Source organism: Colossoma macropomum, unplaced genomic scaffold (assembly GCF_904425465.1).
Source record: "Colossoma macropomum unplaced genomic scaffold, Colossoma_macropomum, whole genome shotgun sequence".
Classification (NCBI taxonomy): domain Eukaryota; kingdom Metazoa; phylum Chordata; class Actinopteri; order Characiformes; family Serrasalmidae; genus Colossoma; species Colossoma macropomum.
The window spans coordinates 26,855,304-26,999,482 of record NW_023494810.1 but is presented as its reverse complement, the minus strand read 5'-3'; the positions used below and the strand labels follow the sequence as shown (position 1 = coordinate 26,999,482).

The 144,179-nt window shown below is 38.3% G+C and overlaps 2 protein-coding genes across 3 annotated transcripts; one reads left to right on the top strand and one right to left on the bottom strand.

Annotated features, from left to right (window-relative positions):
- Positions 1–10,562: 10,562 nt before the first annotated feature.
- On the bottom strand, positions 10,563–20,241 carry cunh3orf14 (chromosome unknown C3orf14 homolog). Its single transcript, XM_036560205.1, has 5 exons — positions 18,989–20,241; positions 15,808–15,931; positions 14,521–14,589; positions 12,706–12,888; positions 10,563–11,103 (listed from the first exon to the last, which is right to left on the bottom strand). The coding sequence occupies exons 1-5, from the start codon at positions 19,039–19,041 to the stop codon at positions 11,086–11,088; spliced, it is 447 nt and encodes a 148-aa protein (XP_036416098.1). The 5' UTR covers positions 19,042–20,241; the 3' UTR covers positions 10,563–11,085.
- Positions 20,242–67,477: 47,236 nt separating this feature from the next.
- Positions 67,478–140,304, top strand: fgd5a (FYVE, RhoGEF and PH domain containing 5a). Of its 2 annotated transcripts, none has more exons than XM_036558964.1 (21): positions 67,478–67,802; positions 70,045–72,910; positions 92,600–92,717; positions 97,087–97,145; positions 98,667–98,697; positions 107,279–107,430; positions 108,332–108,488; positions 118,176–118,266; positions 118,442–118,492; positions 119,312–119,370; positions 120,369–120,440; positions 122,390–122,458; positions 127,186–127,269; positions 127,391–127,470; positions 128,989–129,082; positions 130,355–130,492; positions 131,236–131,338; positions 132,312–132,448; positions 133,257–133,358; positions 133,852–134,006; positions 135,415–140,304. In XM_036558964.1, the coding sequence occupies exons 1-21, from the start codon at positions 67,793–67,795 to the stop codon at positions 135,449–135,451; spliced, it is 4,665 nt and encodes a 1,554-aa protein (XP_036414857.1). In that variant the 5' UTR covers positions 67,478–67,792; the 3' UTR covers positions 135,452–140,304. The 2 variants fall into 2 exon arrangements, with proteins under 2 accessions (XP_036414857.1, XP_036414856.1); XM_036558963.1 differs by having other exon boundaries at positions 133,257–133,385.
- Positions 140,305–144,179: the final 3,875 nt, after the last annotated feature.

Genomic DNA, 144,179 nt, shown 5'->3' with positions numbered 1-144,179 from the left:
GCTGATTTTTAACAGAACAAAAATCCAATTTATTTGTGAATAAAAGTATGAAAATGACGTGTAATCAAAAATACGTAATTTACGTCGCCTGATGTTGGGTTCATAAATGTGTCTTTTCACAATTTTATAGTTAAGTTGTACTACATAGAAAGGCTTCAGATCAGATACGTTACTGATTTCTGGTCGTAGAGCAAAATCTCTGGAATGATACTGAGGGTCCATTTTTGTCCAACTGGACTTATATAAACACTGACGGTGTTAATTAAACGCTGGGGGGAAGGTGGGGGGCTGTACGTAAATTACTAAATTGTAATTATCAATTATCCTGTTTGTGACATAAAGATGTAGCACAATTCTTTTTTCCCCTCACCAATAGGTTCCCTCGCTGATCATCTGTTGCGTCTGGACAATACAATAAAATACATACATGAGCATAAAAATTATATTATATTTCAACAGACATGTTGAACGACAATGCAGTAATGCAGCACTCAGTTCTCATCTTTTACGAAGTAGGTTATAGTGTAACTAATTTTTGGGCAACATACTTTATTCCTAGACAGCAAAAACATCCTACTTATGTAGAAATGAACGACTATGAGCCGCGAAAAGAAGGAGGACCAAATTCCAGTACAAACGTGTGTGATATTGCAGAACTGAGCTGTCTAAACACTGACATTACCCTTCACAGCCCCGCCCTCCCCCGCCAAGTCAAATGGGCGCTTATTAAACCGACCCTTCATTTAAGTCATGTTTATGCAAAGAGAGACTCCATCAGCCGGGTGATGGATTGAGAGCTCGTCATTAGAAAACTGATCATGCACAGTTTAACAGTTTAAGACATTCAGAATCGTTAAAAGAGAATTTGAAATCAGCGAGTCTGGACAGAGCGGTGGGACGGGTTTACAGAGAGATAGGAAATGCGTGATATAAAAAAATTCAAATTTTGTCTTGCCATCAGATGTGTGTGTGTGTGTGTGTGTGTAAGAGAGAGAGATAGGAAGAGAGAGAGGGGTCACCGTTAGCACACGGATCACATACAACTCAAGACTTTCAGCAAACAGATTTTAAATGAAATGAAAGCACATTTTACATTTATTTGAAAGTTATGTTTGATATATATATATATATATATATATATGAGTGAATGAATGAATGAATGAATGAATAGATAAAAGGGTTATTTTATTCTTCTTTTTTAGATGATAGATATATATATCATCTAAAAAAGAAGAATAAAATAACCCTTTTATCCATTCATTCATTAACTCTCTCACCTATTCATTTTTACACTTATTCAATCTCTCCCTCACCTGTTCATTCTTTTCTTTATTCACTCTCTACTATCTTTTATTTACTCACATCTCTACTATCCGTTTACTCTTTCAACTCTTCATTCTCTCCCTCTCTCACCCATTTACCCATTCATCGGTTCACTTTCTCCCGCTCAGCCATTCACCCATTCATTTTCTCCCTCTCACTCATTCACCCGTTACCTCTCTCACTTGTTCATTCTCTCCATCTCTCACCCATACATGTTCTCCCTCTCACTCATTCACCTGTTGCCTCTCACTTGCTCATTCTGTCCCTCATCCATTTACTTTTTCACTCATCTATTCTCTCCATCTCTCACCCACTTACTCTTTCACCCATTCTCTCCCTCACACCCATCCATTCACTCATCTACTCTCTCCATCTCTCACCCATTCACTTTTTCGCTCATCCATTTTCTCCTGTTACCTCTTTTGCTTGTTCATTCTCTCCATCTCTCACCCATTCGCTCTTTCACCCCTTAATTCACTCCCTCTCTCAGCTATTCACTGGTTAATTTTCTCCCTCTCTCACCCATTTACTCTTTCATCCATTCATTCTCTCCCTCTCTCACCCACTTTCACTCATACTCTCTCCATCTTTCACCCATTCACTTTTACTCATCCATTTTCTCCCTCTTCCACCACTTATACCATTTCTTCACTGTTTATTCTCACTCTCTCACCCATTCCTCCTTTCATCCGTTCATTCCCAGCCATTCCTTCTGTCTTCCTCTTTCCCATTCTTTCTCTCATCTGTTCATTCTGTCAACCATTCACAAATCCGTTCATTCTCTTAGTCTATCACCCGTTGCCCTTTTCTCTGCGCTCCTCTCTCAGCCCCTCTGAGCAACGGGCTCTGCTGCAGAAACATGTTAATTGGCGGTGGGACTCATTAGGGGACGAGCCCGGCCCGGGATGGACACAAAGCAGAGCTGGACTTTTGTTTGGCCAACTCCATTGATGCTAAATGGAAGATTAACAGGGCTTTTTTTCAAGAGGCAAGGAAGAAAAGGTCCCAATTAAGTCCACCAAATGTTAACTACATCGCTTTCCCCCCGTTTAGGCCGAATGAAATTCTAATTAAAGCGTCCTCTTCGGACAGGTTTGGGGGGGGCATTCATGCTTTCATACACTCTGTCTCTCTCTCTCTCTCTCTTTTGGAGGGGAAAGTTAATGAGAGACAGGCGCACTTTCTTTGGATCTGTTCCTCGTCCCTTTTCCTCATGCGGAGAAAACAGAAAAACAGAAAGGGGCCAAAGCAAAGGCACTAAACTGAATCTAAACTGAGCTGTAGACTCCTATTTCTAGAAAGAAAAAGAAAAAAGGGGGCATCCTGCTTTAGATGATGAGTGTGTTTTAGTGTTTTTTTTTTATTATTCTACATATACAGATTAAAATTGCTCAAGTCAGTCTAAGAGCAAAACATAAACATGACATACAAATGAATGCATTGATTAATACATAAATACAGAAAATAAGATCTAATAACACTTTATTGTCTGTTGTCATGGACATGCTTCTTACACCAATCATAAATAAATAAATGTAGAAAAAATAATATACATCAGTTTTTTAGTCATTCAGGTCTTTAGTCAACTGTATATGACTGTGCTTTCTGAAGCCATCCTGCATACCCCCCCATAAGGCCTTACCAAGGGCACGCGCTCGGCGAAGGTGCTTCATGGCTCAGAGGTGTCCGGGCAGCGGGTTCTGCCCTGCCTGAGCAACATCACTGTCAGTCTCCCCGCTCTGGGGCCCGGGGCTCCAGCTGAAGGGGACCTTCTGTCCTCTCGTCCAGCGCCTCACCCACGGCCTCTTAAAAGACACGAAGGCCTGACCTCAAAACAATCTGCTCCTCATTCAACTCCACCCCCACCCGAGCCCCTCTATTAGACAAGTATCAATGCAGACAAGCCTAGCAATTTCAAATAAATGGGAACGTAACGAGGCCCGCTTATCCTCTAAGGGGAAAACATTTGTGCAAGGATTCACTCAACAGAAGTCTATTAAAGGAGTATGCCAGCATTTTCACAACCTAATCTCCAGCTTCTGCATCTGTAGCATGCAGTCAGTTAACAAGGCCACTAAGGGTGTTTTTCCACTGCAAATTCAAAAACAAGAGCGAAACTGGGAACCAATGGTCATTTTACTTCAATCTAAAGCATCTAATTTGGCTAATTAGTTACCTTGCGTGTTAGTTATAGTTAGCCTCACTTATTGGCTGACAAGAAATGATGTCCTGTCCTGTTCTGCACTTACACATTCACACAAATGTTATAACACGTTCTGTGGAGGCTAGCATGTATGCTAGCAGTGTTAGTGTCAGCTAACTAGAATACATTAATGTACTCTTTCCAAAGTAATAGTTCTCAAAATAACGTCAACATACCATTCTAGCTTACATTCTGGTGCTCTTACTGGCTTGGTGACTTTATCCTCATCTGTAAAAGTGAAGAATTAGCCTAACTGTTGTTAGCTTCAGCTGTACACAGGACACCCTTGAGTACCATTAAGTTCTGTTGGTATCAATCTTCAGTAGGTACCAAAACATAAAACTGGAACTTTTGGCCAATGGAAAAAGCACAGTTGTCCAGTACCAAAGGTTCTGATACTCTGTGCAGTGTAAAAACATTTCGTTTCAACGCATTTCCCTGTAGTTTGTAAAAGAACAGACGCGTATAATAGAAGCCAACAGGCAGTTAAATTCGAACCTTTCATCACCTGTGCATTGGTTCCTATTAAAGCTGCATTTTTGACAAATTGTGGTAATAGACTGTATACTAAAGATGCATCAGATTAGAAAAACAAGGGCAATTCTTTAAAATCTTTCTCTTTTGGGTCCTATTGAAACACTGATCTGGAATCATCCTCATTGTTCGACAGGGCCGCTAATGCTGAGATGTCCGGTGTTAATCCTCAGGATTCCCTCCTTCACTTCCACTCCCGTGTGTCACAATGGATGGATCTTAATTAACTCGGACCTAAAGATCCACCCTAAAGCTGATAGTCAGTTTAACACACAGGGAAAGATCATGGGAAGTACAATGAAGGATTATGTGGTGTTGACTGACCCAATAACAGGTGGTGTACGATGGTCAGAAGCATTTGTTTGCAGTCATGTGCAAATTAATGCTTGAAAAAGACGAAAATACACTGCAAACACGGGCAAAGTTATCCTGCGTTGTTCATTAAAAGCAAACACGCACGCTCAGCCACACACACTCTCTCTCTCCTCACTCTTCACAAATGCAATTAATTTGAGTGGATGTTTTGACTACTCAGCCTGACAGGTTCTGGCGAGAGGAACTGTGAAGAACAACAACATCGAAGCACTAAATCAATACACAGGAAAACAAAGCATAATTTAGTAATCACAAAAACCCAACACGAGCCTCTGATGAGCCGCACCGGCGCTGGAATAAAGGCAGCAAGCCTAAAGAGAATTCCCCCACAGGATCTCGCACACAAAGCTATTTGTGCTTAAGTGCACCATGACTGCTACGCTATGAGCCAAGACCTTCGGTTCTGGGAAAAGAGAAGGCACTTACGGATACGTGGGTGGGATGTTACTGTGAAAAGATAACACTCAATTCTGCTTAAGAAAAAGTGTATGGGTCTCCTAGAGAGCTAAATTTAATTCTGTTTAACATGGAGTGAACTAAATCCAACAAGAGGGATTGTATTGGGTTTCTATTTCTTGCTATAAGCCAAAAAATTGTTGTGATAATACATAACTAAGGACAAAAATTATGATTACAGTATTAAAAATACTAAACTGAATCATCCTTAGTGCTTTAAACTTGCCTTGCCTGTATTTAGGCCCACTCTTCCACTCTACTTAACTACGGTCATTTGTAAAGACTTGTAAAGCCATCCGTGGTCAAACTGCATGTTTTGTTCATTTTCTAAGCAAAAATAAATACAAATCCTCTACAGCAAACTTAAATATGGCATTTTTCTGCAAATTGTAGTGCACAACTGTAACATAGTGTAAAAGAATGCAACATAAAATATAAAATGTGCCCTTACTTCTGCACAGGACACATTTATTGTCTTTAATTTAATTTTAAATTCTTTTCTGTAGGAAAATGTAGAAAAGTGGTTCTTCTATGAAATCGCTCCAAACAATCCCTTCTAGCACCTATTTATTAGAGAGTAGCTACCAAATACTACCAGTTGCTGAACAATAGATTAACAACAAATAATAAGCCTATATTTAAAGAAGTTAAGTAATATTATCAGGTGCGAGAATCACCAAGTGTTATTCTCACCAATTTGTTTTGATTTTTTTTCTCAAATTGGCATGAAAACAAGTACTAAGATTTTTCATCCTCAATCAGAGATGGAGGTGATGGCTATATCAGTTCATGCTAATCCCCTTTTCTCTCGAGAGCTGGCTGAAGCCCAGGTGTGTGTGGCCTCCAGCCGAGCTCTAACACTCCGTTCTGGCCCTCTCCTTCACCCTGCCAGCCTCCTTGCTGGTGGTGTCCGTGGCCAACTCACCTCAGGGCTTTCTCCAATAGAATACGCAATGCAGAGCTAGTCATTTGGAAAGGCTCCAGATCGTGCTCTTCAAAACCCTTTTAGATAATTCGCCATCTTACCCCCTCCCCTCTACACCCACACCCCTCCGCCCCTCGATAACTACTCCCACTCACCCCCCCACCTCCCCCAGCACCCCAAACCCAGCCCCCCGCCCTTGCGACTGGTGCCTTGACCTCAGGGGCAAGAGCGGGTCCCAGCTGAGGAGCATGGGCAGCTGCCAACCAGCGCCGCTTCAACCCCGGCCATCCGGATGATCGCGTTTGTCAAGCCGCCACTCCGCGTCACCCGGCGCAGGTTTGATCATCACAATTAGGCTGGAGCCAGAGACTGCCATCTCGGTCAGCAGAGAGAGAGAGAGAGAGAGAGAGAGAGAGAGAGGGAGAGAGAGAGAGAGAGGCAGGCCATGGTGCAGCTGGAATCCAGGTGGAGGTAACTGCTGTTAAAAAGATGGAAATGTCACTGCAATTAATAGCCTCTCTGAATTCCTTCAACTATTCCTTCCATCAAAGGCAAAAGAATAACTGATCTCAAAAAGCTCTTTTGCAACTTGGCTATGTACTTTTTTAACAACCAACCCACTCAGTCACTAGAGCTCAGTAACACTGAGATTAATAACTGATCATCACTTTGATTTATCAGTCTACTCAGGCTTTAGCAGAGCTCACTAACTGCCTGTTACAACCACCCCTTTTTGTGCACACAGCTGTCTTTGCAGAAAAACCTTTGTCATTTACTGACATGAAAACAAACAGAAACAAAGTGTAGCCTCAAACTGTCAATACACAGCATACAGGTATGTAAAAAGTATGAATGTAAATAAACATGTAATTAGGTAATTAAATGGTAATTAAATGGAACACAAGTAATAACTTACATGGGTTAATAAAATATCTATCAATTTTATTCAGATTAAATGTACACTAACAGTAGGAACACAGAAATGAACACTAGAAACAAACTTCAGACTTGCATGAACTGCAGTGCTGCAGTCATCGCTGCGTGATTATTTCCTGTGTTATATACAAAACAATATTTTATACAATAAACTAGCTAATTTTGGGACATGTGCTCTGTGGTTTCATGTACTCCTGTCACTGAGTGAACCATAACAAGTCGAGTGGGTGGGGGAGGGGTTTTTGACTAGATGTGTCATTTCATTGATAGATACCAATAACAAAAGTAATGATCGCAATAGAACAATAAAAGCAATAATACACTGACACTGGAGCTCCTTTACTTCAATTATCAAAGCAAAGTGGAACATCATTTAGTTTGTTAAAAGAAGAAATATCATGAAGTCGAAATCTAGATCCTGTCTCTAATTTCAAATGTAAAGGTCAACGCCTGAGCTGGGATAGGCTCCAGCACCCCACCGCGACCCAGAAGGATAAGCGATTTAGATGATGTATGTATGTATGTAAGTCAATGCCTGGTTTCCATCGATTTTTTTCGATTTCATGCTGTGTTTAGTTATCTGTGTTTAATTAATATGCATTCATTCAAGTTCAAATGGACCAAATCACCAGATCTAACACGGGGAGTGAAGCACAAAAGCAGGCCTAATCGTGCAGCATATATCGGGCAGCTCAATTCTATAGAGTTATTATGAACATATGTCAAGTGGGTGACCTCAGGTCGCTCTTCAGAGAGACAATGGAAAAGCAATTACTGCAAACAGGGAAAGCACTCGTGGAGGATTTGCACAATGAAAGAGTCATGACCTCATCGCTAGCACAGCTCAGGTAAGGAAAAGGAGCATGGGGGGGGGGCAGCATTCCAAAACACATCTGCATATGTAACCTTTCCTTAGTTACATATAGAAAAATATAGCAATGGTGAGCAGATTATGAAAAAAGGTGCATGTGATCAGAACCTAAAATTAAAGCACTTTCATTTTACACATAGTTATATTGTTAACATTACTATATTCTGAATCAAGGTACAGTCACATGCATAATAAGCCTGTTTTGTTAAGTCAGCTTTATTTAATATGTATTACTGATTTGATACTGCACTGTTTCAAAACAGTCATTTTATTGAGCATACAAAAACAAGCCATAGTCTAATCTTCTGATCCCCAATTTCTTGAACACATGGGGATGGTCAGAATCACTGCTAGTGATACTGTACCGCCACCTTGTGGATAAACTCATTACACAAGGATCACATTTACAGTGGACAAACCTCAGAAAACAATGCTGGAACTTAAATAAAGACTAAACTACTACAATAATGTGTAGTTTTAAGATGTTACCAGTACCAGTTAGTTTGTGTTCCAACAATATGATACTGCACATACAACGGCCCCAAAAAGTATTTGGATATTTGTGCCATATGTAATGTATTATGTAAGGCCCATTTGAAAAGGTAATCTGTGTTTCACACTTTTTTGGAAATAAAATGGTTTTATATAGTATGTAAACATTCTTAAAGTTTCAAAATATACCATCTTCAGTCCATATAGTCCATGTATGGAAAGTAAAATGCAAAAACCCATTTTGAAATCACTGTTTTTGTGATGTCAGTAAAACAAACGCATTTACATATACCACCTATACAGCTTACAGTGGTTTAGCTCCGCCCACTAATGCTTAACTTATAAGAAGGGTTTCAGGATTGATATTTGAATCAGGCACAGTACAGGACTGCCAATCAGAAGAGAGATCATTTACATATCGGTTTTAAAAGGCACAGTAAAAAAACAGCCTGTTTTTAAAACTTTAAAATGATCATGTGAGAATTAATTATGATACATAATTCCACACAAATGTTATGTGGATTTTATGGGAAAAATAAAATACATGAAAAATGTGGGACGTGGGCGCTTTGTCAAACTAAGTGGTGTTTATTTTAAACAGATCATTCCTAGACTATAATTTTATTTATGGTAACATTATTTGTGTTTCATTATTGTCTGAGAGGTTTCTTTGCACGTTGGCTTCCAGAATGCCTTTGAGATCCCATAACTGAACACAAGCTCACCAACTGTACTGTAAGAAAAACAGACCTAGACTTTGCGTTTCCGACTCTGTGCTTTACAGTACAGCAGTCTGTTTGGAATTCTTTTTCCACACAAAGGGTCTAAAATCAACCATCAGTTTGAAACAAGTATATTTATTATACCATTTAAATACCAAACATTAATGAAGTAGCCTCAAGAACCATCAGTTAAATTGTTAAAATGTCCAATTTAGGGTCAGTTGCATTTCTGAACAAAATGTTACAAGAGCTGTGACGATCATTTGTTTAAACCCAATTATTTGATTTATCAACATCAACATTTACATCATCCATGAACTGGTCATACTTGGATGGCAGTTTTCCCAAAGACCATGCACATTTTAAAGCTACACTATGTAAGTTTTAGGGACGTGGACCTCTCTGGTGGAAAAGTGTGCTCATGCGGAAGAACATTTTAGGACGTTGGTTGTGCTCGGACCGCTTCCCTGAACAGATGAATCTGATGTTTGACGTTGAAAGAGCATTTAAAGAGAACTCTTCCGAGGGTATAACTGAATTATCTGCTATTTTCATCATATCTATCAGTATAATGTTGATGTTACATTTGAGATATAAACGTTGAGCCAAATCTTTTTGAGCCTGTGCATGATATTAAAATGTAAAGATGTATGACGCAGTCCGAAAAAGTTCTGCAAAATCCGACCCGATGCCTCAAACTTTTGTTCGAATAATAATTTCAGGCTTTATTTTAGGCGATTCGCAGCAGCGCACGCACACCATATTTTAGCGTGTTTTTTTTGCTCCTGACTCAGAAGCTACTTCTTTCAGTTTTAACAAATAATCTTCCAAACTGCAGCTTTAAATTCTCCTTCTGCTCTCTTTTACAGTAAGAAACAGAGCCTGATGGACAAACGCCTTTAAATGCAACGTTTAAAAAATATATATTTCTGGAATTGACCACAATAATACATCAACACTCGGTGGACTACAGTGTAAAGAGTTATTCTTGAGTTATGGAAGTGTGTACTAGAACTTTGGACCCACTACCCATGGTTTATGGGGTTTAAAGGCTTATTGCTGATTTTTTTGTTAAAGCACATCAAAATTAGTTATTCAAGTAATTGTAGAGTACTTGATTACTAATATAATAAAGTGTTTATTATACCAGGTACCTACAAAAAGTTGTGAATAACAAAATCATTTACTCTATATGGACTGAGAGAGCCCAGCTTTCTTCCTCTTAGACATCTAAAAACAAACACACCAAAAAACAAGGAATTTTTGTACTAAAAGTGCTGCAGCCCATATATATTCTCCACCCATTCACTTGTAGGTGAGTCAGCATACATTTTAGTTATATTTAATACAGGAAATACACAGGAATCGTATGGAAATCTGTTACTCACAACACCTACCACAGTAGAAGGAAATCAGCTCACCCACACACACAGCCCATATGGACTTCCCCTCGCCGTCCGCCCAGGCTGCGGATGCTGGGTCGAGGTGGCCAGAAGCTGCATTTAGGCGTAGACATGCTTCTGTATTGACACCGGCATGTCTAAAATAAGGGTTCAGTTCTACACTTCTATGTCTTAGTCACTTGGTGCTAAGAAGTCCAAGTCATACACACTTTAGCTTTTCCAGCACTACTTTAAAACTTCCACTGTAATAAATCCTGATTAAAACAGAATTATCACTACTGCATCATTAACACTGTATGGTCTTTGGAACTGTACATGCAACAGAGTTGGCAATTAACAGGAAATACATGCTTCCTGACATTTCACAGAACTGCCAAAACAGTCCTCGAGATTTCAGAGCAGAGGTGGGGAACTGAAGGCCGGAGTCCAGCACAGTTTGGTGATTTCCTTGTTCTTGCACACCAAATGAAGCCAGTAATAACTGATGAGTTTAATCCGGTGTGTCAGAACAGGAGAATCACCAAACTGTGCAAGAGAGCTGGAGCTCCCCACCATGTTTTAGAATAAGAGCACGCTACATAAGGCATGAGCAACAGACACAGAGTTTAATAAACTCACCAGCAAGTAGTTCACTATTTAAAGTATCTCTAAAGTCACAATTGAAACTAAATTATATGAAAAAATGAATAATAAACAAGTTCTATGAATAATAAAAAAGTATGTATATGTATTATTGCTTTGCATCAGGAAACTACTACAAATGGCATAGGTGCATCGATAAACCTTAAAGGAATAGCTTGGAGAAAAATACAAATTTCTTTATTTTCCACTCATCCTGAATGCAGTCAACTGGCCAAGACATGTTTGCAAACTTTTCTTCTTAAGTCTTACAACGAGAGCCGCTACACTAAAGGTGCTAAACAACACTAAAAATCAGTAGTCACCCAAACTGTTCCCACAAATACATGCCAAAATCTTCCTACATTTTTTAAAAATGATGTCAACAAGCTAAAAAGTACAAAAAGGATTTAGTAAAACGGCAGAGACAAAACATCTTTACGCTTTTACGCTAAAACTGGAACTATATTATCGTACACATTCTAGTACTATTCTGCCTTCAAACTCTGGGAGGCTGGAGCACAGGGGTGTGGTGTAAAACGTACACCACACCAACATTAGCTGCTAACAAACATCAGCAGCTCCAGTCTTAAACTAAAGATCTGGACATGAAACATCTGACCTACTGCATTTGGGATAAGTGGAAAATCATGTATGTACCTCAGAATCATGTAACTACTTCTTTAACACTCACTAAGAAAGCAAAAATGTATGATTACCTGCTTGGATATGAGTCTTTATCTTATAAACCTGCATCAATGGAGCTTCAGTGAGCCAGAATCAAACCTGAGTTGTGGTGTGTGAAGCTGTAGCATGTTAAGCTACTGCTACCTGCTACTAGGACAGCTCGACACACCATATTTGACAGTTTATTAAATAGACGTGGAACATAAATTTAACACAGTCATATTTCCAAATTTCAACAGTTCGTTAATTTATCCATTTTAGCTAACATGTAACTGCTCTGTAAGCACAGACACATTCTGTGGCTGTAAGCACATTTCTTTGTCGCTGCATTGTAATATTCCCATCAGCATATTGTAGTATATTAGGCTGTGACTTTATTCATGATATACTATATGCTACGTATGTGCAGCATAAATTGTTTTTTTTATTAATTTACTGAGAAAGTATTGTTTCCGATGGACAAATGTGAACTTCACACTATGGTAATACATTTAACACAAAAATACATTTAACACAAAAATAATGAGTCATGCAAGAAACCACATGTGTGCAGGGAATTGTGTGCAACTCAACTGATCCAAAATATTGGAAAACGACACACTAAAAAAAATAAACGAAATGTTAAAAATCCAGGGGCGGCACGGTGGCGCAGTGGGTGGCGCTGTTGCCTCACAGCAAGAATGGCCTGGGTTCAATTCCCGGCCGGGCGACCAGGGTCATTTCTGTGCGAAGTTTGCCTGTTCTCCCTGTGTCTATGTGGGTTTCCTCCGGGTACTCCGGTTTCCTCCCACAGTCCAAAAACATGCAGCCAGGCCAATTGGACATGCTAAATTGCCCCTAGGTGTGTGTGTGAATGTGTATGTCTGTCTGTCTGCCCTGCTATGGACTGGCGACCTGTCCAGGGTGTATCCTGCCTTCCGCTCAATGACAGCTGGGATAGGCTCTAGCACCCCACCGCAACCCCGAAGGATAAGAGGTTTAGATGATATGTGTGTGTGTGTTAAAAATCCAGAGTAAATATATGAATATTGTGTGGCCATTTGACTCAATCCGCCCCAGATATGATGAGCTGTGCATCTCAAATTCATAAGTGTATGAGGCCTCAGCAGACAACTCCCCTCCTTTAGGACCAACTAGCGCTATAGGCTTTGTCACACATCAGCTCTGGGTTTGGGCCGAGGGGGCTTGCCCTTGTTCCGTGCAGGCGAGGAGTCTTGCCGAGTACCTTTCTGTCCCTGGGGTCCTCGCAATTGCCCCGCTTCAGTCATGGGTGCTGGACCCTTCCCCAGCAAGTAGCTTTCCCATTCCGGAAGGTCCCGTTCCACAGAGGCCCAGTAACGAGTCTGAAATACACAGTGTGTAAAAAATGATAAGACTGATTTTATTAAACAGATCTAAAATCAGATCTAAAAGGTCATTAGGAAATACTCTAGAGTTAGTGCACACATGGTTGCACAAATCAACTCAATTCTGTATGACTATGCCAAGTTATGAAAAACAAAACAACTACAATGTTACAGTTAGGCCAAACTATTTTCAATATTTGCGGCATTAATTGGATTTTCTTTGTTTTGGGGTGGCGTGTAGGGAGCAATAAAACTGTAGACATTTGTGATTGTGAACCTCATATATTTTCCAACATGTTTTGAATGTACCTGATAAAAAACAAGGGAGAAAAACATGAGAAATTAAGTACAACTCTGAGAAACCAGAACAAACAGATTTAGTTTACTTCTGTTTCCATTTTTTTATAATATTATATTCACATATTTCAACAGTCAAATATTCAGAAAAGATGAGGAAAATAAATAAACATCCCGTCATAAAAATGTTTAGCACAATATTTTTTTATCGTAAAATAAATGAGATTATTATTATATTGTTTATTTCAATTATATTGGTTACAGCGCTGGCCAATATGATAATCTCTGCATTATCCATGGCTTCCCAGCATGTAGCACAAAAGACACTTGAAATAACTGTGAAGTCATTTATATGAATTATATACCATTTATTTATTTATATGATCCACACTTAATGTTGATGTACTAAAGTGATCAGATAAAACTACAGGCAAATACAGTAATGCTTGGGTGAATTTGGGAATGCAAATTCCTAGCGGGACAGCTTAATGGAAGAATTGCTTGTTGCTTGACATTAATAATAAATTAATTTATACATTACATACATAATTTATACATCATTTAAACTAATCAAATTAATCAATCACCCATTGCAGAACTGACTCTGTGTGTTTTTCCTTTCTTTCCTTTGCCGAGTTGAACAGCTGCCCATCTTGTGCGTTCTGATGCTGCTGCCTCTTCTGCCTTGATCGGGTGCCACTGCTCGCCGTGCAAACCTCACCCTCACAACCTGACCCCACTGATGCTGCTGCTGCTGCATGAACTAAACTATTCAAATTAATTGTTTGCTCCACCTCTTTCCCTGTTTTTGTACTACAATACTTTACACTAACAATGTTTACTATCCGGTGTCGACCAGAGGAGGATGGGTTCCCTTTCTGAGTCTTGGTTCCTCTCGAGGTTTCTTCCTGTTTCTTAGGGAGTTTTTCCTTGCCACTGTCGCCACTGGCTTGCTCATGGGGGCTTGGACCCGGATTTCTTTTTGTAATGCTCATTTCCTTGTAAAGCTGCTTTGTGACAACACCTGTTGTAAAAAGCGCTATATAAATAAACTTTACTTACTATTCTGTTATACAGCACATTTGAGTGTTTTATCATATTGTATTTTGTCACTGTTTCGCATTGTGCCTGACAATACCCCTTGATCTCTCATGGCTTATTGCTTTATATCTTACGCTGGACAGAATGTTAATTAGCTGGTGAATGTCAAACACCACATTGTAATATCACATTATTCTCAGGGTACAAATAGGTTGCTCTTATTGTGTTTGACTGTATAAAGTCACTATTTTGACTTATGCTTAATCTGAAACAACGAGCAAGGCACAATACCTGAAGGTTAAGGACATCAGGATGCAGGAGCGGTCGTGTTCGAAGACAGTTTTCTACTTTCTGGAAATCCTGAAAAAAAAAACAGTGGAACATATATTTGTACAGTGGATCCAACATATTCAACAGATCCCTCGTATTATTCAATGTTTGCATAATATGGTGTGAAACACCACTTCCTGTAGCATGTTTAAAGATGCCATTTATCTCTTTTAAATTATGGCACAGCTTCTTCTTTCTTGAAGTGCTGGAGACAGTAATGACATATAATATTCTCTCAGATTCAAACATTCAAGAAATATTTCAGTGTTTTTCAACCTAATCTCTAACTGCCACAACTGCAGCGTTCTGTCTATTATTACAAAGGATGAAAAACAATGAAAAAACACATTTATAATTCAAGCTGTCTGGCAGTTGCTGAATTCTATCACTAGAACACTTATGTGTACATTATTGCACAACTTCTACAAACTTCATAAATTCTTCAGTCAAAAGTATCTGTAAATTGTAAATGTGACTACATCCCCAGGAGGCAGAATTTGTGGAAATGAGTTAAACATATTGGTGTGGGTGGGGTTTTTATAGTCTCCTTCCTCATGGAATACCAGAAAATCTCAGGGAAAGTGAAAGTAACCAGAACTGCCTATTTACTGTTGCTTTAGTGCTTGAAAGCTAAAGTGTAATGAGAACTGCTTTGATAAGAAATTCTCTCATGACTGCCTGTATTTTTATTGTGTAGCAGTTTTGAATTTACAAAATATAGTCACATTTATCCATGCAATTCAGTGACTGACCATTAACTTCTATTATGAGTGATTTTCAAGTTCTTTTCTAAGTGCAGGGAAACTCACTGACTGTATGATACAGATGTAGCAGATTGAGATTAGGTTGAAAAACTGATATTAGGTAGAAAAACTGTAATATTCCTTTAAATCAATCATTTAAACTGATCAGCCTTTTAGTTCTGTTTGCAACTAATAGTGGGCTTATAATAGTGTGCTTCACTCTTATTCCTGTGGAGTTATTTCCTAACAGCTGATTCATGTCAGCAGCTAATTATCAAGCCCTTCATGAGCCGAATCAAGTGTCATAACAAGGAAAATAGCAAACTGTGCAGTGAATAGAGTGAATGTAAAAAGACTCAGGAGTCTTTATGTGGAAATGAACTACTAATGATTGTGAAAAGCCTCAGCCACTTTAGTTGCAGTTACTGAGCATATATTTCAGTATATCATTACAATGAAGGAGCTTCTCTGAACAGGTATTTAATATACTTTAAAAACATTGTACCTCCAATAATTTCATGTTCCTTTCATGTGCCGCTTCAGACATCATGCCCTGCTGCTTTTTCTTGGCTTTCTGCTGTTCATAGCAAATCTCCATCTGTTGCAGTAAAAGAGCTCTCCTCCCCAAACTGCAAGACAGAAACGCCACAAGACAGTCAGAAGGTGACGTGGATCCACTTTTAGCCAAAAACTTTTTGCAACTGACTGAACTGAGGGCAAAACAAGCATGCTTCCCTAAGAATTTAGGATAGAAATGAACTAAAAAGAACAAAAACGTATTGCTATGATTTAGATGTAATAAAATAAGCAAACCATATACAAGAAAATAAGCACATTATAGACATTCTTCCATAATTTTTAACTACAATAACTTAGTTCCAGTGCAAAACTATTATAAGAGCACATGTCCAATAAGCAGTGCATTACGGCATGGCACTTACAAATACAGAACAAGTACCAATGTCTGTTTCGCACTACATAATAATACCTGTGAAACTAGATAGGATTCTCTGGAAGTTGTGTTATGGTCACATGATTTTCCAAGCTACACTATTATTAACAATAAATATAAACATTAAAAAAAACAATTGATTAGCTTTATTTTCTATTTACCTTCTACTTTAGCATTGAGTTTCAATTGAAAAGCCACAGATAGTAATTCTGGCCAACCAGTGTTTTCAGAAATGGTGGTTGTTTGACCTCAATAATGGATACATTACTGGAGTGAAGACACATCATGATTCTATGATGATTGCATTTGACCAAACAGTGGTCTGCAAAATTCATGACCCCATATTTGTAACTGTTCTGCATTGTACTGTGGAAAACTGCCATAAAAGAAGCAAAATTATGACTACACACATTTTGGTTGATTGACTACTCTCTTAAAAAAGGGACTTCTTCATAGGTTCTTCAGTAAAAGTGACAGTTATAGAACCTGACAACTCAAAGAACCCTGTGAATATTTGATGGAGAAACTGCTGTACATAGTTCTTTAAAGAATCTTTTAAAATTAGTTTTATACAGCACCAAACAGGGATTCACAGGACCTTTTTTGCTTTTGGTATTGCATATAATCCTTTTCGCTAAGAGAGTACATTTGGGTTTAGGGAAAATCTGATTCGATTCTTGGTCAAATCATCCCTTTAACAGTTCCAGTTCAAGTCCTTAATTACTTGGCAACTGGTGTAGCACAGTGTTTCCTAATGCTGCTCCTGGCGAACCACAGCACTGCACAATTTCGCTATTCCCTGCCCGACCCACTTGATCCAGCTCATGAAGGGCTTCATGTTGATGATATATAAAAGGGGTGTCCAATCTAATCTACAAACGGCCGGTGTGGCTGCAGGTTTTCATTACAACAAAGCAGGAGCTCACGTGATTGTCTGAAGTCGTTGACTGACCAACTGATTAAACAAACAGAATCAGCTGAAGTTCTGCTTATTTGGAATGAAAACCTGCAGCCACACCAGCCCTTTGTGGATAAGACTGGACATCCCTGACATATATCTATGGTTGATGAGCTGGATCAGGGTGCTGAATCAAGGAACACTTTAAACTGTGCAGGAGCAGAAAACACTGGTGACACTAAGGCTGAATCTCAAATGGTTCCCTACTTCTGGTGTAGTGCACTACATAAGTCATGAAAAACAGCTTCTACTGGAGCTGGGCAATAGGACAATGGTTATCGCTACCGTGATAAAGTACATCACTACTTTCCAACTGCATGTTTGATTAAAAAGACAGTATAACTAGTCCTGTTTAATTGGATTTAGTGCAGTGCAGTTTGTGAAATGAGGAATACAAGTAATTGGATTCAAAGTTTTTGACAGTATTGTAGTGTGGAGGGTGTACAGAAGACGTTTCGACAGCTCAAACTTTGTGTCTATAGCAAAGCCTTATTTTTCAACTGACTTAGAAGCCAGAGCACAAGAAAGGGAAAGTCCTGCTGCAGAATACCGTTTGGGGCTATGAATGAGTGAACAAACTTTGGTGATGGCAACTCCTAAATGACACTCCTAAAACACAGTACCCCCCGAACCTGCTCAAAAGTTCACATATTCCTGTAAACATTAATGTGGATTGCTTAACAATGCAACCGAAAACCTTCTACTTACTGTGTTTAAAACTAAATACAGCCCAGCTAAGCATGAACAAAGCATCATGGGAAACCAGGCGTTCTCTAATGCCACAGTATTTTTTGAAAATCTGCATTACTTTGTCTGTTCTAACTTATCAGATGTCAGTAAAAATAAATATTGTATATCGTACAAAACAAGTAACGTGATAATGTTTTGCCATTTTGCCCAGCTCTAGCTTCTACACTCAAAAAGTGTATTATATTTTGACCAGAAACTGTTTATAATAGGCTTTTAGCCACACAACTTCTTATATAACACTAACAGCACTGTTTGGGCATTTCTTGACCTGTGCAGTGAGCTATATATGTATGAAAGTAGGGAACCATTTGAGATTCAGCCTGTAAACCTCTGACATACAAAGGACCACATAAACTGCATTTGCGCTGATTTTGTTGTTCATTTGGTTTCCACAGGCAGTATTGATCACTGTCCATCACTACACTGTATATGTCTTTTCATTGGCATGTTTCACACACGTTGCTGAACACTACACACCTTCTTTGCATGGTGAAGTGATTCTTCAGATTGATGGAGAATGTATATGGTTCTATATAGAACTTTTTTGGAAATGGCTCTATATAGCACCAGAAAGGGTTCTGCTATGGTCACAATGCCAAGCTTATAATAATAGAAGAACCCTTTTTGGTGCTATATAGAACCATATACATTTACATTCTTCACCAATCTGAAGAACCATTTTCCTATGTGTTCTTTGCAAAGTAAAATGGTTCTTCAGATTGGTGGAGAACGTGAATGTATATGGTTCTACAGAGCACCAAAAAGAGTTTAATCATGCAAAAAAATGGGTCTATAACCTACAGAATGTAGAACGTATAGTTCTATAGAGAACCATTGCTTTTACTAAAGAACCTTTGAAGAACCATATTTTTTAAGTGTGTACTTGTAACTAACTCCAGTTATGACCTGCGATTTTGTTTTAGTGTCAATACGATTCCGGGGTTTACAGGTTTATCAGTAAGTTAAGCTAAGTTAACCTAGCTAGGTTAACATTACTGGGTCCGCAAGGCAAAACGCAGGACTTACATCTCCTCGTGTTTCTTGCTGAGTTGAACCTCGTCATAGGGGTTAGAGGCCATTCGGATGTTGAGAAAACTAGAAGATTTTATAAGAGAATAAACTCTTTTGGACAGTAATTATTCTTTTCCCATGACTTTCCTTCTGGCTAGCAAACGACGGCCTGTTTACTGTTTAAAGCCGGGCTTTCTCCTCCTCTCCCGGCTCGTTTCAGAGCTCAACAAACCAGCACCAGCGGCTAAATATATTTAGCTACGTCCTCTTGGTAGAAAGTCGTGTACTGAAATGTAACATACGGACTGGACGATACTCCAAAACTACCTGGCTCAAAGAATGAGGCATGTTTTTCCAGAAGCGCAGACCCTTAACTTAGCCTACCGCTACTGAAAGCCTCGCCCGTATCCATGGCTACACTAATCCAGCGCGATCATTGGCTTATAGCGGATCAGCTGGTAGACGGGGGATGGGTATTAACAGATGTGAAAGGGAGCCATCTGCTGGTAAGACCAGGGAAAGACAATGCTATTTTTTTCCTTTTTTCCATGATTTTATTCCCCGTGAAAGTACACCTAAGAAAAAATTAGACTTTAGAGTTTAGTTAAGATTCACATCGAAAGTTAAGATGAAGTTTTTAAGTTAAGTTTTATGAAAACAGATTAATTTCAAAGCAATTTTCTTCAATTCTGCTCAAAATTGATTCTGCACTGTCCATTATGAAGTCTATCACAATATCAGAGTAGAATACAGTACTCGAAATATTCTGAAAGGTCACAATAACACGACCAAAAACACTTTATAACATCTCTTCTGTTTGGTTTCCTCTCACTTCCATGATCCTCAGTGAGCCAGTGCCGTTTTTTAGCAGCAGATGGCAGAATAAGCTTGAAAACGGCATTGTGGAGCTCCTCTGCTCTGTGCACCAACAAACTGAGAACATTCTTTAGTCTGTCGGCCTTTAAGTATGCTCAGAGTCATTGAAGAGTAATTAAAGTCATTTTAAAAAATTGCATTTGGTTTGAATAGTCGATACATATTCATTCAGCTGGACTATAAATTCCATGGGCATGCCTAAGCAACAACATGAACCTGCTGTGAGAAATAAAAGAGGCCAGAATCAAACTTTAAATAGATAATGACTATATTCAGAACAAACATATAAGAAATAGTTATTTGCCAAAAAAGAAAGAAAACACTGTGTGCAGGAATATATCAAAAAGTATATTTAAAAAAGAGTCTAAATTTGTTCGAAGTAGACTGCCTGCTTGTCACAATAGTGAGAAAATATGTTTTTTGCAAAAGTTTGGGTACCCCAGGCAAATTACATTTTGTTAATTAGTTGTTAATATAAATAAGGTAACACATCCTGCACAGAGAACACAATTCTGCACATTTGAATGCACACTGAATGTAACATACGGGGGAATAATAAAACATGATAACAGTGTGCCCAGGGGTACTCAGCTATATAAGTTATACGGCTGTATAGGTAAGACAGAAAAGCTATGAGAAAAGCACAGAAAAGAAACTGGCTGTTCTCTTCAGATGTGAGATGTGAGAAGTGTTACCAATATGTACCTCACTCTCTCTCTCTCTCTCTCTCTCTCTCTCTCTCTCTCTCTCTCTCACTCTCTCTCTCTCTCTCCCCCTCTCTAGAGGTCATTCCGAATGTCATATGCAGCATCGTATTTTCAATTTTCAGGTGTTTGTTATCATTCATCACACTGAAAGTCTGCACTGTGTAGAGGCCCACAGGGATCAGAATCAGATCTGCCTTTTAGAGTCCCACTTCATCAATCTGTGGAGTGGTGGGACACCTGCACACACACACATACCCCATCTAGTACACACACACACACACACACACACACACACACACACACACACACCTCAACTTGTACACACACACACACATACACACACACACACATACCTCAATTTGCACACACACACACACACACACACACACATACCTGTCTACATTTGTATATGCACACACACAAAAATATACCTGTCTACATTTGTATACACACACACACACACACACACACGTACACAAACACACAAAAACATACATCCCTCCAGCTGCATACACACACACACACACACACACACACACACACACACACACACACGAAAACATAGATGCTTCTATTTGTTTGCAACAATGGCTGGAGCATGGGAATCACACTGGAGCCCAGGGGCCCTTGGCAACCAGGACCCCCCTAAAATCTTTATTGGGCCCTTCATATAGATTTTGATACAAATTTAAACTCATATTCTTAATGACACACCTGTTAGCTTCTATCAACACTGCACAGACAGCCCTGATTTCTGTTTATCTCCCTCTTATTCAAAATTCATCTCATTTGCAGTAACCATTTTCAAAGAACAGCGAGTAAACAAGCAAATTAAATTTTTTATGTACTGATAGTAATTTTCGTATGGGGGGCATTTTATTTGCAATGGGGCTCATAAAATCCAAGTTGTGCCACTGGTATATACACACACACACACACACACACACACACAAAAACATACATGCTTCCATTTGCTTCCAGCCTCTTAACAACTAGGCTACTGTAAATGTGTTCATTTTTTAACTAAATGTATGCAGTATTATTTTGGAAATACCTCCCATAGTTTAATTCATTTCTACTCAAAACAGATATTCAAAACAGAGTTCATTTTCAGGCCTCAATGTTGCTGAATGTGTTTGAGGTTATTTGGATTGTGAGAAGCAGAAAGTGCAACCAACTTCTAGGACTGAACTTTGGAAGTGTGAAAAATATCCCTGCAGATTTCTTTGAAAAACTGAAAGCAAGGCACCTGAAAAGAATGGAAGCTACAACAAAGGTAAAGGGGGGAACACAAAATACTGGAAAAGCAAATAAGAAATTTAGAAATGTAATACTATCTTAAGTTATCAAGGCTCCTAATATGTTTAATACTATCTTAAGTTATCAAGGCTCCCTGCTGTTTCTCCTTACGCCAAAAGGAATAACTTGTATTTAACGGCTGTTTTGACTGGAAACGAAATAAATGAGGGGTGTTTTCTGAGTTGCACAGTACTATACATGGTGGTAATGATATTTTTAAATGATGTGGAATCATTATTACAATATTACTCATGGAAAGTGCTTAGGCATGCTGATAAAGAGAGAGAGAGGGGGAAGGAGAGAAAGTGAGTGATTGATTATTCTGTGATCTTCTGCCTTTGTGGTTTGATTAAAGCCTCTATGATTTATCAGCTCGCAGCATTGTTATGCTATGTACAGTAGCTCTCTGAGTGTGTGCGTACGCGTGTGGAGGTATAATGAGTTTTACACATTACACCGAGGATAAAATACAACATCTGAAGCCCTGCCAACTGTACTGGAATAAACACGGCAACTCTCTCCACAGCTCTCTCTCCCTCTCTCTCTCACTCCATACTGACACTTGTATTAAAATAGGACTCCTCCCCCGTCGTGCATTAGACACATATTAGATTATTTAGCGCTTGATGGATGTGTTTACTTCAACGTGTGAATGCCTGCAGTGTTTTCAGGGTGCACCAGTAAATCTGCCTGATTGGCTGTTAAAGCGTTCCTCATTGATGGTGAAATTGCTATTGCTTCTTTGGCACAGATTCACGTGGCAAGCGTCTGCCATCACGTAATGTCTGTCATTTAATAACTACTAGTGATTTTTAATCTGATTTTAAAGGGCATAAATAGAACAAAACTTTCCTCACCTGTTTTTTTTTAAATAAGGACGTTTGATGTAATGTGTAAACCCTGGTAAAAGCTTCAGAGCATATCATTCATTTCCTAATCCATATGACCTAAATATGTAATTTACTTTGAATGTATTGTTTTTGTGATGTCACGAAAACAAATATACTTCATATATCCACCTATCCAGCCTGCAGCAGTTTAGTTCCACCCATTCACACAGGTGTTAAAAAAGGTGGAAAGAAGTGGGAGAGTGCATGCGCATGTTCACCTAAAGGGGTACTCAGCATCTTTGTCCTATGGTGAAACATTTCTATCCTGATGGGAGTGATCCCTTCCAGGAAGACCCCCAGGAGTACCCCCATCCACATGGTACATAGGGTCAATAAATACTAGGTATGAAAATCATGTAAATTATATGATATGACCTCAACTCACTTGAACAAATAAGGGAGGTTTGGACTGATGTGTTAGCGCTCTAAACCATCATCAAAACATCAGTTGAGGAAATGTCTGTTGGAAGAATGCTTTTTTCAAATGGTGTAAAAAAACAATAACAACAAAAGTATTACTACTTTTTGATGATGTACAGAAAAATTTTGTCATTCCAAAGTTTCAATACCCACTTATAAGCCTAATTATTTCCTTAGATAAAGCCTAAGTGCGGAGATTAAACTTAGCATTGTATTGTCTGTAATCAAGAACACTGTGTACGATTGTCCGCATTTTTGCTGAAATGGCACAAAATACGAAGAATGTGTTTTATCCATACAGCTCCAGTGAGTTGTAGAATCTATGGCAAGGTGCACTGAAGCTGTTCTGGTGGCACCTCACTAAGGCACTTTATGTTGGTTTTTCCTGTAGTTTGTCACACATTTATACATCAACAGATCACTGTTTTGTAATTTAAGACCATTTCTATTTAGCCTTTAGTCATGCAATGTTCACACAGCTACAGGTGTTTTCATATGGTCTAAGAAAAACCTAAAACATATTACTAGGTTTGAATTATATATAGAAGAATTTTGCTATTCCAAAGGTTTGATACGCATTCAGAAGCCGTATGGTTTTCTCAGGTAAAACCTGAATACGGAGATTAAACTCAACATATCGTCTGTGATCAAGAACACTGTGTACGATTGTCTGCGTTTTTACTGGAATGGCACAAACGATGTTTTGTCTTTTTTTTCATATTTCTCGAAACCCCCTCATTGTTGTATCTGAAATGTCTAAATCTTCCTTTAGGCTGAGGTTAAATCCTCGTCACTGGTATGCACCGGGGCAAGTGAGTTCTGTGTACTTCCTGGTTGGTGGGGTGGGTTGCGATTGCTGGTTTGCACTTTGTACTTCCTGTCTCTGATGGGCTGGGCCCCCCGGCACTTCCTGCCTGGCGGGGCGGAGGGCGCGATGTGACCTTGCCTCGTGTGTTTTTCCCGCTGCTTCTGTCCCCTGGAGCCGCAATAAGATGGAGGACACGCTACACCACAGGTGGACCAGAGGAAATGCACAAGGGAACACACACGAGGATGCGCAAGGAGAGGTTCATATGCAGACGGACACGTGTTCATACACTCACACACATATTATATAATTATTTATGCATTAGTGTATATAGCAGATGCTGCAGTGATTTGTGAAGTATGTTGAAGTTATTATTACAATAAGCCTTTAAAATCCACCTAGTAGCTTCACTGAGTATTTAAATAATAATCCTAGCATTTAAAGGGTTAATGTGTCGTAATGAGATTTAACACATCCTCTGTAGTACACCTACCTTATATGTCCTCTCACTGGTCACTTTATTAGAAACACCAACTTTATACTTCTATTCGCTGACCACTTTATTAGAAATGCCTACCTTGCACGTCCACTCCCTGCTCACTTTATTAGAAACACCTACCTTGTGTTTTCACTTACTGGCCACTTTATCAGAAATGCCTACCTTGCACGTCCACTCCCTGCTCACTTTATTAGAAACACCTACCTTGTGTTTTCACTTACTGGCCACTTTATCAGAAACACCTACCTTGTATGCCCACTCACTGGCCACTTTATTAGAAACACCTACCTTGTACTTCTAATCACTGGTCACTTTATCAGAAACACTTATCTTGTATATCTACTCACTGGTCACTTAATTAGAAACACTTGCCTTGCACTTTCACTAACTGGCCACTTCATTAGAAACACCTACCTAGCGCATCAACTCACTGGTCACTTTATCAGAAACTCATATCTTGTGCTTCCATTCACTGGCCACTTTATTATAACCCCCTACCCTGTATGTCCCTTCACTGGTCACTTTATTAGAAACACCTACCTTGTGCGTCCACTCACTGGTCACTTTATCAGAAACATATACCTTATACACCCACTCACTGGCCACTTTATTAGAAACACCTACCTAGTGCATCAACTCATTGGTCACTTAGTCAGAAACTCATACCTTGTGCTTCCACTCACTGGCCACTTTATTAGAAACACCTACCTTGTATGTTCATTCACTGGCCACTTTATTAGAAACTCATAACTTGCACACCCACTCACTGGCCACTTTATTAGAAACTTATACCTTGTACACCCACTGACTGGCCACTTTATTAGAAACACCTACCTTGTGCGCTCACTCGATGGTCACTTTATCAGAAACTAATACCTTGTGCTTCCACTTACTGGCCACTTTATTAGAAACTCATACCTTGTGCTTCCACTCACTGGCAACTTCATTAGAAACTAACCTACAGGTCTATTACATTGTATATGGACATACACAGTAGCCTGCTATCATGTACAATTTATAAGCCTCCATCTTTCTCATCCATTGCTGGTTAGTTTCTGACCACATGACTGCAAATGACCAGATATTATTGGGGTGGTGGGCCATTCTCTGCACAGCAGTGACATTGACATGGTAGTATGCGGTGTTGGAATGAGTGTATCAGACTCAGCAGTGTTTTGGGTTTTTTACACACGTCAGAATCACTGCCAGGTCGAGAGTGGCCCACCACCCAAAAATGTCCAAACACAAGCAGTTCTGTGATCAGAAACTGACCACTGATGGGGCTAGAGGATGGCTAAAACAAACTGTGCATCAAAAGATACACTACTACATGTAACTTCACTCAAATAAAATGAACTCACTCTGCTGTTGGTTTTGTATGTGTATCTTTCTTATACTCCACAGTAATCTGCCTAGCCACATTGGTGTTGGCGGTAAGTGCAAGTTACCATATAATCTAATGCTGAGTGTAATTCTATGACAGCTCAGTAGCACAGTAATAACTTTATGAAGTTATGTAGATCTAACTTAACTGCTTGAAATCCCAGGCTTGTTACATACTAAGGCTTATTATTCAGTAACACAGGAACTTCAGTGCAAACTGGCCAAGCTATTCTTAGGTTATAGAAGTGTGTAATAAAACTTTGAGCCCACTGGAGGGCCATTTAAGGGGTTAAACCTATTAATTTCATGTTCTTTGTCTACTTTAATTACAAGAACATAACCATGTGAAGTTAAATGTTGTTGTAATATATAAAAATGATCAGTCCAGTTAATTACACACTTGTGCGTGATTTACTTTGTGAATTCACTGAGTACATAGTACTCAGCTGTGCATCTTAAAAGTCACTTAACCCTTGTGTGGTGTTTGTTTCAATGTTTACCAAAAGAAAAATTATGCGATTTATTATTAATTCAACTTCAATTTCCTTGGCCTTTGCTCATTTTCTGTGAAGAACATATGAAATAACCCATTTTCAGTGCTTTCAGTCTGTTCACCCCTACACATTTATATTACACATGTGGTGTTGGGTGAACCCATGGGGAGTGAAAGTGTGGAGGTGCTGTGTCCTTCACTCTGTTCTCCTCCTACATGGCCTGCTGTTAGTGTGTGTGTGTGTGTGTGCTTGTATATGTGTGCGTGTGTGTGAGGGTGGACAACATGGACAGGATGCTGACTGGCTACAGCTGCTAAAGGAGACCCCTACGCTGGACACTTGTGATGTTTAAACATCTGGTATTTTTACATAAATTGTTATGACTGTATTAATTAAAAAAAAACAATAATGCGGTGGGTCCACCAGACCACTGAGTAACAAACACATGAACACCACACAAGGGTTAACACAGTTGCATGGATCCACTTGACATTTTTAAGTAAATGCAACATTTAAACATAACATAAAAATAATCAAGCCAGTTAATTAAAATTTACTCAAATCATTTTAGTATGATTTGCTTGAATTATGTTACTCAGTGAAGTATCTTAAAAGCTACTTAACACTGTTGAATGGAACCACTTGACATCACATTTTTAAGCAAATCCAACAATGCTACACACACAACACTGCCTTCGTGCAACACATTATTTTCTCAAATCTGTGCATTTTCATCTTCTTCTTTTCTTACTCTTATCTCTAATTTACTATTGATAAGCTATACTGAGAAAAGCAAGGTGGCTAAATAGTGATACAATGAAAACTGATGGTAATATTTGTCTAAAATATGACAGTCATGACAGTCAGAATGCTACAAACAATGCCAATGCTAGCTAAGTAACTTAAACTAATGTCCTGTCAGTGTTTCTCACTGCCTACCTGCTTGGATTTCTCCTCATCCTCCTTAACTAACATTTTCATACCTTGGTTTTCTGCAGTTCCTTCCACTGCTGTCCATCTTCACATAATTCACGTATGAAAACTGTTAACTCTGTGGAGCACTGCCTGTTGTGTTAGCCAGCACCACATCATTGCGCTTACTTTAATAATCTCTCGAGGCTGATGTTAGCTTCCTATTTGAATTTCTCTTCTACCTTATATAGTGTAGCACTTACACGTTCCAAATATGTGAATGTAAGTGCTGCATCATTTAAGGTGGAACAGGAACTAAGAATAAGAAGCTAACTTCAGCTGCATCTAATCTATCCACTCTCAACATTAAAGTTAGCAAACCGGGGCTGTAGGTATAGGTGGGGGTCACTAGTTTAACCTTGAATTACCAAATCTACACACTGGATGCAACATTTATAGTTTGACTGAGCTTTCTTGTGCTTTTATGCATCAGTTTATACATTAGCTCACACTAGCCTGCCCAAAACTCTACCGGCCCACCAGGAGCTCTCCCGATTATCCACTCCGCCATTGGATACCAGTAGAGTGGAGCAGCAAAGGCAGATGTTTCTAATAAAATGGCCTATAAGTGTATTGTTAGCATGAGTATCAGTCAATCAAGGTTTTAAACTGTGTATCTGTTGTCACCAGCTAGTGTTATAATCCACACCAGTGTCTGACACATGTTAGAGACACAGCTCATTATCTGAGTAACACTAGTGACACCTGCAGGAGTTGATATCTGGTGGGTTAGGCAGAGAAAAACAAACTGCAGTGCTGTTGGCCCCTCAGTGAACACTGATTGGATGAAATACGTATGAAATTTGCTCTTATCCACTAGCGCTGAGTCTTTCAAGGACAGTGCTAAGGCACTACTAGAAGGAGGGAATTTTCCCCCCTCGCTATTTCAGCTCTCGTTTATTCCTGCCTCTGCGTCCTGTTTCCTGTCTCTCTCCACATACTTCCTCCCTTACCTTCACCTAATAGGACCAGCCAAAACGTCTGTAGAGAGGCTGCAAGGATTTCACTGAAAAAAAGGGTGACATCTAATCAGGTCTGGGGTGCAGTCTTCATATTTGGATTTTTGGCATGCTTTTAATATACAGGCTTTTGAATTAGCAAGGTAGCATTCAATTCAAATAGCAGCATGCCCTTTTAAGCTGTATTCAGGTGGGTGGTCAAATTGAGTTATGCACACTGTATCACTGCTGACAGTCTAAGCAAGCAAATGAGCACAGAAGCTGGCCTGACCTTTTCATTTCCATTTTAGGCTATAGTCAGAGTGTGAAATGGAAAATTACACAGATCGTATGAATGGTTGAATTCTGATAAATGAAATGAGCACAAATCAAATCTCTGTTTTTATTTTTTCACTTGATTTTAAAAACCCACCCTTTGCATTGTGTCAAATTTTGAATAATGATATGGACCAAAAAAAAGTGTCCAAAATGACTTAGAATAAGATTCCATTCTATTGACTTCCATTCAAATAATGATGTTTTTGTGCTTCTCCTGTAAAGCTACCTTTTTGGAAATATGAGGTTTTGTTCCATATATTGTGACTATAATGTATGTAGGAATAAATTACACAGAAGCTTCAACAGCTTAATATTATATCATTTCATATCAGTATTTTACCTTTTCCCTTTTTTCCGGACTCCATTCTTTTCAGGAGGCTTGTTTTCAGTTTTTCAAAGAAATCTGTCTGCAGGGATATTTTTCCACACTTCCAACGTTCAGTCTTAGAAGTTGTTTGCGATTTCTGCTTCTCATAGTCCAAGTAAACTCAAACACATTCAATGATGTTGAGGACTGGAGTCAGTCTATTATTCTGAGAACATCAGCACATTCTTTATTTGATTCATAAATGTTCTTCTTTTTCTTTTATTTACAAAAAGTTGTACTTAATGGGCATTTTGACCGAAAATGTAATAAACAAACGGTGGCCTTTCTTTTTTCACAGTACTTTTCATTGCCCTGTAACACTCTCTCTCTCTCTCTCTCTCTCTCTCTCTCTCTCTCTCTCTCTCTCTCTCTCTCTCTCTCTCTCTCTCTCTGCATTCCTCACAGGCAGGGGTGGAGTATGGGGAAGTGGGGTATATCCTTCCTCTCTGCTGAGGCCATGTTGAGGGTGGGGGAGAATTAAGGTCCTGATGTAGCAACCTGTTTATTCCAATTTACTCAGACACCAATAAGAAGCAGAATCAATTTAGTTTGCCACATATATTAACATATTGAAAATGCATTTGCTTGATTTAAACATTTACATTCGCACATGAATAAAGTATATTCGCAAATCCTGGTTCTTCCCTGAGGTGGTCACATTATCGAACACACTGATGCCCCCCAACATGCACCAGGACTAATCCAGACCTTTTCCAACATCCACCATAGACTGATCACCCTTTACCACCACTGCTATGAGACCTCAACCTTTGTGTACAGTTTACAGTCGACAATGTTTGCACTAGTTCCTTCATTACTAACATGCTGCTTTATGCCAATCCATGTATATATATATATGTATATACATATTTATGATGCCAAATCATATATATTATTTTGTTGTCATGTCTAGTATATATTGTCTTGTGTATGTATCATATATTTTGCACTCATTTCACACTGTTGTGTGTCTGCACTCTGTGTAGTCCCGTGTAATGTACTGCTATTGTGTGTTGCCCCATGGGGCCTGAAGAATGATATTTTGCTCCAATGTATGCAAGTTATATTGAGGAATGACAATAAAGACCACTTGACTTGGAGAGCTACCTTCCTACGGATCTAATTCCAAAAACAACCTGTCACCAGCTTATGAACTTCATCAGTCACTGAAGATCACCAGGTGAGTTGTTAATAACTGCTGTTCATAAACATCAATTTAAAGGTTTTCAGAGAACCAAAAGTGGTTCTTCAACAGCATCACTCCAAATACGTTTATATTTAAGAGTGTATGAGGAATGAATGACAAAAACCATCCCCAAAACCATATATTCATTCCATCCATGAGTGAGGTTTACACACTTACTGGGGTTCATTGTGTTAAACAAACAAGCTATAATCAGTGCAGAGAATACTCACACCTACAGAAGAGGTGGTTATATAGAATAATGTGCTTTCACTTTTTATTGGTTATGCGGTTTGGAACAGGTGTGCACAGTCACGTCAGTGTTGCCTCGTTTGCGGTTTTCCCACAAAATTGGACTACTTTGAAAATGCAGTGTGGGAAAAATGATAAAATTTCAGCTTCTGGTGGACAGCTTATAAGCAAAATTTGGGCTGGGGATGTTCGCTGGACCTGGCAACCCTGCCCTAAAACCACTCAAAAATACAGCTACAATAACCAGCGTTAACCAGCGACAGATTCAGTGGGACCTAATATAGCATACAGTGAGCAGTACAGAGTAGCTCATGACAGTTTTCTTAAATGGCAATTCCACCATTGTTTAAAACTTCTGCATAATTCAGTTACTGAGATGTAGACAAAGTCATTCAGAGGGGTTTGATGTGAAATAGTTCATCGTACAGAAACCTGCTGACTCTGATTTTATTTATAGTGGTGGTGTTAAGAGCACGGGGTCACGATGTCAATCCAATTATAGCCATTTTATTTACTATACCAAACCACCAGTGAAACTAAATGCATGTTCTGAGTTTTACAAGTAATGTTGATGATGGAAAAATAATACCAAAACCCTATCGCAAAACTATCATAAAACAATATCTCAGGCATCAGGCATCAGTGTATTCATAAAAATTTTATGTAATAACTTTCTGTGAGGGAGCTTTTAGAGCCAATAAACTCTTCAGACGTCTGGTTCCTATCACCACCACTGTGAACAATTCTGACTCAGTACGTTTTTCTAGAATGAAGCTTTTCACATCAATCCACTCTGAATGACTGTGTTTACATCTTAACGATTTCATAATCTGTGAAATTACACTTTAAGGATTGAAGATTGCAAAATAAGCATTTTACCAGAAATACAAGATTATGAATATTTATATACTATTTTTTTGTTTGTTCTATATAAAGACATACACAATTGCCGGCTAGACACCTCCCCCACCTCCTCCCAATTGTCAGGTGATCGCACTATCCCCCTAAATTGTTTTTGCAACTCAACCCCTGGTCATAATAAACCACAAACATAATTTGCATACAGGTAAGCTGCATAGAGCCTAGAACCCTTAGACTGATTAAACTTAAAGCATCATAGTTTATCAGATTCGTTCACCAGATCATTTCATATGTAGTAAATTAATATCTTATCGAAAATGAAACATTGCCTTAATCCGCTCCACCAGAGCAACACACCAGCACTAATGAACTGCACTGTCTCACCAGAGTGGGTGCAGACCTTTAAGCATAGCTGCAGTTTAATGATGTGACTGTGGTTAATCATTCTCTACTTATGGTGCTCTAATTGCTGTGCCTCAGAAGTGAGCTTTTATGTTCCTCGTAACTAGATTACAGCCAGCCATAAGAGGCAATGTGGTTTACCGTTAATGGTAAGACAATTAAGCAAGCTCATTTAAATATAATAAAGTGCATATTAGTTATGAAATACGTTTGTAAGGGCTGATGACCCTTTCCCTTTGAAGAATCTAATAGTCCTGAAAGTACTGGATGGTTTTATTAGTATAACCATTTACTATTGATCATTAAGTTATTAATGACCATTAGTGACGACTACAAATAATCTAATAACTACACTCTTAAAAAAGATGCCTCTTCAAAGTTCTTTAGTAAAGACAAATGGTTCTATATGGAACCATGAACACTCAAAACACTTAAAGCGTTCTTTGCATGGTGAAACGGCTCTTCAGATTGATGGGGAATGTGTTGTATATGGGTATAAATAGAACCTTTTTGATAAGGGTTCTATATAGCACCAAAAAAGGGTTCTTCTGTTGTTACAAGCCTGACATCATAAGAATAGAAGAATCTGTTTTGGTGCTATATAGGTTTTTTAAAAAAGGTTCTATACAGAACCAAATACAACACATTCTCCATTAATCTGAAGAACCCTTTCACCATGCAAAGAAGCATCACATGAACACTCAAAGAACCATTTCCATGTTTAAAGGGTTCTTTGCATGGTGAAATGTTCTTCAGATTGATGGAGAATGTGTTGTATATGGTTCTATACAGAACCTTTTTAAAAAGGGTTCTATATATCACCAAAAAAGGGTTCTTCTGTTGTTACAAGCCTGACATCATAACAATACAAGAACTTGTTTTTGGTGCTACATAACCATTTTCAAAAAGGTTCTACATAGAACCATATACAACACATTCTCCGTCAATCTGAAGAATCATTCACTACACAAAGAAACATTTAAGCATGAAATGGTTCTGTATAGAACTCACGGTTCTAAATAGAACCGTTCCCTTTACCAAAGAACACTTGAAAAAACGTATTTTTAAGTGTGGGGCATGATTGCACCATAGGCAAGGATTGTTGCAATAAGTAATAATGCCATTCGAACTGTGTTATGCACCACATGAGCAGTCCACTTCATCCACTTCTAGGAGAATTCTATTGGCATTTGTTTGACGTAAGAACATGATATGGACCATAACTTAACACAGGTTGTAAACTGCACATGATTTGATGGTTTGATAGGTTTTGATTGTTTAGGCTGACAATATGCCTTCTTAGCTACCTGAAACAGACAAATTCCTGATGCTGTTTTGACACATGGATGCATTTCATGATCTTTTCACAGGCTTGTAACTGTTATAAATGCCACAGAACATACATAAAACCCAAGAGTGCAGTTCAGCCAGAGCACAGCACAGTTTGTGGATATTATCAGAGTTATTGATGCAAAATATTTGTCATAAAGTCTGTCGAATAATGTTATAACCTTTTAATTCATTATTACAAGTCACTGTCACGTGCTAGCAAACTGAAACTAACAAGCAGCAATCTATCATCTCCTGCTTTGGTCTGAACCAAGGAAACTGAACAGTAGATACAGTTGTATGCAGAACTTCAGATGTCCCACATCAAATATCATGTTCTGAGTGAAAATAAGTTAACATATCCTCTACAGAGAACATACATCTGCACATTTTAATGGACATTTACTGTTTATTCACTAAATTTAACATACTGGGGAAAAATCAATATAAAATGTGGCCTGTGCAAAAGTTATGGCACTATTTTTTTTTTCTACATATGAAACTCGGTGAATAAACAGAAATTGTGTTTAATCACTTTAATGGCCAGAGCCCAAAAGCAGGCCCAAAGTTTCATCATACACTTCTATAACTTAAGAATAGCTCAACCAGTTTGCATTGAAGTCCCTGTAGTTACTGAATAATAAGCCTTAATCTGTGATTTTAAGAGGTCAAGTTTGTTCCCTATAGAGGATGTGTTACCTTATTTTTCTTAGAAAACCAACAAAACATGTCATTTGACTAGGCCTATTAAATGTTTTGCATAAGACTTTTTGTAGGAAGCCTAAGGGTGTTTTTACACTTGAATTCAGCTTATTTGGTGAAGTTTCAAAGCTGTTTTCGAAACCCAGGTGCGGTCCAGAGTAATGATCCCTTTTCCCCATGAAGACAGCAGCCTATGGTTTGCTTCAAGCAAACCCTGCTGTTGTGCACACCTTGTCTGAAAGCTATCCTCTCCCAGCATAGGCATTAAACAAAGTGATTGGTTCATCTTGTCACATTACTGGTGTTTCTTTTTCATTATTTATACAGGGTGATCTAAATGATGACTCTTTCTTTCATGAGTTACCATGATGCTCTTCCTCAGTATACATGCATAATTCTGCAATTCTGGTTTATTAAATAAAGAAGGCTAAGGGCATCGCTCAAACCTAAATGCTACAAATGGCTACAAATCTACTAAGGTGTATCGCTCACAAGTGCTCCCTTATGAGGACATGCACTGCACCCAGCAGTAACCATTGCTCATTACTGACTGAATGCTGGTACCAGAGGAACTTTAAAAAAAAAATAAAGAAATAACATCATACAGACACTGTTCACAAAGGTGAAAAATGACCATGCAGTCAATCCACACAAGAAATTCTGCTGTGTGAACACAATCCTGCATTAGTAAGCCCCTCCCTCAAACAGTCATTTACGCATTCCTGTAAGTGTGGATTCATAGACTGACGTCAAGCGATATAAACAAAGTCATTCAGTGTGAATTGATGTGAAATGCTCCGTTCTAGAGAACATTGCTGAGTCAGAATTGTTCACCGTAGGGCTGATAAGAACAACACATCTGAAGAGTTTAATGCCTCTGAAGTCTGCCTCACAGACTGCCTCACAGACAGTTATCACATAAAATAGTTATGAATATGCTGCTTGATGCCCGAGATATTGTTGTACAATAGTTCTGAGATAAGGTTTTGGCCTAAAATGTATTTTGAAACCCATTTCTGAAGGACGTTGTACCGCTTGCAAAAGAAAAATGCATTTGCAAGTGTACTTTTCAGAAGTGTATTAAATATGAAAAATATATACTTTTAATGTTCACACTTTAAACATAATACATACTACAGGGATTATTTTGGAGTAATATATGATAACTTCATTACAATAGACTTAAGTTATTTTTGAATATATTAAATGCATTTAGCTTGGGTTTTGAGTGCTTTCTTAAACTTAAGTTGCATTTGAGTAGATTTCATTATGGAATTTGTCATAACTAGACATAACTGTTATGATACTTGGAATGTATTATAATATATATTATGTACTGTATTACTGGATGCACTGATAAACTGAAGTGGTACTTACTGAGGTACACTGCAACTAAAATGCATTTCAGTGCATTTGGAATTCTGTCAGTATTACTGCTTTAGTGCACCTAAATACATTTAACAAATAATTCACACATTTTTATATAACATAATTAACTATACACTCAAACCCATCATTAGAAATAACTAAACAGAATTTATTTAGATAAACTTCACACTTAAATATATTATTAGAAAAAACTAAGCACAACTTAACAAATGTAAGTAACCTTCAGTGCCTACAAGCGTTTCTGTTCTACATTGGAACAACTTACCAAGTTAAATTGAAGCAATTGTTAAGAAATTTAAGACGCTTAAGCATATTTTAAATGTGTAGTCTTGGTTATATTGATACCTGTATTTGATTGCTAGTTGGTTTGAAAGACATTCAACTAAAATGTACTAGAACATACTTTAAAAGTCATCTTTCAAAATATATACTTCTAAATAATACACTTGGGTTCACAACAATAGAATCTACTTTGTTTATATATGTTTTAGTGTGTCAAGAAATACATTTATTTAACCTGTTAAACTGAAATGGCTGACCCAAAGTAAAAGGAGCACTGTTCCCACGTACTTTGGGCTGCAGTCATGATCTTGGTCTCCTTCGAAAGATAACACTCTCAGGTTTTTTTCTCAACCATCAAAATAATTGTATGAATTATTGATACAGAGTAACAGGCTAGAATGGAGGAGTTTATTTTTGCTGGACTCATAGATCTCTAAACTGATCTCTGACTCATGCCATGTTATGTTCTAGATGATAATGTTTCTGTAGAGCAGCAAGGCTTGGAACTTAAGTACCCAGAGATTTGCTAGATTTGCTAGCATTTGCTCATTGCCTGTTTATGTTGCAAATGAGATGATCGTTACTGATGTGAATAACATATCATAAAATGGAATCCTGAGATTTTAAGCTTTCTAATGTTATATTTCATCATTGTATTACTGGATGATTTGATGTATAAAAATGATGTAGAAAAAACCTGAAGTGGACGCTTCGACTGAAGTGATCTAGAAAAGGTTAACATAAAATATATGTTTCTTGAAAAAAATACTTTTTTGAAAAATACAGAAAAGTATATTTTAGGTGTATTTCCATAAACTTCATGGGTCTCACTTTGTTTGGATAGTCCACTATAGTCCCCTATAGATTATCTACAGATATTCAAATAGTTAGCAAACTGTCTGTTGAAACTCAGTTGATTCTAAACATTGGTGGGGTTAGGGTTTGGATTTGGACCAGGGTAAGGACTAGGACCAGGGTGAAGGTAGGGTTTAAGTTTTGGGTTGAGGTTAAGGTTGGGGTTAGGATTAGAGCCAGGTTTAGAGTTAAAGAACATGATGCTGAATTTTGTAGATATTTAGTTGAATGTAACTTAAAAGTAAGTCAAGTATCTACAAAGCATCTAAAGTGGACTATCCAAATAAAGTGTTACCAAATTAATGAAATAAAAATGTCATTTTAGCATTCTCTGTATATGTCAAGTATACTATTGATGTGCTGAAGTATACTTCTTTTTCACAAGGAACAGCAAAATAACTTTTCAGATTTTCTATTATTTTACCATCATCAATGTTATACATAAAAACTCAGAAGACACTTGTAAATTCACTGGTTTTGATAGTAAATAAAATGGCTATATTTGTACCGTAGGAATGGCAACCTCTGGTTCCTATCACCACCACTGTAAAGAAATAAGTCAGTAAGTTTCTCTACAATGAACAATTTCGCATCAAACCACTCTGAATGACTTTGTTTACATCTCCACCAGTGATTTATGTAGAAAGTTTGCAAAATCAGTGCAATTCCAATTTGAATGGCTATATATGTCTATGCATTTGATTGGCAACAGTGAGATCACGTTCCCTCATTCCGCATCTATTTCCCATGCTAATGTATGAATGCAGCGCAATGCCATTGCTTTCATCTCTCGCTCCATCAGTTTAAACGTGCATAGGCCCATTCTCCCGGCCATTAGCGCTACGGGGCTATAATAATCGGACCCGGAGCCACCGCCACCCCGGGGAACAGAAAACAAACCTGCAGGAATTCCCCAGCAGGCTCATAATATATTCATTGCGAAGCAGGTATGAGGAGCTTTTGATTAAAAGCAATTCCTCCAGCAACACACACTTCATTTTCCCCAATCTTCCTGGAGCTAAAAGGGTTGCTTTATACCAATCAATTAGGTGATGGATGGGAGCTATTGTGCTTGGCGTAAATAAACCTCTCTGTTAACACACACATACACACACGCGCACACACACACACACACACACACACACACACACACTACAGCAGGAGGCAGGATTTCTGGCTTAATGATGCTGCCGTGTGTCCCTGTCATGGCGTGTTGGCCTGAATGATTGCTAACTCCGACACACGCCTGCTTGTAGCACCACCCGCCCTAAACACACAGGAAATTAAATGCTCCATTGAGGTAATAAGGAGTGTAAATCCAAGAGCACGTGGCTACTGAGTTGGCTGAAGACATGTATATCTCTATATATCACCTGAGGCATGTGAGAACCTGCCATTGTAGACATGTATTATTGAGCACATTATTTTTTGCATTATTTAAATCCACAAGATCTATATCACTTCAAAGCTATGTGTAAGAAATTTGAATTCGTTTAGAGCACGACACCATATGGATCTACTTTAAAACTTACTTCCAATGCAATGTTGGTTATAATACTGTTCACCTTAAACTAACTTTACATTTCTCCTACTGTTGGTTTTTGTTGTATAGTGGAGATAATGTATATCTTAACCCTCAGACTTTGCAGTTATTGACAACAATCATAAAATACATGGTGTAATTATGCATCAGTTATGGTCTCATAGTGCATGACATGCTGGTTTATTCAGTAGTTCCTCAGGTGTGAGTTTTGTCCAAACTGTTATAACAATATGCCAAAACTCAGTACAGATTAACAGAACATACAAACAGGGCAAACCACATTAATGTTATCCCGTTTAGCTGATTGGCTAAGTTTGGGATGTTTCAGTCACATTTCAAATGAAAATTGACCCTTGATCACCTCCCACTTTGTAGTCTACTGCTTCTGAAGCAGTCCACTTTTTCTTCCAGGGAGTGGACATAAAGGAAAGACTACTCATTTGGAGCTGGACACCAGAGCAATTGCAACACTTCTGCCACCTGAGAAGCTGCCTAACTCGGTCAGCTGCATTGGACAATGCAGGGGTCTCAAGACCTGGTGTGTGAAACAAGTTGTGGACCAGCTGGTACTGAACATAGACAGCACTGATGCGTGAATCATATTTTCCAAATTCTTGTCTCTGATGGCAGGCAGCTGTGTTCCAAACCTCAACCCCTAAATTTCAACTTGTGAAAATAATAATAATAAAAATTTTTTTTAAAGATGTTTTTATTTTTTTTTTAGTTTAAGATTTTGATTCATCATGAGTTTAATTTTTAAATAAAAAACTTTCATCATTCAAAAAATGCTGTCCTGTGTTTTATGTCACTACAAAACTTAAACAAAAGTTTTAGTCCAATGGGCGGAGCCTTATTTTAGCCACAAATGAGACTGCATCCCAGTCCCTCATGGCCACATGGTCGGCAGTTAGATCTCATTGTTTTGTGTCCCAAAGTCTGACAATCACCATGGAACATAATGAATTGTCACTACTGAAACATATTTTCTGCAATTAAGTAAATTGTTTTGTGTTTTAATGAAAGATATTATGGTTTTATATGTGTATAACTGTTCAAAGCTGTGTTTGTTGTTGAAACAGTCACTACCGAAACATTTGATAAGGTTATGGTAGTGTTATGAGTGTTTTGTTAGTGGCAGAATGAAATGTTCAATCATTTGTTTCAATAAACTAAATTAGATGATTAAGGTATAGGGTCAGTCAAAGCAAAATAATTTTAGCCTAAAATTCAAGTCAGTTAAAATTCCAAGATGTAAATTCTGACTTTGAACCAAATTCAGTAGACTGACCATAAAATTGTGCAGATGTGTGTTGCCCGTAGAGGATGTGCGTATTTTCACCTAGATAATCAGCCAAATGTTGTTTGACTAGGGGTGCCCAAACTTTTGCACACAACTGTATGTCTCATATTCATAACTCACTGAAACAATCACAAATTCTGTGAAAAATTCAGATTCTAAACTTCCAGTTGATGCCACATCTGTGTTCGTCAGAAAAGGGGATACTTTGCTATGATTTGAATGTGAGGAAAAGTTATTGGTGTGTATAGAGGAGAATGTATGTATTAAATATTTAAAGGATCTCCACTTTTATTCAAGTAATATTTTGAAAGACATCCCCACATTCACTCAAGTAGTTTGTCTACCACTGCTCAAAGATGTTATTTAGGTTGGAATTGAATATTGTGGTTTGTTTTGAATTAAAAGCTCAGATTTTTTCTATATGTTGCTTCATTCTTTTAAATCATGGCCTTTTAATGTTGTGCCAAAGAACAACATATCACTTGCCAACTAATCTCTCCTTGAAGCAGGTTGGCAGAAGTGCACACCATGAATTTAGTCATGAATTCACTAATTCCAGGCAATAACTGAAAGTGCCTGTTTCAGCTTCCAACCAGCTTGTTTTGTAAAAAGAAAAATCAGCAGAATTTTCTTTTTTTAATTTTTGACATTGAAACAAACATAAAAGTCAAAAGTGTGTCAACACAGTATGTAAAACACAATTCAGTGCCTAATTATGTAATCTGATATGGTAGTATGCAGTTATAATTGATTGGTATTGCAAAATGGCAATAATAACTCTAGTCTTCTATAGGTTCACTTACAGTTAGGCACTGTCACGGACTAAAGAATGAACCTAGATAAATCAGAAATTTCACCTACAGCTTGCATTCTTCTCAAAATCGTTCATGGGCTTCACAAACATACAGCTAATGAGCCATTAAGGCAAATGTGCAGGGCGCAGTGAGGTTAATTTTCCTTAGCGGCCTGATGCCATCTGACTTTTGGGCTGAGGCAATTCGGAAAGCACCAAATGCATCATCCCGCACTGCTCATTAATGACACAGCCAAAGAGGAGCCTTCACACTCCATTAGTAGAGACCATCACAAATAACAAAGACAAAACAGTGCTTTGGGAGATGAGACTGCAAACAGTGCTCATTCTGACTGATCATTTCTGTTGAAAGACAAAACCTAAAGAAAAAAGCTAGGAAAGAGGATCTGAGTCTGGGCTGAAGGGACGGTGATGATGGTCAATTGCTGAGCTGTGAATTTCACAGCAGGTGCCATCAATTTTACCCCACCAGCATATGAAGCCATAAAAAACACCAGTAACAGCGATGTTAGTAGACACTATGAAAGAATGCTATAAAATATGGTGGATCTCTGCAATACTTGGAGACTTTAGAGCATTCGGTTGTAATCGTACATCACTGCCCTATGGCTATTATTGTAAATCCATAACCAGTGACAAGACAAAGCCTACATGCTCTATTTGAGGGTCAGATAATCTCAGTACAGCTGTGTCATTGGCTGCATGTAGAGATGACAGAGTGCCACGTCTTTTCTAACAGCAATACTGAAACATTAAGTATTAGCTGATAACAGTACAGTCTGATACATATATACAATATGGTGCAAAAGTCTTGGAAAGAAATCTTGGCAGTAAGTGTGTTTTTGCCATTAAAAACATGATACAACATTAAAATAAATTCTACAAACACAAATACAGTACATTTTTTCTTGTCCAGTACAGTTATTAATATATTACTTGGATGATACAGTTGACACAATTTTAGTTCTGGACTTCTTGCTGCACTCCAGCCATCACATGGATTTGCTAAATTGCTTTGCTACCTCACCTGATCTCATTTAATGAAGGATTGCTTAAATAAACTAGGTAGTGGATGGTAACTGTAATACATATATATGTATCGTTGTTGTCAGAAGAAACCTTGTATCTCCAAAATGATAACCTTACAGGAGAAGGAAAAAATCTACTTTTCTTTTAATATAAGTCAATGGAAAGAGACTTTTTCCAAGTAGTTTTTGGCCATTTCTTTTAGTTCATGCATCATAAAATTTACATACAATGTATAGGGCAACAGGTATTTTCAAGTTATGTCCAAAACTGAAAAATGTCAAAAATGGAGATACAAAGTTTTCTTCCAACAGCAGCTTCCGACAGCACATACATACAGTCATTTTTTGTAATGCATGAACCAACAGAAATCGTCCAAAATTACTTGGAAAAAAAATATTTCTCCATTTTCTTTGATTAAGAGTTAAGAACATTTTCCCTTGTCCTGTAAAGTTACCATTTTGGTGATACAAGGTTTTGTTCTAACAGTGTTACACAAATGTGTTAAAAGAAACAATAATTCACTCTCCTAGCTAGTCCTAGCTCCTAGCTTCTTATGCTTGCATTAGGTTACATTTTGGTTCCACACAACATATTTTGCTTTGCTTTGCTTTACATTTCATTGCACTACAAGCAATTCTGTGATGTTTCAAGCTAGATTCGGTATATACATTGCAAACTGGGTTTCGAATTGGTACTACCTCTAGCCACATATCTAGGCCACTGGGCTTTTACTGGCAAGGTCCTGGAGTACCAGCTAATACCTTTAGTGTCGATTTAGCAGATAAATAAGATCTTTATTAAGAGTCAGTTTTTAGATCCACAGAACTACTAAACACTAGAGTACAGTCAGAGAACTGGTGGTTGTAATGTAAGATCGCTTATATTTCCAAAAGTCAAGTTTATATTAAGGTCTGAGTGAAGGCCTCTTCTCATTTCAGCACTGCTTACTGTGGCATTAAATTGACACAAATGAGCTCTCAGAACACATGCAGGCTCAATAACATGACAAAATCAAAAAAGTTTACCCCCCATTCAGACTGCTGATACATGCAGTCATTTAAATGAATGAATAAGTTACACTTTTGAAAGTGCACTGGAGGAAATGGCTCTCCAAATTATAGCCGATTGCACACAGCAACACTCAAAATGCAGCATTTATGAGCAAAATATTCAAAAATTCATACGGACGTAAGCAAAGACATCTCATCTTTAGTGACAGTTAAAATATATATGCTGTGTTTTGTGCTGGAAAGTTTTGTGAAGGCCATCTGCTCCTATGAAGAACACAATAAGCTGTAAACCCTGATTAGCCATTGACCACTGGTTATTGCTTTATCATTACTTATGCAGGCCATAAGTGGGCTGTAAAATGGGCCTTGGTGGGAACTGTAGTCTTAGTTCTTCAACATTTGGCTAGCCACAGGGTGGTGATGCTGTAATACTGATCTGAAATAAAATGTAATCTCTTTCTTTGAATCCAATTGAGCCCTCGGATGAACATTTCATGAAAGAGCTTAAGCAGAACATGCATGCTATGAGTTGTTTCAATCGTGTACCAAAATCCCCTGTGTAAGATTAAGTAATTCTTATATTCCCTGGCAGTGTAGGAATGCTGTATTATGCACTGATGCGCCTCTAACCAGAATCACTGATGTATTATAATACTGTAGCAAGGTTATTAGAAGAGAGCCTGGTTGTAAGGCTTAACCCATACAGCTGGACCAAAAAATGCCAGTAGATGAAAGGTTGACCTCTTAAAACCACATTATGGATGTTGCTGGTAGGTCCGTATTGGTAGGAAGGGCCGATTATTGCGAAGGTTAGTGTAGAGATATGTTTCAACCTCAGGATTCACACTCAGTGTGGAAGATTACACTAAAACAATGAACCAAGGGGACTGTATGACTTACACACTGAATTTAGACATACAGACTGGTAATGGGTTAAATCAACGGGAAAAATCAACATGGAGTGGCTTAATGTTGTTCCAGAGAAGCCTCAATGCACCTTGGCAGAGACTCTACAACTGTCTGGAACAGTACTGGAGGGATGGAACATCATTCTTTCGAAAGATGTTCCCTAAATTGATGCTTTGATCATGGGGTGCAAGAGCACTCTCTATCATGTCTGCCCAAAATCTCCCATAGGAGTTCAACTGGCTTGAGATCTGGTGACCGTGAAGGCCATAACACACGATTTACATCATTTTAAAACTCATTAAACCATTCAGTGACCCCCTGTGCCCTGTGGATGAGGGCTTTTTCATCTTGGAAGAGACTGCTCCCCTCAGGATAGAAGCGTGTCTTCATAGGATAAAGATGATCAGTCAGAATAACTGTATTGATTTGCAGTAAGGGTTGCACAGACTAGTTGACTCGTCAACTTCACTGCTCGACAATGACACTTTAAGCTTGATGTCTACTAGACACTGATGACACTAACAACATGGATGCCTCAAAGAAGGCAACAAGTGAGGAGCCTGGTGATTTCAGGGTCATTTTCTCCAGTTTCTTGAAGGCTAGCAATGAGATCCAGGGCTCGTTGGAAAAGGCATGTCACACTCTTCATGACTTATGGAGTTTGACTTTGTTTTAAAATTTCTATGCCAATCTACGGGGCTCTCAAAAATCAGATACTGAATGTTGTTATCTCTGGTTTTCCGAAGTCTACGATGTTAAGTCATATGTCGTTGGCAAGGGGCATGACCTCCTATAATCCTGAGTTACGGCACCCGTAATTTCTCTGCCGCGGGCAAACAGCTCGGCGAGGCCACCTACAGTGTACCTAAGTCGGATACAAATTTGCAAGATTCCAGGGTCTGTATTTTTCGGATCCCTGAAGGCCAGCAATCTCACTGGAAAGGCTGCATCACGCTCTACCGACCTGTGGATTCATCACAGATTTTTAAAGTTGTTTATTGCAAAGCATTTTCTTTATTGAAAGCAAAACATAGTTCACAACTTCAAATGCATACAAAAATATACATATCACACTGTACACTTACATAAGCTTGTTGCAAAGCATTCCCTTCTCCTGTGGTTTAATTCATGACATGATCAGCATTTAGTAGATGTCGACTTTCATCACGTAACTGTTGACTTTAAAAATTGGAAGTCATACTGTAGGGATCAAGCTTTCAAGCTTGTGCCATTCTTTTGGTGCACATGCACTTTGCCTACTTGTGGAGATTCTAGTGAAGGATGAGTCATTGACATTGACATTCTCAGTCACCTGAGGAACAGTTGCTCTTCTCTTTTTCCTTCCATATTACACTAATTTCTAACCCTGTTTACTGATGTCTTTACCATAAATCTAAAACATCTGGACAGTTGAGCAGCCTTTGTAAAGTCCCTGCCGTCCATGCACCAATATTGAACCCTCTTTCAGAGGCATTTAGAATTTTGCCACCTTCCAAAGCTACCTGCTCAGTATTTTTACACATGCCACAGAGAATTATAGGATGCTGCTTAATTTTATCATACAGTGCACCTGTCTAGAAGAATCTGCACTTGTTATGTTTCTGAGGTCATTCATGTTTTCCCTTTCATTTCCCTATCAAAATGTATGCTGACATTAAATACAGTTGCATTATATATTAAAGCAACAAAGTCTGTATCTGCCTTGCATGATTAAACCAATTATTTTAGTTTTTTTAGTGCTGACATATTTTATATAAGTATATTCCATGTACAAACAGTTGTCTTAAGCTCTATTAGGATGGGATTAGTTTTCCATAGGGAGGTAGGGTTTGGGGTAAAGCCAGTTTACCACATGACATCTGTAATGTTTATGACTGGTGTGCACGAAATAAGAAATCTCAGTATAAATGACACAGATGGGAGTAGCTGCTGGATTTACGCACCGCATTTACGCCACAAAAAGTAGAAAACGTGTTAAAACATTTTATTTAGCCATGATTTCATTCACCTTAACCATCTGTCTCAAGTAAATGCAGTGTGTCATTAGTATCCCTATTAGCTGGGGAATTCATAGCAAACAGTCAGCTTTGCTGCATAAAATCAATCATAAAATTATAAAATCCCATTTCTTTTCTGTAATTTTACATGTTCTGAGTTGTACATAGGAACTTTACACCATATGTGTAAAATTTGCGTTACCCTGCCTCCTCATGTAAAACTAATCCCATCCAAATAGGGCTTACAAATGTGTGATTACTATGTGCTCACAGTGGCGATTATCCTGCTTATTTAGAACAAATCAATATCAACCACACATCATCCAGAAAAAAGTGAAATCGTTTGCTTGTTTGTTGTCTTGATTGCTTCCATTAAAATGAAGAATGTTTTAGTGTATCTGTACTTGCTGTATCTGCAACATACAAACTCTTTTACTACAAGTATTGCTTTGAAATTGTAAAATGTGATAAAAGTATTCATTGTGAATATTTTCATGTTCATTGGTCAGTTCTCAGGGTAGTCTAGGCCCAGTTTTTACCTTTCATATTAATCTTAATATGAAGGTTAGCTTCTTGGTAGCATAAATTAACCCATTTTCACAGTAGCTATAAAATGCTATTTCTACCTGTTTGGGCATCAGTCATTTGAACTATGCATTTATTTTCCTCAACAATGTTGAAAGAAAACATTTTGATGGAAATTTAGATGAAAACCAGAGGCAAACTGCCTTTGTAAGTGAGCAAGCACATCAACATTTACAAAAGTGTTTGTTGCGTTTTAATGTTTCTTCTTAATTGTGGCTGTTTTTTTATATCAAGGAAGCTGCAGTTGTGCTGTGGAAAAGTGTAAAATTTTGACAACTTTGAATTTTCAACCCCTCTACTTTACTCCTCATTAGCAGCTTAACACTCAACTTAACATTCAACACATTTCACACACAGACAGCCAACAGTGTCCAAGTTGATCTGAGAACAGAGTTACAAGGGAAAACATAATTCCACCAGCCGAATGGCCATTAGGGGGCAGAATAAAAAGAGGTTAACCATATCTTACCTAACGTATCATTGGTGATAAAGTCACTGACGTTGTTCCGTTCAACTCATTAAAATCTGCCCACAAAGGGCTCCTGAGTGATTGTTCTCAATGCTAGTCCTGTCATCGGGAGATCACAGCCATCTATGGTCAGCAGTCCAAGAGAGCATACTTGGCCTTGCTCTCTCTGAGTGGGTAGGATGGCCCCCCTTCTCCCCCCATCACTCAACGCACTGCTAGTCTGACTTCACTTTGTGCACAGGGCCACAGTCATGCTGGAACAGGAAAGGGTCTTCCCCAAACATTTGCCACAAATTTGCACTATAATTGTCTAAAATATCTTTGTGTGCTGTAGCATTAGCATCTCCCTTCACTGGAACTGAGGTGCTGAGCATAAAACCCTGAAAAACAGCACCAGGCCATTATCCCTCCTCCTCCAAACTTTACTGTTGGCAGTAAAGGTAGTGTTCTCCTATCATCCACCAAACATAAATTCATCCATCAGACTTTTCTGATAGTAAAGGATTGATTCATCACTCCAGAGAACATGTTTCCACTGCTCCAGAGTCTAGTGGCTTTACACCACATCCATCCGACGCTTGGCATTGCGCATAGTAATCTCCTGGTGCATAGTTCTTGCGCTGAGGTTGCTTCCAGAGACAGTTTAGACCTCCGTAGTGAGTGAGGCAGCAGACGATGGGCAATTTTTATGTGCTTTAATGCTTCATGGCTGAACTGTTGCCGCTTAGATGCTTCCATTTCACATAATAGCACCTACAGTTGACCAGGGCGGATTTAGCAGGGCAGAAATTTCACAAACTGATTTGCGGCAAAGTCAGTGAGTCACTGAGCTCTTCAGTACGACATATTGTACTGCCAATATTCTTTTTCTATGGAGATTGCATAGCTGTGTGCTTGGTTTTACACACCTGTTAGCAACGAGTCTGTCTGAAACACCTAAACTCAATAAATAGTAGGGGTAACCACATACTTTTGGCCATATTGTGTATGTTGGCATATCAATATAAACCAGCCAAAATCACATTAAAACATTACATTAAAAGGCAGAAATAGCTGCTTGTTTTCTTCAGCATTAAAGGCTTTAAAAACTGGGACCAGTATCGTCAATATAGTTCACCACTATTGTGCATTATTGTGTGTTATTAATGTGCACGCCTTTCTTTTTATGATGAAATGAATGTGAGAAGAAAGGCCGCTGCCCCCTATGTGATCCACCAGAGACATACACAATCCAGACCACTGGTCTCCCTGCCCAGCACTTCATTAAAGGAGTAGTATCTCGTTGAGACATCTCCTCTCTGCCGAAGTCTTTTTCATTTCCCCTCTCAAGCGCTCCAAGCTGGTTTGCAGCAGTCCTTTATTGATAAAGAAAAAAACTGCTCCTCCATATTACCGCTCCAAAGAGCTGGTAACACAATGCAGATTCCACTCATCGATCTCCATCTCTCTCGTCTTGACCCCTACACATGACCTCTAGACAGTAGTGTAATGAAAAATGCATTCGGGCATTAATATGACCATCATCAGAGAGAGAGGCAGAGAGAGAGATAGAGAGACAGAAAGAGATAGAGTAAAAAAACAAAAACACAGCTGGTGCAAGAAGGTTTACAGTACATTGTATGTGTCTGAAATGTTATAGAACAGTCTGAATAGCAGGAAATCAGTGGTAGGTACCCTGAGGACAGCTTGTGTGCTTTTATGAGCTATGAGCCCCCCTGTGTGGGCACAAACACATAATGGGACTCATAAAATCACACTAGTGTGGTATGTTCGAAAGTGCCCCACTGTGAAGACCTACATTTCTTGCTTGCTCTAACGTAAAGCCGCATAGCTCGCTTTAATGAATCTAATATACAGAACATGGGGGGCTGGGTGGTCCATGCCCTCGAATCATACTCAGGTAAAATCACCATATTCTTTGTTTAAAGGAGCCATGTCCTTGGTTTTTCTTGTACTCCACGTATGACGTTTGTTTGGTTTTATACACCAAATACAGTCGTAGTTTATTTCTGTCCCTTACAACAAACATGCAATTGTTGTTACTGTGCCTTTAAGATATATGTAAATGAGCTCTGTTTTGGTAGGCTGCCATTTGTTGTGTCTTGGTCAAAAAGCAGTCAAGGCAAACATTGAATTTAAAATCTTCTGTCAGATTTGATATGGACTGAGCAAATATTATGTTTTGAACACTTGCTGGTTTCAAAAAAGCATTCTTGTAAAATATGTAAAGTGGCTCTGCTCTGATTGGCTGCCATGTACAAAGCCTTGTTCACAAAGCAGTCAGGACTGAAACACCCTTCCCTTATAATGTCACTCAATTTCAGTTTGAATGGGCAGAGCTAAACTGCTATAGGCTGCACAGATGTATTTATGTAAATACATCGGTTTTGTGACATCACAAAAACAATTAATTCAAAACAAGCTGTTTTTCATCTTTTTTTCTATAGTTCTACAGATTATATGAACTAAGGACTTTAACATTGTTTACATACTACATCAAATGCATTTCAAAGAAGCAAAGAAAATGTTCTTTTCCATAATATGGACGCTTTAATTCTGTATAGAAGCATAGTGAGTGACAGTTAAAAATGTGAACCATGTTTTGTAATATATTACAGCATGATTAATATCTTAGTGGTATAATCTCTATCATTTTGAATGCTCTGTTTAAGTATTATGCCCTGTGATGGACTGCCGACCTGTCCAGGGTGTATCCTGCCTTCTGCCCAGTGACTGTTGGGATAGGCTCCAGCTCCTCACCGCGACCCAGAAGGACACGCGGTTTAGAAAATGTGCGTGTGTTTAAGTATTAAAATTCAACTATGCTTGTGGGAATTCACCTGTGGTTCAAATCTGTACAAACTTGCATTGATTCATTAAACAATTGTGCATATATCTTTATTCACATGCTTACATATACATACCGATTTATTTCATTAATCAATTGGCCATGATGTTCCAATTACTAATTTTTCAGCAACAGAAAAAAGCAAAAAACATATTTAACTGAAATTTACATAGATAACAACAAAATACAATATAATTTTTTCAGTGTTCACTGTGTCCATTCTTTGCCTTCATTACAGCTTCCATTCTTTTCAGGAGACTTTCAGATTTTTAGAATCTATAGGGATATTTTCCCTCACCTCCAAAGTTCAGTCTTAAGAGTTGGTTGCATTCTCTGCTTCTCATGATGCAAGTAATCCCAAACACATTCAGTGATGTTGATGTCTGGATGCTGGGGTGGACAGTCCATTGTTCTAAAAACAGTAGATTCTTTGTTTGACTGTTTTCAGACTCATAGCGCTGCGTTGTCATCTCATAGTGGAAGGATGGCTCCTGTGGATATTTTCAGATCTTGATTTTCTCCTCTCTCTCTCAAAGATGAAGGCTTTAAGTGCTGTTTATCTGATGGGGACAATTTTGGTGGTCTTGCACGGTTGTCAGGAGACCCATTTTCTCTCTATCTATTTGAAAGCACCTGTTTTTCACATATTTTCTCCTTTCTTGGGCAAGTGGGTTATGTAATCTTCTCAAAAACATCTCTTGAAAAAATGAATAATTTGTACTTAAAGGACATTTTGACTGAAAATGAAGTTATGAGGTTGGTGGTCTCTGACTTTTGCACTGTTCTGTACATGGCCAGACACATATGTATAGGCCTACTTTCGTGGGTCCATTACCACAAATGTAGACTACATACAGTGTTGTGTTTTACATTTGCTCAGCAAGTGACTTCAAATTATTTTTGGGCAGAAGCTCTATCTACAGTACATCTGTTGCATCTTCATGTAAAAGCATTTCTCTGTATTGTCCCAAACAAATAAATAAACAAATAAACAAAGACAGCATTAAATCCAGAAGTGCTGGAAATCTACACACACACCCACGTACAAGCACAAACAAAGCTAAGACTGGTCCATGTTTGAGGTTATCCCGAGTGTAAGCAGCGTTAAAACTGCCACATAAATCAACTCCGACATGTTTTTAGCTGGCGAGCGATTTGAAAATAATGGAGTTCAAACAGTTTCAGCAACACGCAGTAGCATGTGTGAAAAGAGCCCCCCGATGTTTGCTGAACATTTCCCCTGGGCTTCGGGCAATACAAAGAGTGCAAATGATCGGCTTTCAATTATACTGCCTCTTATGTAGTGTGCTTTCGATACTAACAGCTTTATGCAGCAAGCTAACAGTGAAGTGCTTGTTTACACTGTAATATTGTATACAGATATGAAATGACTATGTGGTATGTTTCATTAGTAATCAATCCGTAACCATTTATTTTTACCAGTTATTTTAAATAAATGTTTTGGTAATGAAGCTCACATCTTACCTCGAGCTTAGCTACAGTTTATTTGAATTTACAGTCAGTAGGAGCCAATTTAACACTGAATTGTTGACCATGAACTCACCTTTGACAAAGAATTATATACATATATATATATATGTGTGTGTCATTGCATTTAAATTGAAGTAAGGTACTCAGTAATGCAGTAAGGCAATGTTGTGTTTGATGTGAAATACAACAAAATAAATTGAAAGTGGGTAAAATTAAAAAGCCCAAGTCATGTTAAACTGAATTTTTTCCCATTTTTAAAAAATCAATTTGATCTAGTACATAAACATTTTCAAAATCTACCAGCTCATACAGTCCATATACAGGAAAAAAAAAACATGTTCTAAATATATAATGTTTTGTGCTGTCACAAAAACTGGCAAATTTAGGTAATCTGCCTATTCAGCATACAGCAGTTTAGCTGATTTACACTGAAGTTAAAGAGCTTATGAATAAGGCACAATACAGGACAGCCAATCAGGGCAGAGCTCATTTACATATATCTATCTTAAAGGCACAGTAACGAAAATAGCTTTTTTACTTCTAAGGGATGAAGAGAGGTTAGGAAATGGTCATGTACAAATGAATTATTAAATATGGACCTAAATATTAAATGTGGCTGGGGAAATCCTTTTATCACCCACCAGCAATCTTTTACAGTTAACACAGTAAGTTCATCTTTTTGAGTGTGTTAACAAACTAACCATGCAATCATAGATGAGCAGCTGAACTGAGTGTGACAGTGGAGCACTGCCATGCAAAATCAATTATTTTTATTAGAGAGGAGGCACATGACGGAAATTGATTATTGCAATCAGCAGTGAAGAAAAGTTGTACAGTACATTTGACCAGCCAATAAGCACACATAAGTTTGATTTGTTTATTGATTAACTAGCACACCAAGAGAAAATGAGTAGATCGTTACTGGGTGCTTTTAGCTCAATGTCACACGTGTATAGATCACTGAGAAAGGTGATTCCCATCTATAGTTCAGCACTGTACTGTTAAAAAATAACAAAAACACAAAAGGATCAGAAAATTTTTGGAAAAAACAAATATTCTCACCTTTTTGAAATAAACGAGTTTGACGTAGTATGTAAACAATGTTTTAAAATGTATTGTGCATTCCATAGTGTCCATATATGAAAACAAAGCTATAGTGTTATGCAAAACTTTTGTGTAACACTGAAGTCCTTTACAAAGAACAGAACATTTAATGCACAATTATTGTATTTTATTTTATTATCATTTTGTTTTTTTTATTTAATAAAATAATTAGAATAATTTGCTTTATTCATTTTATTTAATAGCTAGAATTTTTCTGCGCTGTCTCCATTTTGGGGGATTTTTATTTTTCTACATCTTCAACACACCAGCTGTCCTTTACGTTATGTGAAAATTCATAAAGAATGGACCAGTAGAAATGATCTAAAATCACTTGGAATAAAATCTTTTTATATTAACTTACGCTGAGAGGTAAGACTGTTTTTGCCTTCTCCTGTAAAGTTACTATTTTGGAGATACTTGATTTTCTTCGGACAGCAACTTTATGCACTGTTTGCAGGAAAATGCCATATTTAAGTTCCCTGAGGAGGATGTTTTAACTTATTTTCACTTAGAAAATCAAGTTCAACTTTTTTCTATTGAATTTATTGTTTTTGTGATGTCACAAAAACCAACACATTTCCATTTATCCACCTATTCAACTCCCCCCATTCACGCTAAAATTATAAGAAGTGTTTCTACTTGGGTTGCATTTTGAAGAAGATCTACAGAGCAGCCAGTCAGCACAGAGGTAATTTACATATATCAGTCTTAAAGGCATAGTGACAAGTGCCTGTCCTAAAGGAAAAAACTGGGTTGTAAAATGGTCATCTAGGAATAAATTTTCACTACATAAAGTCACACAAACGCCATAAATGGAAGACGTGTAGCTTCTATTCTATTCTATTCTATTCTATTCTATTCCAGTTCTTCTCTTCTCTTCTCTGCTCTCATGCTGACTGCCTCAAGGTCACTTGGTGTAAACTCAGCAGGACAGTGCAGAGACTGAAACGACCACCCACATGTCACAAACACCCCGACACCCACAGACAGCTGTGATTCTCATCAAGCTCTATGACAACCCATTTCACTTTACGAGGTGGAATGCCATTCGTTTTGATAATTTTCATCCAATCATGTGCGCCTGATCAAATCAGTGAAAACGGTTCTCGCCATATTGCACATGATCCTTTAATAACATCTGAATGCATTCAAACAGCGCTGATGGATCTAAATGAATTAGCTCATATAGGATGAGTAATACAAACGCATCAGAAGTCGAAGAGGAGAGGGGTTACTGTGGTGCTAAGGGGACGAAGAGATGCACTCATGGCCTAATGCCAGCTTTGAGAAATTACACTCAGCTCTCTTCAACACTTAACCTCATTATAGAGCAATGAAAAGTGAAAGTCATATACAGAAACATAGACTTGCAGGTGCTCAGGTAGACTCATGTACTGTGTAAGAGACAGAGGCCAATCTTTCATTCATTCCATAACCAGTGAAAACAGCCAGTATGATTAAGATGCTTTTGCATGAGGAAGGGAAAAGTCAAAAGAAAATAAGGTTAAAAAAACAGATGTTTCCTAAACTGGGCTTCAAAATATTGTTAAAAGCAAGCGTGCAAGACCCTGTAGACCACCCAAACTGTCCCCATCAGACAAAAAATAAATGCATTTGCACTATAACACCAAAACCGGACGTCTGAGATGTGAAGTAAGGTTTTATGATCTGATAAGATCTTTGGAAGTAACAGAAAGCAGTATGTACGCCACTCAACAGTCGGTGAAGCATGGTGGACGTTCAGTGCAAGTTTGTAGATGCATGACGAAGACATTATGAATGATAATAAGAACAAAAAATTTGAAAACATCATGCAATACCATCTGGAAACAATTTGATTGGGAAGAAATTTGTTCTACAGCAAGATAACGACCCCAAACACACTGCTGAGAAGATCAAGACGCACTTATCATACAAAAAAAGCTGCTGATCTTCTCAGAACAATGGACTGGTCACCCCAGAGCCCAGACCTCAGCATTACTGAACATGTTTGGGATTATTTGGATGGTGAGAAGCAGAAAGTACAACCAACTTCTAAGACTGAACTTTGGAGGTGTGAAAAATATCAGTAAGTCTTAGTTGGCTTGTGTGTAGTTTTCTGTTAAATATCTGTTTTCTGTTTTTCTTTCCTGATTTTGAAATAATGAAGAACTTGTGCCTGTCCATTCTAACTGAAAATTAAATTAAAGAAAGGTGGTCTTTTATTCATTTATACATTTATTTTTGTTGTAATTTACCATTTTATAACAAATGTACCAATAGAAATGGTCCAAAATTGCTTGGAATAAATGATCATTAAAGTACATTAAAGGTACATTAAACTTTACCATTTTGGAGATGAGACGTTATGTGATATGTATGATGGTGTGTACACATACCTTTGCCTCCACATCCACACTGCCCAGGATCTTCTCATCAAGCTCCCAGCAGTAGACACAGCACAGTGCCTTTATGAGTGACCGAGGAGAAGATGACCCAGTTTTAAATCTTGGCTTTATTTTATATGGCTCAGAGTCATGGGAACAATACAGAGGCTGAAGATGAATGACGTAATAAAGACAGGTTCCCTCTTGATGTCTCTTTATGTCCAGGCTTTGCTCTTTAATAAGAGTAGTGGGTGGGGGGTGAAGACTCTAAGGGAGTTGTGGGGCCTTTTACTGTAACTGCTACTCCAGCAAGACAGAGTAGCGATCCAAGCTACTGTTCTAGCATATTAGTTCTTAGACTTGTACAGTTGGCAATGAAGCTAGAGGGCAGGTGAATGTGTGGGGCTCCTGGCCAAAGTGGGCTCCTGGGCAACAGACAAGTTCATTCACATAGGCTTTGTTAGCGGATAAAGCTTCGCCAGTGTCGACATAGGGTCTTTTCTTTTAAACAGCCTATTAGCATATTGGTTATTGTTTTTTTCCGAGAGGCTAGTGGTGGTAATGATTTTAGGTCTGTAATAATGTGACAGCGCAATGGCTTTATATAATGAATGTAGCTCTTAGTGGAACCTTGCTACTTTCACATCAAGCTAAACTAGTGAAACCTTTTTAATGTTTTGCATTCATTGACTAACATACCTAGCATGTGAATGTAAATGATATGAAGCTAGCATCAATATAAAGCTAACAGTTTATTAGTTAGCTAATGTCAGGGTCATAGCCACAGGTAGACCTTTGTGGGCATGGGCTTACTCTGATTGATCATTGGCTTACCCATTCAAATGTTAAAAAGATATATTTAATAAGCCGATTTTGTTCAGGTAATAAAATTAGGTTTTTCTGGGAGTGCTATCACTGTCAGCTCTGCATTAATTTCTTAGCCCTCCAATCACTGCTCAGCAACTGTTGCTTTCCACTATTGCCTCAAGCCTTCAGTCCATTATTAGGTTGCTAGAGTTTGAAGTTGAAATTCCAGATGCAGATGAAAGATGTAACTAATGACATTTAAAGGCAAGATTTCATACCACAGGGTAAAAAAAAGCAGTCATTGTCAGTTTTCTGTGAACTTGGTACTTTCAATGCTTTTTTACTACAAAGGCTGAAATGAGCTTTTTGAAAACGTTAAAGCAAATGTTAAAGCAATGCTTGCAATGAGTCATCAAAGGTAAGACATAAATGGATGATAAACATTTTTCACACCTACCATGGAGGTACGCTTTTGCCTATGATGATTAGGTTTAGGTTGTTTTTAAGTTTGCTGTGTTGTTTTTCCTTTGCATATCTCAGCTGTTTGATTTTATCTCAGCTATTTCATCTTTGGTTTTTTTAAGTTTGCTGTGTTCATCTTTGTACATCTATGCAGTCCAATTTTAATCTTAGTTATGTCATCTTCATTAACATGCCTGTGGTGAGGGGATGCATAGTGAAGGGTGTTGCAGTGTTGGTTGTGTTTATGTGAATCCAGCTTTCTGGTTGAGTGATATTGTTTTATATCACAATAGGGCGGAAGTGTTGGAATAGGTAGGGCTATGATTGCACTCCCAGGATGTTAGCGCTTTTGGAAATTATATCTACCAAGTTGGCCCACTTTTTCACTGGCACACCCAAAAATGAATTTCTGCCTATGCCACTGGCTCATGTCTAAACAAATGAAATGCTACTAGCCAAATGGTGCTGCAGTGAGAAGAAAAGGGTCATGTTGCCAAAACACCTTATGCACATAAAGGAAATTAGATTGAATACCCTGTAAAGTATCCAATAATAAAAAATAATTTTAAAATACCTACCAAGCACCACTTCTTTAAAAATCTCACTTTGTCAGGAAGACTTTGGCTGAGCACTCACAAAAACATGCATCTGTAACCAATCCACATATTATCCATGTTTTCACATCGTATCCACAAACTCTTGCTTCAGATTACAAAGTCTGTAGTCACTCATCTGGGGTGCTTTTGTTAATTTTCTTTTAAATGATCAATGTGTAGAGCATAAAGATAAAAAGACAACATTTGCTGAAAGGTTGGAACTTTTTTCCTTTAAAGAGAAATTCCACCTAATCTAATGTAAACAAAGCTCTTCAGAGTGGTCTATTGTGCCATTCTACAGCAACTTACTGCATTGTGTACAGTGGTGATGATGGGAACCAGATGTCCAAAGAGTTTAATGCAACTAAAACCTACATCACAGAAAGCCTGACGTGAAAAGGTTTGAATACAGTGTTTTACAGTAGTTTTGAGATAAGCTTTTGGTCTAAAATGTATTTTTAAATAAATGCATGGCAGATAAGTACATGTAGGGCATTGTGAGGCAAAATATACTCCCCCAAAAACATCTTTTTTCAGATTTACTTCTATTTTATCATCATCAGAATTACATATAAAAACTCAAAAGATGTGTATACTTTCACTGTTCGTTTTAAATAGTAAATAAAATGGCTATTGTACACATTGGAACTCCTGGTTCCTATCACCACCACTGTATAGAAATCCAAGACAGTGAATTAATCCAGAATGCACCATTCCATATCAAACCACTCTGAATGACTTTGTTTACATCTCAATCACTCAGTTATGCCAAAATTTTGACAAGTCTGTACAATCTCCCTTTAGTTAAGCTTGGTTACTGCTGCTTTGTTTTAAGGCCACCATGCAGAGATAAATGGTGAGGCAGGCAGAGGTGGCCATATTGCATCACCACGGGGACCAAATGCCTTCCAGAAGGACATAATAGCAGCAGTCATTAGACCCTTACCAGTAGGTTAGAGCCAGGGAGGGGCTCTAACCTACTGAACTACTGTCATCCAACTGAGATTTAACCTCACGTTGCCCCGGCAGCAGAGCTTCAGTAAAACACATCCATCATGAGGGAAGGAAACAGGTGATTGGCAGGCCCTGATGTGTGGGTATGGAGCAGCCAATCATAGAGCAGAACAGGAAGATGATGTCAAGGCAACATTACAGGAGTCTTTATGCTGCATGTAAATATTTATAAATGATGTTACTGGCAACGGTGAAGGGGAATGAACTTTGCTACGTCAATACAGCGTTTTTTTAGCAGTGGTGCTAATGGAGTGTGTCTTGAACAAAAAATGGAAATTGAGTCCAGCAGTTTTTGCTGATGTGATCACAGTGTGGACATAAAGGATGATGTGTCATTGCCTATTCGTCCCTGACTTAGCGCGTGTGTGCATGTGAATGAAGCACATATGGTTTTCAGGTGACCTCAGCACTGCCTGTCCCCACTTCACACTGCACAGATGAACGCAAGAGCAGATACTTAATGACATGCTGCCGGTGCCTCTCTCTCCTGGGGGGAATCCCCAAAGGACACACACACACACACACACACACACACACACACACACAGTTACCTTAAAGGAACAGCTCTGGAAAAAATCTGATTTATGCAGTTTTCCCCTTCTCTCAAATGTGGGTGATCATCCGAGGTATGTTTGTTGTCTAAATTTAGCTTCTTTAGCTTTACAATGGAGCATTGGTGTAATTTCTTTGGTGGAAGGGGTTGAGGGGGATACATTGTATGGTTGTGGCAGTAGAATGGGTCGTACTGAGAAGCTCAGTGGGACTGTCTTAGGATGGCACCTTTGCCACAAGTCAGTGAAATTTCTGCCCAGCTAGATCTGCCCTAGCCAACTGTAAGTGCTATTAATGTGACATTGAGGCATCAAGAAGCAACAAATGCTCAACTACAGAGCAGTAGACCAGGCAAACTCACAGATTGGGGCTGATAAATGCTGAAGCGCATAGCAGTTAAAAATCTATCCTATCCTCTGTTGCATTGTTTACTACAGAGTTATATGTAAAACCCATATTCTTCTTTCTCAAATACATAACTTACATATTAATTTAGGTTAATAAGTGAATAAGGTAGGGTTTACAGAGGTAAGAGGGCAAGGAATAAAACTTTGGCCTATTTATGCTTGTCCAAAGGGGAAAATATGGAAATTTGTGTAGTAATCTTTGAGTAAAGGTCAGGTGAGTCTGAGGGAAGCATCAAAAACAGCAGCCATCTGTGGTTTTCAGTCACACTGCCTGGGTCTAACCTGGGCTAAAGGGTCTGATCTCAGCGGTGAGGAGGAGAAGACAGCTGAGCCTCAAACTTGGCACACATCCGAGACAAGCTGCTCCGGTTTTTAAAATGAACCCCTATGTATATCTTGCTACATTTTCAAGAATAAAGCTCCCAGAAAGGGTTCTTAAAAGAACCACTTTTGGTTCACTGAAGAACTTCAGGCCTTCCAGGCTTGCTTTCAGGTTTTCAAAGAAATCTGCCGAGACGTTTTTCCACACTGCCAAAGTTCAGTCTTAGAAGTTGGTTGCATTTTCTTATTTCTAATAAATAATCTCAAACAATTCAGTGATGTTGAGGTCTGGACTCTGGGGTGGTCAGTCTATTGTTCTGAGAACACCAGAAACTCCTTTATTATATTTTGCTTTTTCTTCATTTTTTAGTCTAATTCCTTTTCTCAGTAACTTATTTTAGTGTATGAGGAATATAAGTACTTGCCTGGGACCCCGGAGCTACCAGAGGATCCCAAATGTATACCTTTTTTAATCATTTGTGTTAATTATACCGCACATACCACATATAAACCGTATGAAATTACACCACATACCACTTAAAACAGCATGCTATTATTTGTATTTACATTAATCTAAACAGTTTTGCAATTTATTATTTTATTTTATCTATATAGACAATCTATTATTATTTTATTATTTATTTCCCCTTTATAGTTTTGTTGGCTCCACCTTTTCTTCCTGATCAAAATTAATTAAGCATTCATTCCTTTTCATTCATGCATGCAAAATAACATGACTGCAGTCCAAAAAGGGATTAGGGCCCCCATATGTTCATAAACAAGCCCTGGGAGAGAGCCTAGATACTGCTGTGTCTCTCGATCATGGCTTGTGCGCAGATATCAGCAAGACTGTTGCTTTTTTATGCATGTGCCTGGAAACCAATTCCCTGGTTTTCAGCTGGCATTTTTACGATGAAAAGCTTGCCTGCTGTGACCTATTCATGCTCAGTTCTAACCCTTTCGCGAAACGAGAGGACATTAGGGTCTAGAAAAAAGAGATATTTATAAACACGGTATCTACATCCTCTCAGTTTCATTCGGTTGAAAGATGTGAAAACAGTCACAGGAAAAAAGTTAGACCAGACCAGGCACTTTTTTTCACAGAGCTATTGTTTCCCTCAGGGCCTGCAGAAAGAGCAGCTACTTATTCCAGAGAAATAGATTAGCAGCATACTCCAGCTATTACTAGAAATCCCCTTTTCACACTGAAATGAGATCAGTTTAATGTTTTTTTTTCTCAGAATGGCTCACGTTACACACAATATATCATTTGCCACAGGAATTTTCCAGCATTCTTTATCTGCCACTTGCAGTTGTATACAGAGGTTAGTCAAATGACATGTTTTGTTTATTTTTTAAGTGAAAATAACTTAACACGTCCTAAACATTTCACTTAAATATGCTGTATGCTATGTGGTCAAAGTCCCAGTGCCAATTATACATAAATAAATATGTATATATATAGAGATAGAGATAAAAAAGTCCTTAGCAGAATAACCCAATGAATCAATGCTAAAGAACAAATAACCCAAAATTAACATGCAAACATTCTTGAGCACCCTACTATATACATATAGATACATACGTGAGCCTTCTAACTAATTAGCAAATGTTTGACCACTCTCAGATGTGATTGTTTGGAAAAATGAAGGCATTCATGGCCTAACAAATCATTTTTGTCCAAGATAAGACTTTAACCGCATCATTTCAAGGCTTAATATGCTATTAATATACTGCAAGCCATACCACAATTATAATATGTAGCAAAATAATCACAACATGGTATTTTGTCCATACTATTCAGCCCTAATTTACATTAGCTTCAGACCTGCTAGCAGGTACCAGGTCAAAAGGACAACTTGTTCTACAACCTGGAAACATATAGCACTAGTAGCCTAATGAGGCAGCTGGTCTCAGGAGTTTGCGTTTGCATTATAATGCTAAACAAAACTGCAGTGGTGCGGGAGCTGAAAATGAATTGCCACAGAAAAGGGCAGTGAGGTAGCGTGCTGTACACCATTTCTCAAAAGGGACATGAACACTGCAGCACGCATAAATCTATAGGGCTAGAGGCTAGCGGCTAGCGCTTGACTGTTCTATTGTGCTGCGGTTTTAAAGGCCAACAGCACGAGTCCTTTTTTATGCTGCTCCTTGAGAGCTTTACTCAGAGCCAATAAATTGCTATTGTAAGAGCACTGCGCCGAGGATTGTGCCTTTCTGAGCAGAGAATATACTGTTATAACCAAAAAACTTGTTAGCAACAGCTGCCTTGCTGCTTAGCATGTGTCAAAACACTGAATCACGGCCGTTAAAATGCCCTCCCGTAGGCTACTAATTAAACGTGCTATGGAAATTACTACAGTCATTTGTGCCCTTGTTAATATTGTGGTATAACAATGTGGTTCAGCGCATTTAATTCTTTTTGTTGCTTCCATTAATCTTGCAATATAGCAACAACAGAGCAAGAAGCTATAAAGGAATCCTTGAGGTTGCTGCATTTCTACTTTTGCCTGCAATGAAATGAATACTCAAACAGAAAGGCACAAATATGCATGTGATGTATGTCATCACATTTAGAGACTGGGCTTCTATTAATGCCATTACTGTTCATTAGGAGTTTAAAGGAATATTCCAACATTTTCCAACACAATCTCTATTAACTGCAACCGTAGCATATGATTGATTACCATGAACAATAATTCCCTGCACTTAGAACAGCTGACTCAAACACACTTATAATAGAAGCCAATGAGAAGATGAACCAGCTCCTGCCCATTGGCATCTATTATAATTGGTTTTCAAGTCAATTTGTATTTGTTCTTTTACTAAGTATAGGGCAATGGATCAGAATTATTATCTGTGATAATAAACCGTATGCTACAGATGCAGTGGATAGAAATTAGGTTAAAAAACACTGGAGTATTCCTTTAAGTACGAGGCTAGCCCCACTGGAGAATTGGCCTATTGCTGCAGTATAGGCAATGGACACTACATTGATGCAAGCCAACAGTAATTTATTGATTGGGTCCTTGGGCCCCACTGGGAATAGAGTCTTTATTTGCCTTTTTTGATGAAGTGCTGACTCCTTCACCTGTTTACTGCTATGGTGCAGTTGGTGGCTGGGGTGGGTTGCAGTGGGTGGGGGGGGGTGCAGTAGAAGGTGTGAATGGTGTTCCTGTGTTTGTGCCTGGAGAAAAGTGTTTAGAAGTGTTTGTGCTGACACTGGATTCTCTCCCATGCTATCTTTCTCTCAGGAAGGATGTGTGTTGTCTAGCACTTTAAAGATTCCCTGAACTCTAAAATGTGTTTTTAAGTGGTTAACTCCTCTTGGATGGCTTATTATGGCTATATAGACCGATATTTTTAGGAAATGTGTTACTGCAGCTCAGAGTTCACATTTTTTCCATTGAAAACACAGGCTTTACAAGTATGTCCAAAAAAAGCAAGTTGTGGGGTGCTGTGTAGTACAAATGAGTTTTAACCTATGACAGTCCAATATATTAAAATATGAGCCCGAAGTGCTAACAGGAGCGGTGGCAACAGCATGAGCCAGCGCTGCCAAAATACAGTCAGCTGTTCTTATTAAGTGCAACACAATCACGTGAGCTGACAGAGTAAGAAACAACGTGTTGCTCCTCCCTCCATTGTCACATCCCACGGCAATGTCCCCAGAATCAAACATGAAGAGTGGTCTGGCAACCACTGGACGTTAGCACTAGAAGCTAACGTTGGCTAAGTGAGAAGTTCTAAGCTTTACACTCAACCACAGAGGTTTATTCTGGCTCACTGAAGCCTCACTGACGCAAGTTTAGAGGATAAAGACTCAAATCTAAGCAGGTAAACCTGCATTTTTGTGTATGGAGATGTAAACTTTTAATTTATATCCTTTTTAGCAGCAGCGGCTAACATTAGCTTTAGCAAGTTTAGAGGAAGAAGACTCAAATCTGAGTGAGTGAAATCAAGAGTCTAGAGATTAAAACAAGTCTACTACCTAAAAAATCACACATTACAAAACAAATAGAGGCCCCGTGTTGTTTGTTGGGCCTCGTCAGGTTTAGGACATTTATGCTATTGGTCAAAAGATACACTCATGACTTACTGAGTCATTAAAGGGCCATTTATGTTAAATGCATTTGGTATGTTGGTTGTAATATACAGTACTGTGCAAAAGTCAGAGACCATACTTCGTTTCCTTTCCAGATAAATGTTCAAGATTCTAAAACTTTCTGTTGTTTATTTCCAGGTTTAAATTCCTTTTCTTGACACTGACATTGTAACAATACAATAACACTTTTGTTGCTACATAGAACCATTGTCAAAAGGTTCTATATAGAACCATCTACACTCTTAAAAAAGATGGTTCTGCAAGGGTTATTTAGTAAATGGTTCTACATAGAACCCTGAACACTCATCTATATAGAACCCTGAACACTCAAAGAACCGTTTGCATGATTAAATCATTCTTTGCATCGCAAAAGGGTTCGTCAGACTGATGGAGAATGTGCTGCATATGGTTCTATATAGAACCTTGTTGAAAAGGGCTCTAAGTATCACCAAAAAAGGTCCTGGTATTGTGACAAGCCTGGCATTGTAACAATAGAAGAACCCTTTTTTGGTGCTATATAGAATGATTGTCACAAAGGTTCTGCATAGAACCATCTACACTCTTAAAAAGATGGTTCTTCAAGGGTTCTTTAGTGAAGTAAATGGTTCTATATAGAACCCTGAACACTCAAAGAACACTTTGCATGATTAAAGGATAGATTTGCATCTACATAGAACCGTAAACAACACATTCTCCATCAATCAAAAGAACCATTTCACCATGGAAAGAATCCTTTAAGCATGCAAATGGTTCTTAAAGTGTTCATGGTTTTCTATAGATTGTTTTTATGTTCATGGTTTTATGTTCATGGTTTTATATAGAACCTTTATCTTTCCTAAAGAACCCTTGAAGAGCCAACTTTTCGAGAGTGTGTGTTTTCTGCTTTTTCCACATGCTGAAAAATAATTAACTTGTACTTAATGTTTATTTTGACTAGAAATTGAATAAATGAAGGGCGGTCTCTGACTTTTGCACAGTGCTTTAGCCTGTAGCAGCACTGTGGAATACACTAGGCCTGTAGCTGCAGTATAGGCTATGGACAGTAGATTGAAGCCAATGTGCTTATTGGTCAGTGTTACACTTCAGGTTACCCCGTCTACATGAGGCCCCTATTGAAATTCTCATTGCCTCTGAATTGACCCAACCATCTGGCGGCAATGGCACGCACTGACTGAAAAACAAGCACCATCTGATCTTTCCTACTTTCAGGATAAAAACAATCCTCGTGGTCTTTTTAAGGCAGCTCTTACGAAACATTGGGCAACGATTCACTTCGGGGGTCTGGGAACAAGTTGCTGACCCCTTTTTCCCAATCAGTTTCCTGTTTGGGTCAGTGCTGTGTGTGTGTGTAGCTGGTCTCTGACATGTTTTTCCTGAGTCCTTCCCTCTCTCTCGTATACACACATATTGGAGCCCAGGTGGGGGTGGTGGGCTGGGAGTGGGGTGTTACAGTTCTCAACAAAACCTGTAATGGTCAAGGATATTTGTGTGTTCAGCCCAAAAAACATGTTTTCGTCATACTCCTATCACATCTGGAAGCTTATTTACACTCGCAGCTATTCTTCCAGCCAGAGGCTTTAGCCCTTTCGTTACAATGCTTACAAACAGAGGCCTTGTTTTCGATGCTCGCTGCAGAAAGAAAAACATATTTGTACAATAAAAAAGTAAAAAAGGTCAAATTCAGTGCCTCTGAATACTTTCCACTAAAAGACACAAATGGCAGGGCTAAATGCCAGCCGTGTGTTATCTTTAGCCTCGCTTCCCTGTTACATGAACAAAGAGGTGGCCCAGCAGCTGAAAATGGTCTACTGACACAATCTGAACCTAACCAGCCAAGAGCATAAATATTTTTGGAGAAATACGGTCATATGTTACTTTTGAGATGTTTCTGCTGCCCTATATTGACAGCATGTAAACTATAATTGTGCCTCTTTTGAAGAAAAAAAAAATGTTTAAATGCTGTGAAACCTACAAGATCAACTCAGAGGTTCAGAAATCTTTGATAACATTGGTAAGAAGTAAGTAAGATATTTGCAAATATACATACACACACACACACTGACAGGCCACTTCATCAAGTACACTTGATTCTACACTCATTGTCCATTTTATCAGCTTCACTTACCATATAGAGGCACTTTGTACTTCTACACTTACAGACTGTAGTCCCTCTGTTTCCCTGCATGCTTTGCTGGTCCCCTTTCACCCTGTTCTTCAGCGGCCAGGACCCCCACAGGACCACCACAGAGCAGGTATTATTTGGGTGGTGGATCATTCTCAGCACTGCAGTAACACTGATGTAGTGGTGGCTTTTTAGTGTGTGTTGTGCTGGTATGAGTGAATCAGACACAGCAGAGCTGCTGAAGTTTTAAACACTGTGTGTCCACTGTGTCACACATTACCTACCACTGCTGTGTCTGATCTACTTATACCAGTGCAACATACACTAAGACACCTGCTCTGTGCTGACTATTGAAGAACAGGGTAAAAGCGGGCTAACAAAGTATGCAGAGAAACAGATGGACTACAGTGTGTAATTGTAGAACTACAGTGTATCTATATGGTAAGTGGAGCTGATGGTGTATGTATAAATATTCTGTACTGTATTGTGAAATTTGCAATGTTGAAGAAAATTGCAAAACTGCAAAAAAAAACAAGTACGGACCATAAAAATGAAGAACATCTCGCATATGCCTATAGTGGGTGGCAATGAATAAACTGAATGCATAACATTTATGCATTAAACTATAGATTTTAATATATGGTTTACTCCCTTTAGGTGCATATGATCACTGTCATAAGAAAACCTTGTGTCTAGTAACTTTATGGAGCAAAAAACAAGCTTTAATGCATGCTTATGTAAAAAGATTTCTGTTGGTGTAATTTCTGTTGCTCCATTCATTAAACAATATAAAGGGCAGTTGGTGTTTTCATTTGGTGTAGAAATAAATTGACATGTGAGGAGATAAGACAGCATTGAGAAGCTCTGCAGCCTCTACAAGACTCAGTCTCCATCCTTTCCATTCACTCTTACTGTAGTCCTATTGTTCAGGAGAGCTACCTGACCTTTTTACAGTCATGAAGGTCAGAAAGAAAGAGAGGGATAAATAGATAGAGAGACAAGAAAGACAGCCACCAGTTCAGGGCCAGAGAAAGAAAGAGACACACAGACAGAGACGAGAAAAGAAGTCCCATGGAGTTTACCCCCTAATGTTTGAATCCTGAACCTGTAATGTGAGCTGCCAAAGTGAAGGCTCGCCTAACTGACAGCTCTTCTCTCCTGACGTTCAGGTCTACAATCTGCCCTTCATCAGCCCTGCAGAAGCGCAGCTGGTGGTCCTAGAAAAAGACGAGTCATTGCAAAATCTGATTAATGCAGACAAGTTTGCAAGGTGGAAAACTGTCAGAATAGAAGTTTAATGACATTTGTGACATGTAATGAGTATAATTAGCAAGACAGCTATCATACAATGTATTTAGATGCTAAAAAAGGTACTGGCAGCTATATCTGCAGCTATAGCTACCACCAAGTCTGGTCTCCAATGCTGGATGTAAATCAGCATTACTTGCATTAATGTTCAAATTATAGACTTTTTAAAATGTCACCGAGCCCAGTGAAAACCCAAATCTACTTCTCAAATACAATGAGAAGCTGAAGGGTTAACATCAACACCTTTGTTCAAGAGTTGCTAAGGAAGTTCTGCCTGTTGTGCAGGAAACAGGGAGAGCAGTTTCCTGTTATGAAGAGAGGCTTTTAAAGAGCTGCTTTCCTCCAATCAGCCAACAGAGGACCAGTTGGGAAGCCCTTCTCTGCAGCTTTTGGTGTCTCACAACAACTCTTTTTAGAAACTGTTTTCTACACTCTTAAAAATACCGGTGCCAAAAAGGGTTCCCTAAAGCGATACCAAAGAAAAACTACTTTTGGTTCCCTAAAGAACCTCTCAACAAGATGTGCAAGTGTGAAGAACCTTTTTATAAAGTTTTAAGAAACTCCACACAGTGTAATGCTTCTATGCTTCTATGCCAATATGCATTTAGGAACCTTTATTTTTATATAGTGCTCTCCAATTACTAAATCAATCATTGTCTGTGCAGTCAGCACAATACAAACATCAAAATAACCACTCATTTCTAAATCTAATGGGTTAAAGCTCAATATGCACACCAAAAAGTGTTCAGTAGTGCCACAAGCCTTTAAACTATCCTGCATTGCTCTTAAATGGGAATCCCACCATCCATTTTTCGAAATTTCTGCATAATTTAATTGTCAAGATAGAAGCAGTCATTGAAAATGGTTTCTCCATTCTAGAGAAATGTATGGAGTCAGAATTGCTCACAGTGGTGGTGATAGGAACCAGACATCTGAAGCATTTAATGCTTCTAAAAGCTGCATCACAGAAAGGTATTACATGGAATGGTTACCAATACATTGACTGAGGCCTGAGACATTGTTTTACGGTAGTTTTGTTTTTTGGCAGAAAACACATTTTTGTAAACACATTCATGGCGGAGAGGTGCATTGTGCAGCAAAGTAGTCCCCAAAGAAAACAGCAGGTACACTGGTCATTTTGAATAGTAAACCAAATGCCTACAGTAAGTTCAGTAAGTATAATTAACAATTTCACATCAAACTACTGTACCTCATAGAATGAACTATATAGAAATTTGAAAAATTCACCACCATTAAATGCCGCCAGTCATTGTCCTCAATATACTTAATTGCTCTCACCCATACGGAGATCTGATTTGTAGGCCTAGATATACACATATTATAAAGGATCAGTATTTGAAAGTATTTGAAAATATATGTACATATATGTTGCGTATATGAATTATACATATATTGGGTGAATACATATATGCATAAAATACGGATCATACATATTTATCTGATACATGGTTGCATACATACCATTATAGTTTGTCTGGGAACAATACTTTTATTAACTTCATGTTAATAAATGTTAATGCCTTTACTGCATAGCTTGTAATGTGCATGTATTTAGAGGTTAGCTGTGTAGCTAGTAGACTAATGTTCACTTCATTAGGACATATGTGGAAGAAACAAAAAAGATGCATAAAAATCTAATAACATAAATCTAGCATATATGAGTTATGTATGCCTTCCATATATGAGTGCATATGTTGTTCAATATGTGTTACACATATACGTTTGCATGTGTTGATATATGGTTGCAATATTTTTTCAGCAGGGAAGTTGGATATTAAGGATATATATATATAGATAGATAGATAGATAGATAGATAGATAGATAGATAGATATAGATATATACACACCATACACACATAGGTCATAAGTCAATTCAATGCACTGCTGTTTTTAGTGCTGAACACACCACATCCAAGTGAGCTGAACTCTCTAACACGCAAAGTGACAGTATCTTCACGTGTTTACAACCACGACGTGTTATTTCATGTCATGTTGATTCTACTTCGTGTTTATCACTGTTTGTTGTTCAACTTCAAGTGTTATTGGTCAGCCAGCTCCGCGCTGGAGGTCTGCGTGGAGAGCTGGCTCTACCTCCTGAGGAAAAAACACACCTCCCTCCTCAGAGCGAGCCGGGCTCTCTCACTGCGCTCAGTCCGCGTCTGTCCGCTACTGAGGAGAGGAGCTGAGAGGAGGTGTTAAAGCCGGCCAACGCTGAACACAACCCGGGACGGACACATCTGAGTAATGCGATCTTTCTCTGTTCGTTCATTTACGGTGGCAGCGTCCGCGGAATAACGGCGCCAAACGCTTGGATACAGTGGATGTACCGGTACAGCTGAAGGAACGATGGTGTGGACGTTTTTCGTACGTTACGGCGGATGACGTCCGAAAATGGACACGGGTGAGAAACTTATTTCTACCGAGAAACCTGATTCAACTTCAGCCGCTCTGCCAGAATGACTTATTTACTATGCGTGTTCTCTGAGTGGAACCGTGAAGCGTTTTTCCAGCACTTTGTATCTTCCAAGTGGGTGAATTTCGAATCAATGAAAAAGTTTAATGAAGGTCTGTGCTCACTTAAAAAAGGTGGTTTTTCAAGGGTTCTTGGTAAAGCTAATAGTTCTATTTAGAACCATGAATTGTATATAGAACCATTTTATACTCAAATGTTTTTTTTTTGTAAAGTGGAATGTGTTGTATATGGTTCTATACATCACCAAAAAGGGTTCTTCTGACGTTATAAGCTTCACATTGTAACAATAAAAGAAACACTTCTCGGTGCTATATAGAGCCATTTTCAAAAACTTCTCTATAGAACCATATACAGCACATTTTCCATCAATCTGAATTACAGTTTTACGATGCAAAGAACCCTTAGGCAAGCAAATGCTTCTTTGAGTGTTCATGGTTCTATATAGAACTACTGTCTTTACTAAAGTATCATCCTTTTAAGATTGTATAAGGTTCTTCTGTTGTTACAAGCTTGACATTGTCACAACAGAACTCTTTTTGGTGCTATATAGACACATTTTCAAAAACATTCTATATAGAACCATATACAACACATTCTCCATCAATCTGAAGAACCATTTCACCATGCAAAGAAGCATGAAATGGTTCTAAATAGAACAACTGCCTTTACTAAAAACCCTTGAAGAGCCATCTTTTTAAGGGTGTTTAGTCCTGTGTGGTACTTCAAGGAGTCTGTAGTAAAGGCAGTGGTTATGTCTAGAACAGTGGCATGCATAAATGGTTCTTTTTTATGGTAAAATTCTTATCCTCTAAGATGGACAACCTGCTGTATACGGTTCTTTGAATAATAATAATCCTTTTAAATGGTTGCACAAAAGGGTTCTACTGTTGTGACAAGACATAATATTTAAAGACATAAGAAACATAACTGATAGAGAACCTACTATATATGAAGATTCTTTAAACTTTAGTTGCACTTGCACATATCAAAAACAAAAACAGTTCTTTAAATAACCATGTACAGAAAGGTTCTTTAGGGAACCAAAAGTAGTTATTCTGCGTCGTCTCTCCAAAAACCCTTTTTAGCACCATTAATAGTGTAGTTGAGCATCTTCTTCTAGTATAAAACGTCTATGTCTACAAAGACCACAGTAAGCCACATATTCTGAATAGTCCAGCAGTCCATCACTCTCAATTTCACCTCTCCTGTTATTCTAGGAGAAGAGTAATCCCCTGTCTTCGCTCTTCCTTACACCTCCCCATACGCTCTTCCTCCCCCCTCTCATCCCTTTCCCTCTCTTCTTCTCTTCTTTCCTCTCCCAGCCGCACAGCTGATGCGCCTACTACAGTATTATCTGCTGGATGATGTGTCATGTCCTGTTGGCTCGGCACAGTCAAAAGGTCCAGCCTGCTATCTCCCCCATTCTGTTCTGTTTTAATTGAATTCTTTGTTGCATAATTCATATCCTGTTTTTTTGCCAAAGGAACTCAGACGGCCCCCGTTGTTGTTTCTCTTTTTTATTGTTCTTTGACATACTGAAAAGACCTTTTCAGAAAAAAAAATACAGTCAGTCTGAAGGAGGGGGTCTCTCTGATGTATGAATTATGGGAAGAGTGACACAAAGGAAGTGCATTTGCATCGCGCAAACCTGTGCAAAACGAAAGAGTTCATAGACAAGAGAGGGCATGTTGTTAATGTCCTTACCCTATGCACTTCCTGTCCGCAGATCTTCCAGGAGAGTCTGCTAGAATAGTTAATTAGTGATGGTGGAAAACAATATCTTAGCAGGGAGATCACCAAGTGCACACGGAGTTTAGTAGGACGTGCGTCAAGGCAGGTACTAAATAACAGGAAGAGACAAAGGGTGTATGAGTTTTGTTAAGAGAAAGGGTGTGTTGCACCAAATGGGCCTCAAATTCACATTAACCCCATTTAAGGATTCTATTCAGTTTTCATCATTGGGGTCACAGGTCCTTCAATCGAATTGTCATTTTTTTTTTGTTAGTTAATTAGTCCATTACTTGCATTGCTATGTTTTAAGACTAATTTCAGGCTATGTTTACTAGCCTGAAAAATATAGGACAGTCATATATGCCAAATTCAGCCTTATGTTTCACTTGCAGGGGAAAATGTGTAATCTGATCCTTTCCTCTGTTAATCTGTTTTGCAGATTATCATAAGCAACTACCGAGTCCTCGACCCAAGATACAAAGTCGTCTGACCATTACAGTGCGCTCAACCCTCATGTCAAGACCTTGTCTGTCTTCCCGAGGTCCAAAACCTCCCGTCGCCCCAAAACCAAGACTGTCTACAGAGCAAGAGGACGAACACAACCAAAGCATTGTTAGCAATGGAGACATAGTGTCTTCTGATAGGCTGGAACTGGAGCAGGACGGCGAATCAGAGGCTACGCAGGATGAAGCTGACACACCCATAGAGAACTCTGTGGAGCTTGCTGAGGAGTCATTTAACATTGCAGAGGAACAAGTGGAGGCAAACCCCAACACCAGTGATGGTATTTCTGATAAAGATGTGAAAGGAGACTTAGAGATGAGGGTAGAAGAAACAGATGAGATAGCAGAGTCAGAGGAGGAGGAGAGAGAGAATAGCATTGAAGCAAATAATGCAGGCTTGAATGACGTCCAAGGATTTATTGTAACTACTGTTTCAGCTGCTGTAGACTACATCAAAGACACCGGTGATGTGGAGCCACCTCAGGGCACAGGTGATCTTGATGATACAGCAGACGACCCTGCTGAATATCCTGAGAAAGAGACTCTCACAGAGGATCAAACAGAAGATGAAACAGAGGTCAATAACGATACACCCAGTCCTTACGAAGAAATTGAGGAATCAACATTAAACCAGGGCACATATGCTGAGATAGATAATGTTGAAGATGTGACATCAGATCCTGTTGATGATATAGAAGAGCCTTATTTTAATGAGAGAGAGTCCTTTCTCTCTGAGCCCCCACCAGAGTGTGACAATGAGCCATGCGAAGAGGGCACAAATCCAAGTGTAGAGTGTGCACTTAGTGAGGCAACTGAGGACACAACTAATGCAGAGGCTGGATTTTCCTCACAAGCTATGAATGGCAGCCAGCCCTCCCTGTGCGAGGAGTACCCTTATGATGTTATCGGATCACTAGATGACACCGATTCATGGCAGCCGGAACGCGCCACAAAAGACCCTTCGGGACGGTTCAGATTTTCAGAGGAAGTAGAGGATGCGTATGAGCCTTATTCGGTCATAGAGGTGGTGCCTGCTGATCTCATGAGCACCTCAGACCCTGAGGCAGACTGCACAGATGAGGAATGCGGTGATAAGAAAGTAAAGGATACTGAGACAGAGACGGCAATCACTTCCAACCAAGAGCCTTTTTACGTCTCATCAGATGATGTGGCAGAACTAGAGGAGCAACAGGCACAGTTAGGGGATAGTGTCCCATCAACCTCTGAACCCTCAGAGCAGCAGGGTACGAAAGTGGACGAGTATGCGGACATAGACGACTCTCTGTGCCAGGACGGAGATGATCAGCCGCTAGAGTGCGTGTCATCTGAGGATTATGTGGAGATAGGGGACGAAGACGAGCCTGTGGACATGGAGCGAAAAACTAAAGGGAAGAGTGCAAAGGAGCGCTCAGCCAGGCGCAGCCAAGGCTTTGTGAGCCAAAGAAATAGCTGCCAACCACGCCTTAGACTTTGCAACATCACGGTGCCAGCTGACCTAGACCTGGGCATGACTCCTGAGCTAACGAATCGTGTGGTATTTGCCCATACCACAGAGGCATTTGAAGAGGATATAGAAGACCTTGACTGCCATATAGTGCCTTTCTTTGAGGACTCAGACTCAGACAGCGACGAACACATTTATGAGGAGGCAGGCTTCGACTCAGAAGGGGAGAACTTTATCTCTCTGGACAGGAAAACCATTGTGACCCGCTCACGTTCGCTCTCTGGGAAAGTACCCGGATATGTCCCTGAAACTGTTCCCGAGGAGACAGGCAATGAATCCCAGACTCACGACTACTACACCGTGACCTTGGACCAAAATGGAGATCTACTAAAGCCTTCAGATAACTCGGAGGTCAATCGAATGATCCCTTCGATGAAGTCGAGACGTTTTCTTTTCTACCCACGATCGTACTCTGTGGAGGGTCGAGATGTGGATAGCCTGTCTGCGTATTTGGGAAGTGACTCACCTCAGGTGGAGAACAAAGTAAAAAGGAAAGATGACACTCTCTCGCTGCCTTGTGTCATCACCTCTTCTGGAAGCTTTTCTCAAAGAAGCCACCAGTCCTCCAGTGGTGTCTCTACACCTACATCTCTCGTTGATATACCACCACCCTTTGAGCTGGCTTACATCACAAAAAGGCCTGTCACTAAAAGCTCCCCATCTCTCCTTATTCAACATGAGTCCAGTGACAAGCCGAAAAAGAAGAAGACATCATTCAAGCGTTTCCTGGCCCTGAAGTTTAGAAAAAAAACTGATAGCAAAACACATGGAGATGGCAGCGTCCGTTCCTCCAGGTCATCGTCGGAATCCAGCCATCATGGGCCAGTTCGGGTTATAGAGCTGGACCGGAGGAGTACCAGCAGCTCCCCTCAGCTTCAGTCTCGGATTGTAAAATCACAGCGTAACTCAGACTTTCCCGCTACCTTTGTGGTTTACAAAGACAGGCAAAAGAGGAACGGTGTCCCTAAGACTTATGGCAACAGAGGCATTTCCAGAGTTGAGTCCTTTGAAGACCGCTCTCGGCCTCCCTTCATGCCTCTCCCACTCACCAAACCTCGATCCATCTCCTTTCCAAGTGCCGATACCTCAGACTATGAAAATATCCCGGCTATGAGTTCAGATTACGAGAATATTCAGATTCCTCCAGGAAGACCCACTCGGTCAGTCACCATCACAGAATTCTTCGACGACCACAATCGGACAACAGCACCTGCTAACGAGAATGACGGTTACGTGGACATGAACAGCTTCGCAGGAATAGAGAACAAGACAAACACACAAGAGCAGGAGGCTGAGAGGTATGATGCATTGTTATTTCCTCTAGCAAATTTGCATTACCACATTAATATGATGAAATACTGACAGTAATGGAAAGGTAAGGCATCCCCAGGGCAAAATGAAAAAAATATATCTCTATTAATGGTTTCCTGTGGGTAATATCATAAGAGCTGAGCCATATTTTTATCCTAAAAGCTAACAGATTTGTCAATAATTAAGGTCTGTGAGAAAGGAACAATCAATTGAATTACATCTTGGCCTTTATAATGGCATAAAACAGCACTGTACATCTGACATAACTGTATTGACAAGACTTGATGTGTATGTAAGTGTCAGTGGCTGTTTAGCATGCTGTAAGTCAGAGGAGAGTTCTCATGTTGGGAATGTTGAAAGCTCTTCCTCTGAACACAATGGCTGTACCATCACAGAAATTTGAAGGAAGTCTTGGCCAAAACAATGTTAACAGGAAATGGGATCAGTGTTTGGCCAGTCTGATAGCTCTGCCTTCACCTTTATGTCTGAAAGTACTCTGAGGAAAAGCTGCTAGCAAAATACAACACACTGGTCTCTTATAGGCTAGCCTCTTAGACGGAGATTTAGGTTATGCTAATGGCCATTTCTGTACAGAACAAGATCTACACCCATTATTTGGGTAAGAAATCTGTTATCACTCGGTTGTAAATCATATTACTGGATATTGCACACCCTTGTGCTAGCCTGTAGGATTGCTTAGTATTACAACATGAGCTGAGAACAAAGATCAATTAGGCTTTCTTTTAAGCTTAATATACATTATTATGTATGCTCAAACCCCACAATGTTTTGGTAAAATATTCATTACTGTAAAATGTAGGTGAATAAGGATGAAAAGAATCAGATTAAATTAGTTCTGAAAAAACACATTGGCTAAATTAATTCTTAACCACACTGCAGTGTTTTTGCCTAATCAAACTAAAGCTTGTTCCCATAAACAGATGCACAGGAAGATGTACAAATATATTACTTATAATGTGTGCTGAGGGACTGCCAGTTTTGATTAATAACACTATCTGCACTGAAGACAGCGAAAAGCCAGATTCAAACAGGCAACCAGCACCTGGCTGCCCAGGCTCCCCATCTGTAGCCTCTGTGTGGTACGTTAGAAGAGCAGCCTGCGGGGTAGAAGCTCGTCAGGTTCAAAAAGATGGACTGTGCTCGCAGGAAAGGTTATCTCATTTTCTCATTTGCTGGATTTGGTGCTATGTCTGGCGTGGTAACCTCTGTGTGTGTGCGCTCACTAGATGATGCCAAGTAGTAGCCGTATTACAAATTGTTTGGCAAGAGTGGAAACTGGATTAGGAGCTAGAGTGATTTTTCACCTTTATCGCACTCTTCTCCTTGAAAGACGAAGTGGGAGGCAACAAAAAAGCTTAGCAGTAGAGAAAGCTTAGCAGTGAGTGCTTTCTATGTTCATGGTAATATCACTTAGTTTATCTTGTTATGCATACCTCAGTGGAGGTGTACTGATGTGACGGTGGATAGTCGTTCAGTCATTCACTGCACTCTTGTGTTTTTTATGTATCTTGTTCTGTAACTACATTACGCCTAGCATGGTGTTCCACTGAAACATGGTGTTATTTCAATATAGTATAGGGTGTTGTGGCCTAAAACTAGAGGTGTTATTCATCACATTATGCGGTATTCTATAGTGCATCAGTGTGTACTTTGTGAGCTAAAAGCTAGTAAATACATGCAAGCTAGCATTAGCATAACTTTTGCCTCAACTGCCAAACAAAATCATAAAGACATTTGTGATTGTATGTTTATTTAGCACTGAGTGGTTGCCAGAGACAAGTTTTTACCCCTTCAATCACAGAAAAGAAGCCAAGCTGAGGTAAGATGTCAAGATAGCCAAGTAACTGCATTGCAAACATTAGCTTTTAGCTTGCTTTCTAGCTCTTGTTGTTAGCTGCTTTTCACCAACTAATGAAGAAAAAGGCATTTCTAAACAGCCCACCCCCCAAAGGTCCTCTCCAAAACAGAGTGGTTTTAAAAGTTCCTCTGACTTTTCAAAATATATCATTAAAAGAAAATTTTTCCTAGTTTTTAACCTGGAAAATCTTGTTCTAGAGGCTACTGCAGCAGTGCTGTGCGTAACAGACAAAGCACAACAGACATAGCAATAAGCTCATTCTTTATTTTGGCTGGAGTGTCCCTTCAATATGTTATAAAAAATAAGTCACTTTTTAGACTTTATTTTACAATTCCACAAATTTCCATTCAACCAAATGGGGTCAGCTTGCGTGAACTTACATCAATTAAAAATTCATTTTTTTATTGCGGACTCATTTTTGAACATGGTCACTATCATTATCTCTTTGGTGGTGATAATAATAATAGTAATAATAATAATAAGCATATTCAAGCAGATCACAAATGTAAGCTCTTTGTGTTTTGATTCAAACTCCCCAGAGTCTGCATTCCTCATTTGGTCCTGGGGAGAAAGAAGATTTACACAGGTGTGGAGAGGGCCAATCTTTGACCCTTCTCTGACCAAATTACCCTCTCTTGTCCTTTTCCCTCCTCAGTGCAATAGCCCTGGAGTCATCATTATACACCTCTGCTCAATGAGCTTCAAGGGTGCTACAGACACTGACCATTTCAAGTGAGCTCTGAGCACCATTTTAATTGATTTTTGCCAGAGGAGCATCAGAGAAATTTGCAATGGTCATTTATATTGCTATTTCTGTCTGGTCTGTTTAAGGCCATGTTAGAAAAGGTAGCATCACTGGTTTGGAATAGCACTTAGCATATGCTAAGCACAATTTGCAGAGGAATGTTTAATCTGTCTATGTTCATTATTCCCATACATAATACATACACTTGGACAGGCACACTAACATCCATTCAGGCACCAAATCAGAAAATAATCCAACTGTTAGTATGCAGTTACTAAAAGTTACTTTAAAAAGATGGTTTTTCAAGGTTTTTTTAGTAAGGAAAATGGTTCCATGTACAACCATGAACACTCAAAGAAACCTATTTAAGCTTTATTATATATATATATATATATATATATATATATATATATATATATATATATATTATTTAAGCTTTCTTTGCATCAAAAGTGTTCTTCAGATTGATGGACAGTGTGCTGTGGATAGTTCTATATAGTACCAAAAAGGGTTCTTCTATTGTAACAAGCCTGTAGAAAAGCCCTTTTTGGTCCTATATGCAACCCTTTTCAAAAAGGTTCTATATAGAACCATCTACAGCACATTCTCCATCAATCTGAAGAACGCTTTCATGATGTAAAGAACCCTTTAATCATGCAAAATGTTCTTTTAACGTTTATGTTTCTGTATATAACCATTTTCTTTACTAAAGAACCCTTGCAGAACCATCATTTATTAGTGTTTAGCCCGGTTGTTGTTGTTTACAGGCTCTTCATAATTGATGCAAATCTTTTTTATGATAGCAGTTAGTAGTGGGTGGTATACTGCTTGAAATTCTTTCTCAGGCTTTGTTACAATTGTTATACTGGTATGCCACAAATAAGCACAGATACAGAGACACATCAACAGAGCAAACCACGCTAATGTTAGCCCTTTTAGCCGAACAGCTAAAAGAGTCTAGCCTGTTGCATCTGAAGTAGTCAAGTTTTTGAGGCGGCAGACATAAAGGAATGGCCGGTTTTTGCGGTTAGCCTTAGCCTAACATGGACTGCAGGGGGCTTCTATTTGCTCTTGTACCATCTAAAAGAAGCTGCCTAACTCAGTCAGCTGCAGCGTTTTCGGGGAGTGTATGGGATGCACGTACTAGACAAATGACTTGAGAAATTCGACAAAGTTGAAGTTGGCTTCTTATTCGAATTTCCAGTTCTACCTTAAATGATGCAGCAATTGCATTCAGATGCCAGAACACCTGCCTGAATTAACTGCCACACCATTTAAGGTGGACTGGATAATTGAACAAAAACAAAATTCAATATATCAACATTTTTTGCCAGGCCCATGGGATTAGTGCTAGAAAGCAATATTGACATATGGACAATGTATATATATATATAAATAATATATATATATAAATATATATCGTGATATATACCGAGACCACCAAAAATTGTAACTATACCACAGTATACCTTTTGCTATACCTATTTATAGAAAATGTTCTAAAACTCCTCACGATACTCACGATACTCAGATAAAAGTGCATCATGACATATTTAATCACAATAGCGATAACATATCATTACGTTGAGCACATCTACTGGTTGCTCCTTTTTTGGTGAGTCTAGACTCTTGCTCTTTGAGGGTTAGCCATCGTTGACTTCTTTTGTGCAGTGGGAATACTTATCAGTATCTTAATGGAAACCTCCACACCTCACTGTTTACGTGCCATACGTTTGACCATCCCCAATTGCTCTGCAGACAGTGATCCCTCTGAGCCTGGGGGTCTTTTCTTCTGGTGACATTATTGATTTCTATCTTTGTGTGTCCACAATTTCTAAGCTCTGAAAGGGCAGTACTGTTAGTTGCTCTTCGTCTTTGGAAGATCCCTGGACAGTGGAGGTGTCTGACCTGTTTTTGTTGGCAGTGTGTTTTTTTAGAACTTGGCGAGAGGTTGATATTGCCACTGCTGCTGGCGGATGCTCAGTGACATCAGAGTGATTGACAGTTTTCATGCCCTGGCTAATCAGAAGGGAGTTGGGACAGTATTGGTGGTCGTAGGGGTTGGTTAAAAATTGCTCTGGTGATTAAGTGGCTATGAACCATCATGTGCTACAATGAAGGTGCCGGGGTTCTTGGAGTGAAGGACCACTTTTGGTTCCCTTAAGAACCTTACAATGGCTGGCTAGCCTGCTAATGACAGACATTTGTTGCACACTAGCTAGGAATTTAAATATAAACTCATCTAAGGTGAAAGTAACTGGCAACTGGATGTTTTTGACGGACACATCAGGATAAAGTTTTTCATAAAAAATTCAAAGAATTCCATAATTTTTTCATTAGAAATGCCTATACATCTTAGTACCAATTCTTTGATGCTTTAAAACAAAGAGACAGATTTTGTTCCCTTTTTATGTCTGATCTTTACAGAAATTGCATCATGTGTATTTCAGAAAATTTTAAGTTTAAGGACCAAGTTTAGGATACAGTGAAACTTGTGTATGTTGTGAATTCCTGGTGTTTAATCAAAGCATTAAAGATTATAGTTGATGCAATCTAAACATTGATTTTAAAGTATGTAATGAAAATGCTGAAGCTGCATATAAAGGCCAAGTTTTACTGAAACAGTCAGTCAAAAGTACTGTTGTTGGCAACATGCAGAATTTGAGTGTTTTTGTTCTTTGTTCTTTTTATGTTTAAAAAAGTTGGTAGACCCCTGATGTAAGGCAAAGATAAAAACGAGACAAAACAAAAAGGCAGTGTCTATTTACACCAAGTGTAAATAGCATTAATCACACAGCCTGGCTATTTGCGCAATAGCATTAACCACACAGCCTGGCTATTTGCCCTAGCTTTGACCGGTAAATCATGTGACTTTAGAACACCAAAACACTTATTTTTCTGCATTTTTCATGAACAAAAATGAGGCACAATTGGAAGAAGCTGTGTTCAAGGGACAACTGAAAAGTAAGCTTATTTAGAATTAACCAGAACAAATGAGTCAACTTTCCACTCACTGCTCAATCAGTATTAAATAAATAAATATGTAAAATATCAATCTAACAATAACAGTTGCTAAGCTGGAACATTATCTTGGACAATGGGATGATGCTACTCACCACTGGCCTTGTCATGTACCAGTCATGTTTCTAAATTATTATGTACCGTCCATTATTATTGTCTTAAATAAAAGATAGAAAACTTAGATAGAAATAAACTTTAGATGAAGTTAAGTTGTTGCAATCAAAGCAGTCATATGGACAATTTGAAAAAAATGGCTTGGAAGAAAAGCAGTATAATTTTATATATTTTATATATTTTATATAATTTTGCTGAAATATGGGATAGTATATAAAATATATACTATAAAATAGTATATAATAAAGTGTAAATAGCATGATGTTACTTTGAACACTAAGTGTAAATAGTGTGTGAGAGAGAGAGAGAGAGAGAAAGAGAGAGAGAGAGAGAGAGAAAGAAAGAGAGAGAGAGAGAGAGAGAGGGAGAGAGAGAGAGAGAGAGAGAGAGAGAGAGAGAGAGAGAGAGAGAGAGAGAGATATCGCTGTTATGGGAACAACACCTCGTATCTCCAAATTGATAACTTAACAGGAAAAGGGAAAAACCTTCTTTACTTTGAATGTAAGTCAATGGAACCAGACTTTTTTTCCAAGTCATTTTGGCCATTTCTTTTGGTCCGTTCATCGTGAAATGTATACACATTGTCAAATTACGTACTCAAGCTTGACTGATACAGATAGATACATAGATAGATAGATAGATAGATAGATAGATAGATAGATAGATAGATAGATGTGTGTGTACATAGCAACATCATTCAAAAATCAATCAAGCTTAGGTCATTTTTTTTGACTGATCATAAACATGTTTGAATTCTTAAGGTATATTTTGGTGTAAAAATGCAGCTGAAACAAGATTTTAGGATGCATTGTATAAAAAAGAGCTCCCCCAGTAAAATCTGGCCATTTCTACCCCTGATGAAACATTTTTCCTAGCAATGTATAATTCAAGAACCATTTAGGCACCTTTATTTGGAAGAATTTCACAAGGATGGAAATAAAAATTTGGTCTACTTTGAAATTATTGTTGTGCAATATTTCTCTACGATGCAGGAGGAAAACTATTGCTTTATTTATTTTATCACTTTTTATTATTTTGCCAGTGCTTATGATCTTACAGCGTTTATTCAACAGCAGTTTCAATCAGATGTGCTTGTTTCAGTGAGCATCTGCTGTAAGTCTCAGTGCAGTGATTAGGCTATCTGTATAAATAAGGTGGAAAAGAGTAAGAGAGAGGAAAACCAAGGGGATACGGGGAGAGATAAATAAAGTGAAGAGGGACAGAGGGAAGGCATAAAGACACTGAAAAGATGTGGAGGCCTCTTGGCTGAGAATGTCCTCTAAAGTGGACAATCCATTTCTTTTACTCCGATGCGCCATTTACTCAATAGCAGCCAAAGTCACAGTGATATGAATGAGTCAATTTGTTTAACAGCTTTAACACTGACTACTGAAGCTAGCTCACAGCCTGCAGAGCATTCACAATGGAGTCCACCCATTAACATTAATCAATATTGATTAGGTCCAGAACAAAAACACACTCAGTAGCGTTACAGATGGCATGAGCTGTATGATAAGTGACACTGTATATGCATGTAAATCTACAAATGTATTCATGATATGAGCACCTATTTTACATATTATGTACAGTAGTTGGTTTCTGGAGAAACATTATATATATGATACCGATCGTTTGTTGAAATTTTATGTGCATGTTTTTCTCCTCACCCCAAATCAGCCAAGACATGCTTGGTGTCTGAAATTTGCTTCTTTATTAGTTTTACACTAGAGCTACAAGGCTAATGAAGCTAAGATGTAATGGAGACTCATGTATGCTGATTAGCAATCATACAAACTACATGTCTAAATCATCACACACCTCTGCAAACTCAAATCTTGATGTGGTTTCTAACACTGTGTGACACTGTTGTCTATAAAGATCGGCAGAAGTAATTAGCGTTGCTAGCAGCTGTCATGAGGCCTGAGTTTTGTCTGCACTTTGGACCATTTTATTGGTAATATAATGCCCTATAATGCCACAAAACACTTTTCTAAACGAATCAGCACAATTTGAGTCAAGTATGTGATGATTTAGGCATGCAGTTTGCACAATGCTATGCTTCCATTGCTTGTTAGCTAGATTAGCCTTGTAGCTCCACACTCTGAAGGGAATGGTTTGGCAAAAAACTAATGAACACAATTTTCCACGCACCCCAGTTGAAGTCGATCAGTCAAGATGTGTTTGGTGTCCATATTTTGCTTCTTTGGTTTAGCGCTGGAGCTATGAGGCTAACGTTGCTAATAAACACAAGAAGTCAACGGACACCAAATCATTTTCGGTAATACATCCCTAGAACTTCCAGCTCTTTATTCAGTAGAAAACTGTGTAAATTGTTTTATTGTCCATTAAAAAAAGGTGCTGCAAAAGGTTCTTTGAGTAATGCTGCTAAAGAACCATGCTCGAAAAGAGAGTAGAAAAGAGTGTAAAGAACCTTTTGAAGGTAAAAATATAAGTATAAATTCTATGGTTGTTTTTAGAAACTTTACATTATGTGAGGTTCTTTACACTTTGAAAAGGTTCTTTACACACATGACATTCACAAGATTGGATCTCTAAAGAAATATCCATTGAATGGATGGGAAGCAAAAGTGGTTCTTCTACAGCCTGTTCCCAAACAAACCCTTTTTTTGGCACCTTTATTTTTGAGCAAAGTGCAGTGCAAAACTAAAGAAGCAAACTTTGGACACCAACCATGCTGATGCACTACACTGTGGAAAGGAGAAAATTGTTTAGATTAGATTTTTTGATGCATTGCTTTATGTAAAAGTTGCTGATTGACAGGAGTTTGGCTGTGCAGTCTGTGGAAGCCTACAGCCTTCATATTTTGAATCCATTACTGAAAGCACCTCAACTGCTGTAACGAAAACAATGCTGATTTTGCACAAAAATATGCAGAGGAACAATATCAGAAGCTCTGTACATATCAAACAGTGGGAGCTATACTCAGAAAAGTATACAGAGTGAGATGACAAAGTCTGGACATTGTGTGTTTTCTGGGTGGTATCCCCTATTAATTGCTCAGCCATTAGGGTGTAGCTACGGTCCGGCCTGGTCCGGTCTGGTCCGGTCTGGGTCAAGCCTGGTGCCCAACCTCCTGAGGTCATTGCCAGGCCGTCCCAGGAGAGGAAAGCTGTGTTTACAGGAAATGCAGGACAGGGGCGTGTGGAGACAGGGTCAGCGGGATGGGGTGGAGCAGGCAATACCAAACCCCCAGACTCCCTTGCGGCCCTCCACAACAAGGCAAGGCGTGGTAGGGTCAGGAAAAACCTGCCCACTGCAAAGATGTTGTTGTTGTCATGGTTCCCAGCCCTCTCAGTGTTTTTATTACATTGCATTAGAAACAGGGCAGACAGTGGACATTGGAATAATATTGGTGGGGTCTTAAATGTGCCAGCAATCTGCAGTTATTGGTAAAAGCATGGTGTTATCAGTATGAATGATTTCTTATTCATAACTCATTTAAACAAGTGAGGTTATTCTGTTGAAAGTTCTGAATCTGAAATTCAGCATTTTATGAGCTTCTAACTGTATGTGTTTACAGAATATGGCAGATGCTGTTATCTTATCTAGAGCGGCTTAGAATTGAATCATATTACAGAGACAGGTGAAGGTAGCGTTAGACGTCTTGACTAAGGACTTGGTTAATTAATGTGGTGCAGAGGTTGTCAATTGGTGGTCCAGACCTGACACAGTATTTCGACAGACTGAACTGAGCAGAAAATTTTTTTTTACAGTTCTGTAACAAAGCTGCTTAACGTATTTCAACAACTCCATTTTCGTAAACCAGAATGGCTTCTGTGGTGGTCTTCTTGCAGCATGTCCAGTCATTTATGTAAATTTCTTAGCTCAGAACAAAGACTAACTACAGACATATGAGAGATATCAGAAAAAATTGTCACATACATCCACTGAATTTTATTTTTATCAACCTTATTTAGTTTACATAGTGACACGACAACACAGCTCATTTAAAAAAAGGAAAATCGGAGACAAAACCTGTGTTTAAAAAAGGATGAAAGCAGAGAGCTGTGTATTTTTCTTCCCATTTTAAAAGCTGTTTTAAAACTGATGTCTCATCTGTTCAGAGTCCAGGGCGCGAAGGTGCCAAAGTTAGCGCCAAAGTCAAAAGTGGAAGTTTCTTATTCAGTCTTAAGTCATCTGAGAAACTAAACACTGTATTATGAGGGAAGAGAGTGGCTCATGACACACTTGCACTAACTCCATGGACCCTCCTTATCACAAAAAAAAACAGAGAATGATGGTCAGACTAACTGACACATTGACATTCTCAACAAGACAGCTTTTCCTCTTCTGCAGAATACAGTATTTGCCACTCTTCCACTCTGTCATTCAATATTTCTTCCCTGTCAGACTACACTACTCTGTCAGACTACGCTACTTGGTCAGACTACGCTGCTCGGTCAGACTACGCTACCCATGTACCTGTTAAAAATGTAATCCGTAATATATTCCAAAAGATTACTGTATCAAAGTAACGTAACTTCACTATTTTCCATTACTTTTAGATCACTTGTCTTTTTAAAGTCATATAATTAAATAACGAAACAAATTTATAACAAATTTCCACAAGAAGTCTTTAACATTCAACAACAAAAAAAAATTTACACAGCTTTCTGTTAACCTCAGGTGTAGCGCTAAACCTCCTATTAACCTCAGGTGTAGTCAATCTACCAAGACATGTTTGGTGTTCAAATTTTGCTTCTTTAGTTTAGCACTGGAGCTACAAGGCAAACATACATTAATAATCACCCAAATCTTTTTCGTAAATACATCCCCAAAACATAAATACATCCCCAATCCACATCCAGGTCTTCATTAAGGTTAAGACTTGTCTATGTGGTTTAGGGCACAGTATGACTCACTTTGAACTATAAAAATGAAAAAAACCTCATCATGTGACTGACCGCTGTGGGACATTTTAGGCAACAATATTTTTGTAGTTTACAGTAAGTCATACTCTGTCCTAAAACAACCCTAGGCATCTGCATGACCTTAATGAAGACCTGCACACTCTTTTTTGGGGGTTGGGAGAAGTTTTGAGAACAAGAAGATTTGGGTGACCATTGATGCCCAGTGTTTGTGAACCACATTAGCCTCATTGCTCTAGCTCTAAACTAAAGAAGCAAAATTAGGACAGTTAACAAGTCTTGGCGGATCTGCGGTAAGTGGACAATTGTGCAAATTAGATTTTTTTGTCACCTAACTATTCATTTAACATAAGGTAAATAGGAAAAGTTCAGTTTTATGAAACTAAATGACACATTATAGGTGACATAGTTGTCTGCCAAATCTATGCACATGGACGTGATGCAATTTAAAATGAAAAAGAACTGTTCTGTATTGTTTATGCCATGAAAAATCTAACAAACAAACAAAAAAGCAAACGGCACAATGTCTTCAGGTAACACTGATATCCTCAGAAAAAGGGTGTGTTTCTTTTCATAGCACAAAAAAGTATGATGAGATTCACCCTTCCATTCAAAACTTTGAGTATTGATTGTTTGAGCTGCTTTTGGAAATGCTAGAAATGCACACCGTACATGACAAAGCAGAGCTAATTCTTTTGACGTTTCTTACAAGTTGCTGAAACACAACCATACAGTCAACTTAGTTGTTGTTATGCCAACCACAGAGACAACAGAGATTGGTGGAGTGAGTTCATGTCAATAATCAAACAATATTGAAAAATATTCATCTAAAAATCATGGTTGGTGTGCTAGAATGTTTGAATGTAATCGTGCTTGTACTCACACTATTTTTATAGTGTATATGTAACAGAACACTGTTATATTTTTGTTGCATCCTGATTATGTAATGCTGCTACATATTCCATTAGTACCCAAGTATGTTGCCAAGCAGCGTAGCATTTATTTGGGTTTTAACACCTTTTTGCAATAGCTGTAAATTTTAGCTTATTTTGAAGGTCCCTCAGTTCAGCCTTGAATGTTAATATTTTTAATTCAATTAAAAAGTATATTTGATTATGTTAATAAAAATATCAGACAAGTCTATTTGATCCCACTAGGAGACCTGTAAAAAGGGGTTAATAACTTGCCACATTAATATAAAATTCAGTGGATGTGTGTGGCACATATATTGAGTAGGGGTGGGCAATATAAGGATATTTTATCGTTATCGTGATAAATGATGTCACAATATGTTTTTCTGAGATATCGTGGATATCATCAGTACCTAAAGAGCACTGATTAACTACATATTTCATTATTATTACTGGATTTGGTGCAGCACAATTTGCAAAACATTAAATAAAATCATTGTAGTTGTAGGTTTACTTATTATGATAAGTATTATTATTATATTTTTATATGTGGCACTACATGTTCTATTTTGTCTGTTCCAACTCATTAAACCTCAGAGAAAGTAAATACGTGATGCATATCGTGTATCGTAAAAATGTCTGGCAGTATCATAATATAATATTTTTGCCATATTGATTGTCATTAATATCAAGTACTTTACAATGGCTTCCAATGTGGCTCAACCAATCAAATTTTAGAACTATTCATTTTATTTGCAGCCATTTTTTCTTAGTTGATTAAAAAAGTAACAGGGAAAATCAAATATTTCAAGAAAATACAAGGCATCCCCAAACTATGTAAATCTGACATATACGGTGAAATACTGTACCTACCTTTCCAAGCCTAAAAGCCCCTTAGACCCCTCCTTACCAATCTCCTCCAGCCCCCACCCACATTCAAATTTCCTGTCTTATGTTAAATGAAGTCTGGTAATGAAGCTATTCCAGTGACAGTTATCTTCTGTAATAGCGCGGTTGCACGGTGAAAACCGCAGCCTGTTTCTAATGTGTATTTTAACGCTCAAAGTTTAAATCAATTGAATTACATATTATGGAGCTTTACAAAGGCAGCAGACAGAAGGAGAGAGCGCATATAGGGCGTAGTGTTGGAAACCATTGTGTTGTGGCAGTAATTTTGAGCTGTAAATTTAGCTCCTGGGTGTTTTAAAGCATGGCGCTCAGAGAAGAAGCACTTTGCTCCATAATTGCCTTTCTTAATGATGATGTTAAGAGCAGAAGAGATGGAGAGAGATTATGTAGGATGAGGGTGTTTAATGTATATTAGAACAGGGTGATTTGTGTTGGCGTTTGGAGATGTTTGACGGGAAATGGTGATGAAGAAATACTGAATGTTCTGAATTAAGATCTTTTAGAGTTGGCCTTATTTGCCTAGTTTACTTACATGCCTAGTTGCCTAGTTTACTTACATGCCTAGAGCACAAATAAGAGAGACAGAGGAGAAAAGAGAGTGAACTGGAGTAACGATAGAGATACAGACAGAAGGAGAATGTGAGAGAGAGAGAGTGACGTGGGACAAGGAGAGAGAGAAAGAACTGTAGCAAGGAGGGAGAGAGAGAGAATTGGAGGACAGAAAGAAAGAAAGAAAGAAAGAAAGAAAGAAAGAAAAAAGAAAGAAAGAAAGATAGAACAAAATAGCAATACAAAGTGAGAGAGTGAGATAAAGTAGAGACTGAAGCGAGGGGAGAGAGAGACAGAGAGTGGAGAGAGAGAATTGGAGCAAGGAGAGAAAGAAAGAAAGAAAGAAAGAAAGAAAGAAAGAAAGAAAGAAAGAAAGAAAGAAAGAAAAAGAAAGAACAAAAGACAAAGTGAGAAGGAGTGAGAGAGTGAACTGAAGCAGCGAGAAAGAGAATTGGAACAAGGAGAGAAAGAAAGAGGAGGGAGAAAGAATTTGATGATGGAGAAAGAAAGAAAGAAAGAAAGAAAGAAAGAAAGAAATACAGAGTGAGAAGGGGTGAAATAAGGGAGAGAGTGAACTGAAGCAAGGAGAGAGAGAGAATTGGAGCAAGGAGACAAAGAAAGAACGAAGGAAAGAAAGGAAGAAAGAAAGGAAGAAAGAAAGAAAGAAAGAAAGAAAGACAGAAATAGAAAGTGAGAGAGGAAATGAGAAAAGAGAGTGAAATAAAGCAAAGGGAGAAAAGTGGGAAAATGAGAAAGAAGAAAATGAGAAAAAAGAGAGAGATTGATCTGGCACAAGGAGAGAGGAGAGAGACAGAGTTGGAGAGATAGACCTGAAACAAAGGAAAAGAGAGAACTCCCTTTTCTCCTTCTTTCTGGAGAGATGCTGAGCATTAAAATCCTAATCCTTGTCCTACTGTGATTTAGTTATGAGGCATCTAAATGAACTTCTTAACATCCCTCATTTATCTGCAAATGAGTAATTAGTGCTGTACACTTCAGCAGTAAGTGCATGTGGTGTGCACAGCTCCTGGGAGAGCACAGTGACCTTGTGAAGGATGAGACTGAGGAACAGCTGGACACCTCTATGACCTCCACAGTAGACAGGAGATGAGTCTCAAATATAAACACAGACTTGTTTTCATACAGTGTCAGGATGTAGGGGCATGCATATGTCCCATATCTATTGTACATATGTACTGTAAGTGTCGGTATGTAATAATAACATGTTCCATACATAGTACTATTATATGTAGAAACTTATATAACATGTCCCATATGTATTACATATGTGTCTACGTGTAATAATCCATGCCAAATGTATTTATATATGTATTTATATTAACTCCACCGTCTGTTTGGTTGGGAAGCAGTTTAACTGTGCTATAATTTGTGTGCATTTTTTTCCACAATAACTGTGTCTTTCCGCTTAGAACTGGCTGCTAAATAACAGCTCACTTTACCCTGCAACTGTTCGTTACCAAGTTTCTGCTTTAGCACATACAGTAATCGAAAATGAACAAATTAGATAATATTTGCCCTGCAGCCAATTTAATCATATTGTAAAGAAGAGTGAAAGCAGGCCAACAAATTCCAAATCCCCTAAGCCAAAGTTCGGCAAACCAAAGGTTAAGAAGAGCCATTTTGTCCTTTTGGCAAAAATCAAACTACCTTGGGAGCCACAACATTTTATGCCCATTTTACTGTCTTGGCTGTAAATATGTTTCAGTATGTGGTAATGTGCTAGTATAGGCTAATAATATAATATAAACAAAACCGCAGACTTACATTGCTCTGCTTTAAGCTTTAGTTCAGCTACAGCCACTTTTCTCATATCTCCGGCAGGAAACTTTTTGCAAAAGTTTTAGAAAAGTTTCTTGTAAACGTTCAACTTTTTACAAGGCTGAAGTCATTTACATTTATGGTATTTACCAGACACTCTTATCCAGAGCGACTTACAATTTGATCATTTTTACACAGGTAGGCGAAGGTGTCTGATGGTAGTGTTAGGAGTCTTGCCCAAGGACTCTTATTGGTATAGTGTTGAGTGCTTGCCCAGGAAGGGGACTTTTTAGTAATAGATAGATTCTGGTTGCAGATTAAACATATCAGGAAACCAGCTGGAGTGCTTACAAATGCAAATATGTCCATTCGTCTGCAAATCATTGATGTTCATCTTAAATCTTTCTTTTCGCCACTTCGTTAAGATACTAGATAGGCAAGACTGTTATTTGCATTGCTATGTTAACCAACAGTCTGCACGCCAATCTTCAGAGTTAAAGGTTGGTTAATTAGCAGATATAGGCTACATTAACTACAGCGTTTAGGACCATTTATTGTTAAAACTGTGTTAGAAGGATCAACAGAGCTTTATTTTACTGCAAAGGATTGTTTTATTTTTACCTAAAAATTCTGCTGTGGAGCCGCAACAGGGCAGGAAAAGAGCTGCATGCAGCTCTGGAGCCACATGTTGCCGACCCCTGCCCTAAGCAAAAGGACAGATAGACAGTTCAGTTCTGCAAATAAGGTGGGCTGAAGTAAAACAAAATGACATTCAGGTTAATCTGGCAAGCTAAGATGAACCTGATATTGCACCATTATGGCTCTATTTGTAACATAAAAAGCTAATACAATTTTGGCGGAAGGAATTGCTAATGTTAACGTACATTTGGTACAATATTCAGGGCTTCTTTGCTCTACTTTTGACTGCAACTGTTGCATAAAAGCAACCATAGCTTTAAGCACTCTTTGGTTCGTCCTGTAGGTTAGCCCTGTTTTTCAGTTTGTTTTTTTTTTCAGGACTTTTTTGTCTTGAAAATGTATGAAAACAAACATGCACTCTCTTTCTGACCTGCTGACTGACCTGTCAGGCCTCAGCGGTGTGGTAAAATCATTAACAGCCTTCTGACACAAGAAGAGAATTTCCTCATATATGATGGATCTGTGTAAATGTACAGTACATGTCTCAGTGAGTGAGTCTGAGGGTGTGTATGGTCTGTTCCTGTACGTGTTTATGCACAAAGTGTTCTCATATGCTTCCTCTGTGTGTGTGTGTGTGTGTGTGTGTGTGTGTGTGAAAGAAAATCACATGATTTCAAATTCATAGCGTTGAATGTTAGGTTCAAAACAGGTTATTTTCACTATGAATAAATTGAAGGAAACACTTTTCATGAATCTTTTTGTGTTGGTTTAACTGGATATGACTTAAAGGTCATCATTTCTGTTATGAAGCGCATTGATTTGCACTCAGATACACTAGATTTGGTGTGTTGTTAACAGAACAGACATTTTTTGACAGTATGCTTGACTATTATAGCAGAAAGTTTCTTGAACACAAGTATTATATTGGCTCTGTCCTCCATGGTGCTTTGAATGTGCATGACTCAAATGTGCCCATCAGTTCCATTTGAATAAAATACACCAAAATTAGTGAATTCAGCTTCTTTAAGATGAACCCATTGTTGACTCACAAGCACACAGCATGTTTGATCTATGTAAGTTAGATAACTGTACACAGTCGTATTCAAAAGTTTGAACACTGAATGAATTTTTCAGCAACACTTTTAGTGCACATTTTCTGTTTATTTGTCATAACTTTAATTGCTCCCATAACTGTTATTTTTGCAAGTTTCTCCACTCGGTTGTCACACACGATAGCAACATTAGCGCTAGTAGCTCCCCCTTGTGGAGAACCTTCAGGCTGCTAAACTGTAGTGTGAGTTACAAGCCAGGTCTTTGAGGTGCACACAGCAATTTTGCACCTACCAGGCTGCACAGGCATATGCAGAGGTTTTGGCACCCCTGGACAAATTATTGATGTTTTGTTGATTTTCTAAGTGAAAATAAGTGAGCACATCCTCTACAGAGAACACACTTTGACACATTTACATGCACAGATAGAGTTTATTTGCTTTTACTGTTTGCTTACAATTACTGAGGTCAATTATTTTAAAGCAGTGTGATATTTCTGTTTAACAACAGCCGACTGTGATTGGTAAAGAGCATTTTTTCAGCCAGTATTGTTCAGCAGTGCTGATTGGCTATAGGCAGTGCACTAAATTTGATGAAAATTGGTCCATCGGCAGCTTACACAGAGACCACAACATCAGCTTCTAGCTATTATAAACATGATTTGTGAACCCTCCAGCCAGCTTAGTAGAAAAATAGTTTTACGTTAATATATTTCAGTATGGTTATTTCTTCTTTTTCGCTCCTGGTGACCTGTAGGGTTATCATAACAGACAAAACTCCCCTGATCAGCATACATTAACAAAAAAACTTTTTTTATTCTCCATTTTGGAGACACAAGGTGTCAGTATGACAGCAATGTTACGTTTTATGCATGTCATTAAATTACCTCTTTGTAAATTCCCTGCATATGGATTCCTTGGGGCTGCATATGTCTCGCTTCTCTAAGTGCCAAGTGCCAACCACATGACTGTAGAGTTCACTTTCACCCCCAGACGCCGATGCCTTCACAATCTGGCCTCAGTCATGCGTGTTACTACTGTAAGCAGCGGAGGGGCTGAGGAGAGAAAATTAGTCACACCAGGGCTCGTCCAAATGAAGAGAGGGAATACTCCTCAGCAAAGGGTCATTTCCGCTCGGTTGGACGTTGTAGAGCTGCCTAATACAAAATGTCCTCTCAGAGCCCTTTTGCTTGGGTGTGTTTTCATTGTAGAGGGATGAAGAGGGTATCCAGTCTGTAATAAGGTTGTAGGATGGTCTCTAAGCAGTTGGAGTGAGATGCTAGTGGGTCGATTAGCCTAGCGAGCAGCTGGGGTTGTAACAGTTTTGTCCCTATCTGGTCGTCTTTTAACATGGTCAGAGAGAGGACAGGCAGCAGAGTGTACATGTTACATGATGGCAACTGACTGGAATTACACCTTTCAATTGGTTGGAATTGATAGTCTTGAGTTCAAAACTCTAGCCCAGAATTTGGGGCCTGTGTGTTATTGACCTATCCATGCTGCGCCCACAAATGTGTTCTTTCATGGCAACTGTTGCTAGGTTGGTTTAGCTTTACAGCAGTCTTGCAAATCTCCCCTTCAACCAAAAAAATTTAGGAGTTTTGATTCATTGCATAACCTTGTGTTTCCAGTTTAAATTGCTACGCTGTGTTGTTGTAGCTGAACGAAATGAATCTGATTGGAAACAACATTTCACCATGCCTATGTTAGCTATGTTAGCTCATTTCCACAAAAAACCCACAAGTAAAATAGATATTGTTTGAAATGAATACAGTAGGGTAGGCTTTTGGTTTTGCTGTTTTGACAAAAGTGAGTTATGTGCTACAGATTCTCATTAAGATGAAAAAAAACATTTGTCAAGGTTCTGTAATGCGCATCCAACCACGCAGAAGTTGCTATGAAAGTATGGATTTATGGGCAAAGCATCAGTTTAATTTCAATGAGAATTAAAGCACTGCAATAGACATTCTCACAGTTGACAGTGGCCTGAGTGGCAGTTATAGGGGGTCATGGGATACCTAATCATTTTGATTGACCAATAACCTGTTTTTATCTCCAGAATGGTTAAAAATGATTTTATCTGCATTATACACTGATCTGCCATAACATTAAAACCTTGTTTCTACACTCATTGTCCATTTTATCATATCTACTTACTCTATAGGTGCACTTTGTAGTTCTACAATTACAGACTGTAGTTCGACTGTTTCTCTGCATACTTTGTTAGCCCGCTTTCACCCTGTTCTTCAATGCTTAGGACCCCCACAGGACCACCACAGAGCAGTTATTATTTGGGTGGTGGATCATTCTCAGCACTGCAGTGACACTGATGTGTTGGTGGTGTTGCACCGGTGCGAGTGGATCAGACACAACAGTGCTGCTAAAGTTTTTAAACACTGTGTCCTCTCACAGTCCACTCTATTAGACACACCTACCTTGTCAGTCCACCTTGTAGATGTAAAGTCAGAAACGATAGCTCATCTGTTGCTGCACAGTGTGTGTTGGTCATCCTCTAGTCCTTCATCAGTGGTCACAGGACGCTGCCCACAGGACACTGTTGGATGGTCATTTTTGGTTGGTGACTATTTTCAGTCCAGCAGTGATGCTGAGGTGTCAAAGTGAGCCTGTATGGTAAGTGGAACGGATAAAATGGACAGTGAATGTAAAAACAAGGAGGTGGTTTTATAATGTCGTGGCTGATCAGTGTGGTATGCCTTTCTTTTCATACATCTTTTTCCATACTGTGTATTGCATAAAGTGTTTTTTTGTTTCCAAGCTGACTGAAATGAGCGCCAAAATTCTTGCTCGCCTTGCTAACATCAGAGTCTTTCACCCTTACACATTGACCTACCAATACTCTTCATCAACAAACATCATATAAGTGTGTGATACCTCTCAGACTGTAAAAAAGCAAGTCAGGCAGCAGGGGCGCCAGATAATAGTAAAAATATTACAGTCGTTTAATTTCGTACACATTAAACATTAAAATAAACTTAAATGTCTGTGAAATAAACATCATATGTGAATTTATATGCTATTTCTGTAAATTAACAGCAGTGTTAATACAGTACATGAAGGGTTTGTGTTTACAAACTTGTTTTCAAAAAACATTTTGTAGTACTATGACAGTGAAAATACTGTCATATTTTACAGTTGATCTAAATGTGATGACAGTCTCTTTTTCTCTGTCAGTGCCTACACGGAGCCTTTCCCTGTGTGTCCTGCTCCTGCATCTCTTTCTGCTGATGAAGACCATGGGCGCACGTCTGAGGAAGAGGAGGGTTGTGGTGATCACAGCTACGATAGACAGGTCAGTCACATCAGAACAGGTGAAAATCTCTTCCTCGCTAATCAGCCAGTTTCTTTCTTTAGCTTAAACCACTTCTGAGGTTAGCAAGAATTGACATGTATGGCTACTATGTAATTTGCATATCTGCATAAAAAGTAAAGGTCATTAGGTCTTTCAACTTTGGACACCCTTCATGGTAATGTGGTAATGAAGCTAAGGCACTCCAAAATCAGCCAAAATTAACACCATGTTAGAAGCCCAAACACTTGTTTGTGTGCTATAACACACAAACTGTGTAGCTGTAGTCTTCAGAATGTTCTCCTGTGCTCATACCATCAGTCCATACCCCATTTGTATATAGGTGATGTAGAAGAGGGGCTATTGTAATTTGAACTTGATGAAAAGTTATTGTTGCATGTACGGTTCCGTTTAGCAGAAAGAAAGAAAAAATACATTTTAGTTCTTGTCATTTTTTGACATCAAAACAAACAGAAATTATCTTAAATGCAGAATTCATTTAATATGTACTGGGTTGCCAACTCTCACAGTTTTACTTAATACTTCCTGAAAAAATGTAACTACTCCACTACTCCAAATTATATTACTTTATATACAATTATATGTTACTCCAAACTCACTCCAACCACCTGAAAAATCTCATTCCAGTCTCACTCCAACCACCTGAAAATCTCACTCAATGTTCACTCCAATCACCTGAAAATCTCACTCCAGTCTCACTCCAACCACCTGAAAAATCTTACTCCAAACTCACTGCAACCACCTGAAAAATCTCACTCCAGTCTTACTCCAACCACCTGAAAATCTCACTCAATGTTCACTCCAATCACCTGAAAATCTTACTCCAGTCTCACTCCAACCACATGAAAATCTCACTCCAGTCACCTGAAAAATCTCACTTCAAACTCACTCGAACCACCTGAAAAATCTGACTCCAGTCTCACTCCAAACACCTGAAAATCTCACTTAATGTTCACTCCAAAAACCTGAAAAAAATCACTCTGGTCCCACTCCAAAATCTCACTCCAGTCTTCCCCCAACCACCTAAAAAACCTTGCTCCAGTCTCACTCCAGCCACTTCAAAATCTTCCTCAAATCTTATTACAATCACCTGAAAAATCTGACTCCAATCTCACTCCAACCTCCTGAAAATCTCATTCCAGTCTCACTCAAACCTCCTGAAAATCTTACTCCAGTCTCACTCCAATCATTTAAAAATCTCACTTCAGTCTCACTCCAACCACATGAAAATCTTGCTTCAGTTTTATTCCAAACACCTGAAAATCTCACTCTAGTCTCACTCCAGCCACATGACAATCTCACTCCTGTCTCATTCCAACCACCTGAAAAATCTCACCCCAGTCTCACTTCAACCACTTGAAAATCTGATCCCAGTCTCACTCCAACCACCTGTAAAATCTTATTCCAATCTTACTCCAACCACCTGAAAAATCTCACCCCAGTCTCACTCCAACCATGTGAAAAATCTCACTCCAGTCTCACTCCAACCACCTGAAGAATCTCATTCCAGTCTCACTCCAACCACCTGAAAAATCTCACTCCGGCCTCACTTTAACCACTTGAAAATCTCACTCCAACCACCTGAAAATCTTACTCCAGTCACACTCCAACCATTTAAAAATCTCACTTCAGGCTCACTCCAACCACATGAAAATCTCACTCCAGTCTCACTCTATGCACCTGAAAATGTCACTCCAGTCTTATTCCAAACACCTGAAAATCTGACTCCAGTCTCACTCCAGCCACCTGAAAATCTCACTCCAGTCTTATTCCAACCACCTGGAAAATCTCACTCCGGCCTCACTTCAACCACTTGAAAATCTGTCCCCAGTCTCACTCCAACCACCTGAAAAGTCTTATTCCAATGTTACTCCAACCACCTGAAAAATCTCACTCCAATTTCACTCCAACTACCTGTAAAATCTTACTTTAATCTCACTCCAATCACCTGAAGAATCTCGCACCAGTCTCATTCAAACCACCCGAACATCTTACTTCAGTCTCAAACCAACCACATGAACATCTCACCCCAGTTTCACTCCACCCACCTGAAAATTTCACTCCAGTCTCACTCCAATGACCTAAACATCTCACCGTCTCACTCCAACCACCTGAACATCTCACTCCGGTCTCACTCTAACCACCTGAAAATCTCACTCCAGTCACCTCACCAAAGTTGGCAACTCTATATGTGATAGCTAATTAATTGTAATGTGCATAGAAGTAAATGTAAATAATGTCAATCAAAATGTATAGCTAAACCAACATAACTCTGGACTTCTAAGGGTTAACCTGCTGACACCATCTACTGCCATTAAAAAGCGTGTTCGTTGAGTAATGTGGGGTGTCACTGTGTTTTAAGGGCTTCACCCTGGTCCTCCAATCTGAACTTGTAATCAAATTCTCGTGCGCCAGCTCAGACAAAAACAAGGAGCCTCCCTCTCTAAGTGGAATTCCCTGTGTGTGCACTTTTCTGTCAGGTTCAGATTCATATTTCTCCTGTCGGCCATTTTCCAGGCGCGGAGACAGCGGCACCCCACCCGTTCCCTCTGCCCCTGCGCTATCAGCCCGGCCCTGGCCTTGTGACGCACGCTTCCTTGTTTTCTTCGTCTTTAAAAAGAAAAGAAAGTCAAGGGCTGAGAATACTTGAGCCCAACCCAAGAGCTCATATCAGCCCGATAGTAAGGCTTCAAAAACCAACAGGGCGGCTGGTGCTTATGCTTTATTTTACTAATGTAGTAAGCTTTTATGTGTGGGAGGTATTACATAACACTTTTAGCCGACATTCATAAAACATCTACAACAGTTTTATAAACAGAGATAGATGGTGTATTCTAATTCTATAATCAGTGTATTGTTCTATACAAATGTACTATTATACTTACGTATATACTTCACTAAAATAACCAAAGCAGAAGTAAAAGGACCCAAGCAAAAAAGTAAAAAAGTATCAGCCACTGATTTCACTAAAGAACTGCAGTGGAACTCCTTAGTACATCAAGTATAAACCAACATAGAAACTCAAATTTGCAAGGCTCTGTTCTTCTCTGATATAAATAATACAAGAAATAAGAAGGCCTATTAAAAACTGGTGTTGCATAAGTCAACAAATAATATGAATGGGAATAGCTGATAGCTGTATAGTAATATCTGACAGTTCTTTCACAATTCACCTATGTACCTTTTCACAGCAGTCCCATAACACCCAAATTATCTCACAACTGTGTATGGGACATGCCCCCCCACCAACCCCCCTGAATTTGCACCAGTGCCTTAGTAGAAATGAGTATTGAAATAATTTTTAAATACTCAAAAAAGTACAAATTCAAAATCAAAACTGTACTTAAGTGTATATACGTGAGTAAATGGATGTAGTTACTGTTCACCTTTGGTTATAAATTTGGTTATAAATGAATGCAAATTCGATGTTTAAATGTTTATTCATGCAAACACAGAATATACTTCACTAGTAATTGTGATACTAGGGACCCAGAAGCAATTAGATTCAACTTGTAGAAGCCAAAAATGATTGTTTGTTTTGGAAGACTATTCCAATGAAATTACATAATTATATATGATTAATTAACATATGAAATACATCTACATTCAATTTACATTCTAAGTTGACAGTTTTGGTCTGCAGCTCTGACTTTTTGGATAGTTTTTCTTTTAGACAAAACTAGACTGTTCAAGAAAATACCTTCATTCTGCTTAAGAGCATCACTAGAAAGTTTGGAATCACTTCTGCAGAATTTCTCCACTTGAATCAGCGAAGAAGCGATGAATGATTATTACTGATACTTATTACTTATGTACTGAATTAGTCTACATCAAGCTTTAATTATCACTGGCGACCGCAGCGACTTCTAAAGAGTTAAAGTGAAGGACCTGCATCAGCCTGTGTCGTCCAAGCCACTAAAACAAACTGCCTTGACCTCCTAAATATAGCCATTCAACAGCGGCACGCGCATCGGGCCGCCTGTGATTAGCTTGCAAATCAATGGTGGCTTTGTGCTTTGCTGTGAACGTGGCCCCTCATCCATAATGCATCCGCCGCCAAAGCTGTGCAGTTTGGAAAAGCTTTCACGTTTATGTTGTGCTTTAATGAAATAATCAGTCTTCCTCTGACAGGGTCGGGTGGGGAAAAATTCAGATCAGTGTGTTTCTCTTCTCTCTCTCTCTCTCTCTGTCTCTGTCTTTGTCTCTCAACTCTTTCCATCTCACTCGCTCTGTCTCTCAGGCTGTTCAGGCTCATATCTGTTGTTTAGCAGCGTTTAGCCTGGTGAAACTCTTTAAACGCTGATGCCTCTCTTTTATCTCTCTCTCTCTGTCTCTCTTTTGTCATTTGCAGATTGATGGCAGATCCAGAGCCTACTATGTAGCCAAAGAGCTGCTGGATTCAGAACGAGAGTAAGTGTGTGTTTGACCACTATGACCAACAGATATTAAGACTGATAGCAGGCAACTTCCAAATAATTCAACAGACGACACATTTGTGGCTCCCTAAAATGATCAAGAAAACAGTTAACGCTGGTGTTATGAAACAGAAAGATGTTCAGTGGTTGCTGGGGTTAACGTTAGGGTCAGTGTACCCTTAAAAGAATGGTTTGGTCAAAAATCAAACTGACACAATTGTTAACTTGCCCAGATGTGGTCGATCAGCTAAAACATATTTGGGGTCCAGATTTTGCTTCTTTAGTTTATAAACTTTATAAACTTAAGCTCCTAGTCTACTGTAGCTAACATACACTAGAAGTCAATAGTCACCCAAATCTTGCATCCACAAAATGTCTCTCAACCTGCTCAAACTACATCCAGCTCTTCACTAAGGATGCAAAAATGTGTTGATGTAATTTGTGATTTCAACAAATTAATAAAACCTCACTGTGTAGTACGCAACAAGGGTGTTGTGCCGAATTCTGCCTCCGCGTCGTGGGCTGAGTCTAAAACTAACTGTCTTGAATTTTCTAACTTAAGATATAATATGTATTAATCTAGTACCCACGTGCCTGCATGACATGCATGCACATGAAGTTGAGTCACATGGAAAGCACAATATGGCACAACAGCTGTAACACAGCATCCAGCTTTGCGGTAAAGATTTGTTCATATTTATAGCTCAAGGTAAATCATACTGTCCTCTAAACCACATTGACAGATCTGTGCAACCTTTATGAAAATCTGGATGTGGTTTGAGCTGGTTGAGAGATGTTTTGGGGAAGCAGTTTCAGAAAACATTTTGGTGACTATTGACATTCCTCATCCTATTCTTCACTCTGTTTACACATTCATAGCCCGGCCCCTCTCCGATACAAACTGACAGCTTATTATAGCACTGTCTCTGCAAGCATATTGGATTTCAGCAACGCATCAATGAGTCGTTAAAGAAGTGGTTCAATATTTTTGCTATAAATATTGGCTTTTTTTATTAGTGCCATGCTGTTGTTCATCCATGCTTCTCTTGGGATGGCCGTAGCTGTTTAGTCATTTTCTGTATCTTTGCTGTTTACTAGAGCTGCTGTGGCTTTGAATTGGCTCGATTCAAATAAATATTAAGCTTTATTTCAAGTAATCCTACATTTTTTGTGCTTTATTTTTCCCACTTTTGTCATAATTCAGGTTTACATGACCATTTTTCCGCCTCTCTTTATCCCTTAGAGTTAAACAGGATGTGTTTATTACTGTGTCTTTATCATTGATATATTTCAATGAGCTCTGTTCTGATTGGATGCCCTGTATTGAGCCTCGTTCAAAAAGCAGTCTAGGTGGAAACACTCTTTATAACTTCAGCATGATTGGGCTAAGCAGCTCTAGGCTGAATGGGAGAATATATGTCAATGTGTTGCTCTTTGTAACGTCACAAAAACAATGAAGTTAAACACTTTTTAAATAATTTGCACTTTGTTTTCTCTCTCTGCTTTGATCTTATAGGCATCTGAAGACACTGAAACTACTTCAAGAGGTATGTGGAACATTTTTCTCTCATTTCCTCTGTTCAGTTGTTGATTTTTGGGCATCATCGTTCAACAGTGTTACATACAATATGCTAAGAGAAGTGCTTATTTTGCATGTTAATGTCAGCGGAGCATGCAACTTTACCACCCAGTGTTATGAAAGGTCAGATAATCAGATTATATATACAATAATATGGTCTTTGTGCATATATGTGCTAGCTTCTCATTCCTCCAAGGGACTTCTGTTTATATGAGTCTCTGAATGTCCTTTAGCTCAGATGTTTATGGTATTGACAGTGAAGGGAACAGCTAGGCTGTCTAAATCCTGCTCTTTGCGTCTTTGAGCTCAGCTCAATCAGTTCTGGCTGAGGATGTGCTTTATTGACTAGCATTGCTGAGTGGACTTTTCAGCTAATGTGTTGATAGTGGTCTGTATGAAATGAGCTTTGCTAGAAAATTCATACTGCAGACATGATGTAAGTAGTATAATCAGGCATTATGAATGAAAACAGTTTTAATATGCTGGTTTAAAAGGAGCAAGCATCAAAGTTATTATAGCACAGATTAATACAAAATGGGATTTGAGATGTTTACTGTTATTGTTTCCATATAAAATGATTGTGTTGTGCAAAAACCCATATGATTTTAACACTAATGATGTCATATCAGGTAGGAGAAAGCCAGTCGTGTTGAGTTTTATATCGACATCATATAGGGATTGTATGACAAAACTATGATTGCCCCTGGTCAAACTACACGCTTTGATGATTTTATAAATTAAAATAAGTTAACACTATATATAACCACATTATATGTTTCACACTAAGAACTAGATGTTAGGAACTAGATAAGAAAATGAACTTCTACCAGCTGAGCTGTGATTGATCCTATAAGTTTGCTGTATGCTTGCTTTAGGTAAGCAAAGTGGTCTGTATGTGTTATAACACTTCAACAGATCAGCAAGATATGCTGGAGCTAGGACATTAAAGAGCCTAAAATGTCATGAGCAAGGACAGGGTGCTACATTTAAAAAAGGCTAAAAAAAATTATGAGTACAATCATGAATACTCTGAGGCTCAGGGCTTGCAAAATTCAACTGTTAAAGAAGGATCAGGCTAACAATTGGTAAAAATAAATTAATAAAATAAGGTCCTCAGTCAAATAAAACCGGTCTTCAGGGACCCTTTATTCCAGCTCCAAACACATACGAGTAGAGCAGAAATATGGACTATCTGGGGTGCCTGAGGACCAGTTTGAGAACCATCATTCTGAATAATAACAGTAACTACAATGGTCAATTTACTGTAAGCTGCAAGAACTACTTTGCTGGCTTGAGGCATTGATGATTTTAAAAAATATAGACAGTCATATGCAAAAGTTTGGGCACCCCTAGTCAAATGACGTTTTGTTGATTTTCTACATATCCTCTACATAGAACACACTTCTGCACATTTTAATGCATGATTATGTTTAGTTGCTGAATTTAACATATGGAAAAATATGTATATATATATATATGTGTGTGTGTGTGGGTGTGGGTGTGTGTATAAATGTAAGACTTAAGTTTAATATATTTTCACTTTGAAAATCAACAAAACATGTATTTTGATAGGGGGGCTTGGGTGAGTGTATTAAACCTTTGCGCCTGTGCTGTTATTGTACGCTGATTGTCGTTGTTCACTGGCTGTGACAGGTTTAAATTGGTTTTTTTTTTTGGTTTTTTTTAAATAATGCAGTTATTCAGTGGTCTAGAGGTGCTGATAATACCCATAATGTACTCAGAAGGCTATATCATGAAGTAATTTATTAGGATAACAGTAAAATATTGTCGAATTGCCCAACCCTAATACTGGCTTTAGAGTTACTGAAGACGTTAAAGGCTCTTATTTGTCTCTTGCCCATTAGACACACAAACACACGCACACTGGATCAGTATAAGGCAGGTTTATCAGTGTTGTTGCAGTAACTGAGACTTCCTTGCCTTAACAACATCATCCTGAAAAAGTCTTTACTACTGTGACGCAGTATCTACGCACTGGGCCTTTGTTTGGGTTATCCTCTCTGCGTGTGTAGACACTTAAGAGGGGTTCACATGCTCTACATACACACTGACACAAACACAAATACGCATGCATGTTAATGCCACTGATGCATACGCATACTGGACACAGAGACAGGTGGAATCTCTCTGTGGAGCTGAATAAGGAGGATGTGTGGATGTGTGTGTTTCTGGCTCGGCAGGCCTTTGTTGAGCTGGGTCGCTGGTGCTTTGGGATCTAATAGCAGCTTTCATTTGTTTTCATTAGCTAGCAACTTCTGACAGTCCAAATATCTCTCCAGTCCGGCTCCCTTGAGCTGTGTGTGTGTGTATGTGTGCCTTCTAGGTTTAGGACACACTGTGGGGAGCAACACCTATTTATACGCTCAATATACAATGTGGGGACCTCTCTTCTTTGTGGGGACCACAAGCTGGTCCCCACAACGTAAATCATTAAATTCTAAAGTGGAGACTATTTTAGGGCTAGGGTTAGAGTTAGGGTAAGGGTTAGGGTTTGGTTAGAAGCATTTATAGTGAAGGTTTGGTTAGGTCTCTAGAAAATGAGTGGAAGTCTATGTAATGTCCTCACAATTTACAGAAACAGATGTGTCTTTGAGGAAGCTCAGTAATATTGGCAGTTATCATTCAATACCTGGTTTAGCAAAGCAATACTTCATTAAGTTAAATCAGGTGATTTACTATGCTGATGGAATTTAACAAATGTGGTCAAGGAGAAATCTGGAACCAAGCTTTGTTCTTTAAAGTGCATCACAAGAAATCAACTACTTTCTTGTAAACAATAGATTCTTGTTATTTTGTTCTGTATTTATGTTTATTCTAATGACATTTGGTGTTTTAATGAGCAAAAGCACACTTAAAGGTAAAAGGTTTTACATAATAATTTTTATACAGTACTCAAAAACCACCCTTCATTTATTTTATTTCCAGTCAAAAGTGCAAGTTATTTATTTTCAATATTTGTTTTGTCCAGCAGTTACTTTCTCTTCGATTCTTTCAGTATTAAAACCAACAGCTGTGTACTCACAACAAAAGCTGTTCCCAAAAATATTGAGATATTGTATTCGCCTTAAAAGAGAGCAAACACACCTCAGCTGCCTTGTACATTTTTTTCTCATATGTATCTGAAATTATATATATCTGTCAGAGCCATAAGAAAAATTGCATTCAAAGGCCAAAACTGGACATCTGAGATGTATAGTAAGGTTGGGTCTAAATTTGTAGTTTTACTTTGATTGTAAAGAAAATCCAACCAACTTCTAAGACTGAACTTTGGAGTTGGGGAAAATATCCCTGCAGATTTCTTAGAAAAACTGAAAGCAAGTCTCTCAAAAAGAATGGAAGCTGTAAATAAAGTGTTCAGTGGTCACACTGGAAAATGGATATTACATTTAGTAGTTGAGGCTTCTCTGTCACTTTCTATTAAATATGCTGAAAAAAAAACTTGTACTTAAGCTGTCTTGACTGGAAATAAAGGAAGGATGGTCTCTGACTACTGCACAGAACATTATGTATGAATATATGTCTGCATGTGTGTGTGTGTGTGAGTTGTTCTAGAGCCTACTGAAGCCCTACAACCTGCAGTGTCAAAACTCACCCTGCACGCACTGACCTTGGGTCAACTTTCATGTGTTGTTTTTTATAATGAATTCTGTCTGCATTCACAAGTATTACAGAGGGGACAGAGATGAAGGAATAACGTGATATAGCATAATTCATCAGAGGCCAGAGAGCGCTGAGCAGCGTCCCCTCATGTAAATTACTTTACTTTATATTCAGCAGTATAATTGCCTAATTTGAATAAAATAAACGCCAGTCAATACAATTGCTGATCATTCCACTACTGAAGAATGCTAATGGTACACATGCCTCCGTAACTCATATGCATATTGTACTGCTTTGTATTGGTCCAGTACCGTAATTATACGCCCCCATTTACATGCATAATCTCTTAAATTTGCATTAGGCTGCGTCAGTGGCACAAAAGGAGAACCGAGTGAACTGATTGTAGGCCGATCCATCGCAAGCGCTGCGGGGGCATGTTTGTATTTTGAGAACGTTTAGTTTAATATTGATACGCTATTAATATTTATGCAACCTAATACAATTAGCGTTAATGTGGTAAGATATAGATGTCATTAATCACTGTGTGTGTGTATTACGTTGAATAGTAATGAGGATGAGTGAGAGGAGTGAATGGAGTCACCTTGATTATCACTCTTCAATGCCAGCATTAAATCAGTTGTTTTTCTGCTGTCACCTTCGACTTTGAGAATGTTTCCATGATCCTGTTGCATATGGATTCATGCAGTAAGGGTTACATGCCATGGTGTGATTTTCTTTGGGTCATTGGGCTTATAGGTGACACTATTTGTATGCATAGATAAGGGTGGGCGATTTGAAGATTTGACATTGTTATCATGATACATTTCATTATGACTGAGTGTGTTTACATGTCCTCAATAATTCAATCATACTCAGATTTCTGCAGTTATCTGATTATACAAATGGTCATGTAAACAGCACTCTCCAATTTCTTAGATTGGAGTGAGGTCTAGAAATCTGATTGAGAAATCCAATAAAGAGAGCTGGATTTTAGCTCAGTAATCAGATTTCTCAGTGCATGTAAACGCTTACTCTGATTTCTTTCGGATTTCTCAGTCTGCACATGTGTGAAAACAGATGGTGGTACTGAAAACAAGCCAGCAGCGCTGCCGCAAGATGGTAGCAAAACACTTTTGGAGCAATGCTGAAACTAAATACATGCTTGACAAAATGAAGGATTTACATATTCTCAATTTTCTAGATGATTTTCTAGATATTCTCATGTAATGTGGCTCAGTGTTTTTTTTTTTTTAATTCCACAGCATGAAGTTTGAGTTTCACATTACATTTATGTCACATCTTCTTCTGTGAGTTTACTGACTGGTTGCAAAGCAGAAATCCGATTACTGCCTGACTCATGTAGGCCTGGAGTTTCCCCATTATCAGATCACCCAAGTGCATGTAAACACATTGATCAGGTTACTGACAAAATCTGATTTTCTGCAGTTATCGGATTATTAAGTGCATGTAAACACACTCATTGTACTGAGGATATCATGGGCACTTAAAGGTGTGCTTTGTACTTATGGATCAAATGTAAAATTTAACCATCATCTACTGAAAACATTTGTAATCTCATCTTACAGCAGTGCTGCAGTGGTCTCTAGAGTGATATTTTCAGATTTAAGACTAGAAAAAAGCCCTTCAAATGATGTATCTTGGAGGTGGGAAGAGCCTTTGAAAAACTCCTGTTAGCTTTTGTGTGCAGGGTGAAATTTATGGTTGTTGTTGTTGTTGTCAGTTGGTGAATGCAGAAGAAACCTTGTTGAGGTTGCTGCTAAGAAGTCTGATATTTTATTGCAGCCGTGTAGCTACAGTAACTGTTTTGAAATTAGCATTACAGAGGAAAGAATGGATTGCTCAAACAACAGAAATGACAATGATAAGGAGGACAACAAGCTAAAAGCTAAGCTTAGCAAGATAGCTATCTAGCTATCTAGATATCCCAGTTTGGCCCCTTTTCTTTGGCTGAAAGGGTAAAAAACTTGTCTCTGGTGTCAATTTTGTGTTAAATGTATATTGTAATAGCTGTCTTCTTTAATTTTTTTTTTGGTTGACAACTGAGATATGATTTACATTAATGCTAGCTTGGTTGCATTTGTTAGCCTATAGGTCATTGGTTATGCAAGCAGTCAGGAATGTTTGGCACCACTGGGATTCCCAATGGTTTTGTAGTGAGAGAATATTGCTGAATGAAAACATGAAGGAAATCTTACTCATAGTTTTTGAAGCATTTTTAAAAGGTAGCAGTACTCTTTTGCTGGTGTATTGTGTCTGTTCCAACTCACCAAATCTAAACTAAATATATCTACACATATGTAATACATACTACATGAATATTGTGAAAAATATCATGACATTATACTTTGACGATATCACCCACACCATGAATAGATACTAGAACTATGAAGCTTCCAGATTGCATTACAATAGTCCCATATGTGCTGTCTCTCTGTGCTGCCTATTTTTCTGGTATGGTATGGAATAACACAAAGAATTTCTGAAAAATGACAAAGGAAGTTCCAGATCTCGTCCCAAACGTGGCATGAAATTATGCTTCTTGTTTTTGGAGACTACAGACCAGATTTTGAGCCTCTTCACCAGACCTAACCATCCTACATTTTAGCCAGAGAATCTGGATTTACAGCAAGTGCAAACATACTTCAGCTGGATTTCCAATTGTGTGCGGTTGTCACAGTCTCATTGTGTGCAAAAGATGGTGGGGTTTCTCTCAATCCTGCCCTTGTGAGCAATATCCTAGCCAGTCTCAACATCAGCTTGACCACATGGGCACAATCAACTAACATTCCCCTCAATGCGAGCTATTCAGTGATGCGGTTTCACCCGTAGTTTTAACCCCTTAAACCCATTAAGGAATGTTTGCACCAGTACTTTAAGGTTGATATATGTTGATATATGTTTTCTGTTCTTATTGGCTGCCCTGTATTGGGCCTTGTTTGACAACTAGAACAGGCTGAAATACTCCTTATAACTTCACCAAGAATGGGAGGAGCTAAACTCCTGTAGGCTGAATAAGCACAAATATGTAAATACATTGGTTCTCATGACAGTAAATCCAAAAAAGGCTGTTTTCTAAGGCCTAGTTTTCATATTTAGACTGTGTAGATTGTGGCATGAAGGGTTAACATAATGCATCAAACTCTTACTTAAAAAAAAGGGACAAATTGAGTTTTTGATTATATGGGCCCTTTAATGCAGCCAAAACCACCATACCTTGGAGCAATAAAAGTGTAATTAGACTCATCAACAAAGTAACCATATGTGCCTGCTCCTCTGTGCTGTCTGGTATGATTCCCGCCATTGAGCCATGGTGGAGGACGATGTTTTTATAGCCATGAGGAGACCCATAAAGTAGCACAGAGTGAATTACGAGAGCACTGACAAATGGTGACTCAGGAACGATCAATACTCATTGATTAATGCGCGAAGCTCCTGCGGAATTTCAGGGGATTATCACCCTCAGTGTGTGTGTGTGTGTGTGTGTGTGTGTGTGTGTGTGTGTGTGGATGTATGTCACTGCTACCTTAAAACTGAAATTGATGAGCTACAGGCAGCAGTCTTGGCAGATACATCAATGCCTTGTATTATTTATGATGATATCACATAGTCTTATATGTACAGACATTTGGAGGCAATTCATACTCCTTCAGGCCATTCTGAAAGTATATAATGTCTTTACCTAAGTACAGTGAGTGAAGTAAAAGGGAATAAATCAGAAATATGGTAAGGCGATAGCTTCTGCTCTTTGCTATGAGTGTGGCAGATTAGCAGATATGTTATGAAGATTTCTTATCAGATTAGTTTGTTTGCAATGTTAGTTTTTTTTGTTTGTTTTTACATAAATCACAGGTATATTACAGAAGTTCAAATTCAATTTGCAAAACTCCAATAAACAAACTAACATAAGTGAATGGCAAAAACAGTTACATTTGTTTTGATAACATAAATATAATATACATATATTGTCACTCAAAGAAAAAGGATTTTAGTTACCAACAGTAAAAAGTCCTAAATGTGTTTGCAACTCTGAACCAATTTGGTAAACTGATCCATATATACTATATAATAGTAATGCTATACTATATAATATATAATATAATACTATAATGTAATTTATTTGTCCACAGAAGTGAAAGTTCCAGTCTTTTCAAAAGGTAAAATAAATGTAACAAATTGAACTTGAATAAAGGCTATTCTTATTGATCATATTATGCTCTTACACTGTCAGGGAGTCAATACTCACTCTGAGGTACCTTTCATGTCAAGTTTTGAGTTTATGTTACAGCCCTCATTGTTGCATCACCTCTCAGACCAGAAATAGCAATTGAAATTAAAAAACCCTTCAAAACATATTTGAAACTATTTGCTTTCTGACCTGATATCTAACCCTGTAGCAAGTCTCTGTTCTGAAGAGTAGGACATGTGATTGGATAAGACACATTTAGAAAATAGAATCTACAACAAATAAAATCTCTAAGTACAACCATTTTTGCATACCTTGATTGGCTTTGCTTCGGTTTTTTTTTTTAACGTACTCGGTTTAGGCCGCTAAAATACTTTGCTGGGGCCGCATCCAGACCACAGGGCAAAACTTAAGTTGAATGTGTCATACAGTCAAAAATTGCATAAGCAGTATATTTGAGATTACTCAACAGCTTCAGGCATGCGGTTAGCACAGTGTTAATCTAGCTAACTAACTAGGAAGTAACAGAAACCAGTTAGCTGTTGTCAGCTACATTAGCTACATTAGAAACTTTGGCCCTTGTCTGATTGACTTGTGTAAAATGTGAGTGCAAAGTTACAATTTTTTGACTTTTCACAAAACTATTTATTTAATCACTCCAACCATAGAAATACAATTCTAGTGTAAGTATTTAACTAACATTTCTCTTCTTTTCTCTTTTCAGGACTTCCGGGAAGCGGTGGAAGAAGCAGTTGGTGATGATGGTGAGCCCGTGCTGGAGGAGGGCAGACTGGGGGAGATCCTCAGCACTCTGCCTCAGGCCTATCAACTCCACCTACACATCTTCACTGAGCTGGACACCAAGATCAAACAGTGGTGAGCATACTTTCACCAGTACACATCCACACAACCATACAATCAATTGGAATTGCTTGTCATATTAATCATTTTACTATTTTATTCAATAATGATGTAATGATAATAAGTAGTGGTGTCAAAGTAAACATGTTAACGGCCCTTTGAGCCATCTATAGCTCTACACTGAAGCCCAGCTTCAGCTTGCGTGCTTGCACTACACAAAATAAATTGATATGATGAATCATAATTAGTTATTTTAATTGTTTGACAGCCCTAATGATAATACAGTGCATTCTAATATATTGTAAACTGGACACTAACATTTGTTTTTTGGTGCTTTATTCAATATTTTATGATTTTGTGGAGCAAGAAGAAGATATTCAATGATAAACTTTAGTCTTGAAGTTTAATCTCCACTTTCGGAGGTATTCTAGGGATTCATTTTTATTAAACTTCATTCCTAATGTGCCCAACTTTCTGAATTATTATGCCATCTACAGCTCAATTACAGCCTATGGAAACCTATGAATTTGTAGATTTACATTTATCTGCAACAAATTGCATTTTATATATTGAAAATAGTGATTTCAGGGTTTTGAACAGTGGTGTGTACTGAAAAACCTGCATGCACATCATGCACACATACAAGTGACCCACAGGATCACGATCATATGTATGAGCTCACATGCTGATGCACTTCCACATTAACAAATAACCATCACTTTTTTTAAACAATCCATAAAAACTTGAAAAGATGTCAGTATAGACAGTATTGACCATCATTAGCTTTGTTTTCACTGATATTTGTTGCACCATTCCAGTAAACTAGCCCAATGGCACCATCATTAAAACTGGATGTATCCTTGGATGCCCTCAGTGACTTTGAAGGAGCCATCTAACGCTTCTCATTCATCTTCAGGGAGGACAGCCCGAGGGTGGTGGGGGTCTTTCTGACGTCCCGGGCGGAGTTTGGGGTCTTCACGACCTACATCAATGAGTATGACCGCAACATGGCACTGCTGGAGGAGAGCTGTAGGCGGAGCCAAGCCTTTGCCGACATCGTCAAACAGTTTGAGGTGGGAAAATGTCTGAGAACCTGTTTGCAGCTTTGCTTTGCTTGGGAACTCCAGTTTATAGGGTGCAATATGTCAATCACGGCAACTTTGAAACACTTCTTCTTCCATTTTTTTACATTTTAGAAATCAAGAGTTATTACTGTGATTCTACTACACTACTGCAATGTTAGTGTGTAATTACATAGTAATGACATAGTATGAAAATGAATTACATTTACATCAAACTTACATTCTGTTTTAACAGCTTTGAGTCTGCATTTCTGTTTTGCTTGTTTTGATGTCAAGAAATGACAAAAACATGACAAAAATGTAAAATCAACAATGATAATAAAATACAAAAGTATAATAAAATATTTTTAAAATCCACATTACAAGATACATTTGTTTATTTATAATAGTTAGTTATGCGTTACTTATAGCTCATTGAAAAAAGTATATCTGTCAAATACATAAATTCTAAACTCTTCATCAATTCATACATTTTGAATTTGACAGTTTGAATGTGAAGTATAACTATTGTTTATACCATCTTTCTATGGAGAAAGAAAAAAAATCCTTTACGTTCTTGCCACGCATTTGTCATCATTCAGAAGAGCAAACTTGAAGCTGTCAACACAGAATGGAAATCAAATGTAAATGTGATCCATTATGTAACTAACTACGTAAAACAATGTAATTATGTAATTAGGGTATAATTACAATGTAGTTACACTTAAATAGTTATGTAAAGCAAATAGTCAAATGTAGGGCAAATGTTTGGCTAAACAACAATAACAATTTGACTTGTAAGGCTTAAATGGCAAAACTGAAAGAGTATCCCACTTTCAACTCATGAGGCAAATTCACTTGCGGTCCCTGACCATATCTTGAATGTTTGGTGAATTGACTGACCACGCGTCTAAATAGTGATTAGAATCGCCAACGACAAGAGGCCAACTGTCCCCAGCTCATCAATATTCATGAGCATCTGTATTCAGCAGTTCTTGTAAGCGTGGGGGGCTTCTGGAAGGCTTACTTAATCTATAGAAGTGAGAGAGCGAGAGTGAGAGAGAGAGAGATGAATGTTGAAATAAGCCACTGTTTTGAGCAGCTGATATCGTTAAAGCCTCCTGTTTAAATTAAAATTGATCTAATCCGAGTGCTCTTTACAGCATTGTATAGATTACAATGGCTTACAACAACACAAATGATGCATTATAGCAGTGGTCCTGGTCTGTCTGGGAAAGAGATCTTGTCTTTAGTAGTACATTATTGTAGTCTTTCATGATTGTCATGACTCTTTGGTTTGTTTCATGAGTGTACATTACTAATGTTTAATTAATATTTTCTGTCTGATACAGAGAAAAAAGTTATATTGCAGAGTAAAACTTTCTTACGGCTGGTGTAATTGCATATTGCTGTTGCTTAGTGCTATTTACTGTTAACTAAGTAGGCTAACTTAGCAACTGTTTTCTAGCTAATGCAAAGCTTCAATCTCAGGGCTTTCAAAAACAGCATGCAAGAGGAATTTTACCATGTTATGGTAAATCCAATTTTTGGTTGCATAATATGTTTTTATGTATATTGCATTGAAGTGAGGCCAGAGTATTTGATCTGGTTACAGGCCTTCTCAGTCACGCAACCTTAACCATGCATCCTTTGCAATGCACTCATGTTTTTTCAATACCAATGTATAATAAACATAATGCTGCATTGTAAATATTTTTGGTAAAATTGAAAGAAGTAGCATTATTGAGTGAGGAGGGAAAAATACACACTAAAACATGCTAAACATGCTGTGAGCAAATTACAAGGATTTTGTAGAGGTTTTCAGACGATGTCATACATCTTTATGTATTAATATCACATGCGCAGGCTTAACACGAAGTACCCACTCGATGTTTAGGCCTCACATGCAAAGTCAACATCATACTGATGAAAATAGTAAGTAATTCATCCACATTTTCATTGGACTTCACCAAGTTTTGACTGAGTACTCTTTGATTTCTCTCTCAACACGCTCAAAATCATCTGATTCATCCTCTTGGGGAAAGAGGTCCAAAGCACAACCTACATTCGTTCGCACATTGCATGCAATTACACATTTCCACCAGAGAGGTCTCCAAATCCCCAAAACATACATAGTGCAGCTCTAATTAATAAAAAATACAAGCAAGATTGTGGCTCTTGCAGCCCTGTTAAAACATAATGGCATTTCATTATGTTTGGTTGCATAGTTTTGTAAAGTTGGTTATGAGTTATGTTTGAAGTGGCATTAAAATTGAACTGATATGTAAACATACAGATGATTTTAAGTTTTGAATTGTGTGTTATTTGACTTAATAACCAGCTTTTAATGCTTTAACCAAACCTGGAGTGATCATCATTACCACATACTCTGTTGTGGCTAGTGATCGTATTGGATTGGTAATATATGTAATGATGTTCACCCTGATTGATAGCTTGTACTATATTCCCAGTGAGAGGTCTGTTTGTGGTTCAATTATGTAGCATTGAGTCTTTCTCTGGGCAAAACTTGATGAGTCTATGTTGAATCAATATTATTTACCAATGAATTCAGTGGCATTAATTTTGAAACAGGCTGAAACTGTGAAACAAAAGATGAAAATAGCTCATTTTAATGCTGTTTATAGCTGCAAAATGGCTGATATTTGTCTTAAGTCATTTTTAATATATTAATTAAATCTGGAGTAATTATTACATTTGTTTCCTTGATAAGTCAAAGAATTTGACTAACGATATATGCGCTGAACTGTACTGAGTGGAAGCACCCCTGGCCTGCACAAACACATATATATACATAAACAGCGCTTTCTCAGAATAGAGACATCAAAGGATTAGCTGCAGTAGCCCCAAAAGGTCAGCACTGTTTACATGAACAGCACAAGAAGACTCCATCTGTACAGCTCTCTTAAGCTGCTGTCAATTACCCTTAACTGCTCCTCCATTGATTCTCTCACTCTCCCAATCAGTGCTTATTCTCTCCTGTGCCTGCTGTCTGAGTGTGGACGCAGTCGCGGCCTTCATTGATCAAGCCGTGAGCTAGCATGTCGCCTTCGGTTACTCTGAATAATCTGCACAAACTAGCGTAATGAACTCTATAAAGGCCCAATCAGGAAGTGCAGACACATTGCCACATCTGCACCAGGTGCAGCTCTAAGGCATAGGAACGTGCAGATTGGTAGATGTTATGAGTTTTAGCATTTAGCATTGAGAATTTTCTGTAAGCATTTCCTTGAATAACGTCAAGCACCCGATTGATGGGATTTCTGAACTTCTTAGGATGGTAGAGTTGTGCAATAATGTGAAAAAATGACACTGTGATATTTTATATTTTTGTGATGAATATTGCTGTATTTGAAAAGCAAAATCAATTAAATATTTCCAAGTGAAGCTAATTACACTAACAAGAGAAAATGTTTAGCGGGGGAGTTAAAGCAGTAATATTTTACATTGCAATTAGGCCTATCACAGTCATAAACTTTCAGCTGACAATTAAGTGCCATATAAATTATTGTGATTAACAATTTAATACTCTTTTTTCTTTACGGTATGCCACTGGCGAAATTGGTTGATTAGCTATCTCACTTCTCAGCTTTCGACACTTAGTAGATCCCACCTGACATCAGTCACAGCTGGAGCTCAAATAAACATAAACATTACTCATTGCTGCCCTCTTAAGGTGTTATTAACAAACATTAAATAAACAAACATCACTCACTACTGCCCTCTTAAGGTGTTATTAACAGACATCAAATAAACAAACATTACTTACTGCTGCTCTCTAAAGGTGTTATTAACAAACATCAAATAAACAAACATTACTCATCGCTGCCCTCTAAAGGTGTTATTAACAAACATCAAATAAACAAACATTGCTCACTGCTGCCCTCTAAAGTTTTCATTTAAGTTTTTATTTAATTCCTCGACTGATAAAAACACACCTGTTTTTTGCAATGTAAATCTATGTGTGGTAAAGCTAACAACCATTTAAAATAATTATGCAGTCCTAATGCACAACATCTTCCCACTAGTTTGTACATGCTTAGAAATTTTATTTTCATTCCTCATATTATTAATGAAAGGTTTGATCAGATGTGTTTTAGAGATGTGTTGTGTGCTAACACAGTTCTGAGCTTTATGGCGACACAAAGTGTCTTGTGTACTGCATTCTGCAGTAGTCTGTAGTAGCAAAGTGGGAGGGCTCATCTCATTTAGTGTGTGTGTGTGTGTGTGTGTGTGTGTGTGTGTGTGTGTGTGTGTGTGTGTGTTTGTGTTGACAGAGATGATGTATGAATAGTGGATTCTAAGATCACAAGTGTGGCCTGATAAGATTAAACCAGATTCAGCTACAATGCTGTTACAGTGGCTTAAACAAATGTGTGTGTGTGTGTGTGTGTGTGTGTGCGTGTGTTTGTGTGTGTGTGTGTTTATGTATGCTCTGTTACTGTGTTATTACTGTTGTATTAAAGCTACATTGCTGCATTTTTTACTCCGTTGGAAAAACGGCAACCTCTTTTTATATATAAAATGGTCATTAGGTACAAGTTATTTATTCACCAGGAGATATTTCTTTGGAAATTAGATATAGTATGATTCACTAGCATGAGAAAGGGGAAACTCAAAGAAAAATAATCAAAAAAACAAAAACATAAAAGCAGGAATTTCCAAAACTGGAGTTCAAAAAATTGTTTTAATGCTACAGAGGAATTGGGACTCAATGTTCATGCAGGTGAGGTTTGCACAGCTTTGTACAGCGTGAAGTTCTATGGTGGTCAAAAACGGTACAGATCAGCCAACAGGTGTTTCTGTCCATCCTTCCACTGTGAGGAGACAAATCAAGAGGGAGGTGTAGAAGCTGTTATTTAGAAAATAGGAAACTAAAAAACACTGAGGAAATTTTCAGAAAACTGAGTGTTTTCAGAACAATGGACTGACCACCCCATAGTCCAGGCCTCAACATCACTGAATGTGTTTCGTATTATTTGGCTCATGAGAAGCAGAAAGTGCAACTAACTTCTAACACTGAACTTTGGAGATGTGGAAAAATATCCCTGTAGATTTCTTTGAGAAACTGAAAGAGTCTCCAGAAAAGAATGACAGCTGTAATAAAAAATAAAGGTGGACACATTTTCAGTCTGTATTCTTTACTCTTTATTTGGATCCCCATTAGCTTCCACAAAGGGGTTGCTAGTCTTCCTGGGTTCCATGATAGTTAAATAGTTATTATATTTACTCCTGTATCATTTTCTTGATGCTGTAAAAATAAATAACTTGTACTGAATGGCCATTTGAACTGGAATTGAAATAAGTGAAGGGTGATTTCTGACTACTGCTCAGTACTGCACAGTTACAGTTTATGTGTATTGTTTGTCTGTATGTGTAGGTGATAGTGTAGTTGTTCATTATGGCAGTAGTGGACTCTTAAACTGCGCAGGTGGACGGGGTGAGATAAAGACATGAGGAGTGTCTTACACACACCGATTTGGCATCTGGGCAATGAGGCGCACAAAAGCCAATTAGTGAAGCAGCCTCCTTTAACAGGCCTGAATTAAATCAGCGCTGGGTGCAGACGCTGCCTCAGCCCAGCCTGCGGTGATTTGTGTAGGCTGTCTGCACACTGGCCTCAGCCACCGGCTCTGTCCATCGCTGGCTCCTGTCCAGCACAGCTCAAGAGTGCTAAATATCAGCCCTTACACACACACACACACAGTGGCTAGCTGGCTGGAGAAGCCACTTCTTCAGCGCAAATATCATTTGGATTGCAATCTTAGCCCTAGCTCTCAGGACAGGGTGCTTTATCAGTCCAGAGAGATTTAATACAGCGGTCATGTTATTCTATAGCCATGAATCTAGCTGGCCTTAACAGCCGGCGGCCACTTACTTATAAAATAAAGACAATATTCCAAAAGAGAGGAGAAATGAATGAGGTAATGAAGTGTTAAAATACTAGTTTCATATTTCTTTAGGAAATCAACTCTTATGATCTTTTCTGTAATGGCACAGCAAATTACTGTGAAATTGGCATTGAGCTGTACCGCACAGCATTGTGGGATATGACTGTTAAAAAGGCATACACATTTAAATAAAAGTTTTTTTTTTAATCTGACAATTCAAAGTTATATGTATATTGTATTTAATTAACATTTATACATCTGGTCAAATTTAAAGTAATTTTTTATTCATAAATAATTTTACAGCAAATAATTTCACTGGCTACTGAGTTGCATTACTTGTACAGTTATGTAAAAATGCAGGAAGTTACTGTATTTTAATTTACATCTTATTACTGTAAGTGTGCTGCAGAATGCAGCTATATCACAGTAATCATGTGGTCCAAGTGACTGTGAAGTCAGTATAAAGTTGCTATTTTGCTGTTATGCACTGTTGGTTCAGTATAATACCATGAAAATAACTTGTAGCCAGTAATTTACTGTAATATTGCTGTAATTTTTCAAGTGTGGCTTATTCTTTCGGGATGTTTCTTCACTTTTTTTTTGACAATCAAAGTAAATCTGAAATATTTTTAATGTGCAAAACAGTAATTCATGTCTGAATTTCATCAAGGCTGAATTTTTCTTCTTTTTCAGATTTTTTTTGTGAATTTTCTATTCCACCTTAAATGGAGCAGCAGTTATATTGAATTTATTGAATTTCTCAAAACATTTGTCTAATATGTGCATCTCATATAGTCATGGCTGGAGTTTGGTCATTCCATGGTCATGACCGTCATTACAGTTTCGCACATAAGGCCCCAACTGCAGCCTCGTCAGATGCAACTGACCAAGTGAGGCAGGACAAGAAGAAACAGAAGTCCAGCAATCACTGTCAGCAATTGCTGCCTTAAAAACAAAGTGAACAACTCAAGATGCAATAGACTAGACAGTGGAAGGTGGTCAAGAAACCACTGAGTTTTCATGTTCATTTGAAATGTGACTGAAACATCCATGACAAACTAATGTCAGCGTGGCTGTTTGCATTTCGTGTTGTCTGTATTTATTTCTGGCATTGAACAGAAAAGAATTTATACTGGTATACCAGAATGCAATTTTACATGGTTACATTTTTTTAGAAAATGGAATGCAAAAGATAAAAAGAGAATGAAGTGATGCTAAGAAAGTGTAAGGAACAAAATGGCAAAAAGAAGAAGGAGGGCTGCTGAAAGCCTCAGAATGTGAGAGCTGCTCTAGAAATGGTGCTGTCCAAGGTGCTTCTATCTGTGAACCCCTTTTTGACCCCTTAAAATCCCAGGCTTATTACATACTAAGGCTTATTATTCAGTAACTACAGGGACTTCGGTGCAAACTTTTTGAGCTATTCTTAGGTTATAGAAGTGTGTAATAAAACTTTGAGTCCACCGGTGGGCCCTGGCCATTTAAGCGTCTAATGTGGACAATAATTTTAACTTGCAAAATTTTATTTAAACAGTACATTACTGACTAATGATTGTCAGTGGACAATTGTCAAATTTCTTAAGAAACTTAAGGTAAATTCCCTTTTAAATAACCTTATAATTTAACCCCTTTCAGCAGTAGCCAGAGCAAGTACATAACATAAACTCTCACAATGTTAAACTCTACAACAAGTTATTAGCACCCCTTATCACTACAATAGTGCCTGACTGATATACTGATTTAAAGTCACACATTTTATGGAGCTAATAATTCTGATAATTGGTAATATTGGCCAGTATAATTTATTATAATCAGGAATGCAACGGACTCTGATAACATTTTATGGACTGACATCATTTGTTTAATTTCTTAAAAGATAAACAGCAGAAGCTCACAAAATTTTAAATAACATAAATAAAAACATCACAAAACAGGTACACAACATGAACTCTCAAACATTAGCACACTTTAGAGCCCAACACAGTGTTAGGTTGTTTAGCTATTGCTCAAAATATTTTTGAATGTGCTTTTCTTATATAACATTTAAAGACACATGATTTGTGTTGTAATGGTGAGATTTCAGTCAATGCTGGTAAATCCATGAAACTCATATGACATTTCATATAACTACGTATCTCTCAAGCCCTATTGCACAGGGCAGGAGTATGTAATAACACACATACCCACACTGTCCCTATCCCAATACAGAAGGGGCTTCGAACAGTGAACCCCCAAACTCAGTCTTATCTGACCTCCAGAGATGCCCTTAGAGCATCTGAGCGCGTCTGAACAAAGCCTTGTCAAAGTCAATTAGGCCTTGATTGATTTCTTCGCCTTTTGCCTGACTGATTCACTTGTTCTCTCCTTTTTTCTCTGTGAATAATGAATAATTGAGGAAAGGAATGAGATTTATTCCAGTTCCGCGTCTGCCCGCGGCAGAGATGTAAGGAAAGGTCAGTGAACGTCCTTGAAACGATTTCTTTTCCTTTGGTAGGTGTGTGATCTATGATCAGGTATTGTATTGTAGGCTGAAGGTCAGGTGAGGCCTCCTTGATGAAGGGATGATAGGAGAGAGAGCAATGACCAGACTGACTCTGTCTGCACATCTGTGAGGAAGAAAGTGGCTAAAGAAATGCATGTATTGCATATTGGTAATAAAGTGTAAACAATGCACATTGGACATATAATTACATATGGATGTTTACATATAAGTATGTAAACATAGTATTACATTACATTACATTACGATTTTCTTTTTCCTGTGATTCGTGGCCAAAGCCAGTCTTTGGTTTCTGATTGGAGTGTTTATGTTGGAAACATAAAATAGTGAAATAGTGAACCTTGTGTTGCAGTTTTTTAACCAAAAAAAGCCAAAAGTACCAGCTGGTTGCTTAGTGATGACATTTTAAAAAGCTGAGGTGACCACATTTTGACAGTGCCCCATCTCTTGACGCTAAAAGATCTGTATTCATTTTGGCCTATATTGATATAGTGAGCTACTTCATCATTTTAGAAGGTGTAAAGAGCTACAGAACATTATATTTATGAAATTTGGTAGTGTTAGGAATCTAGCCCAAGGATTCTCATTGGTATAGCAGAGTGCCTGCCCTGATGGGGGATTGAACCCCAGTCTGTAGCACAGAGGGCAAAGGTGTTTCCCACTACCCTATACCAAACTGCAAATCTATGAAAGCATAGAGACATGGAAGTTACATGTCGGCCAAGGTGAACACCATGCGTGGGTAACACTGAGGGAAAGTGGAGTGGTGGAGACTGTGAGTTGTTCGTGCATTGTAGGATTGGGAAAGTCCTGCAGCCACACAGCAGCTGAGGAAAGCTCAGATATATCCTATTTGCTATATATCCTATTTTTATGAGCAAACATTCATCCTCTTTGGAGGTTATTTCACCTTTAAAGCTGCAAGCCACGCCAGTTTTCTTTCCTTCTTTGGCATGGAATGGAACACGGAGGGCACAGCGTACGGACAGTGTTTACACTTCTGCAGGTGTTTGAAGCCTGCACTTCCCAAGAATGATTGTGCACTAAAATTTGCAGAAAAATGTTGTATATTTGAATTTGTTTCCTGTGGAGGAACTTATTTTCCCTTAGAAAAGCAAGAAAATGTGTAATTTGATTAAGCTCGTTAAAAATTTTGACTATATATTTTACATATATGTGATAAATATGCGCATATATGAAATTCTGCTGGAGTAAAAAGGCAAACATTTAATGAAAATGTACATGTGTGCATGAATGTATTTTCACCAAAAACCATATATGTGTGTGTTACAGCAACAGAATGCAGAAGGTGTGCAGGTTCCTGTGAAACACCAGCTGCAGCAGGTCATTGTGCGTGTGCTCCAGTATCGCATGCTGCTCACAGGTAACCTAGTATGACAGTGTGTGTCTGTCTGTGTCTGTCTGTCTGTTTCAGTGTAAGACACTGTGACTGAGAGGAATGGGAAAGCTCTGAATCTGCAGAGTTTTTGCATGTTTTCTCATTTATTCCACTGTGAGCTGTGTTGATGGTTGTTGCGTCTGCTTTTCATTGTTTCCAGATTACTTAAACAACCTCTCCCCTGACTCCAAAGAGTATGAAGACACTCAAGGTATTGTTCGCCTCCGCAAAGTTCATACTAACTTGTTCCTTATGTTTTCAGGCATGGAGCTATTAAAAATATTACATTCAAGTACTCAGATTAAATTACATTTATATACATTTTGTATCTCCAAAATGATAACAAATATTTGAGTAAATGCCATATAAATAACAATTAACAATTTAATCGTCTCTTTTGTTTCATCTATTAAATTACAAACCTACAGTAGGCAATTTGGCCGATTAGTTATCTTGCTTCCTAGATGTCGATTCCAACTGAGGACAGACACAGCTCAAGCTCAGACAAACATTACTCACCGCTGCCCTCTAAAGGTGTCATTAAATTCAGATACTTAAACATTATTCACTGCTTCCCTCCAAAGCTGTTATGACCAAACATCAAATAAACAAACAGTAGTGTTCTGCCCTCTAAAGGTGTTATTAACAAACATCAAATAAACAAACACTACTCACCGCTGCCCCCTTAAGGTGTTATTAAGAAACATCAAATAAATAAACTTTACTGTCTGCTGTTCTCTAAAGGTGGTATAATGCCAGTAAAAAGTTAGAATTGAAAACACACCCAGTTCACATTTGGTTCATAGTGACGTAAACATAAAATTGTGAAGTTTAACAACTGTGGAAGTTGATTGCAGTCAGCTTAAATAATTACGCTTATATGATAATTGTGTGATAAAAAGTGACATGGCCTGCCCACAGAGTCATTTTTTAGCATTTTAATATTTTTCTATCAAATGGTCTGAATACTTATCTAATAACTACAATTTTTACTGTGATTGATTTTGTTAACCGCTGTTTTTCTATACAGCTGCTCTGGTGATTGTGTCAGAGATTGCAGACCAGGCCAACGACAGCCTTAAAGAAGGGGTAAGTGTGTGTGTGTGTGTGTGTGTGTGTGTGTGTTTGCTGCGTTCAAGGGCGAGGAGAGATGATGTCATCAAAACGTTCCAGGTGTTCCATTCCTAAACAAAGGCTGCAGTGTAACGAAGACGAGACTGAATCAGTGAAGCTCTCCTAAACACAGACACACAGACACAGAGGATCCCTCTATCTCTCCATCTCTCTCACTCCTGTTCATTTCCCAACAGCTCTTCCTTTTCCGTCTTCCTCCCTCATTCGCAGACAAACAACAGCATTCACACATTCTCTCTCTCTGTCTCTCTCTTTCTCTCTGTCTATCGCTCTTTCACTTTTCTCTGTCTGTCCTTCCAATAATTTCTGTCTGTCTCTCTTCCATCTCTTTTTCTTTCTCTTTCTCTCTCTCTTTCTCCCTCTCTCTCTCTCTCTTTCTATCTCTCTCTTTCCTCTCTATCTCTTCTTTTTCATTTTTTCTCTTTCTATGTACTTTTCTTTTTCTCTCGCTTCCTCTCATTTTTACTCTCTCTATCTTTCTCCCTCTATTTCCATTTCTTTCTCTCTCTTTCCCTCTTTTCTCTCCCTCGTTCCATTTGTTTATGTCTCTTGCTCTCTCTTCCTGTTTCTTTTTCCATCTTTCTCTCTTTCTCTTTCTCCCTCGGTCTGTTTCCATCTCTCTCTCTCTCTCTCTCTCTCTCTCTCTCTCTCTCTCTTTTTATCTCTCTATGTACCTTTCCCTCACTCCCTCTCATGCTCACTATCTTCCTCTCTCTTTCTCCCTCTCTTTCCATTTTGTTCTCTCTTCTCTCTCTCTTTCCATTTGTTTCTGTCTCTTGCTCTCTCTTCCTGTTTCTTTTTCCATCTCTTTCACACACTTTCTCTATCTCCCTCTCTCTGTCACTGTTTCCATCTCTTTCTTCTCTCTTTCTTTTTTCATTCTTTCTCTATCTCTTCATGTACGTTTCTCTCACTCCCTCTCATTCTCACTGTCTCTCTCTCTCATTTCTCAGGAGAATCTGCTGCGTCTGGTCCATATCGAGTCCAGTGTGAAGGGGAAGAGGGCTTTGCTCCAGCCAGGACGAGTGAGTGGTTCATATCTACAAGCTACTAATGTGGTTACTGACCGTGTACATAATTCGTTTTGTAGCCCGTCTGTCAATGATGAAAAATTAGTGGCCAAAAATGTTCACAGCTTCATTGTTGCACCATGCAATAATCGTTATACAGCTGAGTTGTAGCCTTACCTCCAAAAGACAATCATGAAAAGATTAAATTTACAGCATTTATTGAAAAAACACTTGCAACATTCCAGGCTTATTATTCAGTAAGTACAGGGACCTCACTGCAAACTAATTGAGCTATTCTTAGGTTATTGAAGCATATAATAAAACTTTGGTGCCCGCTGGGGGGCCCTGGCCATTTAAAGGGTTAAATACAGTGGAATTTCAGTGAGTGGTTTAGTGGCTAGAGTAGGTCAAATCATTCTTCATAAGTTCAGCCTTGCTTTACGGTGCAGGTCCAAAAGAGATTAGGCTACCAGCCAAATGGTCTGACTACACTGTATTTTACTGCCAAAGCAAATTTATATCTGTATGTGGCACTTTTGGAACCCGCCAAGTTACTACAGGATTCTCTCTCAAATAATCTTGTGGGTGAAAGTTATTTACTTTTTTTATTTTTTTTTTATTTGTTTGCTTCTCTAATAACCTTTTAACAGCTAAACTTTATTAAGCCACACTAATGCTAATGAACACCTTAACAAGAAGCTTTGCAGTCTATAACTTTTGTTGCAACAGATGTAAGAATGACATCATTACATTCTTGAAAATGGTTCTTCAGGGGTTCTTTAAGAACTGGTCATATATAGAAATGTGAACACTCAAAGAACCATTGGAATGCATAACTGCTTTTGTTGCATCGTTAAATGGTTCTTCTTCATGAAGATTCTATATAGAACCAATAAGCACCCTCAGATAAACAATTTTTTTAAGGGTGAGACCATATGAGTTCTACATAGTACCAAAGCACTCATATGGCCTCACCCTAAAAAATTGGTTCTTTGAGGGATCTTTATTGAAGGCAATAGTTATATATAAAACAGTGAACGCTTATTTGAATTCAAATAAATTCAAAATATTCAAATTCAAATATTATTCAAAGGAAAAACATATACAGACCAAAGTACTAAAACAACAATTACAACATCAGACCGTATAAGCATGAGTCAATACGCAAATAAAATAGCATGACTAGATAAGTGATTAACATAAATAAATAAATAACATAATTAAAAAAAAACAACAAAAAAAAGGGGGCCCCAAAAGGTTGGGTGGAGCGGTTGGGAAATTGGTGTTATGGTGCATTCAAGAGGGGGAATTACCCAGGTCCTCTGCAGGAAGCTGCGACCTGAAAAAGGTGATTAAAGGTGACCAGCATCTATAAAAGCTATCCACAGAACCCCTCAAACTAAACTTGATCTTCTCGAGGTGCAAAAAGAAAACAACATCTCTCAGCCAAAGGGAATGAGAGGGAGGAGAGCTAGACTTCCAGCCGATAAGAATTCTACGCCTTGCTAGTAACAAATCAAAGGCAATAGAGTCTAATTCTTGGGAATTCAACTGGGTAGTGCCGATGTAAATACTAAAAATAGCTAGTAAAGGGCAGAGACTCAGATGTTTATTAAAGACAGTAGAAAGAGTAGAACATACAGAGTCCCAAAATCTCCACAGTTTGCGGCAAGACCAAAACATATGAAAGAGGGTCGCCGGATCTTCGTCACAGCGAGGGCAGGTTGGCTTAACCTCGGGATAGATTTGTGCTAGTTTAGCATTGCACAGATGAGCTCTATGGACAACCTTCAGCTGCATTATGTTTAGTCTTGCGCAAGAGGATGAAGAGTTAACTCTAGCTAAAGCTTCAGTCCACCATCTCTCCTCCAACCAAATGGTTCTTCCTTATCACCAAAAATAGAATCACTTTTTGGTACAATAGGATCATTTTTGCTGTGTGTGTTTGTGTGTGTGTGTTTCAGGTGTTTGTGAAAGAGGGCACTCTGATGAAGGTCTCCCGTAAAAGCAGACAGCCTCGACACCTGTTCTTGGTAATTCTCATTGACTTACTACTCTTATAGCAGACAGTAGCTCTCAATATGTTGCAATATGTCGATGACACTATTTTGTTTGGACAGTCTGGCTGCCAAAAGCCATTTGCATCTTTGTATGTATGCCAATAGTGCTACAGTTGGGGGAAAAACCATAGAGCTTCAGCACACCTTGCATATGGCCCATACCTCTGCTCTCTCTCTCTCTTTCTCTCTCTCTCTCTCTCTCACTGCTCCTCTTGTTTTCGGGGCTTCGTTTCCTCGCAGGATGTTTTGTGTGGGTCAGTGGACGATGGTTTCCTGTGTAGGGCCTGCAGTGCCAGTGCAGACACTCAGCAGAACACCTCAACAACAATCAGTCACATTCAGACACACAGAGACCCATGGGAAAGAGCTCACTAAGCCTTTCCTTCAAATTTAGGATAGATGCATAACACTGTTCTCGTAACAAAACCTCGTATCTCTCTAAAATGGTAACTTCACAGGAGAAAGAAAAAACCTACTTTACTGCTAATGTAAGTCAGTAGAACCAGACTTTTTTCCAAGTCTTTCTGGGCCATTTCTTTTGGTCCATTCATCATGAAATTTACACACAATGTAAAGAGCAACAGGCATTTTGAAATTATGTCAAAAACTGAAAAACGACAAAAATGGAGATACAATGTTTTGTTCCAAAAGCAGCAATAAGCATGTACACTCACTGGCCATTTTATCAGATTCATCTACCATATAAGTAAACTTTGTTGGTAGGTTTACATATACTTACTGTAGCCTGTTGCTACAAATTTTTCAGCTCCATCAATCAATCGAAAGAGATCACCATAGGACCACCACTGACCAGATATTAATTGCTATACGCCTAGTGTTACTCCTGCACTGAGGTTGGTCCAACGGCAAAATATCTTTAGATTGACCACCTGTCCAGTATTTCACAGCCCGTCCCAAAAACTGAAGGTTTGCTGTAAGTTACATGTGCACTGTGCACAGCGGAAGCCATATGTCAACAACATCCAGAAACACCACTGACTTCTCTGGACTTGAGCTCATCTGAAATGGTCTAATGCACAGTGGAAACGTGTGTTGTGGTCTAAGTCGGCTTTCAGATTGTTTATGGAAATAATAGACGTTGTGTTTTCCTGACCAAAGAAGAAAAGCATCCAGATTGTTACCAGTGTAAAGTTCGAAATCCAGAGTCTGTTATGATATGAGGGTGTATTAGTGCACATAGTATGGGTAACGTGCTCATCTGTGAAGGCACCATTAACACTGAAAGGTATATACACATTTTAGAGCAACATGATGCCTCCTAAATAGTGTATTTTTTTCAGAGATGTCCACTCTGCACGTTACAACAGAATGGCTGTGTAATCAGAGCGCGTGGATGCAGACAGGCCTGTCGGCAGTCCAGACCAGTCTTACAGTGAAGAAACGTGGCGCGTTGTGACCTCAATCTCCACTATCTTTCCCACATTGTCCTTCAAAAGCATGGATGCTGTCCTGAAACTAAATCATTGTGATCTGGTCACCTTAACTATCTGGTCAGCTGTGGTCCTATGTGCAATGGCCAATGAATGTAGGTAGAAGGAAGGATTTCATAAACTGGCAACTATAAGAAAATTCCTCATAAAATATAGATACTGGAGCTTTATATTCATAGATCTCTCTCTCTCTCTCTCTCTCTCTCTCTCTCTCTTTCTCTCTCTCTCTCTCTCTCTCTCTCTCTCTCTCTCTATCTATCTATCTCTCTCTCGTTCTCTCTGTCTCTCTTTCTCTCTCTCTCTCTCTATTCCCATTGCTCTCTCCTCTGTGATCGCAGTATTGAACTCCTCTCTGATGGATGCTGCAGTGTGAGTGTATATGACTGATGGTTGAGTGTGTAACGCTGGCTGGTGTCAGAAGGTCCGTGGTCAAACATGGGTTTCTGGGTCTTATTTATGGAGTAAATAAGTGAAAGCAAGTCAGAGGCAACACATAGAACCATCACTCACTCTGTGACCGAGACCAGAGGGCTTCTCTGCAGCTCCAGCCATTTAGCATCGTCACTAACACAAGAACAAATCACGCATGTTTATCCGTGAGTCAAACAATAGGTGCTTTTGAAATATGTTTCACTTCTGTGCTTGATTCAGAGTCAACAGAGGCTTTCAGAAAGCAACAATGCTACAAGACCCACTACCATATAAAAACAAACTGTGTGTATTTTCTATGCTTTGTTCCAATGCAGTCTTGTAGAGGCCTAAAAGACGCTGTTTCCGGATCAGTTTTCATTTGTAGCTCAAATTTGTAGCTCTTTGTTTTGGTAAATTACATACAGGAGTTAGTTCCAATGGCACAATCCAGTTGGTTGAGAAGCAATTACCATGTCATTCCGCTGAGCACTGGTTGCTAAGTAATGACTCACTTCACACTGCAGCAAAGTCTCTGCTTAATTATATATAAGAACAGAAAATGGATACAGTAGTTAAATCTATAACATCTGAGCCTGTTTGTTCCGATTCTGAAGAAATAAGACAGCACTACCCCTAAGCAAGCTATTTGGCAGCTGTGACAGCAGAACAACTAAACAAACTGAAATAAGCCAAAAATGAACAGAATACAATTTACCAAACAGGTTCTGATATGCTTTACAAGCATTACGAGTATTGAAAAAGCCTAATATGGCTATACAACAAAAGACTACCACTTCCTTGGTTAAAGGAATTTTTGAAATTAAAGTCATTTTATACATTACTCAGGGTCTTTTTGCTTTTCTTTGTTCTTTATTTTGCAAACACAACAAAGTTGCGTTTTTTCACAAACAGCATTACAGTGATTTACAGTACCTGCCTTTGGCTCGTGCCTGCAATTGAATTACAATCATGATGTTATGCGCGATAGCACACTTCCTCTCATGTTCTGCTGTTTAAAGGGGAATTCCAATGTGTAATGTTGAGAGTGGAAAATAGTAGCAAATCTGAAGAATTAAGTTTTCTTTTGGGGACTGTTTTGTTTTACAATCCCCCGCATGTGCTTCATCACCATGAATAAACGGAGAAAAATATATTTTAGGCCAAAACCTTGTCTCAAAACTATGGTAAAACAGACATCAGGCAGCGTATTTGTAACTATTTCATGTAATAACTTTGTATGATATAGCTTTAAAATGGCATTAAACGCTTCAGAGGTCTGGTTCCTATCACTGCCACCAATTCTGACACAGTGAGTTTCTCTAGAACGGAGCATTTTGCATCAAACTGCTCTGAATGGCTTTGTTTATACCTGAACAGTTTAATTATGCAGAAATTATCAACAATTAGCCAAATTTCCCTACAAGCATAGTTTAAAGGTAGTTAAACAATTTTCCCCTTGCCTCAAATGATAAGCCAAGCTAAGTTTGCTTCTTTCGCTATGTACTAGAGCTAATGTAGGCTAATGTGGCAAAGGAATCTGATAGCTAATAATAACTAATATCTAATAATAACAGGTTCGCATTGTGCAGATTGCATGCATTGCATGCAAATCATCACACATTTGCTTCAAACCGCATTATGTGACACTGTATGGCATCTCTAAAAAGGGACAAAAGTACTTAGCATAGCTAGCAGCAGTAGTAGCACCCATCCCGAAGCCTGAATTTTTTCCCATGTGCTTAGTGATTCTTCTGCGTCTTGCAATTTGTTTTTTTGTTGTTATTGCTGTTCTGAGGGCCTCCACCCAGCCGGCTTTTCTGCGAATCCTCCATGCTGAATTCCTGGATGCTGCCTATGAGCTACGGATGTTTGGGGCACTGTACGGTGTGCGTGTGTATGTGTGTGTGTCCCATGATGTCATCGCTTTTGTTTGATGCTAAATTTGTCAAGCAAAACACAATGAATGGTTTGAAGTATGTGTGTGTGTGTGTGGATGGGTGTGTATGTATGCGACTGACTATGTGTTCCCAGAATTACAACATCATTGTCAGGACTAGCAAATAAGATAAACTGTAGGGTTTTTTTTCTTTCAGAGAAAACCCCTATTGTGTATAGCGTGTGAACTGCTCTCTAAAGGATCAAAACCCAAACACTTAGATATGTTACAGAATGTGCGTTGAAATGATGTTGAATAAAGCAACTGCTCTGAGAGTGATTTAAAGCTTATACTGCCCTCTTGTGGTGAACACTGAAACTGACAGAAGCTGTCATGTTCATAGAAAGTGAAACATCTTGAAATACCTTTTGGTACCTAGCTTACAGTATTTCCATCAACACTGTTTATTTAATAAGTTATTATTGAATATAAAATAGCAACTATGATTATTGTGATGTTATTCCTGTTTGAACATTTGCACATATACTGTGATAACCTACTCAGTGTAATTTAAGGGGTTTTTTTTTTCAGAAGTTTCATTTGTGGAACAACAAGTTGTAAATGATAAATAATATACTATTTACAATCCAAGTCATTCTGATGACATTTTTATTATGATGATATTTTATTTTCATTTTTCATCTGCATTGTACAGCTTTTTCAGTCATTCATCATTCTTATATTCATCATATTTACAGCTTTCTAGCTTCCAGCTAATTACTTGAAACCTCTAAAGCTGCACAGGACTAACATATTAGATTTGTTTTACACATTTATCTGCATCCAAATTAGTTTTATATTATTGTAAGTACTGATATTACTGATCCCAAACTACTGAACAGTGATGTATCTTGGAGTTGTGTACTGTTTACGCTTTTTACACCTATGTGTGTGTGTTGCAGATGAACGATGTGATGCTGTACACCTACCCTCAGCAGGACGGGAAGTACAGGCTGAAGAATACACTCCCTCTCAGTGGCATGAAGGTAAAACTCAATTATTTACCTTCAGGTCTCTGTGCTGTTATCTACATATGGCCATTTTATATGTCTCTACATATAATACATTTAACAGAGAACTAATTCTATGTTTTTGTGTTATCTACAGGTCAGTAAACCGGTCGTAGACAATGTGCTCAACACACTCAGGATAGAGGTCAATGATGTGACCATCACCCTCTCAGCCAGGTGAGGAGTCATCTTCAGCTTGAGTTTGCGTTTGAGTGATCAAACATGTTGTCACTTTTATGGCACTTAAATCCCCAGCTGCCATTGGCATTGTGTGAATGTTTCAGGACCAATGGACCAATAGAAACGATCCAAAATTCCAAGTAAAAGATTAAATTAAAGGGCCCTTATAATGGAAAGCTCACATTTCTTCTAATAAACGAGTTTGATGAATGTAAACACTATAAAAGTTCATAACGTATTGTTTACTTTACCGTCCATACAGTCCATATATAGAAACTAAGCTTCATTGTTTTTGTGATGTCACCAAAACCAACACAAATACACATTCATTCGCTTATTCATCCTACAGCAGTTTAGCCCCGCCCATTCACAAATTAATGAAGTTATAAGGAGTGTTGCAGCCCTGCTTTTTGAATCAGTCACAGTACAGGGCAGCCAATCAGAACAGAGATCATTTACATATTTTAATCTTAAAGACACAGGAACAAAACCGGCTTGTTTAATTCTACGTATAGCTGAAAATGGTCATGTATAAATGAATTATGACTTTTTTTGGTACATAAAACCTCACAAATTGTGTAAGTGGACCTCAGTGGGGGCAGTGGGGGTTTGGGTTTTCAATGCGAGGAAAATGTACGAATTGGCCCCTTTAAAAAATTAAAATTAAAAGCTTTTTTCTCCTTTGAAGTTACTATATTAGAGATAGAGTGTTTCGTTGACAACATTCTTCAAAAAACAGCCGCTGATGGCTGTTAAGAGGTCATTCAGGATACCTGAGGTAGTTTATTGTTGCCGTTAAACTGAGTTTGATTCTTTTCATAAACAGTTCTTTAGAGAAAATGTCATCTAAAGCTGTTTATCTGGGTAGCAGGTGTTTACTGATTTGAAAAAAAAAAAAACATAATAATAAATACAAAAAATAAAACCCATAATAATAAATACAAAAAATAATAATAATAAATAAATACATTGTGCTTTTATCTCTGAGTGTGTTGGCCTATCCATTTCCAATACTCCTGTAGAGGAAGCCCAGTATTCACACTGACCATCCAACACCAAGTATATGTAATTAATCCTTGATATAATTATATCAGGTAAGCTGGTGTTGGAATTTAACGAATTGATGCAATGGCTTGAGTGCGATGAGAAGTCAGGAACCAAACCTTCTTCTTCTTCTCTTCTTTTAATAACTTTAAAAACAAAAACAAAAAAATTCTTGTTACGTTTTACTCTATTCATGTTTATTTTGCATTTATTGTAATGTTACTGTATTTAATGTAATGTACTGTCAAAGGCACCCTTAATGCCAAGATAAATGGTTTTAAATAATTTACATTACTGCACATTACAATACTACCTACAGACTATGGTACTGTATTTTTGGATCTTTTTGATTGAATGGTCTTTGCTGTGGCACTAAATGGGTTGTAAAGAATAACTCATCTCTCTCTCTCTCTCTCTCTATCTATCTCTCTCTCTCTCTCTCTATCTCCCTCTCTCTTTCTCTCTCTCTAGTTCTCTGGCAGAGAGAGAGGACTGGTTCCACACTCTGAGCAGAGCTATAGCTGACCACGCAGCTGGCCTCAACACATTCAGCTCCTCCAGTGAGGTAATTATAATCCTTACCTACTTTGACGTACAGTATGCTTAGATATGGATTTGTCTGTGGGTGGGTGTTTGTGTGTTAGTTTTCAGGTAGCCCATCAAAAACATGACAAATGACATATGCTTTAGTTCAAAAGTTTGGAATCACTGTTTCCAATAATATTAAAGTTACCTTGTTGTAGATACATGTTTAAAATGATTCTAATATGATGCTAGTACAACTTCACAGGTTTCAAATCATTCGTTAACAGGAGACGCTTCTATGACAATTTAAAAAGGTGTATAACACTAAAAATGAAGCTATATTAAAATCAATACCCTCGCATTTCAAAAGTGTGACCAAATCTTGAGGCAGACACTTTGACAGATTGTATTGTAAATAGAAATGAAGATGTATTATCTATCATTATTGCCAAAAGGCTTAAAATATTGGATACATCATCTAAGCATTTATTTATGTTGTTTCATTTATAATATTTAAATTAAAATTAGTAGTTACTATTGTTTATAAAATAAGCAGGAAGAAACGGGTTTTAAAAGTTTCAATGCAGGTTTTGGGACAATAAGTAAAAAGCTTAAAAAGATTCTTCAACGGTTCTTTAGTAAAGAAATTGGTTCTATATAGAACCATGAACAATCAAAGAACCCTTTGTATAATTAAAGGGTTCTTTGCATCATGAAAGAGTTCTTCAGATTGATGGAGGATGTGCTGTAGATGGTTCTATATTGGTTCTTTATAGCACCAAAAAGGGTTCTTCTATTGTTACAAGTTCGACATCATAACTATAGCAGAACCCTTTTGGTGCTATATAGAACCCTTTTCGAAAAGGGTTCCATTAATTTGAAGAAGTTCATGGTTCTATATAGAATTTTTTTTTCTAAAGAACCCTTGAAAAAACAGCTTTTTTAAGAGTGTACATTTTTGGGAACTCACATTAGTGACTCACACATTAGTAATCCAAAAGATGTTTTTTCTTGGGACAAAAATATGAAGTTGTAAGACATTATTGTATTATATGTATTGTATATCCATTCTGCGATATGCTATCACAGAGTTGTATTATATCTTGAGGCAGCAGTTGTGTGTACTGCCAACATGTTTTGTGTCAATACAGAATCAATCAATCAAAATATAATATAAATCTAATATAATATAAAAAATGGCATGATTCCAAACTTTTGAATAGTAGCACATGCCTAGTTGGCCTATAACAGGAGTCTATAGACACTGTTCACAAGTTTTACTGGTCCAGTCTAACTCCCATGGTGTTCTCAGGCGAGGGAGAAGCTGTGGATGTCTCTGGGGGAAGCGGCTCCAGTGCTGGTGCCCATCTCCCACGCCATGATGTGCATGAACTGTGCCTCAGACTTCAGCCTGACGCTGCGCAGACACCACTGTAACGCCTGCGGAAAGGTACACAAACCACCTGGCCTGCTCACAGTCTTCAGCATCCTCATAAGGAGCACTTATGTTAAATTAAGTGTGGTGTTGGTGGTGGTAATAAATAAATGATAATAAATAACAGTTGAGGCATCAAGGAAAAATCTAGAATTAAATTTTGTTCTTCAGACTAGCTCACAAGATAGCATAATGTTTTGGTTTTTTTTTTCAAAATACAGCAGAAAATTTGTACTGTATTTATATGATAAATGCAAGTAAAAACACACTTATGGCGAAGATAAATGGTTTTAAACAATATGCTAAGGAACCTATGACTTTTGCACAGCACTGTATATGAAATCTTAACATGATTTCTTTGAAAAGTCTAATGTACACCAGCAGCCTAAACAGTCAATAAACCAAGATATGTTTTGTTTTCTTTTGGTTAAATAGACATGTCTGGTCAAATAGACAATAGTAGCAGCCATAAAGCCTAAATTTGGTCTGTACATTTGTCCATTTCATTATAAATCCGTATGTCATACAATGACAGAAAACACATAAGGTAAATCACAAAAAAACATTTGAGAAAAAATATTCATGTCACTGTTCTTGAGAGGGCCTACAAAATGTATGCTAAAGCAAAGATTATATAATAAAGATACATCTGTTTAGCAGCTGTTTCATGATTGCTTTAATTTGCCTGATGAGTCATGTAGGCTACAAGTTGCTAAGTAAGCAGATTTCTCAGCTGCACTTCTCTCTCCTGCCTGCAGGTGGTGTGCCGCGCCTGCTCCAGAAACCGGTACCCACTGAAGTATCTGAAGGACAGAGTGGCTAAAGTGTGTGACCGTTGCTACACTGAGCTGAAGAAACGAGGCAAGTGCTCTACAAGAACATTTTGGAGATACAGGAACAAAGCCTTGTATCTCCAAAATGGCAACTTTACAGGAGAAGGAAAAAACATACTTTATCCATTCATCATAAAATTCGCTCACAATGTAAAGCGCAACAGGCATTTTCAAATTATGTTAAAAACTTAAATAAAAATGGAGATACAAGGTTCTGTTCCGACAGCAGCGAGCTAAGACACAGCCAGAAACAAAAGCCAGTGCTGATACAAAAAAAGAAAGACATTTTTTTTGACTGTTTTGTTTATTTGTTTGGTGTTTTTTTTTTTCTTTTTCAATTTATTGAAAAATGTAGCAGTAGCAGGGTCCTGTGGCATCATTCCTTTTTTGTAATTTTAACGTGGCATTCTGGTGCACTCTGAGACTGAAATACAGAGGTAATATCAGTGGGACTATTTAGTTTATTGAGTTCCACAACTGTACAGGTCATGTCTTACTATAGTACTGTTTTCTTGGTATTTGTATTGATTTGTTAAAAATCTATTGCGGTCATTGTGTACATGACTGAGACCCCGCATTTATTGTAAAATAGAGGCCACTCTAAAAACTTTTCCCATTATGAATGTTCTACTGGCATGTGGCGCTTGGACCCCGATAATTTGTACACCATAGCTAAATTCTGGTAGCAGTTACAACAGTCCATAGAAATCAACATGTTTTTCATCAAATTCAGACAAAAATTAACTGGAAGCTGACCGTGTTGGTTGCTAACAGTGATAATTTACAAACACTGACTGTTAGTCTGTTTTAACATTTAATGTAATGTTATCTTAGTTCTGATTGGCCTGCAGAAATGAAACAGTATATTTTTAACTTGGCTGAATTATGACTATGAACTGCTGCTGTGCTCCCTGAGAATTATTTGCTGGCAGCAGTTAGTTTATACACACAATTAAAATGAAATCGATCTATTGCATAATAGATCTGTCTTGTTCATGTAGGTGGGAATGTCCCCATGGCGTGTGGCAGTGCGAGTCCACACACAAACAGAGCTAGTCGGCCTTTGTCCGCTGTGTTCCAGAGCCTGCAGACCCCCAGCCTGTGGAAAAGCAGGAAGAGCACTTCACCTCTCGCTCAGGTACCTCATCACCTCTGCTGATGTGTCGGAAATGCTTCTCTTATCACTGTTCCCTACATTGGAAAATCAGGACTAGCATATAGAACGCTTGCTCATCACTCTGCGAGAGCCACATTGTCTCATCTGTCACATTAATAGAGTGCACCATTCCCTGCCTACTAGGCTACATTATTGGTGGTCTACCTGTTGCAATGCATTGTGGGAATGTAAGATTGCACTAGATATTCTCCAGTCTGTTTTCAGACATTGCTACAAAATGACATACTCCCAGAATAGTGTCCACTCTGGTGGACCTTTCTTTTTGAGCTTTGGGTTTATTTTATTCCTCCTCAGAACTGAATTTTGTCTGTAGGTTAATTCGCAATGACTTTCCTTTGTTTATCAAGCCATGTTGTCACTTCACTAGCAAATTTTGCAGCCTTAAACTGGCTCTAGTGGCTCTACATAGCTCTGTGCAGGTCGGTGAAAACAACTACGGTAAAAATAAATGGATGAGATGCACAAAACCATTTTGCTGTGATAATGTGACCAAACCTTATGAGTTATGTTCATGTATGTATATACGACCATTTTTTGCATATGTTAATTGGCCCAACAAAACGTCCTACATGGCTGTCATTCTTCTGCATTTACGCTTGCATTTTGTATTTTCCCATCCACACGGCCCATAAACTGCTAGCGTCCCAGTTTTGTACATAACATATGGGCAGAATATGCCTGAAACTGGCCCAAAGTCTTCGGGTCCAGGGTCTTACACTTTCCACATACTACATTATGCTTGTCCTCTCTGTGGCGTAATTGTGTGTAGGTGTCCGTGGGCGCTGAAGGCTCCACTATGAGTGGGAGTCTGCAGAGGCGGAAGAAGAGTAAACGGAAGTGGAAAAGGCTGTGGTTCCTGCTCAAAGACAAGGTGCTCTACACCTTTACAGCCCGAGAGGTGAGGGGGCCCAGAGTCTCCTACACCAACACCCACCCACACACAAGCACACAATGTCCACGTGTACTTCTGTTTCATTACCAAGCCACTCAAAACAATCACACTGTTCACCTTTTATGGAGGTCTTGTTCGCCACTGAACTAAATATGAAATGTCATTCATAAATGTAGCCCTGTTTTGCCATTTTTTGACATCGAACAAGTGGAAAAAAGTTGGATGTGCTTGTACAGAACATAAATCGAATGTAAATGAAATTCATTATGTAATTAAGTATAATTTTGTAATTGTGTAACTACATTAAAAAAGTAGAGTTGGAGGACAACTGGGTTGATTTGACCATTGATCAATGTTAATGTTGAGGTATTTATATTTGTTGTCGCTGCATTTGTATAATATTTTATTATGTACGTGGATCACTCTATCACTTTTTATTTTTTTATCACGTTCTTTCTCTCTCTTCGTGTAGGATAAAGTGGCGAGTGAGTCTCTTCCTCTGCAGGGTTTTACAGTAAAGCTGTCTGAGCATTCTGAGGGTGAGGACACGGACAGCATCTTCCAGCTCTACCATAAGAAAACCCTCTACTACACATTCAGAGCGGACGATCAGCACACCGCACGCAGGTCACTCTCTCTTTATTATATCCATAAATTCAGGGTAGTTTCCAACTAGTTGTAATTTGCCGTAGTTAAAGTTAACCTGAAATTGATCTTTTTTACCTTGTTAAAAAATGTCCCTGGTCCAAGGATGTTCACAGTTTTGTTAATGAGAGTCTCAAGTCTCTAGCGTGTGAATTTGAGTCAAGTCTCGAGTCTTTAGTACAGATTGAGTGTTGTTATCAGCTGCAAGCATTGCATTGTACTAAAGAAAATTCCTATTTAAAACAGCCTCAAATAACAGCAGATAGCTTCTAGTATTCGGCCAACTCTGCTTTCCTATGTGATTGCTGGTTGACTACTGGGCAAATGTTAGGCATGTGAGCCAGAATAGGACCAGATGCTGAACAGCTTTTGCCTTGTGTCTATATTTGTGGGCGCAATTGTTATGGACCAACAATGTAGTTGGGCCAGATTTCAGCCACATCCATTAGTTCTACTCACTTTACAGTGTGTGGACCAGATCTAGGCCAAGGATCCAGCCATGTACTGGGTCAGAACAAACCCTAGGATGTGGCTCACAAGCAGGCCAGACAAATTTTGATAACCAGGAAGACTTTTCATTCTAAAAGACCCTTCAGTCTGAAGAACAGAACTGAAGCGCTAAATGCAGTAAATTCTGCTTTTATAAGAAAAACAAAACAAAGGCAAAACAACTGAGATGCTTAGTCTGTTGTTTTTATAGTAAGTATGCTGTATGCTTGTAAGTTCATTTTGGTAGCCTGTATAATGTGTTCTGATTTTAGGTAATGGGAAAAATAATATTAACCAATATTATCTCAGATACCCTCCTTGATACTCTGTTTTACTCAAAAATATTCCACAGTACTGAAGTAAAATGCACTATGATTTTCAATTCGTGGAAAAAAAGCAAGGGGCTGCTCATAGTGCCACCTAGTGGATTGTTATCGTAACAAATTACATTCATCACATTATGCTTCTCTGAGCACATTCTGGATATTGTCAGTCTTTAAAGAACACTGATCAACTGGATATTTTATTACAAACACAGCATAGTTAGGCCTAGTTAATTTGATATAATGTAGCCCAGTATGAAAGGGTAAATAAAAACCACTGTATTTAACTTTTTTTTTTACATTTTATTTGTGGCACTACTGAGTTTTCTTTGTCTGTTCCAGCTTAATAAACCTCACAAAAAGTACAAATGGTGATTAGTATTGTATTGTGTATCATAAAAATGTTATGAACTGTAGTGATGTTATATTTACACCTTATACATACATCCACATATGCATAGACGTGCTCAGACATTATTATAGTTATGCATCTACAAAAGTTTAAATTTAATTGTAATTAAATATGATAATAGAAGTTAATTGAGGTCCCTTTCTGCTCTTATTTCCTTGTTTTATAGATGGGTGAATGCAATGGAGGAAGCTACAGTATTATAGTATTCATTCAAGCAGGTGATAACATGACTCTAGCCATGGTCTTTCCAATCTGCCCAGCTGAAATCCAGAAGGTTCATTGTAGCAAGAGTGGATCTGTATCATACCATCGGCCCTGACTGAAGGATCTCATGCCATTATACTGTGGATTCCCGTTTAAGTTTTCGACCACAGACCTTTTAATGGAGTCCTCCGTCTGTGTATGAGACTCTGCGGAGGAAACATCGAAGTCACTTCGGCTGTGCTCCAGTTTCTGATGTCACTGCATTCCTAAAGGAATCACAAGCCTTGTTTGGTTAGCTTGAGTTCTGTACAGAAAAAGTGAAACATGCCAAATGTAAATATGACCGTGCAGGACGGCATTCACGAGCTGTTGCTGAAGTATCAGACTGTTGCAGGAGTAAGATTTCCACATAAAATGCACACACAAAAAGGATATCTTGGCAAGTGAAAGCATCTTAAATGTAGGCAATAACATGTATAAAACATTCAGACCATTTCTAGACATTGTATTTGTATTAAGTGATCAAAGTGATCATATCCTCTTGTGATCTACCAGTGCAGCAAGACAACTTTAGCTTTGCTAAAATGATTCAAACTAAGTACAACTGTCTTGAAATATGGTAAAGGTTTTATAATATTCTCACAAGAATCACATAATGATACACATTTGATATACTGCCTACCCTTAATATGTTTTCACTTGCTTTAAAGTGCAAAGGCTTTGTTACAGTGCACTGATTTTTCACAATTTCTGCATAATTTAATCAGGGAAATGTAAACAAAGTCATTCAGAATGGTTAATCTGAAATGGTTGATTAGAGAAACTTAGAGACTCAGACTTCTTTACAGTGGTGGTGATAGGAACCAGTAACTACTTCCACTAAACCTACACATCTTCTTTTGAGTTTTTTATAAGTGTTTTTGATCATGGAAAAATGTGATGGCCTATATGTCCATGAATAGGCCTTAAAAATACATTTTAGGCCAAAACCTTATCTCAAAACTATTGTAAAACAACGCTTAAGGCAGGCATGTCAAACTGGGGACCTTCCGGGCCAAAGTACTGCAGAGATTAGCGTTTACCCTCATCTACCACTCTGATTTCAGTTCATGAAGGCCTTGCTATTTAGCTGATGAGCTGAATCAGGTGTGTTTAACGAGGCAGCGTGCTGAAGTCTGCAATGTTTTGGCCCGCAAGGACTAGAGCTTGACACATGTAGCTTAAGACATGAGGGAACATATTCATACTCGTTTTGTGTAATGACATCATGTGATGTACCTTTAAGAGCCAATAAACTCTACAGATGTCTGGTTCCTATCACCACCACTGTAAGGAATTCTGACTCATAAGGTTTCTCTAGAATGGAGCATTTCATATCAAACCATTCTCAATGACATTGTTTACATCTTAGCAATTAAATCATGCAGAAATGTTGAAAAATTGGTGAAATTCCCCTTTAAGGGCCAAGATAGCTGTAATACTGTTTCAGCGGAACACTATCTGAAAGCAGCACTTTCAGATTGTTAAGGTGGTAGAAAAACACTTTATTTCTTATGTGTTAATACATGTAATACATATGTGTGTTCAGTTGAGGACAATTTATTTTGTGTTACTTGTAACACTAAGAAGTGTGCTACCTTATTTAACACAGGCAGTGTTCAGATTTTGAACACAAACATGTTCTAGTCACCTAGAGATATGTTGCGTTTGGCCAGAACGCAGTTCACATATCAGAATTGACATATTGTTCAATTTTATCATCACTTTATTTGATTTACATTACAAAAGCCAAACATCAAGCCTTATGTTTTAAAGGGCCCATACTCTACTTTTTTTCCTTTTGTGTTCTGTTTTGTGTCCTCATTTATGTTCCCTGACCTGCTTATAACATATGTGTGGGTTGATATACCAGAAACGGTCAAAATTAATTTTTACATGACCTCAATTTCTCACTTATAATGAAACCAGCTGTTTTTGTTACTGTGCCTTTAAGACTGAGATATGTAAATGAGCTCTGTTCTGATTGGCTGCCCTGTATTGTGCCTCATTCAAAAAGCAGTCTAGACTGAAATACTCCTTATAACTTTAGCATGAATGGGCTAAACTGCTGTAGGCTGAGAAGGCAGGTACATGTAAATTAGTTTTTTGTGACATCAAAAAAACAATGTATTCAAAACAGAAATCTATTTCCATATATGGATTGTAGGGAGTAGGGGGTGAATGTTTACACATCAAAGTGTTTTATTTAAAAAAAAAAAATCAGTTTTCGATGATATGGGCCCTTTAATACAAAATGTATTAAAACAATGTGTTGTCACATAAAACATTTTAGTTTTCAATTAATACATTTTACATGTTGAATTCAAACCACGAAAAGCCACCTAAAATTAAACTGTCCAAGATATCAGGTCGAATATCAGCTGTCAGAATTTTGATAAACATATTGTGTGATATATATTTACATTTTTAACATGTGTACCTTTGATACAAGACTGTATATTGTAAGTGAAGTTAGCTGTACATTTCATCATGAGATATCAGAGTAATTCTGGGTGTAATATAATTTGATATGCAGTGGCATGTTAAGAGGTTGCTGTAACTGTGCCATAATCTTCTACCCAGCATCATGATTTCTATTTTACTTCACTTTTCTCTTTGTAGGCCAATCTGAACTGCACTTATTGATGCTGACACTGATGTTGAGTCTTTTCTGTCATATTTTCTTTGTCAGCAGATGTATTTACAAGCATTTTGAGGCTTGATTTCAGTCAAGAATTTGAAGTGCATTCAATATATAAATTTGCACAGGTCTTTTCACCACTTAGCATTTGTATACTCTTATCCACCAAACAGGGGCCGGTTGTTACATAGCCCATTTTTCTTTTCTAATAGCATCTGCATTTAATTTATTATATTTGAAAATTTGCATCTGACTTTTCCTTTACAAAGTCTGGAAACAGGTTTATGCCATGCGATTAGTATTTCAGCTTACAATTTTAACATACTACAAATTCAAGACCCTTCCTTATATTAGTTACACCTTCTGGACAAAGATTGGCCTAGTTGTAAAAGGCTACATATGGTTTAAATGGAGAAACTAAACCCATGCTATAATTTAGGCAAGACTAGGTTTCAAATGTGCCCTTTGTAGAGAAATGTACACACTTTGATTTCTTCACAGTGGTGGTGATAGGAATCAGGGGTCACAATGTCTATGAGTTTTCTATGTAATGTTAATAATGGTAAAACAGTAGTGAAGTATTTGGGTACTATTTTGCCTTACAACACCCTGCATGTACCTCTCTGCCATGAATGGCTTTAAAAACATAACCATATTGTGTAATAACTTTAGATGAGGTAGATTTAGAAGATTAAACACCTCTGACGTCTGGTTCCTATCGCCACCACTGTGAACTCAGGATGTTTTTCTAGACCTGCGCATTTCGCATCAAACCACTCTGAATGACTTTGTTTTCATCTTAATGGTTAAATTATGCAGAAATTTTGTAAAATCAGTGGAATTCCCCTTTAACTTTAGAATGTAACTACATGGACTGCAGCATTGTTACTTATAGGCTGTGCATTGCTATCAAATACAATCTGAAAAAGTCAAATACATGGAAAACTTAAAACATATGGTTATATTTATAAGAAAATGCTTCTTGCCTTTATATAGGTCAGTGTTTCACAGTCCTGCAGCCAGCACGGCATACTTTTTCTCAGCTGAACCTTTCTTAATGTACTTAATTACTTTACTACTTTATTACTGCACCCTTTTTTTGGGGATTTTCACATGGTAAAAGTTCAAACTGAAGCAAACCATGTACTTTCAATTTAAAGCAAACCAATTATAGCATCTGCGTATCTTATTTGGTTGATTTGTTTTAATTGTTACACTGTTATAGAAGCTAGCTGTAGCCTTTAAGCCAATAATAATATAACATAAAATAATAAAATGACATAAAACATATAATGTACTTTTTATATGTACTATATATGTGTAGAAATATAACTAGAACTTCTACTTGTACTTGAATATTGTATTGAGTTGGCTCACACCTTAGAAACCACCTGTGATGGCAAAGCAAGGGCCTAACGACACTTTATCCACCACTTTGGCTACCACAGCAACGGCATAGCAACACCTTAGCAACCACCTGGGATAGCACAGGGATGGCCTAGCAGCACCTTAGCAACCAACTGGGATAGCATATCGATGGCCTAGCAACACCTTAGCAACCACCTGGAATACCATAGCAACCACCTAACAACTACCAAGTAATGCCCTAACTAGTTGGAATACCGTAGCCATAGCAACCACACCATAGCAACTACTTGGAACTACTATAAAACCTAATTAAGTTATAAAAAAATTGACAGTGTTCTGCAGCTGCTTTAACCTCTGAAGCATTATTAGCTGGCTTTGTTAAGGAAACTTCCCCTTTCTAGTTTTATTTTTATTACCATTGTTATAATTTTTTTACTTTTCTTTTTTGACGTTCTTCTGGACTGGAGCTGGTAAAAACTGATAGAAACCTTTTCTTAAGCATTCTAGCTTGCACGCCCTCGTCAGAAACAGGAGCTCATTATGATATGATAGTGAATGTATTGAGGTGAACTCTGCTGTATATATTCATAAACACTGGGAACAAAAAGGGAACACTGTAAACTGCCTGTCAGTGGCTGTGGTAGAGTCTACATCAACTGAGCCTTTTTCACTGTAGACTTTAAAGAATGGGATGTTCTTTAAAAAGGCTGTTCTGGAAACTTCTCTTCATTTTCTCTTCCGTCTCTGAATGTGCAGTTGAGGTTTCATTGTTTCAGAGGCTTTTACACAATGCAAAAAAAAAAAGTGCCAATACTGAACTTGTTCTGCCTTTTTTAATAGACCTACTGAAGCACAGTCTCTAATCCTTTTACATGTAAGGTTAGAGTCCTATATTGTTAATGCATTGTCTCGTATATATATATATATATATATATATATATATATATACACTTTGCCTATACAAGAGGAATCTTGAACAATGTAAATGTAAATGTACATAATTCAAAAACGTACACGACCTTTTGTTTTGTTTGCACTGATATAGAGAAAGAAAAAAAAGTTATGCCAGTTTAATTTATATATTGTTTGTTTTACAAATCTGGTTCAACAATGACATTTTTTTGTACGTTACATATTAAGGTGAACCAGCTATGTGGAATTATACTTAGGATATTATTGTTCAAATAAATAAAGAGAAAATAAAAGTCTTACTTGCTTGTTATATTTCACCTTGTTATATTTCATCTAGAAATACCAAGAAAAGTCTCAATAGATCTCATGCTGCCAACACAGTACTTTTTTGGGTGGCTGTTACTGGTCATGAGCAGCCACTATGGGGCAGTGTATACATTCCTGAAAAAACAGGATTACATATAGACACTGTTATGGTAACCACCAAAGTCTTTTTACTGTTGATCAATAATTGAATGTGAATCAAGCCAATGTCACATTAACGTGTCCTGGGGTTTATCGCTCAATTCTGATTTTTATCTCACTAAGGCCAATGTGGAAAACAGACCCTAAATAATTGATAGAGCTCCGAGGTCAGTAATGGACATATAACCTGCTAACCTCTCTTTAATTGAACACAGCAAGCCTGAAGTCTTAGCAGACTGGCTACTTTTAATCTAATGTAAGAGAAGAGTGTTATCTCCAACATCTTTTTGTGCTGGAGCTCAAACTGCAGTCGAGTAAGGCGATATAACTGGGTTAACATAATGAGCTTTATCAAAGCGCTTCAGCCATGGGCCTGGCCAGAGTTGGGTAAAGCGGTACAAAAGCGTGAATAATTGATGCGAATGAGAAAAAAAGGCACAAAACATTTCGGCCTATTTCTTTTCATCCTTTGAAATATTAATGGTGCTGAGATCCCCATTGTAAGGGCTTTGCATGAGGCTTTGGGCTCTGGTTGTGTTTTGGCTTTTGGGCTGATCTGGGATCAGCTGTCACACTCATTCATACGCATACTGTGCAGTTTTACAGCCTAATCCCTCCCCATTTGCTTCCATTTCAATGCATTTCCCTACACTTACATATTTTAGATTTTTCTATTAGAGGCCATCCTTTATTGATTTAATTCCCAACCAATAAGTGCATGTTATTCATTATTCATGATTTCTAAAGATATTATACATATGATAATCCACTTGCATAATCAAGGGAGAAAAGTCATTAAAAAATAGGTGGAAAAAATGACTAAAAGATACAGAGAAAATGAGATTCCAAACAACCATACAAGACCTGGTAGACCAACAAAACTATCACCGTCAGATAAACCGTAGCTTCCATCTTTGAGAGAAAGGAGAAAATCAAGCTCCATTCCTGCTTCAGATCTGAAAAAGTCCACAGTTGTTTCTATCCATCCTTCCACTGTGAGAAGACAACTCAGTGCTATGGGTCTGAATGGATGTGTAGCTGTCAAGAAGCAAGAAGAAAGGAAAAGAAGAAAATGCAACCAACTTCTAAGACTGAACTTTGGAGGTGTGGAACTCTATGCCTGCAGCTTTGTTTGAAAAACTGAAAGTGAGTCTCCTGAAAAGGGACCTGTAACAAAGGTAAAGGCCATCTTTGTGGAGTGGTGTCAATTGTTTGGGGGTCCTCCCCTTCAACCCCTCATTGCTCAGTAGAAACTCAAAATAGAGTCACAGCATTACACTCAGAGCCAACAGCATCTTTTTGAATCAGAGAAAACATATTTTATTTGATTATATTAGTTAAAAATATACAAGTCAATGACCAGAATGGGCACTAGGGGGCCTGAAGATCAAGGCTACTTACAGGGAAATGAGTCAAAATAAATGCCAATGGCATTTTACCAGTGCAGCAGATAAGGGTTGGGTTGGAGGACTCGAAGCATGGTGGTAGAATTAGTAAAAGCCACACACAAGTCCTTTTAAAGCCTTTAGCAGAAAAGTTGGCACAAATGGCTAATGCAACAGATCTTTATTTGCTTAGTCTGAGCTCATGCAGTGAGTATGCATTTGACCAAAAAGGGCTACGGAAGGGAGGAGCGGCTTTAGGAAAAATAAAAAGAGTCAACTTGATGCATTTCTTCATTTTTTAGATAACAGTATGTCAGTACAGTGTCAAAAAAACACATAAGCAAGTCTATTTGAGATTACAGCTCTGTGTGGTTTGGGCCACACAGTTTGCACAATGCTTATTGCTAATCACTTGCTTCCTTTATTTGTTAGTTATTTTAGCCTTGTAGCTCCAGCACAAAACTAAAGAAGTAAGCTTTAGACACCAAACATGTCTTGGCTAGTTGACTGCAGTTGGAGTAATGGGGAAAACAGTGTATTTTTGGCCAAACTATCACATGGAACCTGCTGCATCTGTAAGAATCATTAGGTTAGTCAGGTCCTTTTATGCTTTGCCCTTTAAATTAATTCAGCTTCCACTAATAGAGGGATTAAAGAGAGTGAAACAGAGATGAGGGTTCAGATTAAGAAATGTGATCCTGGAGGGAATGGTGTTCAGCAAATAGACAACGAAAACCAGAGAGACGGAGAGAGAATAGAAAAGCTGAGAACGGAAAAATTGGGCTGCTCCAGTTGCTAATCTCCCTGGAGTTTCTCCTGACCCAATAATGAGATTGATAAAGGAACAGAAAGACAGAAAGAGATAAAGTGAGATTTATCTTCTTTGTGTTCTTAGCCAAAACAATAAAGACATAAATGTCAGACCAGTGGTCAGTCAATCACTCACCAGTCTGGTCATGGAGCTGTTAAACTGTACATTAGAGTAGAAGGTCATTGAGGGGCTGCTCTGATCAGTGTCGGTGTGTGAGGGTGTGACATACTGCAGATAACCAGATGATAGTGGCCCACTGTTGGCCGACTGACGGCAAAGCTGGCGGCCCACTAGCTTTTTGCTCAGCATTTTCTGGGCAACCCACTGGTGGTTAAGCAGAGTGTTAGAACAAATATCACTTTTCATCGCTTTTACTGTTATGTTACTGTTATGTTGCTTATTTTTTCATAATTTCTTTCTTTCATTGTCCATTGCACATCAGTTTAGTAGATAATTTTAATTTAGCACAGTGTCAGCAACACCAGTTTCAACAAAATAATTTTATTTTAGGCCTAGTCATTCATTTCTTTCCTTGGTAATATTTAGTTTGTTTTCCAAAATAAAAGGCTTTGTGCATTTTAAATCTGTTTGAAGAGAATAAAAACTGTTAGACCTTGTATACAGGAAAATAATCTGGACAGTTCAATGGTGGACCAGCAGTGGCACCGAGTCAGGGTAGTGCTCAAAAATAAAGAAGTATAGTTCCTCTAAAACTCAAATTTCTCTCTGTCTTGTTCTGGAGATACTGTTCATCAAAACTGAACCTAACCATGACACATTAAGAGAATGAATTAGCACATGTCCGAAGGTTTATCATCATCTTATGGTCTAACCCCCTATTTAGCTGTACTTGGGGAGGTAGTAACTGCAGCCTAAAGATCAGTTCTGCCTCCACATACCTCATCATGTAATTAGCAATGTCTTCGTCAGCTGAATTCAGAGTATCAGATGAGGGAAAACGCTCTCTCTGGACAGCTGTACTGTATTTATTTGTGTTTACCTCAGCTTGTCAACACTGTTAGCATTAGAAAACGGACTTGTAGTTTTCAGCAAGATTATTCATATTTGGTTGTTGTGAGTTTAATTTTTTTGTGAGCTTTATCTTT

Coding starts and splice junctions, on each gene's coding strand:
- cunh3orf14 (XM_036560205.1), bottom strand. CDS start 19,041: ATGGCCTCTAACCCCTATGACGAGGTTCAACTCAGCAAGAAACACGAG. Junction 14,590..15,807: donor GGAACATGAAATTATTGGAG/GTACAATGTTTT, acceptor TTTTTTTTTCAG/GATTTCCAGAAAGTAGAAAA. Junction 12,889..14,520: donor CTGATGTCCTTAACCTTCAG/GTATTGTGCCTT, acceptor TGTGTATTTCAG/ACTCGTTACTGGGCCTCTGT.
- fgd5a (XM_036558963.1), top strand. Junction 97,146..98,666: donor CTGCTGGATTCAGAACGAGA/GTAAGTGTGTGT, acceptor TTGATCTTATAG/GCATCTGAAGACACTGAAAC. Junction 98,698..107,278: donor CACTGAAACTACTTCAAGAG/GTATGTGGAACA, acceptor TTCTCTTTTCAG/GACTTCCGGGAAGCGGTGGA.